Here is a 144,179-nt window from a genome sequence, read left to right as displayed (position 1 = left end):
CTCGTGATTCAAATAAATACAAAAACATTAATTATTCGACACAAATTGATGCGACATTGAAAGATATGATAAGATCCATCTTTTTGTACAGTAACGTTAAATCATTTTTTAGATAAAATAAAATATATTAATTTCGTCGTTTTCCATTATCCACCAATAATTACACAAAAAAACAAAATTATAATATTTAAAACATAAAAGAACACATCATAAAAAACAAAAGAATTTTACTTTAAAAATATTTAAATTTGTCCGCCGCTGCAATAGGCGGGCAAGCATTTGAAATTTTATAATTTAAAAATATATTTCATTTTTCAATAATAGCTCTCCCCCGCCTGTCGTACAGGTTCATTTCTACCTCCCCCGCCTCGGGCGAGGTTCTACCTCCCCCGCCTCCCCTACAGGCGGGGGAGGTGAAATATTTTGCTCCCCCCCCCCATTTGGAAGGGCGGGGGAGTAAAAGTTTTATTTTTTTAAAAAAAAAATTTTTTTTACAATATTTTAAAAAATTTTAGAAAAGTACGGTAGATTGGTGATAGAATATAAAAAGTACTACAATTTGATAAAAGACCCGCCCCTGTGTGCGCGTGCGTTCTTTAATTGGAAAGGGGAATAATTTTGCGTAATACTTAGCTAGTTTGTTTATTTTTTTGAGGGAAAACCACACTAGAGGCCATAATATCACAGAATAAGGCCTTCGAGAATACATTAATTATTGTCAAACCTTAGAGTGTAAAATACGTCTATTCAAAAAGCTAAAGCTAATCATTTACTATTAACTTTAAAATGTTAGAAAAAATAATTCGTTATCCACTAGTTTTTTTAATTTTGAGTTTTAGTTCAATAAGTTTTCAATTTTGTTTTGATACATTAATTTTTAATTCTAGACTATTTTTGACTATTTTGATCTTCATGTCTACGTTCTCGCGAAATATAATTGTAAGTTAAAAAAATTAAATTTATGCACCAAAACCAAACTGAAAACCTAGTTTCTATGAGCGTTAGCATAAAAAAAAATCATATTTATATTTCTTATAAATCCATCATAAAAATATCATATATTTTCTTCAAATATAGGCGCATGAACATTCATCTCCATTATTATGACCTCGTAATGGCGGAAACTTCATTTAATGCAACGTGTTGTTCCAAACTAATCGTGTACACCTATGTGAGTATCGACGAGGTCACGAGAATGTAATGAAACATATTAAAATTGTACAAATAAGTGAATGTTATTTCATCGGAGCTTGCATAATAGATATGCAACGTATCAAAACTATATATATGTTATGGCTCCAAGTGAATCTGAATTATTGAAACAGAAATGCAATACATTGAAATACATGGTTACAGCGATTTCAGGCAAAAAAACGAAAGTAAAAACAGATTTAAGGACAATGGAAACAAAAAAAAAAAAAGAGAAACTAGGAAATTATGGCCTCAGCCGCTGCCCCCAAGCGCAGCCTTGAGTTTCTTGATTTGTGCTTCATCAAGGAACGTCACCTTCTCCAGAATATCAGTCGCCAACGAGTTCCCAAACAGAGCAAAATCAGTGATCTGCAGCCCGGGGCCTTCGCTGCTAAAGCTCGCAAACGCCACGGCGGTAGTCCCACCTCCATTGATCTGAAAGTGCAGCACCCCTTGTGGGATAATCATGCTATCTCCCTTCTGAAGCTTCGCCACAAACACTTGGTTAGCCGAGGAGATAAATCCACTGACGACGAAGCCCTGGGTCACCAGCAGAAGCTCTGCGGCACCAGGGTGAGTATGCATTGGGATTACGCCTGCCGGGTCCAAGTCGAGGCGGAGCAGGGAGACGCCTTGGCCATTTAGGGCGGGGAACTGGGCTGTAAATGCAGGTGTAACGGATGCTTTGATGAGGGCTATTTTAGGTGCAGGCGCCCGTAAACCGGTGAAAACGAAGTCGGATACTGTTGCATTGGCTGATGGCTTGCACGTGTAACCAGACGGGGTTTCGGGGCCGGTCAAATCTGCTATGCAGAAGTCCTGCACCAAAGCATTGATGCAAGTTAGGGCGAAGAGAGTGAAACAAAGAAAGATTAATCTTAGCATTTTTGGCTGATGAGCAAGTTTATATAATATAAAAGTACTTGGTGTGGTTGTGTTGCATTTGGAATGAGAGTCGGGGAGGTTTATATAGAGTTTGAAGCATTCTTGATGTGTGGCTATAATTTCAGCAGGAAATTTGAAAGTTTTAGGAGAACCACAAATTGGTTTAGTGAAGAAGAATGATGCTTACTCAGATGGATAGGCCCTTTTGAGTTTTAAGAAAGAAAAAGGACAGAAAATCCCTTTTTCATTCATAAAGAATCATCCATTTAGATTGCTAATCTCCATCATAAGGGGTCGACAACTAGCTCCATCAGACATAAAAAATTTACATTTGTAAATTATAATTATGCTATTATTGAACTCATGTATCAACCATATATAATAGCATTATATTGTCCATTTCAGGCAAGATTCTTCGTGATTTGTTTTTTTAACTTTACGTAAAAGGCATCCTAGATATCTTCCATATTATCTTATAAACCCGTGATCTTCGATCCTATTATATTTCTAATGTCGGACTTTGATTGTGTTCTCAATAAATGACCACCATTATTATCATGGTTCGGGCACATATGTTCGTTCTCTTCACTTGGAGAATTTTACACTCCAATCAAGGTCACTCTTCTCCACTACGTTGGAGCGCACGCCTTACGTATAATACTGGGAACACCGCATACCTCGAGAGCTCGTTATGTATTAATTGGAGCCCTCCACCTCCTTCTTTTAAGTATCCGAGAATTCTGTTCACACATGACCTGATCTAGACAAATGTCTCTGATAACATCTGTTGTACCATTAAACTCACATATCACCACAATCGTAAATATTGATCACTTTAAGCAGAATATCCTTGTGGGTTTGTTTTTTAACTTTACCAAAAAAAACCTCATACCAATTGAGACTTCTCCCATTTTATAAACCTATGAACTTTCTAATGTATTCCCAACGTGAGACTTTAGGCGATTTCACAACCTTTATAATTATTTGGTCGATTTTATGCCACCAAACCACATAAAACAGCTCGTTATCACTTACAATTTCTGGTTTAATTACCACTCGTTAGATACTAATATTTCATCTAGCCCACCATATTGGTTTTGAAGAATTAAATGTACTTGGATAATCTATTCCCAGATAATCTAATTTTTTTCTAAAACCAATCAAGGAACTCCTTTGGAGACCAAGTTCCAGGCGCAGTTTAATTTTTATAAGTAGGATGTTATCTATCTACAAGAATTTAATGTGTTTCTTGAGTAGCATAGCTAGGTAGAATATATATATCATGCATGTATATTTGGCTACTCGTGAAGAAGCAAAAGAAGTGGTCCAAAAAGGGCACATGGAAACTGAGAAAGGAAGAGAAGAAGAAGACATGAAAGACAGCTATAGAAAAGGGCAAAGAAAGCTACGAATGATATCCATTTCCTATCCTTCATTTCCATTCACTTCAATTCTAACCACTAAAACCTGTTTTTGTGTTGTGATCTTCAAAATATTGCCTTTTTGACTCACTCCACTGGTGCACTTCTAAACATTACTTCCATCTTTTACATCAAAAATTTATATAGCAGACACTTACATATGATATATCAGTTTAACTAAATCCAAAGGTTATGAAATTTACATATATAGCTTCTGGTGGAGGTTTTCACGGGTGTGAGAAAAGACTGAGCCAGAATATAGAGGTTGCGGGATAACATTTTTTAAAAAAAATATTAGAGGAAAGTGAAAAAATATAATTAGTTTTAAGCTCTTAGTCAATAAATTTTAAAAATTGAGAGGGCGGTCACACTCGTCCGCCCTCGACTCCGTCACAGGTGGTGGGTTTTTGTACGTCAGAGACTGACTACTCGAACAAGTGAATGCAAAATTGCTTGGTGATGCTTCATTCAGATATCCTCCTTGAGCGGGCAACTATAGTACATTCACACATGCATAGGTGGACTGCATACCATATCCAACAAGAATATGCCAATCATATCCATTTAATCGGAAAAAAAGTGTTTTCCGATTCTCCTAATTTTGAACTCCCAAAAGCAAATTTTGGAAAAAAATAATCTAAATATTATATAATTCTCATTTTTTAATGCTTTCAAAATCTAATAAATTTTTCGAAGTTCAACAAGTGAGGAAACGCTCCATTTTGAAAATGTTATTTTTCCGTAGATGTAGGTTTTCTTTTTTTTTTACCGAACTACCTTAAAATTGTCTGCTTTTATTTTTGTTTCAGTTTTATTTTTTGCTTATTATGAAAATTGGGTAAAATAAGAAAAAATGGGATCAACAAGTGTTGGGTGCAATAATTATCTTTGTTTGGTAGAGCGATCGAACCGTGGTGCTTGAGCTGCTCTGCGGTTTAAAAGATTTGAGTTGCACCATTACCACCAGCTATAGCTTTTGGTAAAGTGACAAGCGCTCGGTCCTACAATTGTTATCAGAGCCAAGGTCACGGGTTCGATTCACATTGATTGCAAGGAATGCAATTTGCAATCAATGTGAATGAGATTGTTCGGTGAAATAATTGTCCTTGCTTGGTAGAGCGATCGAACCGTGGTGCTTGAGTTGGTGTGCGGTTTAAAAGATTTGAGTTGCACAATTACCACCAGCTATAGCTTTTGGTAAAGCGGCAAGCACTCGGTCTTACAACAAAACTATTTAGGTGTTTGCACACTTTAAATTAAGGGTAAATTGGAGAAAACTCGCCAATCCTAGTTTCAAATTAGAATTCAATTTCTAGAGCATAAAAACTTAGTTTGCACTTCTCGAATTTGACAAAAGTGATAAAAATATTTTCTCGATTTTATTTTGGCCCAGAAATGGTATCAGAACCTAGGTTAAATAGTTCAAACATACAATATTATTAATATATAATTAAATGTTTGATGAGGAGATTTTCTCAAAATATGAATCCTAACATACGTTCAAGATTTATTATTTTCGTGTTTTATTCCAACATTTTGGAATATTTCAAACAAGAAGTTATAACCAAGGTTAGATATCAGGAATCCATAGGAACATATCAAAATACTGATGTAAAATTATGATTCAAAGTAATAGAATCGTAGAAGTAGTCCCAGATTTCTCTAAACTTCAGATTTCACTAAACTTTCGAGAGACTTTAGAGAAATCGAAAACACAATACAAAATTATGGCAATAAACTATATTATGTACCACTGAAAATTGAAGAAATAATTGAAAAACAAGAATAAATTCTTGAGACATTAAAGAATATTCAAAAAAGTATTCAAACTCTAGAACAAAAATCATGTTCTAGTAATAGGATTATAGAAATAAGGTTACCACGATCTTTTGGTACTGAACCTCTATTACATCAAAGAAGAACAACCAATGTGATGCAAAAAACTTTAACCAACAAACAAAAAATGATCAATCTAATTATAACTATCACAGAGAAAAAAATAATCTAATGACAACTATAGAAAGGATTGATTTAGAAGATTTCAAAACTCGCAGTCTTTTGCAAATGTCAAGGCAGTAGATCTGAAAATGAACGCAACTGGAGGAAGGGAACAACCCATAATTAGCAAGGCACCTCCTCATGAACCATCAAGACATGAAAGTATGGGATCTTATGATACAAACATGGGAAGAACCAGAACATATTTCCAAATCGGTGGAGAAGCACATTCAGCAGGAACAAGGTTAAAGAGAAATCAAATTATCTTGCACCAAACACCCAATGGGAAAATTGTTTTAAAACTAATATATTTTTATAGGGTTATACTTAACCTTGATGTTTTGGATTTCAAAAATAGAAAAAATTTCATGGATGACTGGACATCAGCTATGAGAATCGCAATAGGACTACTTGATCTCAACCAAGAAAAATTCATTAAACTTTTACAAATGAGTTTCATGGGATAAGTCAAAATCGTCTTGGACATGACTTCGACATAAACCAAATAGTCAGCCCTAACCAGATAATCTTTTAGCGAGATAGTCGAAAGAATGAATGTCCTATTTAAAATAAAATTTATAAGGGTAGACTATTTTAACAATCAAGACATGAAGAAAAAATATATATTCAAGATATGTATAGTCTTGAATTACATGAGATCTGTTTAGTGAGTGAATATATTATGTTATTCCATAAATATTTATAGAGTTCATGGGACGAAAAATATAACAATACTACTTTTCTTCTTCAAAATGCCAAGTCACGAAAGAGAAATGCTAATAAGATAATATATCCATGGAAATCTAGATTCTCTGGTTAGACGAGCTTATTTTCTTAAAGAAAAGTTAGCAGGATGGTGTCATATGACAACATTTAAAAAATTAAAAATTAATAAATGTACTCTTTTATCTTGTAAAGAAAATGATCTTCCAACATTCACTGGAAGTAAGGCAAAAAGGCAAGAAAATTGAAGAGCTTTAAATTTCATTCTTATACCATAAGTGGAAGACGTGGAGGATGTTCTTGAAAAAACAAGAATAATATAGTCTAGACAGAAAGACATGTCTTATAAATTTGGAAACAAAGTTGACCATCAAAGAAAAAAAATGTCATCACAAGCATTGAACTCATCACAAAACATGAGACGAACACAAACAAAGTAAAATTTCAGAAGAGCTCACTCCAGAGCTAAGGAAATTTTTTAAGATTGTATTGCTGGACATGTAGAGCAAGAGATCATATTTCGACCAACTATCCAGAAAATAATAGAAAGGTAATAAGGAGCTTCGAATCAATTCCAGATATAAAATAAGTAGTTTATTACCGAGATCTAGTTCAAGTGTATCAGTTTGAGTATATTCCATCAGACGAGAGTGTATATGAAGAAAATAAAGTCTTAGGTCAAGAAAGATCCGACAGAGAGACTGAGTCAGAATTTCACTAAAGACAAAGTGTTTTGACATGAAACACATGAATATTTGTCTTGATTATTTAGCCAGATAATTATATCTCATAACATAACATGATCTAAAAAATCAGGAAATAAAATCCTAGCTTACAGAGATATAAAAGATTCTCTGCATTACAGGTAGAAAAATTCTTAAGAAATCTAGGTCTAAGTAACATAAAACATCATCTAATCTATAAGGTTTTTAGAAAGAAAATGACAATCCCCATGGAACTTATGAAAATCGTATGGAGATAACATTAATTTATTTTGAAGAAATAAAGATGAATTTCAAAAGCTCAAGCTTAAAATAGCACAAACCATGTCTTGGATTCATATTGGAGCAATCCAGATCATAATAAAAGCTACCTTCAAAGAAGGAATACATGCACTTATGGATATTGCTATATGCGACAAATGAATGAATAATATTCAAAATTTGATACCGGTAACTATCTCAGAAAATCTCCGTGCAAGAAAAATTGTATGGTAATTTATACAAGAATTGCTTACAACTTGAATGATCGAGATTTTAATCGAGCTTTAATGTTACATCAAAATTTCAAGGAAAAAAGATTAATGAAAGAAGGTAATAAAACATATTATATTACTTATCAAATTTCATATGCTCTATCTAATACACATCATTCACAATTTTTTTTATTAAAAATGATTTTATAGAACTTGTTTATCCAGAAAAGAACGAGTTTCCTTCAATACAAAAAACAGATATCTAGATCCAAGACAAACCATTCCTACAAAGGAATCAAATTCTTAGATTGGAACCAAGGATACTATCTTTTCAAGGAGATATGATCATAAGTCACATGTGGGAAAAATCACATGTCCAGGAAATCCAACCGGTAACAAAAATCATTTCAACAATAGAAAATTTTAGATGTTATGAAAGATGGAGGGAATTCGAAATAGTATTCGATATTACAAGACAAAAATCAATTTTGTTGTAATATCATATACTATTTTTAACAACTTATGATAGAACTTACCAAACAGGGGCAGAGCCATGATCATTATTCCGTATAGGTAATAATAATATAATTAATAAAGTAAAAAAAAAAAAAGACTGGTTGATCAACAAACATAAATGATATGTCATAAGGTTCAAGCACAAGTCACACAAGATCAGAAGTAGGTGTTAGTTAATGGGAAGCGCCAAAAAATGATGAAGAACAACGTGTACAAAACTCACGATTAAAACAAAATCTGATAGAAAATATCAACTTTACAGTTGAAAAAAAAATGCATGAATTCATTCCCAATCGGAAAAAAGACTCAAAATTTAAAAACAACTAAATGATCGAATAATATTGAATGAAAAAGCGAACCTTGAATTTGATGAAATTCTGTATTTTATAGAGAATATAAATGATGAAACAATAGGTATTATGAATTGGAATGACTATTAATCAAAGTGTATGAAGTTTGTGACTCATGACAGAAAAGCTATGCAAAAGGTCACATATTGTTTATGTGGGAAGTAATATCAAGGAAAAAATTAAGATTTTATTCTAAAATTTGGGTGTATATTATATATATTTATACTTATTTTTTTGGGCCTAGTGTGGGGAAGTGCCCACACCGTCCACCCTGAGCCTTAGCTGGCTCTCCTCCTATGTTACAAATGAGTGATAAAAATCAGTAAATAGGAAGTTCATATAAAATGAGTTTCATGAAAACAACTGGATCAATTGGTTTTTGGACTAGAGTATCTTGAGGAACACAAACTTTGAAAATGTCTAGAGAATGAAATGAAATTCATAGTATAAAATATGATCTGGAAAATTCAATGACCATGAGTCATTTTCAAGATATATCCCAGTATAGATGTTGTATGAATAATATAATGCGGAATATTTAGCTGCTTATATTTCTCGAAACAAATCTTAATTCTATGGAAATGAATTAATAAAGCAGAAATCAGAATCGGAGGTGCAGAGCAAACACCTTAATACATGGTAAATACCACTGATTTACTTTCATGACATTGGAGCACACTTTCTGTTAGGAAATTTTTTTCTACAAATGTTTAAAATTTTATACCCAAGAAAAATGAGACTAGAAGACTAATGTTCGCAAAATCATGTGATCACAAGATTATAGTCCAGAGAATAAGGGAGACATTTTACAGAAAATTGTCACTCTATTTTCGCGAGAAGCGTGGTTATGAAGGAAATTCTTTAGTCGACTATTAAAGAAAGTTGCAAAATTAATATAGAAAGAAGAATACATTAAAGGACTTAGCCAACTAAAAGAAATTTGCAAAAATCTTCCAAAAATGACTATTCATCAACAAGATAAAGATGATCTGGTATTATATACAGAAGTCAGTTATCATTGGTGGTCATCAGTTTTACTAAGCTCACATCTGAAAGAGAACAAGCATGCAAATATTGCAGTGGATTATTCTCATATGCAGAATTTTGCAATAAGATGAAACATCGACGAAAAATAATTCAATGCAGTAAAAAGAGCTTTTGAAAATTTTTCACATTTTTTTACTTGCTAAGAAATTTACTTTTAGAGTAGATAATACACAAATAATACTTTCTTGAAAAATAGAATTGAATCTAAATCCGAGAAGAAAAGATTATTAAGATGACAAACTTTATGTAAAAATTATATTTTTGATGCTGTTATTATTATATCTCATGAAAATATTCTTCCAGATTTCTTAACAAGATATGAACAACACTGATGTCGATGTTTTCACGCACCGAGACCGGGGTTAGTCGACACCGGCGTTATTCAACAATCACATAATTGCTAAATAACAAGTCTCGTAGTACATTATAAACGAAAACCAGTTTATATTATAAATACTATAAAAATAGAATCGTCTTTACAATAATAACTCTGAAAACGATAAAAATCTGCGGAAGTGTTTATAACTTGAATTAAAACTCACAAGAACATATTTTTTATTAAATTTCTTCATGCGTCCACTATCAGTCCAAAAACTGGTGTCTGATTCTTGTTTCTCTATTTCTTCTTCTGATTTATCTGGGGATGGTAAAGTACAGGGTGAGTATTTTGGGAAATACTCGGCAAGTGGGGGCCGTTCGAGCACAACAAAACAACATGCATAAAATTTTGAAATCACATGACTTGCATAACATAATTCATATCACATTCATAGTATTTACCTGACACTGAGATTCCTCTACTTTCAATGGTTTACTAATATCAGTCTCTAATTTTTACTCCTCTAAGGGGACAAGGCCATATAGCGGTTACATCCCCACCTCGTAAGGGTCATATCATAGTTGGGATTCCCACTCATATCGAGTTGAATCCTCACAGTGTCAAAACATAACTCATGCCAAAAATCTTAACCAGAAGGGGTAGAAGAAGAATTTGCACTCGACCGAATTTTAAAACACACGAAATGCATACCCGAAATTTACACATTTAAAACAAGCCCACTTACCTTGATCCTTGGAGAAAACGTGAAAATTCGAGAAACATAGAAGAATCATGCAACTGACACTTCGAAAAAGCAACAGCACATCGCCCAGAAAATGAGCCGTCTTGAAAAAAAACATTGCGCCTTAATGAACCGTTGGATCGGGCTTAAAATTTTTACAGTACGTTCAAAGGTAGATCAAATAAATTATGGACGGTGGAGATTGGGTTTGGAAATCGTTTTATCCTGTTTATGGACAAAAAATCGTAGATATGTTGTTCCCGCCTAGAATCTGAGCAGTTCTATTACGAATACTATAAACGAAAAACTAACCGTTGGATTCGGCTGAAATTTAGGTATGTTATTCGAAACATATGGAAGACCATTCTGAATGGTGGAGATCGGATTCCGTGTTTCAGAGTAAAAAAATGAATTTCTGAACTTGGACAAAATTTTGATGACTCGTGCAGAATTTTTGGAGATGAATTTCAAAAAATTAGAGCAAAACTCGAAAATTTGATGTGTAAATGATGAATGAGAGCTTCTTCTATTTATATAGAGTTGGCTGTTATCATGATCGTGTATTATCCTCGCGTTTGAACTTCGAATCAAACTTGATTTAAGATAGATTATTATCTCTTATCTATCTCATTATCCTTACCCAAATATCAATATAATCTCAAATCTTATATTTCTATCTATCTGTTATAATTTTTTCAACTTTGAATTTATATCTCAAAATTTACTTGATTATATCCAAAAATTTCTTATTTAATTTCTTAGATCATGATCTATTTATTATCCCAAATTCAAAATATGCACGATATTATCTTAAATCTCAAGCTCCAAAATATGGTACACGATATAATTATCCACACAACTTTAGATAAACTTGCAAATCTTATATCTTAAATAAAATAATGAAATAGATACTCAAAGATTGAATAATCCTAGCACACTTAAATTACAAAAAATATTATCACGATTATGCAAAAATCTTGGATTTTACAGATGTCATCACGAAAATGATGAGGCATTTGAGAGAACATCTTGAAATATTTTAAATTGAGTTTAACAAACTTGACCTAAAGCAGAAGTAGGCTACAATAAGTTGATTTGGTGACAGCAATATCTCTTATCCAATCACATGATGTTTACATTGTTATACTCATATATGGTATGTATTACAAAATTCAATCCTTCATGCTATTGAAAAAAGTGCTAAGCTAGGAAAATATTTAGATGAGTCAGCCAAAGAAAAAATTGATGCTCCAGATCCTTATCTTGAGCCGTCTATTTAACCCTTCACTTTAGGGATTAACGAGGGAGAGATCAACCTTAAACTTTAAACTGACAAAGGAAAAACTAATGTTGGTACTAACGAGTTTACAATTTCTCCATTTTAGATTTACCAACAGAATTAAAAAAAAAAAAAAAAAACTAGAATATGAATCAACCCAACCACAATTCAGGTTGATATAGCAAGAAAGTATCCGAGGGGATAAATGAAACTAAATTCATATCCCAAGGAGGTCAAAACATTGTATGAATTCAGGGCTCTTCCTTTATTTATATTATATCAACAGCTTACCAGAAATCTCAACACTAACAAAGTGGATTCAAGAAGTTGTTCATGAAACATGTGCAAACAACGACTATTTGAACAATGGAGACGTCATGAGGCTCTACTTTTTTTAGTGCAACACCAGAAGCAGCCGAAAAAGACTCACACGAAGCCTTTCATTTGATCAAGCTTACGAGACCTGACACGAACATCAAGAAGTTCACCAAGGATCCCCCAGAGAATGAAACACCTCTTATTTCATCACTTACTAAAGACATTATCTCCAATCGGTGAGCATAGGGATTATGAATCTATTTCACAAAGATTGACAAAATCAAATTTCTATTTAAGTTTTATCAAAATTCTGTACATGAATATTTTTTGTTAAATACTAAGATAAGAAAACTTCAAGTTTTGCAAAATATACATTACAAGAAAAGAAATTTTGTGTGGAACAACAAACTGTCGAGGAGTAAGGAAACTTGTCGGAAATTCTGTAACATGACTCATGACTGGTCAAATGAAATATATTAAGAATATCTGTGATGTCTCGAAAATTAGAAGTCCACATGAACCTCGTGAGTGCAAGTTTTTAAATTTCTTATGTATTTTATTAAATGATTTTAATGTATGCTTTCATTTATTTATGAAATTTATTATTTTAATTATTTATGTTTATTTAATGTATGTTAACATGTTTCTTGAGTTTTATGTTCCAGACGATTATTCGAGGCGAGATAGAGGAAAGGAGACCGGGACGATTTTTAGTAAATTTTAATGTGGTATTTTATTTAAGTTAGGTATGAGACATTTTAAATGATTTATGAAGTGTTAATATTTTAAAAACCCAATTTAAATATTAAGTTATTTTAGGAGTTTAAATTTTAAAAGTTTATCAAATGTGGATTTTAGTGATTCTAATTGTGACATTTTATTTTAAGTTGAGATAGGGGCAATTTAAATTATTTGTTTAGGTTTAGTAATTTTAAACCTAAATCATTTAATTAGTAATTTTAAAAGTTTAAGATTTTTAAAATTAGTATTTTTGTGTGTGTTATTTTAATTGAAAAGTTTATTTTAAATTAAAGTGGGTTAGCATTTTTATTAGTATTTTATTTATTAGTTAGCACAAATGATATCTAATTAGACACACCCACACGTTTCTCCTACTTCTTTTGACTAATAGACACACACACACCTTCAATTATGCATATTACATACACACACGTATATCACATACACAAAAACAATAAACACAATTCTATTATTTTATTTGACTAAAGGAGGAGAGAATTTTGTGTTAAACTCTTTTGTCAATAATCTCCATATCACTCACACATATATTCAATTATATATATATATTCATACATGTACACACACACCCCTTTATTGTTAAAACAAAACACACATGTTATTACTTCTTTTGACTAAAGGGAAGACAAGTGTTTGTTAAACTCTTTTCCATCAACCTCCATATTATTCCTCTTCTCTCCCCTTTCCTTTCAACAAGCATCGTTCCTTTCCTTTACAAATTTCCTGCAAGTTTTAGTAAGTTTTCTTTGAAGAAAATTGAGTCACGTTCGTCCCGGATCGTCTTCCGCATCATTTCCGCTTCGGTATCGTCGTTACGGTATTTTAAATATCAAAAGGCACGTATATTCTGTTCTTGATGCATCGATCTTGTCATATTATGCGTTGTGTTGTTATTTATGCGAAAATTATATGTGCGATGCGTAGAAGTTTGAGCAATCACGTCTAGATCAAGTTTGAAACAATTTTGGATCACCAAATTCACGTTTTTGTTGTTCTGTAAAATACTGCGATTTTTCGGTACATATTTTGAGAAACTTTCAACGTGAAAATCGTAGAACTTTTTGATGCCTTCGATTTGATATAAAATTAGAAATATTTGGATGAAAATTGAGTGAGTTATGGCGTTTTTCGTAGGACTGCTCAAACTGCATTTTTTTTAAAAACGTTTTCGCTGTTCTGTAAAATACTGCGATTTTTCAGTAAAGATTTTGAGAAAACTTTTAACTACAAAAACGTAGATCTTTTCGATACGTTCGATTTGATATAAAATTCAAAATATTTGGATGAAAATTGAGTGAGTTATGGCGTTTTTCGTAGGACTGCTCAAACTGCATTTTTTTAAAAACGTTTTTGCTGTTCTGTAAAATACTGCGATTTTTCAGTAAAGATTTTGAGAAAACTTTTAACTACAAAAACGTAGATCTTTTCGATACGTTCGATTTGATATAAAATTCGAGTTATTTGGATTAAAAACGAGTGAGTTATGGAGTTTTTAGTATGACTGCTCAAATCGTGTTTCAAGAAAGTTATGAATTTTAATATGTTCTTGAAGTTTTTATGTTTCAGGCTTTGTTGGGGATCGACGGGTGATCGTTGCTGCATATAAGAAAGTTAGTAATGATGTTTAGAGTATTTTTGAGGTTTTGATTCATGTCGTTAAGAGCTTGAATTATTAAGAAGTTGTAAGAAATAAACTTTAATATAAATGACAGTATTTTTGGGTCGTATAAATTGTAGGGTGATTATAAAAGTTTAGTTCATTGTTATGGTGTCCTAAAATGGTCTCATAGTGTTGAATCTTGATGCATTATGTGTTAATTGGGAGAATAGACATGTCATAAAATTTTCATCAAATAATTCGTTGGGCAGACGGACACAAACCTGGAGACGGAGGTTAGCACGGGGTTCGTGCCTTCTCATTTCTTCGACACATATTTAAACGCACAGACACGGACTCTACACGGACCTAGGGACGGGGTCCGTGCCCTTTCTTTTACACGACACATATGAGGCAGTACCTACACGGACCTAGGGACGGGGTCCGTGCCCTTCTTTTACACGACACATATGAGGCAGTACCTACACGGACCTGGGTACGGGGTCCGTGTAGCTTCAGTTTTTGGGATAAATATTTTATCACTTAAGGTTTGGTTTGAGGTTTTATGCTATGATTAAATATGATGTTTTACAAGGTCAAGTTGTGAGAAATTATAGAATGTTCTAAGAATTTATTTAGCTTGAGATTAAGCATGACTTTTACGTAAGTTGTACAGGTTAAGTTTATGTATTCATGTTACTATGTTGCAGCAACGACCCGATTGACATCCAACGAATCCCTCAATGCAAAGTAAGTATGTATGACGTGCAAAGAAAATATTTGAAGTTTTTGAGATATGCTAAATGTCTTGTGACCAAAAGTGAATGGGTTTGGAAGTCGGTGAACGTGGCCGAGGACCTCTCCACCCCGTTAAATTATGAACGGGTTTGAAGTTAGGATGGGAAAGCGTTAAATTATGTGTAACGCCCCAGATTTGACGACTGTCCTCACTGTACCAAGACGAGTCTTTCCAGCGTGCTTATGTCCTCACTCACACGCACCCTAGGAAACTTCCCAGGAGGTCACCCATCCCAAAATTGCCCCAAGTCAAGCACGCTTAACTTTGGAGTTCTTATGTGATGAGCTACCGAAAAGAAGATGCACCTTCGTGATATGAGTAGTACCAATCAAATCTTTTAAGCCCTCTTCAACTGTTCAGTCCATTACATTGCCCAGTCTCGGAATCCCTCTCATTCCCATGTGGGTCGGTTCATTCATGTTCCCTTCACCTAGAAGCCTGCCAGGAGCCGCTCATTGTCCGTGCAACTGATGGCACCGGCGTTCACCCCCCGCCCTCTTCGGCCCCGGGCCTCACATTATGAACGGGGACCAATCCGCCCGTTAAATTATGAATGGGTTAGATCGTGGTTGTGAAGCGTTAAATTATGAACGTGGATCAACTGGCCTGTTAAACTATGAACAGGGATATCATGTATGTGGCAGTGGATACGTCCCTGTCAGCCCAGTACTGTGGTTTGTCTGATCAGATATTTATTATGTTATGGGTCACTTGCTTTGAAACATCCTCTACACAAAATGATGAAGTTAAGTATGTTGAAGTATGAAAGCATGTTAAAGAAAAGTTTATGTGATGGCACGTCATATTATGTATGCAAATATGTTCAAAGTTTATGCCAAGAGCAAGTTTATGAAAGTTTAAGTTTATTATGAAAAGTTCAAGTTTGAATTATGTACAATCTATTTTGAAGGTGTATGCGATTTTATTATGTAGTACTCGTTATTCCCAGTTTATACGTGTTGAGTCTTTAGACTCACTAGACTTGATCGATGCAGGTGAGTATGTTGATGGGGAGACAGGAGGTGGCGACCAAGGGGCAGGCTTGGACTGAGCGGAAGGCTAAACCCGAGGACCACTATGTTTATGTTTTATGAAAACTTTAAAATACTATGTTTTTATGTTGGTTGTGAGATAATTTGGAATAAGTACTTTGTTGGAAATTTTGAGTATGGGATGTTGATTTTAAATATTATTATGTTGAATGATAAGTAACGACTGTATGAATTTTATGTTTAAGAAAATTTTTAATTTTTCCGCAAATTTTGAATGGTAAAAAGTACGGTTTGTTACAGTTGGTATCAGAGCGGTGTTCTTGTAAAGTGTTATGCCTACTGCCAGTCGCAAGAAGCTCACGAAGTCACACCTCAAGTCTGTAAGTTTTAAAGTCTTTTAAGTAATGAACATCAAGTCATTATTTCAGTATGTGTATGCTTTAAATTCTATTACCTGTATGTTTACATGACATACGTTTCAGAGTACAGGCTGACTTGTCGTTATGAATTGAGATTGGATCTTTAAAATTTTTATGCATGTTATGACATGAAATGAGAAAGTAATTAATTTCTTGCATGTTGGTGTGGTGGACTTGGACATGAGTAAAAATTTACTTTTGGGCGTTTGGAAAAGTTGAAAATGATTTGTCTATATTAATTTTTGGTTAATAGTACTAATGTTATACTTGTGGGTCATATATTAAACTTGATAATGATGAATACTTTTGGGACTTGTAGATTTTATAAGAAATTTCTGATAATTCATGGTTGTTAGCTGAGTTGATTCTTTTAGAACTCCATTAAAGGATTAATGGTTCGGGACTACGACGATCTTTAGAAATATAAAGACGTAGAATTTATTTAGGATGCATGTCTTCCCAGTTGGATTTAAGGATTGAATTGAACGAATTGAAAATTTTAAAGACCTAAGTGCAAAGCAATATTCTAAGGGATTATTTTCGAATTTACCAAATTTTGGGATTAAATTTTTAGTTCAAGAATTTTAAGGTTAATGGGGTTAAGTCGAAAAATTTATGGGTATGAAGATGCAAATTTCAAAGAGTTGTAGGGTCAAAAATATAAATTTTGGGAACTTTAAGGGCCAAATTGCAAAGTCCGAAATTTTTGAGGATTAAATACGAACTTTTGAGGAACACTTGGGATTTTAAATATTAATAGAAATATAAGACATGTTATGGAAATTGATTTTGGGTTTAATAAGCTTAAGATTGTCGAACTTTATGTTACGAGAAACTTATAAGATGGAATTAAGAATGCCAACAACTTATGGGTAATTGTGGAATTCTTGAAATTTAGGACAATTGGGTAATTTTTTTAGGTAATTAAGAATTTATGCTACAATTTTAAGAAATTGGGAGAACTAGTTTAGCGGTAAATGAAAATTGAATGTTTTAAATAATAGAAATCTCGGGGATTTAAGCTCGAAGAGATCATTAGAACATTGAAGTATTTGTGTTATAATATTATAAGAAATGGTAATCAAGGGAGTTGTAAGATGAATTGATATTTGGCTCGAAAGTTAGGCGCTAGTGAATTAATGTTGCGGCAAATTAAGAATTTAGAATGATAACGATTTGAGGTAAAAGTTGCTCAATTAACTAAGTTATAAGAGTAGACAATGAGTTAGCAAAATTTTTGGGAACTTAAGATTTATGTGTTATAAGTTTTTATCAATGATCTTAACAGCTAGGACTATACTTTTGTTGGAATTTTATTTTCTAGAAAGTTGAGTATGATCGATGGCTAGGTTACTCGATAAATGTATGAAAAGATTTAAGTAGACATCTGGTCTTGAGAAATTTTTTTTTTTTTTTTTGTAAGTTATTAAGAAAATTGAGAATAAGTAAATATGTGAGTTGGAATTATGTTATCTAAAACTATTTGGATTGCGTAAGTTGAATTTAAAATGTATGAAATATTTGTTAGTACGGAAATTTTTGTTGGTGAAATAAATACAAAAGGGAATTAGTGGTGTTCAACATAAGTTATCAATCAATGAATATTAAGATTTTTATTGAGTAAGAAATATAAAAGTTTGTCATGGTGGTACGACAAATCACGATGCATTTTATTAATTAATGAATATTACAATACAAAGTAATGGATAAACAACAATTACAAGTAATCGTAAAAATAAAGAAAAAACATGAGGAGGATATTCTCCGATAAATACAAGAATCGTAAATATAATAACTAAAATAATTGAAAATAACTTTGCAAGAGCCATCTTCTTTTTCTTCGAAAAATTTGATGAAGAATAAGTTTTAGAGAAGAAGAGAAAGTTGGAGTGATTGAATGTATTTGTGAGATGGTATTTATAGAGAGAAAAAAAAATATAGCCGTTTGTTACCGTTTTATGACCGTTGGTATATGTATGTATTTGTATAATTTTATGGTAAAAATATGGCGTATTAGATATATTTAAATAATTATGTATATCATATCTTATTATTATAATGAGATGTCATAATTTATTTTGTTTAAAAATCTTATAGACTTTTATACTTGTCGTATCCCTTACTCGAAATTAAAGGTTGGCAACAATTTTATATTTGGGACGTATTTGTAAATAACTAAGTTACATACGGTGGTATTGTAAGGTAAAGAATTGATTCAAGAGTTGTAGGCCAATATTATTATGAGGTAAGAAAAATGTTCAACTTATAAGTGTATTGCCGAGGATAGGAGTTGATCAGTAAAATTTTTTTTTGGGTGCAAAGAATTCTTAAGATGGACTGCATAAATGCTAATGTAATAGGTCGTTGACATTACAAGTATAGCATAAAGAAGGTAAGATACGATAAGGTTGAACCTCCATTTCTAATATTGAGAACGACAAGAAAAGTCAGAATTCGGGATTTTAGTAAAGTAAACTAAGTTACCATAAGTTGTGAATCGCAAATGAGGTTTTTGGTAGGAAATTTAATTCGGATTGAAGAGCCGTAAAGACAACATAAGACTTAAATATTTATCAGAGTAGCGCAGCGGTAGCATAGATTTTTGGAATACTAGAATTAAGAATCTAAACTTTTGGATTATTGAGGATAAGCGAATTTCGGGGACGAAATTCAAATTAAGGGAGATAGATTGTGATGTCTCGAAAATTAGAAGTCCACATGAACCTCGTGAGTGCAAGTTTTTAAATTTCTTATGTATTTTATTAAATGATTTTAATGTATGCTTTCATTTAATTTATGAAATTTATTATTTTAATTATTTATGTTTATTTAATGTATGTTAACATGTTTCTTGAGTTTTATGTTCCAGACGATTATTCGAGGCGAGATCGAGGAAAGGAGACCGGGACGATTTTTAGTAAATTTTAATGTGGTATTTTATTTAAGTTAGGTATGAGACATTTTAAATGATTTATGAAGTGTTAATATTTTAAAAACCCAATTTAAATATTAAGTTATTTTAGGAGTTTAAATTTTAAAAGTTTATCAAATGTGGATTTTAGTGATTCTAATTGTGACATTTTATTTTAAGTTGAGATAGGGGCAATTTAAATTATTTGTTTAGGTTTAGTAATTTTAAACCTAAATCATTTAATTAGTAATTTTAAAAGTTTAAGATTTTTAAAATTAGTATTTTTGTGTGTGTTATTTTAATTGAAAAGTTTATTTTAAATTAAAGTGGGTTAGCATTTTTATTAGTATTTTATTTATTAGTTAGCACAAATGATATCTAATTAGACACACCCACACGTTTCTCCTACTTCTTTTGACTAATAGACACACACACACCTTCAATTATGCATATTACATACACACACGTATATCACATACACAAAAACAATAAACACAATTCTATTATTTTATTTGACTAAAGGAGGAGAGAATTTTGTGTTAAACTCTTTTGTCAATAATCTCCATATCACTCACACATATATTCAATTATATATATATTCATACACGTACACACACACCCCTTTATTGTTAAAACAAAACACACATGTTATTACTTCTTTTGACTAAAGGGAAGACAAGTGTTTGTTAAACTCTTTTCCATCAACCTCCATATTATTCCTCTTCTCTCCCCTTTCCTTTCAACAAGCATCGTTCCTTTCCTTTACAAATTTCCTGCAAGTTTTAGTAAGTTTTCTTTGAAGAAAATTGAGTCACGTTCGTCCCGGATCGTCTTCCGCATCATTTACGCTTCGGTATCGTCGTTACGGTATTTTAAATATCAAAAGGCACGTATATTCTGTTCTTGATGCATCGATCTTGTCATATTATGCGTTGTGTTGTTATTTATGCGAAAATTATATGTGCGATGCGTAGAAGTTTGAGCAATCACGTCTAGATCAAGTTTGAAACAATTTTGGATCACCAAATTCACGTTTTTGTTGTTCTGTAAAATACTGCGATTTTTCGGTACATATTTTGAGAAACTTTCAACGTGAAAATCGTAGAACTTTTTGATGCCTTCGATTTGATATAAAATTAGAAATATTTGGATGAAAATTGAGTGAGTTATGGCGTTTTTCGTAGGACTGCTCAAACTGCATTTTTTTTAAAAACGTTTTCGCTGTTCTGTAAAATACTGCGATTTTTCAGTAAAGATTTTGAGAAAACTTTTAACTACAAAAACGTAGATCTTTTCGATACGTTCGATTTGATATAAAATTCAAAATATTTGGATGAAAATTGAGTGAGTTATGGCGTTTTTCGTAGGACTGCTCAAACTGCATTTTTTTAAAAACGTTTTTGCTGTTCTGTAAAATACTGCGATTTTTCAGTAAAGATTTTGAGAAAACTTTTAACTACAAAAACGTAGATCTTTTCGATACGTTCGATTTGATATAAAATTCGAGTTATTTGGATTAAAAACGAGTGAGTTATGGAGTTTTTAGTATGACTGCTCAAATCGTGTTTCAAGAAAGTTATGAATTTTAATATGTTCTTGAAGTTTTTATGTTTCAGGCTTTGTTGGGGATCGACGGGTGATCGTTGCTGCATATAAGAAAGTTAGTAATGATGTTTAGAGTATTTTTGAGGTTTTGATTCATGTCGTTAAGAGCCTGAATTATTAAGAAGTTGTAAGAAATAAACTTTAATATAAATGACAGTATTTTTGGGTCGTATAAATTGTAGGGTGATTATAAAAGTTTAGTTCATTGTTATGGTGTCCTAAAATGGTCTCATAGTGTTGAATCTTGATGCATTATGTGTTAATTGGGAGAATAGACATGTCATAAAATTTTCATCAAATAATTCGTTGGGCAGACGGACACAAACCTAGAGACGGAGGTTAGCACGGGGTTCGTGCCTTCTCATTTCTTCGACACATATTTAAACGCACAGACACGGACTCTACACGGACCTAGGGACGGGGTCCGTGCCCTTTCTTTTACACGACACATATGAGGCAGTACCTACACGGACCTAGGGACGGGGTCTGTGCCCCTTCTTTTACACGACACATATGAGGCAGTACCTACACGGACCTGGGTACGGGGTCCGTGTAGCTTCAGTTTTTGGGATAAATATTTTATCACTTAAGGTTTGGTTTGAGGTTTTATGCTATGATTAAATATGATGTTTTACAAGGTCAAGTTGTGAGAAATTATAGAATGTTCTAAGAATTTATTTAGCTTGAGATTAAGCATGACTTTTACGTAAGTTGTACAGGTTAAGTTTATGTATTCATGTTACTATGTTGCAGCAACGACCCGATTGACATCCAACGAATCCCTCAATGCAAAGTAAGTATGTATGACGTGCAAAGAAAATATTTGAAGTTTTTGAGGTATGCTAAATGTCTTGTGACCAAAAGTGAATGGGTTTGGAAGTCGGTGAACGTGGCCGAGGACCTCTCCACCCCGTTAAATTATGAACGGGTTTGAAGTTAGGATTGGAAAGCGTTAAATTATGAACGGGGACCAATCCGCACGTTAAATTATGAACGGGTTAGATCGTGGTTGTGAAGCGTTAAATTATGAACGTGGATCAACTGGCCTGTTAAATTATGAACAGGGATATCATGTATGTGGCAGTGGATACGTCCCTGTCAGCCCAGTACTGTGGTTTGTCTGATCAGATATTTATTATGTTATGGGTCACTTGCTTTGAAACATTCTCTACACAAAATGATGAAGTTAAGTATGTTGAAGTATGAAAGCATGTTAAAGAAAAGTTTATGTGATGGTACGTCATATTATGTATGCAAATATGTTCAAAGTTTATGCCAAGAGCAAGTTTATGAAAGTTTAAGTTTATTATGAAAAGTTCAAGTTTGAATTATGTACAATCTATTTTGAAGTTGTATGCGATTTTATTATGTAGTACTCGTTATTCCCAGTTTATACGTGTTGAGTCTTTAGACTCACTAGACTTGATCGATGCAGGTGAGTATGTTGATGAGGAGACAGGAGGTGGCGACCAAGGGGCAGGCTTGGACTGAGCGGAAGGCTAAACCCGAGGACCACTATGTTTATGTTTTATGAAAACTTTAAAATACTATGTTTTTATGTTGGTTGTGAGATAATTTGGAATAAGTACTTTGTTGGAAAATTTGATTATGGGATGTTGATTTTAAATATTATTATGTTGAATGATAAGTAACGACTATATGAATTTTATGTTTAAGAAAATTTTTAATTTATCCGCAAATTTTGAATGGTAAAAAGTACGGTTCGTTACAATATCCGAACCAGAATTTGGGAAGGGTTTTTTTAGCCCATATATTGACTGAAAACATAATGCGTAGACAAGTAAAATGTTGAAGGACCACAAAAGACACGTTTTCCTCGGGAACGACAAAAGAAAAAGACTCCTCGACCAAAGTAAAGAAGACATGTAATCCAACCACTCCAATAGTGGAGCATGAACCACTCAACCACCTCTAAAAGATAGGTCCACTAACTAGATAAATAATTAAATTATAAATTTCATAAAATACATATATATTAAAATGAAATATTTATACACAAAATACAATTATATAATTAACTTATTAAACAATTAAAATATCCAAATAAAAACACTAAAATTAATCATAATTTATTTTTTAATCCACTAACCCTATATTAAAAAAATTTATTTATTATAAATTATTTATATGGTATTATTCACGTGTTAGCGCAGCACTGTAGAGTGTAGACTAGCAACACTCCAACAGCGTAAAGAATAGCGTATAGAGTAGGGTAGAATGCCCCGACGCAAAATGCCAGAGGAATAGAGTCAGTATTGGAGATGGCCTCAAGTTTCAATATATCTGCTCTCAATTAATAAACTCGGCTTTATCTACTAAAATTTATTTATTATTATATATATGTAATTTTCCAATATTAATATTAATGTTCTATTTAAATAGTTTAAAACCAATGCATGAAACCCATTTCCTTATTTCTGAACAACATATGTAATTAATAAATTATAATATCAAAATTTCATGTGTGAGCTATTATGCTTGTCCAAAAGAAAAATCGTTATTTAATGTATTTCGAACTTTCCGTATCTGAACTTGTATAAATTACAAGTATTTTATGAGACGATCTCACATATTTATATTCGTATAATTGGTCGAAAAATCCATACATGCGATGAAAATTAATCTTTTTTACATAAAAAATAACACTATTTATGGATTGGACCGGGTTAAAGATCTGTTTTACAAAACAAACACGTGAGACGATTTTTTCAAAAAAAATCGTGATTACAGCATTCCACGATTATTTAAGTCACCAGCTAACACATGAGATGATAAATTGATAAATAAGAGTAACGTAACTAATTTTTAACTTCAATCATTATAAAACTTAAGCCAAACACGAGATGATGTAAAAAAATTGAATCCTAAGGGTGTCACACCCTTCTCAATTAATTTTTTTTTTATCATTCGTGACCATAATGTTTAAATTATTATATTTGAATCAGTGGTCGTATCTATTCTCACCTAGCCTTTCATTCCCTGTCCTTCCTCTTACAAGGACACGTGTCCTATTGTACGAGCTTCTCCACCTTCCCGTGAAGTGATGCACACATAACATGTGTGAATCCACAACAAATTTGTCTTGAACATCGGTGAAGCTCGAGAATTGTTCAAACTACATAGATGAGGCTACTTACAAAATTCAAATAAAGTAAGACAAAAAAAGTTCCAATTTCGTCTGAATGAAAATATTCACAAAGAAAGAAAGAAAGAAGTCAATAGTCAGATCAGATCGAATTCATTTTCAATGTAACACAAAAAAAAAAAAAAAAAAAAATCGAAAATAAGAACCTGCTGTATCCAAACCATTCAATAAGTAAATGGTTAAAATTTGAAGGACTCTAATCAATTCAACAATCCACAAGAATTCCCAATGCTCGACACTAAAATAACACAAAGACTCTAGCACAGTATTGATAGAATTCAAAAAATTTATGTATTCAAACCAGCAACAAGTGAGAGGTGGCAGCACCTTCGATTTGACCTGCAAGAGAAAGAAGAAGGTATGTACTGTATGCATGTATGAATTTTGATAGTAGCAGAAATAAATGTAGTCGAACCATTTAAGGACGAATAATTTGTAACAAAAAGATAAACGATTGCACTTCACCAAAAGAGCAAAAAATCGAAGAGAGTCATATGTAGGCACAAATGACAGCCACATAAGAAATATTAAACTACTAATCTCAAATGGACCATTTCGTTCGTAACAATCATGAATGTGTCCTATCAGGCTTCTCGTATAGTTTTTCAAGATTTCGTTAAAAGCAGCAACCCACAGAAGAAAAAGTAAACGTTTGAAGTTGAGAACTGAGACCATTAACAAAAGGCAACAAACACTCAAAAATCCCAGAATGAAAAAAGGAAAAGCCTTTGAAGTAGTTAATTCTGTGTTCTCGCATATTTAGTTTAAGAGACAATACATGTGGGTTCTATAAAGAAAATTATTTCTTGGGGACCATCAAAGAGCATCACAGACATCTCCATTTAAAATAGCATCTACATTACTACGTGTAACTGGGAATCACAGGAATTATCACCAAGCGGTTTATACTGAGAAAGAAGACTCGGAAGAAAGAAGGAATTGATACCTATTAAAACCTAGTCGTCTGTTGCAGCATCTGGGGAACATCAGATTGTGATACCAACTGCTCTGAACTTGGAGAAGGCCTTATTACATGGCTTGGACCAACTGGGTTACTAGGCCACTGTCTCGCCAATGGAGCAATATTATTCGTCTCAGATTGAACAGGTGCCATTAAATTACGTATCTGAAGAAATTGTTCATAAAGAATGCGGTATATTGTTACTGGAAGATAAATGAAAGCCTAATTTCAACACAAACAAGGGAACTTACAACATCTAGACGCTTCTTATGGACATCGCTTGGTGCCTGCATATCAGTTGAATTCGGGTCAACATGTATATTTACATCCATAGTTCATTCGAGTAACTAAAGCATTTGTTTGCATCTCATGTAATTTTAAGATTCCTACTATTTCACAGGCCTATACTCTAAGCCACGAAATAACTTGGATGATATGAATTTTTTAGTTTGAGGTACATCCTAGATGTATGTGAAAAAATTTACTTCCTCGTGATGAAAATCAGATATCAGAATGAGTACTTCACAATCGTCAAAAGAGTATAAAGAAGGTCTTGCAACATTCATGACTTGTTAAACAAACTTCACAAAAAGAAACAAATAAAGCTTACGTGGACTGGATTGTGTTTCCTCTCTTCACTTGAAAACCCAGGAATGGATAAATGCCAGTTTTTCTCTGCCAATATTTCATTTAGTTAGCTTCACGTAAAACAAATAGAGGACAGGGGGCCTCTCATTTCTAAAGGATAACCTGAGAAGATAGAAGGCCTTTTTCAATATTTTCATATTTGCTCATTTATTTTTCAAACAAGATTGAATTTTCATTTGAATATTCCCCAGTCGTCCATTGAACATAAACAAATTTCTGTGCAAACACATAATGGCTTCAAACCCTATCGTAGATTCATTCAGGCAGGCCCCCAATGTGTGATGTGAATTATACGTTACAAAGAATTGTTGTTTCATGTATTTCACAGAAAGAAGTGCAGGAATAACAACTTTGGAGTATTGTAAAATTTTATGATCTATTTCACTAGAACAAAAGGTATATGTGCAGGCGATGTCCTGATAGTTGACAAGAACTATCCAAAAAGAGTGTCCCACTGAACGCAGACAAACCTAAATGCAGCAACACATCTTTGGCCTCTAGAGTTGAAGATTTCCGATGCTTAGCCAGGGTGCACGCAAATGTAGTAACCTACATAACAAAATACACGCTGTACTCTTAAACGATTAATGCATGAGAACTTGGCTCACCAAACAAGTAATTACTTCTATCATCAAATCTGCATGCGGTACTTCAAGATAAGCATATGCTAACATCACAATTGACTAATGGAGAAAAAGCCAACTTTTTTAGCTAAGCTATTTGGAATAAATAACTAGATAGTGAATCGACCATCAGAATTATTAAAGGTATATATATATTGTATATTCTCCCAGTCTAGTGGCCCCAAATTTATAGCCGTTGTTCAGTACAAGATTAAACAATTTAGCTTCGGAACCAGTAATAAAGGAAACATCAGAGTTACACACTTCTTGCAACCTGAAATGAGAAGGCAGCAAAAAGAACGAACAATTGAACCAAAGATTCGCAACTGTTTGGCATGCTGAAGCTTGTCAAGAATAACTACCCCACCCCAAAAAAAAATCCACAAACTCCTCAAACATATGCCGTAAATGGACCGTAAAGGTTAAAATTAGTAATAAAACAACAATTTCAACAGAACAATCAATTTATAAATAGCAAAATAATTCAGGCATTTGCGAGCCTCACCGATTCAATAAAGTAATCACCAATCTCCAAAAGCAGGTCTTCGACTTCTGGATCCAGTTTTGCATTTAAATCCAACTGTGACATTGAATGGTAATCAATATAATTCCTTCGCTATTAGATGCAGTGAATATAAAAGATATACATAACCCTGATAAATTTTTTGACATATTTTAGATCACTTGCAAATGATATCAGATCAACGAAGCCGTCGACAAAAAAGATCAGCAAAGATTCAAATCATGAGTAAAAGGTAAGTGAACTTATAGATCCAAAACAAAAAGTGTACGTAAGAAAACAAGGGAACGACCTGTGACACCAAATCTTGTATCTTTCTCTTCCCAAGAAGTTGATTGCTCGCTTCAGTGCCTTGGCTTGAACTCCCACCAGGTGTTGTTGCACCTGAGGCCGTAGCATCGGGTTGAGATCCGTCAAACTAACGGATTTCTGACCTCCAGGAGCCACCATTCTTGGAGATTGCTGTTGGGGCAAAAGTTGTTGTGGCGGCAACTGCTGCTGCTGCTGCATCGGCTGCTGTTGTTGATGTTGCTGCAGTTGCTGCACCTGTGATTGGCCCAGCTGTGATTGCTGCTGTACCATCTGAGATAACTGCTGTGGATTCAGACCTACTGAATTTTGATGAAGCTGTGAAGGCGCTAGTTGCGGCTGCATAACCAGCTGTTGACGATTTTGTTGAAGACGAAATGAAGAGGAATTGGGAGAGGATATTGCAGGCATTTGCTTCAACCACTGCTGTTGGGATGTAGCATTCTGGATCAAAGTAGGTTGCCCATTCTGAGCCAACCCGGACAATTGTCCATTCATGAATGACGTCCTCGTTACACTCTGTCCCTGCGATTTAGAGAATATGCATAATATTACATACTGACCAATAAGAGAAAGGTAGGGTGTCACACACTACACATTAATTTCGACAGATCACAGATTCCAAGGATTAAAGGGAAAAACCATAAATGCAAATACGAGTAAATGCTAATTTCTGAACTCAAAATTAATTGTAAACTGAACAACATAATTCTCCATTCTTCGGAGTAAAATAGTATTTATTGCATGATTTAGATCAAATTCCAGAAAAATATTTATATGTGAATAATTTAATCACGTTTTTCAGAAAAAAATTTACATTAGAAATTAAAAAGAGCATACTTAGCACAGAAAACACTATGGATGTGAGTATAAAGTCAATGCCATCCACTCGACCTGTCGAAGATGCAATTTCACATCTATAACTCTCATTCCACAAGTCTCAATATATCTCAAGTTCTCAACCTCTGTATCTTCACATAAATCAATTTTTCTTAATGCACACAAAGGCAGAAGGGATCACAGGTCGAGGGAGTTAAAATAAATTTTCCCTGGGACAAACATTTTCGTGCTTGGAAGACAAAAAACGTTATGCAGGAATAATATAAAGTGTTACCAAAAATCGCAAACTGATGATACATACTTGCAATTGATGTCATGGGAAAATGGCACCGCAGCATATTTCTATCTGATACATGCCCAAAAATATTTTACGTTTAAGATTTCAAGCACAAAAGTACTCATTACAGAGTAATTATCAAGTGGACAAAACAAATTAACCAAAACTCAGTCATTAGTTTTGATGCAAGATAAATGATGATTTTACATATGATATAACGTAATTTATGTATTCAAGAAGACAATATCATACTTTAATGAGTTTCGGTAACTCAGTTGTTCCTCTTAGGGAATATTAACATTAGTTAGAAATATAAACATGTAAGAAAGGTTTTGAGCAGCCTCCCCAGTACTATATAGCAAAAAACAGGCACTTCACATCTCCGACCTTAAAAATAAAAATTGACTGCTCGTTTAGTTAAAAGTAGGCTAAATTCAGCTTCAGAAGATCATAAATTTAACTACACAAGATCGAACAAATATTAAATGGTACGTTAGATTCCGCCAGAACAATATATAAAGATGGGATGATTAAATATAATGTCAAGTGGAAGAAACGGGTCATATATAAAGTGAATTTAAGCAGAGAAAAAGGAGTGAATCTGAAACAAGGGCTAACATCTATGCTTCAGACCATAGGTTGCACGTAGGAATTGTTAATCCCATAAATAGTCAGAAGCAATGAATGGGTAAATAACATAACAAATATTATAAACTTCAGAATACAAACAACAAATCTTAGATACTTCTTACCTCCAACAGCAATTACATGTTTTCTGCTGATAATATACTAAAAGACATTACATGTGAAGTACATTATTGATAAAACTTCTCCTCTTGAAAATAAATCGTTAATTACCTTTGTTTGTTAATTAGTTCAACGGAGTAGACCACAACAGGAGATGAAATCACGAAAATAATGTAAAAAGTGTACCTGACCAGCATTGAGAGCAATTTGCTGTGACAATTGCTGCCTCAGTTGTCCTGGGATCATTCTTGGTTGGGTGTAAGCAAGTGTCCCATTTGCTCGAAGTTGAGAGCTCAGATTTAAAGGCCCCATCATCCCCATTGCCTGCATTCCTGGCAATGACTGCCCGGGAGAATTGCCTTGATGGAACTGTGATGCTTGAATCAAACCAGCCTTTTGCCGGGGCTGCAACCAAGTGGCACTTTTAAAAACTCATACACAGTAACCAGAAAAACTCCACGTAACAGAAAGAAAGAAGCTGATGAAAGTATTTGAGGCCAGCTACCGTTTTGAGAGCTAGTACAGCCCCCCACCAAGGCAACAGTTCTCAACAGTTGGTTGGATTTGGACCAAAAGATATGTATTTGAGATGTGAATTTGTAATTTAAATTTAAAATGGCCCCAATCTTGCAAATATTTTGAATCAATCATGTTGATTCTAAAGAACTTTAACTAAAGGAGGGATATTCCTTAATTTCAAATTCTTCCATCCAAACACAACCAGAAAGCTTTGCAGTATAACCATTTGTAAAAACTAAAGTAGTTTCAAACCATGAGCTACGTATCGCACAATGAGGTAACATCCAACTTCTTCCATTCATCTGAATCACATTTAACACACAAAGAGACGATAAAAAAAAACCAAAAGTGGTGTTGATTTTTTAGCATAATAAATAACAAAACCAAAATCAAAGATTAAAGAAGATCATAAACTGAGATTGCCTAATAAAAAAAGAAAACCTCCAAAACACTGGGTGGAAAATGATAAAAACATCAAACCAGTCTTATAGTGAAAACCAAATGTATAGGAGCAAAGATTATTTTTACCAAAAATATTAAATATCATGTTGCTATAATACTTGGTATACGAGCACACAAAAATCATATTTTCCCATGTAAAGCCATAAATGGTGTGATCATCAGAGTTCGTGTATTGAGGTAACAGAAACATCATGTAAAGATGTAAAGGTCGATTTTTCTAAGAGAACTAAAAAGATAGTGAAGATTGGATTCCATACCGAAGTTAAGAACTGATTTTGCAAATTAAACTGAGCAGCGGTCGCTGCTTGACCAGATAACATGGGTAAGGCCCCTGTCTGTCCCATCATTGCTGACCGCGCCAAATTTCCACCTCCTATCTGTCCTTGTTGCTGCTGCAACTGATTCTGTTGCCCCATTTGCTGCTGATGCTGTAACTGATTCTGCTGCCCTATTTGCTGCTGAAGCTGATTATTGTTATTGCTACTGATATTCTGTTGTTGCTGCATCTGCTGCTGCTGCTGTATCGCATTCAATCCGCCGAAATTCATCTGCCCGTAAATTCCTGAATTCTGCTGTTGCTGCCTCATAATTCCTAATTGATTACCAATACTACCATTCTGTTGCATCTGATTAAGCCTAGACATCGAAGAATTCCTCTGCAAACCTTGAAAACTCGAAACCCCAATTAAACTATTGCTATTACTACTACCATTGACGTTGTTATTATTCTGCTGTTGCTGTAATTGTTGCTGGAGCTGCTGCAACTGTTGCTGTTGTGCTTGCACCATTTGCGAGTGTTGTTGGGGTTGCACAAGTTGCTGCTGCGATTGGACCAATTGCTGCTGCTGCGGTTGCGCCAATTGATGCTGCTGCTGATCAAGGGAAGACGAGGACGATGGTAGGGGTTGTAATTGTGGTGAATTGGAAGGTTCAATTACGGACGGTGGTTGTTGCAAGGGCAAGGGTTTCGACAGAGACGACGATGAAGTCGGATTTTCCGCCATTGTCACGAAGGTTTTAGGGATTGAGCTCAAGTTCGTGGATCGATTCACTTCTTGGCGTTGGATTTCATGTCATCGTTCTTCACTTCTTACGGGTATCGATCAAAGAACAGAAACTTTTTAGGTCAATTTCATAAATGCTATAATTTATTAATAGGTATGATCAAAATTTCTTATAAATCTCCTTAAAAGAAATTCTTAAAAATCTTGATGAAATCGTAAAAATCTATCTCAATAAATCTACCTCAAATCCTAATAAAATATTTTTTTTATCTTCATATATATATAAAAAACGATAATATCACCAATAACACATAAAAAAATATTAAATTTAAAATAATTTTATATATTTAATAAAAAACGTATTATAAATCTTGAAATATCTGATGCAAAAAAACATATATATTAAGTAGAGGCATGATATTATTTATTATTTTTAAATTTAATGCTTCAATAAAACTTTTAATATTTATAAGTCTAGTGATATTCAAAATAGACTTTCATAGAGTTTTAAAAAGTCAGATGATATTCAAAATTTGACTTATAAAAGTCTATAGGTATTCAAATTTTCAATAGACTTTTAATAATTTCATGGAATTCATTGACATAAAAATATTAAAGTCTAAGGTACAACTATAAATTGTCAGAAATTGTATTTGGTTCAACTCAAAAATTTGGATGGATGTTTAAAACTTCTAACTTCTACCCAAGCTATTTATTTCTCTCTATGTCGCTTCACATCACTTTTTCTTATCTTATCTTCTCACTTTTCATCTATTTCTATAACTCTCTCAAATTTTCGAAGTATATCTTTATATATATTATCATCTTTCCTTTTCAAATTTTTTCATTTTTTTGCTGTCATTTAATAATTTTTTATTTTAATATCATATGAAATATTGAATTCTAGAATTGATTTTGTGATTTTTAATTTATGATTTATACAAACAATGTAATATACAATAATAATAAAATATGATCCAAAAAAATGTCGTCTAATTCTTAATGATTGAATAGCCTTGCTACAACCATGAATTTTTAAAGTCCTTTTTCAGCATTTTCAATTAATATGTAAGCTATGATATTTTTATACAAAATTATATATACATAATGCTAAATAATATTCTTTTCATGTGTATATTTTCAATTCAAAAACAAGATTATAGATTAATCAATTGATGTATTTTAAAAAAATTACAAATATACATACAAACTCACATATATGTACATTTAAAGATTAAATGATTTAACTTTTATATAAGTAAATTTATTTATTAATATAAATATTGAAAAATTATTTCAAACTGAATATTTTATATATGTCAATTAATTATTAGTTCAAAGAAATTAATAAAAAATAATATGTTATAATTACGTAAAAAATTCATAAAATCCTATAAAAAAAAATTTCACAAAAGTCTACATGAATCAACATAAATCTATTTATAAAAATGTGAAATTCTGTAAAATTCAATAAAAATCTATCAAATCCATAAAAATATATCATTTTATAAAGTCATGTATATCTTTTACGGTTCCATCTTATCCCTGCCACCATTTTCGATGGTGAACGGCGCATCTTGCTCCGATGGTCCACCAAACAGTCTATGGCTGAGTTAAGGTGCTAGCAAACATTAATAGTTTCCTATTTACATTTTCAGACTTGTATACTTGACATGGAACCATGGAATTTCAACGAGCATTTCTACTTCTTCGTGGGTGACGAACGTACCTCCATCGGGCAATAATATATCTCAAATATTGGATATCTCATAAGCAATAACAATATTGGAGAATGAAGGTTGTCGTTTGGGGACGTCAAATTGATGAACCTTCTCCAGGTAGAAACTCGACCCATTCTAGTTGCTGCTCTAACCCTTTTGGCTCGTTAAACATATGGGTTTTATTCATTGGTTTATGAACTCTGATTATCTTGATTATGATTATTTTAGATTCATTACCACATTCAAAGAATATGCAATGTAGGTGGCTCGGGTAAATGCGCTACAATTTGGAATGCATAGAAATGAGTCATATGAAGCTTCTCTGGGCCTTCCAGGATTCACAGGGTGAAGTAAACAAAGGCTTTTGATGGTAAAACAATGTGAACAACACACTATGGGAAGTGGATTGAGCTGAAGTGAAACCTATCCCGGCGAGCGTCGACTCAGGGGATGGCAAAATGATTTGGCATTATGCTCCGTAAGGCGAGTACACTATTAAATCGAGGTACTATCTGGCCCAAGAATCCGACGAAATTAATAGTAATGGATTTACAAGAGACCTTCAAAGATTATGGAAATGCAGCAGATGTTACTTGCGCTTCAGACAAGAACATTAACATATCCAATGCTCGCATTTCAATAGTTTAATCCCATCTGTTTCCAAATAAGGGGATATCCTGGTATTATTACATGTAAGTAAAAAAGGGTTTAATTTGCTTGACTAAATTATTGAAGCTACAGCTGATTTTAATATCGAAGCCCTGCATAATTGGCGGATTGGGTAAATTTAGCTGAATTTTATTGGATATGACTCAAGAATTTTTTTTGAAATATATCAGGTGACAAGACTTAAAATTTGTTGTTATGACCATTATGTACTAAAATTTCTGGGAAATTTACACAATAATAATGAACTTTTTATTTCTTGTTGGATTGTGCCAGTGCCTCTTAATGTTTCCATGTCAAAAATCTAGATAACAGCATTTGTTGTCCAAATCTATATATACAACTCTCAATAACTTAATCTAGTCGATGTGAGAAATCTAATATACATCTTATCCCTAAAAATAATCAACCGAAGCGTGAATTTTACAAAACATTATTGGATGGCCCATAAGAAAGTCTCACGTGTAACGGTTGAAACTGGGTTTGATATCATGTTAATTCAGAGAGTTGAAGTTTCATGACAGTCGATAACAAGGTACATCGGCAATCTCTTGGTCTAAAGATGGTACATATGTTGTCACTTGCAAAAAAACTATTAATTTTTACATGCATTTCATTGTAGAGTAGGTCTCTTGTGATACGGTCTCAAGAATCTTTATCTGTGAGACAGGTCAACCCTACCGATATTCGCAATACAAATTAATACTCTTAGCATAAAAAGTAATACTTTTTCAAGGATAATCCAAATAAGAGATTCGTATCACAAAATACGACCCGTAAGATCGACCATCTCACACAAGTTTTTACCTTCATTGTAATAATAGTTATTCTAATTCATAACAGCATTTAAATCAGTCCTTTTTTAAAGTCCCTGATGGAAAGCAAAAGCGGGAGGACGTTTATCGATTCATTGATTTGCATTTCTATAGCAACTAATTCATGTAACTGTGAAATTTACTTATTCTTGAATTCAAAGTCAATTTCTCATATTAAAAGAGGTTTAACAGTTCCTTTTTTTTTCTTTGTAAAGATTATTAACTTGAGTTGGATCCATCGAAGACCCCAATTATGCAGGGTGGGTGGAAGTGCATTGGATTGTTGTCCGTGTATTGTTTAAACGTGTTTAGTACAAGATTAAACGTGAAAAAATATTTTATTAATTTTTATTATAAATTAATAATAACATATGAAACATACAAAATTTAAGAATAAATACATAAATTTCCAAGTTATAAAAATTATAAGCTTCAAAATCATAAATGGCAAAAACTTGTGTGAGACGATCTCACGGGTCGTATTTTATGAAACATATATCTTATTTGGGGTATTCATGAAAAAATAATAATTTTTTATGCTAAGAATATTACTTTTTATTGTGAATATCGATAGGTTGACTTATCTCACAGATAAAAATTTGTAAAATCGTCTCACAAGAGACATACTCATCATAAATTATGCCGAGTAAACTTCAATTAAAATCGAATTGACAATGATGGAAATTGAAATTGGAACCACCACAGCAAAAATGATGGGAGGTAAGACAAAGAGCGCACGTGTGAGATTTACACGAGTGATTTTGCTGATTAGATTTCCAGACAATTTGTGGTGGCAGGTCTGGCTTGATTAAAGAAAGTGGGCTCACGCACGTGCCCGTAGGAGACAGGCTTTGGACAACATGGGTCAGCCCATCACGTGATCCAAAAGCTAATGGGCTTCGAGTTGTGTTTCAGTTGAGATTTGACTATCAATGTAGGACCCATACCCGCAACTCGATTTCTTCATTTTTTTCCTTAAAAAAATATAGATTTTAATAAACAGTACAAATAAATTGGAATACGAAATATTGATTAATTATATCCGAATTATTGTAAGTGGCTCAATTGATATATTATCCAAATAAAAATTCTATTTTATCTTTGAATTAAATTGATTTTCATGTCCAATCACTGTTATTAAATTTAATTAGGTACATGTTTTTATTTTCAAGATTATTTTATTAATTGAAAATTTAAAATAAATTTATTTTTTATTTGAAAATTTATATTATAATAAAAAAATATTTTAAATTTAAGTCTTCTGTTTCTGATATAGAAAAATTATTAGAAGAAAAATTTAAAAATCTTAATTTAAATATCGTCTGTCATCCTTAAAAAGTGTAGAAATTACTCGTTTTTTTAAGTAATACTCAGCAAAAAGGAAGTTATAACTTCTCAAAGTTTATTATCAAGAAAATCATGATATCCATTGAAGAGTGGTGAATATCTCCATTAATGGAAAAAAAAAATTATTCTCAAATTCATCAAATAAATTTTAAATTTAATTATTGGGATTATATTGAAGGTTTTTATTTATATATAAATATGACATAAATTATATATTGAAATTTATAATATTTTGTAATTGAAAGCATCAAATGTTATCGGTCTATATAATATACTATTTTTCGCGACATGATTTGAAAACATAAATGTTAATATCACTACACCACGAGATGATGACTAATCGACTCTTCTCACTTCCAATGTCCTAATGTCGCTACACGATTCGAAACATAATGTTTATATCGATGTATCACAAAGTGACGAGTAATCGGCTCTTCTCACTTCCAACGTCCTAATGTTCGTGTGCATTCTGCAATGCCTTGAAGAAAAGGCAAAATCTATAACCACGAATAAGCAAAGTCCATCTCAAACTATAGTATTAAATATACACACATAAATTGACCCCAACAAGATATAAGAAGAATTCTTTGAGTGTCTCAATAAGACGAAACATAAGATTAAAAGATAGAAAATTATGTGTCGATGTAATAGTGGGTTGACCCCCTCTCAAAAAGACAATTCATGAAGAAAATTAATGAAAAACCAGTCTTGTACCAAACAAAATTATTATATAATATAAAATTGAATATTCAATGTAACCACAAAATTGGATTGTTATCTTTCTACCGAGGTCTGCAGCGAGTCAAAGTCTAGTGTGAGACGGTATCGAGAATCGTATTTTTTTTTAATTGGGTCATCCATGAAAAAAATATTACTTTTTATGCTAAGAGTATATCGGTAGGGTTGACATATCTCACATATACAGAATCGTGATACCGTCTCACAAGAGACCTACTCATGCAGGAAATGCCCACATATGAACAAATATTTTAATAGTCATTTTTTAATATAGATTTTTATAAATTCCTTTTTGATATAAAGACAGTAAGTTTTATATGTAAAATTTAACTTTAAAAAAAATTATACGAGCATTAATAAAATGGCTGATTTCGAAATTTAAACGATTTTAAGGAAATTAAAGAGAATTTCAATAAAATTTGAATATAAAGCCTGCAAGTATCGCTAGGTTGCATGCGTAAAGTTGTTGTAATAATAAAGATGTGCCCTACATTATTCGAACCAAAATATTTTTATATGATTTGCATATTGATAATTGATTAAACGTCATAATTCATATTAAAAAATTGGACACATGAGTTCTCATCGTGTTTTCCAATAGTTGCATCAAGGTGATCAGAAACGAGAAATTGGTCTTCAATCCTCAGCCGTTGATTTTTTTTGTGTTCAGTCCTTAAGTACTTTTTTAGTACCACGTTTCCACATGAAATGTAACATATTTTGTATGACATAGTACCACAATTTTGTGGATAGGGAGTGAACTCAAAGAAATGTTTTGATTGAGAATTTTTCACCAACTTCCCCTATATTATATCATATTTGTATTTATTTAATTATTTTCTTTCATATTTGTTGTAACATGGAAGTTATGTATCTCAACAATGTTATGGTATCGTCTATTTTGAATCTATATTTTCATATATTTGCTTTTGGTTTTTTATCCAAAAAGTTTCATACTTATCGAAATATCATTTTATTTGTGTTTATCTTGATATTTCAATATGTGACTTTGGTTGCATTTTCAACAATCTTCTCCTCGAACGAAATTCCAATATTATTCTCATCTCAAGCATTATTCGTACTCCAATCTAGTTCACTTCTCTTCATCGTGTTGGAGCGCACGCCTTATATGAAATATCATAAGCATCACTCACGTCAAGAGCTTATCAATAATTATTATCGTGATGCCTCACTCATTCATTTAAGCATCTGAGAATTTCATCCATATGGCTCGATCTAAAGTATGACTCTGATACTTGGTTGTTCATTGAAACAAATATTCCTATCTTTCCTTGTTGCCACTTGGGTTTCCTTGATTCTTACTAGAAGAACTTGTCGTTGCTTTATTCTTTCCTTCTTTTCAGCATATTAAAATGTGAACAACTTACTCAAAATTCCCTTCGGCTCTCGCATAGTTCTCTTGTAAGGTCCCTCATTTGTTTAAGATCCTTGGAGAAGAAGATCAAATTGGCCCTTGCGAATCCGCTAATGAAGGTTACAGATTCGGTCATCCATTTCGGGTTAAGAAGATGTGAAAACACGTCCTCAGTTCGGATTGTAGGCTGGAAACAATATTTTTTATTGTTTCTTGATTCGAATCTCTACCCCTTCTTACCCTGAAAAAGCAGGGGCACCCATGTTGCTATTTTTTGCAAGGTAAAAACTTGTGTGAGACGATCTCACGGATCATATTTTGTAAGCCGGATATCTTATTTAGATCATCCATGAAAAAATATTACGTACTTTTTATTCTAATCTCATAAGATTCCTACTCTTCCTATAATCACATATCCATTTGTGGAAAATTTGTAATGAAAATTTACTATGTATAATCTTACTTGCTCTAAACCGATAATCAGAATCTATGTAGTAACTTACCTTTTCTATCTATCGTATTTTGTGAGATACGATTACGAATCTAATTTTGTTAGATATATGCATGCTTGAAAAACCCCAAATCAATAACAAATTAAAAATGATATTGAAAAAAATACAAATACTCAATTTATTATAATTTTTGGATTATTACAATATTAAACCAGTTGCAGGGAGACGAGTGGTTTCATACACCGGCAATTCAAACCTCTCCGTTCCGGTGGCGGAAAGATTATCCAATTCAAACAAATCAGAACTTGCATAACTTGCTGCATCATCATCTTCTTCAGATTCTTCATCAAATTCTTGATTAAACAGTTGATTACTGATCTGGGATTTTTTTAAATCGAAAGGGAATTCGCAATCCATTTTCTTCTGGTAATTTCTCAGTAAATCTCGTGCAGCTTCCTCCACTTTTTTGTTCATGTCCTTTGCATGCAGCAGCATCTGTGTATCGATGTTGGGAGCTGAAATAATACTGTTGCTAGCGTTGTTTTTTACTGCTTCCAGTTTCTGATTTTTGTTCTTAATCGCTTTGGGCGAAGATTTGTTCCCACATGACTGAGAATTCTGATTGAGGATCACGCTTACCGGAGAAAACCTGACAGATCTTTTCTCGCCGCCGTTGGGCTTGCCTCTACACGACGGCGTCTTGCTGAGGCAGGATCTTGAGAAAGACGAGGCAGATGAGCTCGTGGAGGAGTCGGCAGACTTTAAGGTCGGAGAATTAATGTCGGGATCGTTGATTGTGGGTTTCTTTGAATATTTTCCGGCGCTGGAGAATAATGAATTCAAGAAACCAGCGAGACGGGCGGCGCCGGGGGAGATGGGTTGCTTCACTTTCTTCAAACTGGCGTACATTTTCAAAGCTCGAGAATTCTTCTTCGTTAATCCGTCTTGATTCTTTATGGGTTTCTCATGGCGATTAATCAATTTCTTATCCTTCTCCTGGCCAGAATCCCAGACCCGAATCGGCTTCAATCTTTTCCCATAGAAAGTATCACCGTTAAAAGATGAAAAAATCCCAGAGCCCCCGGAGGCGCCGCCGCCGCAACTTGAATCCCAAGAACTCGAGCTGTAATTCTCCTCCACCGCCGCTGATTTCTCCCGAACAGCCACTTTCCCACACACCCGTTTCTCTATCAAAAAATCCCGCTTAAAACTCGCGCTCTCCTCTTTTCTCTGGATCAACACGCCGCACCGCCCATCAGCACCTTCCACCATGTTCGAATTACAGTGCTCATGCAGCTCTTTCTTCCGCCTGGTAATTTCTCGGCAAGACACAATATCCTCCTCGTTCCCTTGATCAATGGAACGGTAAATTGCATCGAGGAGCGTAGAAGAAAAGGACGGATGCTTTGAATGGGAACTGTACATATCCACCATGGCTAGCTGACGATTAACAAATGAAAACAGTAAACAAATTAAACGCAGAAAGATTAGAAATGGGATTGATCAGAAGAAACTAAGATTTTTTTGAGAATTTCATGTTTGCTTTGGAATCGGACACTGAATGACTATAATTTGTAGCGAGTGGTGTTTGCTTGCAGAGTGTAAACGAAAGCTAGGAAGCGTGTTCAAGAAAAGAGGACAGTGGACCTGCTTTATAAAGAACGAGGTTCCATGGCCATGAAAATAAAAAAAATATTGAGTAGGTTTTCGTGTGACAATTTCACGAGTCTTTATCTTTGAGACGGGTCAATCCTACCGATATTCATAATAAAAAGTAATATTGTTAGTATAAAAAAAGTAAAAAAAATTCATGAATGACCCAAATGAGATATCTATCTCACAAAATACGATTCGTGAGACCGTCTCACATAAGTTTTTGTCAAAAATATTTCGATTTTTTTTTAATTTTTTTTGTGGGATAAATTATGGGGTTATTTGAATTCAACCATACAGGGAATTTAATGTGCAATATATGAGAAATCGACGTATGATAAACCTCTAATTAATTGTGATTTGTTGTCACTATGAGAATAGAATGAAACCATGGGCTCTACGTTGTGTTATTTATTTTATGATACACACAATACATCTTTGAATTATTGAAATTATTATTATGTTATGATAAAACTTTGATTAAGTGTTTTGAGATACGATACATCTACATCTGTTAAACGGATCAAATCGATTCATATCTACAATAAAAAGTAATATTTTTGAAATAAAAAATAAATTTTTTCATCAGTCAAATTGGATCTGAGATTTATCTCACGAATTTGACTCATGAGATCGTGTAATATTAGTTTTGTTTAAAAATTATTATTATGTTGTAAAGACAAAACCTTGTTTAGGAGGAAAAAATTTTTGGTACCGAAATAATTGGAAGTATGTTTCTATTGTTACAATGCATATCTCCTCCAAATTGAAATATATATATATATATATATATATATATATATATATATATATATATATATATATATATATATTAGTTTTGATACCGTTCATATATATCGTGCATATTTATGTGAGCATCGATGAGGTGATATTCACATATTGAATGTACATTTTTTATGTTTCATCACATCTAATATATGAGTGTCACATCATCAATGTTCACATAGATATTTATACAATGATATATAACATATCAAAACTATATATATGTATGTGATTATCTAATATTTGATTTATATTTGAATGAAGTTGTGTCTTTTGTTTGAACGAATGAAAAGTTTATCATACATAATGATTACACATACACATACACATACAATATTCTATATATATATATATATATATATATATATATATATATATATATATATAGAATATTGTATGTGTATGTGTATGTGTAATCATTATGTATGATAAACTTTTCATATATATATATATATATATGGGTTAATTGAGATTCAGTACATTTTGAAAATGGAGTTGGGTTTTAGTACATAGAAAGAGAAATTTTCTTCTAAATTGCCAAATTTGCCCTTTTGCCCTATTTAAGTTTAATTGATCCTCGCGCTTTCGAAAATGGTATCAGAGCATGGTTAATTTATTTCAAACACAAAAATTTTATTATTACTAGTAACTAAATGTATGAGAAGGAGAATTTCGAAAAAATTATGAATCCGAACTTTAGTTCGAGAAGAATAATTTACAAGAACTATTCCAATATTTTGGAAAATACACAAGTATATCTAACTATTGTTAGATATCAGAAACAGGAGAACAAAGGTATGTTCCAATGGTGACCACCAAGTTATGGTATAGATCTGATGGAAACATCAGACATATGACGGTATATGTCATATATCAAGAAATGAAAGGATTTAGGTATCCCCGAAATCATTTCAATCTCTATTCCAGAAACATTAGTTTCCGAATAGAGCTATTCAGATGTTCTATAAAGCATCTGAAACAACTCATTGAATCAGGAAATTTATCTCCTGATGAAAGACAGCAGTGTTTGCAAAACATTGCATACACAAAAGGTAAACTCTTACAGGCCGAAAAGACCATATCTTCAATGATCTGTTAAATATGCCAGGGACTACCATCCAGTTCGAAATTGAACTTATTTCCCTGGAAATAATTCAATTAGAACAAGAATTACAGCGAAGTACATGCTTCACTGAACTCGGAACGAAAGGTATGCGTTTACAAGGTCTAAAGAACCGTAAAAACATACTTCAAAATCTACTCAGAAGAAATTCTTCAGAGAACAACGGATCTGTATAGACAGAAGGGAAGCAACAGCACCCTCAGGTAAGAATTTATGATTCAGAATAATAAATTCCTGGAAATAGTACCAGACTCCTCTAAGCTCTCTCTGGATCTTAGAGAAATACAGAAAACGGTACAAAATTATGGCAATGTGCTATATTATGTACCTCAAAGGGTTGAAAAGGTCCTAGAGAAACAAGAAGAAATTCTTGAGATCTTAAAGGATATTCAAACAAGAATACAGAAACTAGAACAACAACCAAGTTCTAGTAAAAGATCTTCAGGAGGTTGGTTACCACCATCCTTTGGTACCGAACCTTTGTTACATCAACAAGGGAAGTCCAGAGTGGTGTCAAAACCTTTAACTGAAGAAGAAAAGATGATCAATCTAATCAAGTCTGTCTCAGAAAAGAAATTGATCTGATGACAACTCTAGAAAGGATTGGTTTGGAGGATCTACAAGAACTTGCGGAGTCTTTCGCAAATCTCAAAGTAGTAGATCTAAAGATGAATACAGCAGTAGGTGAAACACCACCTGCAATAACCTGGTCATCTTCTCAGGAACCACCAAGGGAAAGTATGGGATCTCATAATGTAAATATGAGAGAATCTCAGACTGATTTCCATACTGGTGGAGGATCACACCCAGCGGGAACAAGGGCAAGGAGAGCTCAAATTCCTTTGCACCAAACACCCTATGGAAAAACTGTTTTAGATCCTATACATCCTTACGGGGTTATGCTTAACCTTGATGTATTGGACTTCAAAAACAGAGAAGATCTCATAGACGATTGGACATCTGCTATGAGGATTGCAGCAGGAACACTTGATCTCAACAAAGAAGGATTCATTAAACTTTTGGAAATGAGTCTTATGGGATCAGTAAAAATTGCTTGGGACATGACTTCAGCAGACATGAAAGAGTCAGTCCTAGTTGGGGAATCTCTTAGTGAGATCGCTGGAAAGATGGCTACCCTATTCAAAGCACACTTTATAGGGGTAGACTATTTCAATAGTCAAGATACGGAGAAGAAGAAAAAATATACTCAAGCTCTGTATAGTCTTGAATTACATGATATATGTTTGATAGATGAATACATTATGTTATTCACCAAATATAGATGGAATTCAGGAGTCGAAGAAGATATAGCTATGCAGCTTTTCTTCGCAAAAATGCCAAGTCCTTGGAGAGAAATGCTCATAAGGGAATACGTACCTGGTAATCCAGATACATTGGCAAGAAGAGCCTCTTTCCTTAAAGGAAAATTGGCAGAATGGTGTCATATGGCAGCGTTACAAAAGAATTACAAACGCCTAAGGGGTATCAACAAAAGAACTCCTTTGTGTTGTAAAGAAAATGATCTTCCAACTATTATTGGAAGTAAACCACAGAAGCATAAAAGGAGAAGTTTTAGGACTCATCCCTATGCACGAAGTGGAAGAAGTTCTTGGAAACCAAGATCTGTTTGGTCCAGACAGAAAGCCAGATCTTATAAATCTGGACAGAGAAGCGGACCATCAAGAAGTAGGATATCGTCCCAGGCATCGAGTTCATCTCGAAGCACAGGAAGAACACCTACAAAGAAAACTTTCAGAAGAGCTCATACGCGAGCCAATGAAAGTTTCAAGGATTGTAATTGCTGGACATGTGGAGCAAGAGGTCATATCTCGACCAACTGTCCAGAAAATGAGAAAAGAGGCATTAAACGCTTCGATCCTACTCCGGATATAGAAGATGCAGTTTATTACCAAGATCTCATTCAAGTATACCAATTTGAGGACATTGCCTCAGATGAGAGTATATATGAAGAAGAAGAAGTCTTAAGTCCGGAAGAATCTGATGGAACAGAATCGGAATCTGACTGAAGACGAGGTATTTCGACACGAAACACATGAAGATCTGTCTGGGTTTTTTAGCCAGACAACAATATCTCATAACATGGTTCAAAGAATCATGAGAGAAAATCCAAGTCTACAGAGATACCAAGGTTTCTCTGCAGGACAGGTAGAAAAGTTCTTAGGAAGTCTGGGCCTAAGAAACAGAAAGCATCACCTAATCTATAAAGTTTCTAGAAGGGAAATGGCAATCCCGATGGAACTTACAGGAAATAGAATGGAGATGCAGTTAATTCCTTCCGAAGAAATTAAGGAGGAATTACAAAAACTCAAGATAGAAGTAGCAAGGACTATGTCCTGGATTCATATCGGAGCAATCCAAATTATGATAAAGGCTACTTTCAAAGAAGGAATAGATTCACCTATCGATATTGCTACTTGCGATAAAAGAATGGGGAATCTACAAGATTCAGTACTGGGAACAATCTCAGGAAACCTCTGTGCAGGAAAAATTGTAGGGGTAATCTATCCAAGGATAGCCTACAACCTGGCAGATCGAGATTTCAGCCGAGCCTTGACACTACATCAGAACTTCAAAGAAAAAAGGCTGATGAAAGAAGGTAATAGGCCATATTCTATTACCTATCAAATTTCATATGCTCTATCTAATACACACCATTCTGAATTGTTTATTAGAAACGAGTTTATTGAAATCCCTGAAATATTCGGAAAGGTTGCTCAGGCAATTTATCCAGAAAGAGTTGAGTTTCCTTTAATACAGGAAACAGATATCCAGATCCAAGACAAACCGATTCTACAGAGGAATCAAAGTCTTAGATTGGAATCAAGAAGACTATCTTTTCAAGGAGATAGAATTACAAGTTACGGATGGGATAAAAGGCCTGTCATAGAAACCCAACAGGAGCTGAAAAGTTTTTCTACAATAGGAAAACTTAGATGCCCAGAAGGGTGGAAGGAAGTAGAAATAGTATTTGACATTACAAAGCAAAGGAATCAATTTCCTTGTAATTCAATATACTATTTGGAACAACCGATGATAGGAACCTACCAAGGACTGATTAATATCGGAGAATTAGAGGTTCATATTCAAGGAATTTCAGGAAAAGAATCAGATCGACTGATTCTTGGACTAGAGTTTCTCGAGGAACATAAACCTTGGAAACGTCTAGAGTATGGAATGGAGTTTATGGCAGATGATAAAATGTGGAAAATCCAATGACCACAAGTCCATTCTCCATATACATTCCAGTAGGAATGTTGTATGAACAATATAAGGCAGAATACTTTGCTGCATATATTGATTCAGGTGCTGGAATATGTACAGCAAAACGAGGAGTTTTTCCAAATAATTTGGAAGAAGAGTTACCCAAGATTGCTGGAAGAGATTTTTCCAGAAGAATCTTAATCTTATGTAAAGGAATTAAGATGACTGAAATCATGATTGGCGGTGCTGGACAAACACCTTGGTACAAGGTAAAGACACCACCAATTTATTTTCATGATACAGGAGCAGACATATTGTTAGGAAATAATTTCCTACAAATGTTCAAGTCCTATACACAAGAAAATGAGACTAGAAGATTAGTGTTCACAACACCATGTGCCCACAAAATCATAGTCCAGAGACTTAGGGAGGCATTTTACAGAAAATTGCCAATCCAGTTTCGCAGCAAGCGTGGTGATTCAGGAAAACTTCTGAACCCAAAAATGAAGGATTCAAGACGGTTTGGAGAAACAATGCTCCAGTTAAGAGCAGATAAAGAACTCCAACCAGAAGATATAGAATGCCTTAAGATAACTCTACATACAAATGAAGTAGAGTTTGAATCTAAGGTATCACTGGAAGATGTCAAGAAAAGGATCAAAGAAAATTACAATGAAGATCCCTTGGCATGGTGGGACAGAAATCAACTCAGAGCTTGCCTTAAGATTAAGGAAGGCAAAGAGTATGAATTTGTCCGTTGTAAACCCATCCCAATGAACATCATTGATCAGAGGGATATGCAGATTATAATCAAGGAACATTTGGACCTTGGATTAATCAAAGCAGGTATGTCACCATATAGCAGTCCAGGTTTTCTGGTAAGAAATCATGGTGAGATTAAACGAGGAAAACCCAGACTGGTTATTAATTATCAAGAAATTAATAAGATTCTGGAGTTTGATGGGTATTTTATACCTAGTAGAGAACACTTGATTAGTTGCATTCGCAATGCCAAGATATTCTCTAAATTTGATTGCAAGTCTGGATTCTATCAAATACGGATGCAGGAAGAAAGCAAGAAATTCACAGCTTTCTCCACACCTCAAGGACATTATATTTGGGAAGTATTACCAATGGGATTGGCTAACTCACCCCAAATATTTCAAAGAAAGATGGATAATCTTTTCAAAGATTATTTCAAGTTTATGTTTGTTTACATCGACGATGTTTTAATAGCATCCAAAGATATGAATGAACATGTTAAACATTTGGAGATTTTCTCTAAAGTTTGCAAGAAAGAAGGACTGGTTTTATCTGAAAAGAAAGCAGTCATTGCTACAAGAAAGATTGAATTCCTCGGAATTGAAATCGATGAGTCAGGAATAATTCTGCAAGAACACATAGTCGAAAAAGTGCAGAATTTTCCAGAAAGTCTCAAAGACAAGAAGCAACTCCAAAGCTTCTTAGGAGTTGTTAATTTTGCTGGGATGTTTATAAAAAACCTAGCAAAACACAGGAAAGTGTTCAGTCCATTGTTGAAAAAAGATGCTAGATTTATATGGACAGACGAACACACAAAAGGACTTATCCATTTAAAGAAGGTTTGCAAAAACCTTCCAAAGATGGCTATTCCTCAAGACGAGGATGATCTGGTATTGTATACCGATGCCAGTGATCATTGGTGGGCTGCAGTATTAACAAAGCTCACACCAGATGGAGAACAACCATGCAGATATTGTAGTGGGTTATTCTCAGATGCAGAAGCCATAAGATGGCATATCAACGAAAAAGAATTTTATGCAGTAAAGAGGGCTTTTGAAAAATGGCCGTTATTTTTACTTGCAAAGAAATTCACTTTGAAAGTTGATAACACTCAAGTTAAAGCCTTTTTAAGGAATAAAATTGAGTCTAAACCTGAGAAGGCTAGATTATTACGATGGCAAGCTTTGTGTCAAAATTATATTTTTGATATTATGATAATAAAATCTCATGAAAATATTCTTGCAGATTTTTTAACAAGAGATGGACAGCATTGACATTGATGCTATTATCAAGATGCAGAGGCATTTAAGGGAACACCTTGAAATGCTTCAAACCGAGTTCAACAAGTTAGCTGTTAACGCAGAAGTTGCGGGAAGGCTACAACAAGCTGATAAGAGAATTGTCTCTGATCGAATTACAGGATGTTTACAGGCATATACTCAGTTATGGTCTGTAATGCAAAGGCCTATCCTCCAGGGCATTGAGAGACCACTGGTTTCTCAAATGGAGAGTTTTCGAGTACAGGGCTCTATACCTGTAGCAGGGGATTCAAATACCCCTTGCACAAGTGTTAAGTCGGGATCATCACAAGATGAGTCGGCTGAAACAAAAATTGAGACTCCTGATCCTTATCTTGAGTCCTCAAGTCAACCCTTCACCTCGGGGACTGAAGAGGGAGAGATCAACCTTAGGCCTCGTATTGACAAAGGCAAAGCTAAGGTTGGTACTAATGAAGGTGTAATTTCTCCAATTCAGGATTATCAGCAGAAATGGGAGAAATTAAAAACACGTATTGGCATTAACCCAGCTACAAATAGGGTTGATGTTTCAGGAAAATATCCAAGGGTATGGATGAAACCTAATTCATATCCCAAGGAGGTTAAAGCTTGGTATGAATTTGGGGCTCTTGCCTCAGTTTATACTACGTCACCCAGCTTTCCGGAGATTTCAGGTTTACCAAAATGGATCCAGGAAGCTGTTCACGAAACTTGGGCGAATAATGATTATTTGTCCAGAGGAGATATTCTGGAGTTGTATTTTTTCAGTGCAGCACCAGAACCAGCAGGGAAAGGCACACATGAAGCCTTTCATTTCATCAAGCTAAGGAGGCCAGATTTAAACGTCCAGAAATTCATCAAGGACCCTCCGACAGAAGAAACACCCCTGGTGTCTTCAATTAACGAAGATGATATTTCTACCAGAAGAGCTTGGGGTATTTGGGTCTGTCTCACTGAGATGGACAAAGTTAAGTTTCCGTTCAAATTCTACAATCATTCAGTGAACGGATCATTCCTGTTAAATACCATGACAGGAAAAACAACAAGTTTTGCAGAAGATCTATTTGAGAAGAAAAGAAATCTTTTGTGGAACAGCAAGCTACCGGCAAGCAAAGAGACTCGCCGAAAGTTCTGCAATATGGCACACATAGGAAGATGGTCGGAGAACATCTGTCCTGAATGCCAAATTCAGAAAGAACCAGAATTCGGTAAAGGTTTCAAACCGAGATCTGATCGGAAACATTTTACCGAAGCAAGGACAAGTAGAGAAGGACCACATGCACATTTTCCTCGAGGATACAAAAAACCAAAGATTCCTCGACAAACTTAAAAGGGACATGTGACCCTCCATTACAAAAAGCAGGACCACTATCATGTGAGTGATAGAATCAAGACAACCACTAATTAGTGGTAAAAGACAAATGGACCACCAATAACAAATGGTGGATGACTCAGCAAGCATTGGATACCAATCTAAAAGGAATCCAATGAATAAAAAATTAACTGGGCCCGGAAAATTCATCCATAAATAAGGACAGAATGAAAACCAGTTACCATACGAGAATCAAAACTTAAAAATGTATCGAGTATATTTGAAAGTTTTGAAAAGAAGGTTAACATACAAGAGGAAAGAGGCAGAAGCTCTTAAATGGTTAGTAAATCATTTTAAAGAGTATAAAAAAGACGAAATTACTGCCGATATCCTGGAAACTCATCGTCAATGGTACCTAAAAGAGATAAAAGAGGATGAGAAGTTGATGTCCAGATTAATAATCTAGACAGGGACCCTTCAACCACTACATGGTCCCCAAGCAAGCTGTAAAGGCTAATGAAGATTTGAAATCCGCGTTTCAAATCCGAAAAGCCTTCTATAAATAAGGCAGGAAGAAGGAAGTGAAGATCATCAAATATTTTCTCCATTTCTTTCATACAAGGTTGTAATATTTTCTTTCAAGTTTTATGTGTGTGAAGAGTTCAGCTACGATAAGTAGCTAAACAAGTTTCTCCTCCTCTACAGGAGGTTACTATGTAATATATAAATGTTTGTGTTTGAATAAAAGAGATCTATTGCTCTAGCCCCTCTCATATATTATTTTCAAAATTTCATCTTATACTGTACACCTTAAGGTAGGAAACGAATTAAGGTTGTGCCAAGTGCTGCTGAAGGACTCTACGTCAGTAACCATAGGTTGCGATCGCGTGGTTAGACTGTGAGGAGCAGTCTGTAAAATACGGTGGATATAACCCGGTGGCACTCCGGTCAAAGAGGTATAAGATTTAATTTATTTTACGGAAGTATGATGGGCCGCTATTTTAAAAGAAAACTCAATTATTTAAAAAGGGATAGGAAGGGTATTTTAGGAATTTGGGTACCAAAACCAAAGTTTATAAAAAATGGGTACTGATACACAAGTTGCCCTATATATATATATATATATATATATATATATATATATATATATATATATATATATATATATATATGTATCGCGCACATTACAATGCTTAAATCTCATATATTTTTTAAAATATTTTTGACTAAATTTATTATTGAAATTAAGTTGTTTGAAAAGTAGACATTAAATAAAGACGAAATATATAGTTTTTACTATTATTTAATAATTCCATTGAAGAATTTATTAATAAAATTTAATTGTTGGAGTACGGATTAATTATATACTATACTTTAAATAGTATATGTTTTAAACTACAAATATTTAATATTTCCATGTGAAGAATTTATTAATAAAATGTAATTGTTGGAGTACGGATTAATTAAATACTATACTTTAAGGCAAAAACTTATGTGAGACGGTCTCACGGGTTGTACTTGTGAGACATATCTCTTATTTGAGTCACCCATGAAAAAGTATTACTTTTTATGCTAAGAGTATTATTTTTTATTGTGATTATGGTTAGGATTGACTCGTCTCACAGATTAGATCCGTGAGACGGTCTCACATGAGACTCACTCATACTTTAAATAGTATATATTTTTACCTACATTATAATTTTATGGCAAAAACTTGTGTGAGACGGTCTCACGGATCTTATTTGTGAGACGGATCTCTTATTTGGGTCACTTATGCAAAAGTATCACTTTTTATGCTAAGAGTATTACTTTTTATTGTGAATATGGGTAAGGTTGACCCGTCTCACAGATTATGATCCGTGAGACGGTCTCACATGAGACTCACTATAATTTTATTTGTTGATATTCATTATATTGTTTAGGTCTTCTATGGGTTAATATAAAATTTTCAAAAACAAGAAGAAAAAGTTCAAGATAGATTTTGAACTAACCCCTGAGTAATTATTTCTATTAATAAGAAGAAAAAGTTCAACATAGATTTTGAACATACACATACATACAATATTCAAACAACTTTTTATTGTGAATATGAGTCGGGTTGATCTGTCTCACAGATTATGATCCGTGATACGGTCTCACATGAGATCTATTCTTAAGACAAACGGCAATTAAGACATATATACTATTGTAATTCCATGTAATTATATCGTTTCCAAATACAACAAAAATAAAAATAAAATGATAATATAATTGACATATAGAAAATTAAAGATTTACTTTACAGCACATAAAGAAAATAATAAATTAAATATGTGGCTTACTTTATATGTTTTCTTAAATTAATTGATTAGATTAGCAGCGAGTTAAAGCACAAATTAATAATAGAGATGGTTACGGACAGAAGAATACGGTTGTTTTTATTTAATTGTGTGCACGTGTCCTGTTGCACGTGCGCATGTGTGTGTGAGAATATTTAATTACTGTAGCATTTTTTCATATTTTGTCCTTTCATCCATTTTTTATTTTGTACTAAAAACAACGTCGAGGTGATGGGATTAGACGGATTCTTACCTGTATATATAAACATAACGAAAACAATACAAAGAAACACAAAGTCAATAAGATCACTTCAAAAGGCTATATAAGTAAAACATAAAATATCGAATTTACTAAAATTTTCGATATACAGAAATGTTCGGTACAGTATAATATTGATACGGAAATATTCGGCACGATAATAGTATTAGATTTAAAAAATTTTATATATACGGAAATAATATACATAAATTAAAAATATTTGATATTTTTAACTAATAAATTTAAAAAATATAAATAATTTTTTTTCTAAAAATTGTATATATCGATACCATACCGAAATCTCGGTATACCACAACACTTCGATATGATCGATTTGTTAATTATATATACCGAAAAGTTTGATATACCGAATTGGTACGATATCAGTATAAATAATTTTTTATACCATAATTTTCAGTACAACAAATAGTATACATTTTTTAATACGATACGATATATCACTCCTACATATAAGTAAAGTCACAAACATATAAACACACCATAAGCCCTAGATAAAGTGATAAAACGCTCATTTATAAAAATGCATGGCATGCAAACTCATCATTTATATTCAGAGTCATCAACCCGATTAATTTGTTAATACATTTATTTTACGTCTCTTTTTTCTTTTTCTGAACAATAAATATTGATTTCAAGTAATTTTCGGATGAAAAACCATGCAAAATAGTGGAAGAAATAGTTTTTGTACAATAATGTCTCCTTCCAAGAGAACAATTCAGAGTTCCTTCCTAGTAGAGTGAAAATGAAAATGTTTAGTTAAGAATCTTTATTACAAGACACAGAGCATGTGCTATTATTCCCAAGAATAAGATCCAAAATTCGACCAGAAAGAGGAAGCTTTTGATGTAGCCTAAAATGGACACACAACAAAAATATTAAAACCCAGTCTTTAAAAATGGCAGACTGGAGTGTACGGGGTTGCCTTCTCAAAGGTGGGACAAGTAATTTTAATTAATCTAATATTTTGGATGCTATTAATTTGGAGACAGACCAAATGACAAGCCTTTAAATCATTTAATTAAGTAATACGTTTTTATTCGAATTTTATGGTTGGCGTGTTTCTCCTAGTGTCTCGAGCCAACGCGACTTTAAATTTCACATCAAATTGTGCGTAAAAACTGAAATATATTTGTATATTTGAGATATTTAACTTCGAGCCGACATTAACATTAAAACTTATCCAGTTCACGATTCATATATGGTGAACAACTCCTTTAAAATGTATGTATAATAAATATTTAAATGTAGTTGAATGTTTCGTAATTATGACAAACCTCGGAAAAGATAGATATGATAAAAATATTTTAAACCACACAACATAGCGTAATAACTTCTCGATTAACCTACCATTAAGCCTCTGCAATAGTAATGGGGTCCAAGACATATCATTCATTCACTTGAGAGATGGATTGCTTTGAAGGGTTGTGGGGATATACAAAGAACATGAGAATGATGTACAAAAAGAACGAGGCATCCAACAAGAAATTCAGATGTATCATACATTTGCAGAATCAGAGAAATTACCAATGCAAGGTCCGCAGGAAGAGTTAAACCTGAGGCAAAACCGACTGCAGTTTGTTTATTTATCAAAAGTTAGACACGATCTACGGCTGTGACGTCTCGGTATCTCACCATTTCTTCACAGCAATGGCTTTTGAGTGGTGGCAGGATCATGAGACCATCTTCACATCGTACATTTCTTGAAATTAACTAATTAGGAGACTGTGAGACCGAGGGGGTGGTAGCAAATGCTAACAGGCAAATGGATGATCAAAGATTGGTGATCTCAGGGACTGAGACCAGTTAAGCATAGGCTCAAAATAAGAACGTCTTCCTTGTCAAGAAAACTGTTCTGGAGAACACATTAGACAACATGGCAACACAACTTAATGCATTGATTAAAAGCCAGCATTTTACACATTTAATAATAGCAAAATCTAAAATATCTGTGGCTAACGTCCGTCACTGTGAGCCAAAGGCATTTAATGAACTGTCTTCAGAAGTTAACGGCCCAATTCAAATGACCCAACTGAGGTTGATGATAAGCACCCACTTGTGCTCCAGGACCTGGTGCAGCCACACCAACTCCAACATTACCGCCCATGGCAGGGCCCAAATGATGAGCATTTGCAATTGCAGCAGGCTGCGGGGATGCATGGTACATGCCAGAGAACTGCATATGAGAAGATTGTGCTGCCGCCGCCGCCGCATGTGAGGGCAAATACGCAGCATGAGGTGTCTGCCCGGGAAGATTGTAATATGAAGCAGATTGCAGACTAGGAAGTTCCCTGGGGTTCATCCAAATCTCCGATGTCTCTGCCTGGCAATTCAAATAGAAAATGGAAGCAATAAGTGAAAAATAAAATATTCAAGAGGAGAAATATGCAAGCATTTTAACTTTTAAAAAAAATTGTTTGTTTAATATCACTACCAATAAAAATGGATTTGATAGAGTAGCTAGGAAAAAAACAAACATCTAGATGCACATTAAACATTCTCTCTCTCTCTCGTACAGAAAACTAGCATGGGAAACCAAGCAAACACGGAAAAAGCAACTTCTCCGTTTTCTTAACATATTGCAAATCTTATCAATAAATGAATTTCAAAGAGAACTCTGACACTACACTACTCTGAACTCATTTGCTAATCCACGTGTAAATGTTTTGCATCAGATAATAAACCGAATATAACATATTCATGCAAACCACTAAATTAGTGAACTCGCTCTATCATTTTAACAAGTTCAAATAAAATTAGAATGTGGCCTCCACAATAATGACTACCAGATTTATGCTTCCATTCACCTTTATTCTTGACTTAAAGTAGAACAATTTATCAATTGTCCACATGCCAAATTCATCATTAGGCAAGTCATGAACGATAATAAGGTTAAAAACGGGATGTAGTCACCTGAGGATTTGAATTATAAAGACTATCATTATACTTAAGCCGAGATGAATCTTCATGCCCCGCTGTGTTTCCCACCCCAGGAGTATTGATGGCATAACCCGTTGGACTGGTGAAATTTCCATACCCTGTGGGACCACCAGTTGGGACTGGCTTGAATTGCTGAACACCGTACTTGAGGCCACTTGGAGACATATGGGTACCATTACCAGGCATCAGCAAGTAACTGCTGCCATTAGAGGGATGAGGGTATGCAGGACTGTTAGAGTAACCAGGCAAGGGCATTGGAGGAACATATACAGGGGAGAGGAACTGGCGATATGGCATTAAATTAGCGTAATGGGAAACATGAAGTTGGGGATACATCTGGGCCATCTGTTGCTGTAGCTGCTGTTGATGCTGTGGCTGCTGTACCATTGCAATTGTCGAAGCAGGAACAGTGTTGTTTGTTAATTGAGAGCTCAGGACCTGTAAAAAAATTTAACAATTAAAAATCTAAACGCTAAAGATCAATACTTTCAGTTACCATCCAAAATAAACTTCTACTGTTTCCCCTGTCATTCTATGTAGATTTTGCAAACATGAGAGGCAATCACCAAATAGCAGCCTTTCACTACAGTTTTTTCTGTTTAGGGCATGCTAGGAATCCAGCAATCATTTGGTTCCAGCACACAACCTAAATCTCCACTACGCCAAGCAACTGAGTGCTAATAATAAAATCTAAAATGTCAAATAGTCAAATGAGGGACAACACGCCACGAAGTGACTGTGAATGTGAGTTTCTGGAAGAATGCCAGCTTTGTGCAAGAAAGGGGAGAAACAAAGAGGTGTAGTTACTCATGGCATCTAAACATTTTATTCTAACCTCTTGAGAAGATGGCAGAACTGGCCCTCGAACCGTTTCATCAGCCAATGGGCGAAAATAGGGCATATCATATCCCATATGAGGGTCATAACCCTGCTTTCAGTAAAAATATAGTTAAAAAAGCGTTTGGGGCTGCTGGTTTGATAAATGAAAGTATGTCGAGTCCCAAAGAGACAAACAAATCAGTCCACAAGACAAAAAGACAAACAAGAATGCTCTTTCATCACCAGAATTAATCGAATCTTAACTCACCGAAAAGTTCGACAATCCAGAAGTATCTTGATGTAGCAATTCCGTAGTGTAAGATGGCGGGTTGTCTCCAACCAACCCAATATCAGCATAGTTTTCCAGCTTCTGCGGACTAGAAGCTTCTTTCTTCTCAGTCAATTGAGAATCAGACTCGGCATCTGAAGCAGGAGAATTGAATCCTGAAGCTTGGACTGAATCATCTCTCATCTCTAGCTGCTTGCTACCACCAGGCTCATCTCCTGAAGCTTCTGGATTTGAGTCTGACACACTGCCAATTCATATTGCAGTCATTCAACGCAGTCATTCAACCAGGACTCTTAATAAATCACACAAATCACAGATTGCAAGTTTGAAAGCAATATTTTATATCATAGTATCACAAAAAATGACCGAACCATATAATTCTTGCAGAAAAGCAATCTGCAGCACGACCCAAATTGTGATTCCAGTATTATCAATGCTTCATTTTCAGGAAATAGGAAAGCAAATCCAATCTTTAATGATTAAATTATCATTAACAAAGAACCTACGGAAAATTTGCATGTAATTATGTAAATGGTTGCATTCTAAGTTAACTCAATTTCTTAAATAAGGTAACACTATATCAGGAGACAGTAAAAAACTTCTGATAAATGACTGAAAAATGGTAGTTAGTTATACAAGAAACCAACCTCCCAGAAGGTTCTCTGGATAATTCTTCTGCCGCCTCATTGGCCTTAAAAACTAAATTCATAGAAGTGTCTGATTCAGTTCCCAGGCTGCCAAAGGTCAGACGATATCGGTCAGCCTCGGAGACACGGATGTGTGCAGCTATAATGACATTTTGATTCTCGGAGATGGTCAACCGTGAAATGTTATCTTGCATTTCTGTTGCCTCCTCTTTCAATTCTTTAGGACCGACAGCAGGAGAAACAGTTTTAGCAGAAGTTTCAATAACCACTGGAGTACTAGCAACTGGTTTGATGGTTAACTTTGGCTTCCACTCCTTATTTGGCAGGGAAACTACTGCAAGAAAGCATTGGTAAGTTCACTCATTACAGATGCAGAAGTATTTCACAATAGACTGCATTATCCCTAATGCTAGAAAATACTAGCTCTATTAGGAAGCAAAGAAAAATGTTGTGCAAAGGAAAAATGAACTCCCGGACTTTCTTCCTCTTTCTTTTGCTTGAAGCACAACTCTTTGAGAAAACATTCCCTCCCTTTAAAGTTTAAACATCCATCTTTGTGCATGGTTACTTTATCCAAACACCCAAGTGTTCAAAATACATGAAACCACATGCAGTAGGATAACAAAAATGATTTCAAGGTAATACTTTGACATCCATATTATGCTGCTCAATTCCAGCAAACAGTCAAACACACATCACATACCAATTATAATAAATAAGCAAATCATCACCTAGCCAACTTATGATCTAAGTTAAGTCAAAGTGCTTTCCATCATTATAATTAGAAGTATGAGCTGTAAATCCCAAATTCAATTGCATCAACTTTGATATCATTAAAGAGAAAAACAACAGTTGAAAAGAATAGTAAGCAATAACTACCTTTCTGATGACCAGTCGTTTGGTGATGAGCTCTGCTTCCAGATTGATTACTCGAAAAAGATCTGCTCGTGGATGGACCGGGTATAGAAGACACTGGCACCATATTTTGTCCAGATTGGTCACTTTTAGATAATCCACTGGATGGCCTAGATGATTCCCTTGAGTGGCTTTCCCTTCCTAATTCAGAGTTAGAAACAGAGATGCTTTGAAAAGTTGAGGACTTGACAGAAATTTCAGACAAATGCCGACGAGGTCCCACAACTCCAACCTCCCGCCTAATAGCCCCGACATTGATAGCTGGTTTAGAATGAAGAGATGGTACATGGACAGGATCTGAAGAGGACGAATAAACCCCGACGATAGAATTATTAGAACTTGCAGAATATGGTATAGAATCATTTGCCTTGGTTTGCACTCGCAAATCAGCACTAGGAGTTGGAAGACGCTTCTCCACATGCAATTCTTTACGGTCATCACCTGCCGCGGTATCTTTAGTTTTCTTCGCTAGTGAATCAGCAGGACCATCCAAAGCCTGAGATGAATGTTGACCAACTGGAGAATTTAGTTGCCCAGAAGCCCCTGTTGAATTTCTGTAAGAGCTAACAGTCTTAGATACATATCTCGCTCAACACAAATTTTAAAATCACACTTGAATAAATGAAGTGGTAATAGATCATTCATACTTCATTATATGTGTACAAACAAAATATACAAGAGGTTCCGAGCAAATCCCACCAAAGACGTACTATACAAACAAAGCAAGATTCTTATCAAATTAATAAAGCAGGTCACTACCACAACCCCTAGACGCCCGATTAGCTATAACAATTGTATCTTAATTTATTTCATTTTTTACAAGCTTGAAGTGTCTTTTATTAATTAGCAATCAAACAATTTAGAGAGCCGTGAGAAATAAAAAGTTCCAGCAGTAGAAAGTAAATAGTTTGAATCAATTATATGTACCTCTTCACAGGCCCATTAGATATCACTCCCTCACCTCTCGAAGTTGAACTTTGAACAAGCTTTGAATCTGAACTGGCATTTTGATTAACTCTATTGTCCCGAACAACACGGAACTCTCGACCAGCACCTGCATCTTGTCAAACCATATATCTCAAAGAAGTGACTGTAAGAATGTCACATGGCACCGAATCTAACAAGCATATGAGAAAGATACGGAGCAAGATGAAGATATATTGGCTCAACACACGAGTAAAAATGGAAGCTTACAGGAAGATATTTACAACCTCCACATAGAAATTTCCCTTTGACACTACGATCTGTGATAATAACAAGTTTTTGACATTTGATTGAAGGTTTATATGTGGGATTGTCATATATCCTAAAAACATGTGCCAGCTTATGGACCTATCAACATTTTGGGACAGAGAAAAGACGAACACAGGAGAAGTTTTGGGATAACTAGGGCAGAATAATCCTATCAAACAATCAGAACTTTCGATTAAAGTTAGTAAACAGTCATACATCACAAGAAAATGATAACTTTTTCATCCAAGGTTGATCAATGGTCTAAAAACACGACACGAATAACAAGAATAGAAACTGTGACTTCCCTACTCGGCAGTTTTCAATAGAATATAGACCAAATTGCATAATGGAGCTAAAGAATGGTAGAGTTATCGTAACAGATTATAGCCCAAACATCAAATCCCCATGTTATCAACCACTAAGGTATTTCTATATTTAAGAAGTTGAGCATGTGTTACCCACACTTGGATAAAACTTTTTCCTAAAAATCAATGTTTTCAAATACCAACAAAAGCATAAGAAAAATTCATGCCAGTTAAAAAAAACATAACATTGGTTAGAAACTGGCTAACCAACCCAAGTTGTTAAAAGTTGATTTACAATAAGTTTAAAGTTTTGCAGGAGCAGAATGAATGGAATGCCTTTCTAGCATAAGTACTGTGATCAGAATACCGAACATAAGAATTTCTCAACACTAAACTGTAGATTAAACGAGAATATTGACAGAAGAGCATACCACCATATATGAAATTTCTTCGATATCCACCTCTTTGAGCATTACGGTCAGAATAAGTATTATTATACTTCACTGGTATATGCACAACCTCAACATTATTTTTGGTCTCTGCAGCAGCAAAAGTCTTATACCCTAAACTCTGAGGCAAATACAAAATGTTTAAAAATTTAAACATATTATAAAGTAATAAATGATATAAAAATGAAAACATAAATCTAACCATCAAACCTGCAACATCTTAACATCTAAATAATAGATAAGACCATAGGCATGCACACAAATCAAACTCACACTAAAGGCTGTAAAAGGGGGAAAATACATCAAGAATACCAGCTGATGAGCAACTAAAAGCTTGACAAGAAGAAAATGGGATATGGCATAAACAGTTTACATGAATAGTCTACAAGGCATATTGGAAAAACAGGAAGCAGAGACAGAAAAAATACCTCTTTTTTCCTGTCTCTTTTTCTCTTCACCTCATGAAATGGATCTGAATGAACACATAATGCATGACAAAAAAATTTAAGAAATATATTGATAAAAAAAAAATAGTGCTCAATCAACTAAAAGTCAAGGAATATAGATCTATAAAAAATAACTATGATGATCAGGAAGCACATGTTGAGAAGAACAAAAAGTAACGTAGTCAAGGTTGCATTTGGATTAATAGATTTGAAGCTAAGGATTTCAAATCCATAATAACAAATCTATTGTTATGTTTGAATAAATCTATTTGACCATGGGTTTTAAATCATTAACTAGACATATTTGAGTATCTTTCATTCAAAAATACTTCCTCAAATTCAAATCCTTCGATCCAAATGCAACCTAAGAATCAGATAAAACACTGAGTCACAACATCAAGGAAACAAAGACTCTGGTGTTAAACTTAACTCGCATCAACTACAGTAAAACCAGCCCACTTCCAAAACATAGACAAAAAGCAACCCTTTAATCAGCTGTTCCCACTGGAAACAAGGTTTATGGTAAAAAAAAAAAAAAGAAGGCTAATTATATACGTCTCTACCTTAACTTGTTGCATGTAAACATATTTTCATACAATGGCCAAACCAATTTTACCACAATTCCACGCCTAACATATACAAGATTCCCGCTCCTCAATAGAGAATTACGAAAGTAACCTAGACCACGGTCCAAAGCCATCTGACACTGAATAGAAGACAAAATAATTTTTACAAAAATACTGTCCATTCAATCAGATTTTATATCTGACCAAACGCCTTAACTTGGATCAAAAAACAATACACACGACATTTAAGTAACTCGACTGAAATCATCGTCCATCTAAAAATACCAAAATTTCTCCACCAGAGTGAACAATCCCACTCGCTTCTGCCAAATATCAAGAAACCGCCAAGAATTACACAAAGTAAAGCCAAAGGCACAAATAAAACACGCCAGGGTACAAATTCAAAAAACAGCGAACTTAACCCCAAAAAAGGGAACCTTGATTGAGCAACTTTTGAGCGGTTTCATTAGGATCCATGTCTGTCTCTTTAAGAGCCACGTAAATATCAGCATCGGAGTGATTCCCAACGATTTCTTTGATCGATTGTATGGTCTTCCGTACACCCGCCGATAAAACCTGCGCCCCGCCCTCGAATTTTGAACCCGATACCATCTCCAAATCCAAATTAGTAAAATCCAAACAGTCAAATATGCCAACTATTTTCCGGATAAAATTGCTGTAAACTCGACGAGGAGCCTTAGATTGAGAGAATCGTCGTTAGAATATGAATAGGCTTTGAATTGGGAGAAAGAAGACGCAGACAGCGGCACCGAGAGAGTGGTGGGGATTTGGGGTTAGCGAGCGAGGGTTTTGAAATTAAAATTTCTTTTTCTATTAATTGGGAAATTTGGGGATTTTGAATTAATTAATTATTTATTTATAAATAGTAATAAATAATAATTGGGGAAAATCAAGGAAATAATATGTGGAAATAACTGACAGCTAATGCTGACTGAGCTTTTTTGCCCTCTTCCAACAATTTGATTCGGCCGTACCAGATTTTTTTATTTATTTTTACACAATTCAACACGTTTTTTTCCCGAGTAAAATTAATTATACACGTCATAATTTCAAATTAAATTATTATATCATTAATTTATACTATTTTTAAAAAATATAACAGGAGCCTAACCGCAATTTATTTTCCCATATGTCAAAATTATCTAATAGAAATATGCAAATTTTGACACTTGTACATTTAGCATCCCAAAATTTATGTTGCTTCTTTGAAAGCAACTGATTATGATAGCGTTGGGAGTGATATCTCTGCTAGTCATAGCATCATCTTAACTTATGTTGAAATCGAGTCTACAGTTAAATGTTCTTAAGACGAATTTGCATCATTCATATTTTTATGATATATGACAATCGTCTCTCAAGATACAACGATTTCCTTCTCATAACAATAGTACTTCAATCATAAGAATGACAAACTTTATGATGCTTTTGAAAGATTAATGCATCGGGAGAGGTAGATTGTGGCTTTGAATCTTCGGTAGTAGAATATCATCGGATGTACTGGACTGCTTAGTAAACATAAAGTCTTGAACAATTCAGTTGGTTGTGTAAACCAAGACAATGGTATTCACATAATAACCTGTCTCACATTTTTGTAGTTCTCACGGTTGGGTCTGTTTTGACCATGACATCATCTTGGATTCACAATTGTTTTTTTTTTTTTTACAACTCGTCTTCAAACTTATATCGGTAATGCATATAAAGAGTATCATACTATACTTCACATTTTCAAATATAGGAATCATTAAAATTTTAGAACTAGCCTTTTTCATCATATAAATGATAGTATAAATTAGTTCCAAATGCTCACACAAACTTTCATAATTTCGTTGTCTCGTTGGACCAAGATCTTAGGATCTCCCGTTAACGATCTTGAATTACCATTGTGATTGTTCTTATTTCTAGAATATCATTTTTCATGGTGTGCAGTTTACTTTATCTCTATTTAAACCTTTCATAAGAGGATCATCTAAGTTATCTTTTGATTTGACATTATTGATAATGATAAATTCATTTGAGAACTATTTTCTAATAATATTATGTCTATGATTTATATGTTGAGACTTATCATTATACATGTTGTTTTGTGTGATTTCAATTGCTGATTGACTCTATCGACATATCATAACAACACGAATAGGCTTATTCCAACACAAGAAATCTTTCAATAAATTTGAAGTCATTCAGCTTCTTTTGCGGCTTATTTAAGGCTATAAACTTAAATTCCATAGTTTATTGAGCTATAAGAGTTTGCTTCGCGGATTTCCATGACGTTGTTTCACCACCAATCGTGAATACATATTCGTTTGTGGATTTAGAGTCTTTTTTTGTCTGATAACCAATTAACATCACAATATTCTCCTAACACATGGGATATCTCTTGTAATACAATCAGTGCTCTAGGGTGTATCTTAAATACTTAAGCATTTGTATTAATGCTTTCCAGTGAGCATCAATTGGATTACTAGTAAATTTGCTCAATTTGTTAGTTGTGCATGCAATATAAAGAAGAGTACAGATAATGATATGCATCAAACTACCAATTATCCTTGAATATTCCACTTACGATAGGAGTTCACGATTATTCTTAGCCAAATGTTGTCTAGTTTCAATTGGTGTTTTCTTAGAAGATAGTTCATATGCATTGAACTTCTTTAACACTGTATCAACATAGTGAGATTATGTGAGGACAGTTCTTTCAGATGTTTTAACTATATCGATCCCCAATATCACATCCACAACACCTATACATTTCATAACAAATTTCTTAATCATCAACTTCTTAGTGGTCATAATCATGTATGATCACTCCCCATATTGAGCATATCGTATACATATAGGCAAACGATCACAAAATAATTAAGTGTGCTATTGATATACGTTTATTAACTTGAAACTCATTTGTCAACATTACGTTATCAAATTTATAATGTCGTTACTTTGGTGCTTGTTTAAGCTCATACAATAATTTGACGAGTTTTCACATTTTTTTTTCTATTGTCCGGGAGCCACAAACGCTTCAAGTTATTTCATGTATATTTCTTTATCCAATTCACCATTTAATAAGGCAGTTTTCACATCTATTTAATGTATCTTAAGGTTATGCAATGATACAATAGGACTCTAATAGAGATGATCCTTGTTACTGGTGAATATGTATCAAAGAAATTGATGTTTTCTTTTTATTTGACTTTTAACAATCAAATGTACCTTGTAGTTGTCAATAGATCCATTATTCGTGTATTTTTTCTTTAAGATCCACTTACATCCTAAAGGTTTGCTCCCCGATTTAAGATCCACTAGTTATCAAGTATGATTTTGTATGATGGAATTTATCTAATTGTGAATGGCTTCTTTCCGAAATGGAGCATTGGGACAACTTAAGGCCTCATTTATATTTCTTGGTTCGATTTCTAATATATAAGTTAGAAATTCGGGACAATGATTTTTTTATCGCATTTATGCCCTTCATGATTTTTGTGACTTTTCTCATTTGCAGATTTGTTTCTTATTTCATTGCAACATATTTTATATTTCCTTTCTTTTTCAGGAAAAACATCCTCAAAAAACACAACATTCCTCGACTCAATTTTAATCCCTTCATGAATGTCGAGAATATCATATCTCTGTACCAAAAACTGATGTGCACTAATATTATTGGCATAGCCAAAAAAAATGTAATCAACTTTTTTTGGGTCAATTTTACTTGCTTTAGATTGGATAATTCTAACTTCCCCAAACACCATCAAACTTTGATATATGCATAAGAAAGTTTGTGACCCTTTCACATTTCATTGAGGGTTTGTCTTTACTCTTATGTGATATTTTTTTTGAGAATATGATTTTTCGACAAAATTGTTCCCCCGAGGTAAGTCCAAACAAATTAACAACTCATTCATCATTTTTTTCAATGTTTGATCTTTCTTTCGACAATCTTATTTGATTTATAAGAGTAAAGTGTCGTAGTTTGGTTAATTATGCTCAATTTCACGCAAAAAATTCATCAAATGGAACACCATATTCTCATCATCTATAACTACTAATAATTTTAATTCATTTTTTCATTTGATTCTTAACTTCATTCCTGTAATTTTTGAATACCTCCAAGGCTTCATCTTCGCCTCTTAAAATATACACATAACAATATCTCGTGCAATCATCATAAACATAATAAAATAATTTTTTCCTCGTCTAGTTTGCATGAACTTTAAATCATATATATCACCATGAAATAAATTTAAAGGAGTCATATCCACCGAATAGAAATGTAACTCATTCATTTTTGTCCTAGCACATATTTCACATTTATGTGTTGTATCAATATCAAATTTTGACAACAAATTTAAATTCTTAAGTCTTCTCGATGTTATAATTTACACGTTCAAATTTAACATGTCTTAAATTAAAATACTCAAGCAAATAACTAGAATTATTTATTTTATTACCATTGAATTCTCGAATTACATTCAACACTTTCATATTGAACAAAATATTGTTCAAGTGTCCATTTTCCTATGAAGAGTATTTTTGCTTAATACAATTTTATTGCACTCGAGCATAAGCTTAAAGTCGGCCTTAAAAATTGCTAATCCTAACAATAAATTCTTTCTAATATTGGGAACATGTAGAATATCAATTAGTGACTTTTCCTTGACAGATGTTGTAATGCCCGAGAATTAATCACTGTTAATCAAGGATTATTGACTTATAATTTAACGTGATTACAAAAGAGCCAACCAAGACACGATTTAAGAGAATGTGCAGCTATTTATTTTGAATTTCAGCATGTGTTGCCGAAGCAACACCGCACCTGCGCTCAGGAATATACCGCACCCGCGGTGCAATTCCAGTAGGGTAGCAATTTTGAAAAACTGAGACCGCACCCGCGGTGAGAACAAGACCGCACCCGCGGTGCAGGACCACACCCGCGGTCTCGACATGTACCGCACCCGCGGTCGTGCAATTTCGGAAAATGGAAATGCTGCCGAACCAAGTGCGCACCCGCGGTGCATCAAGGACTGTAGTAGCCCGAGTTCCAAATTGGGTAATTAACGGATTAATGGTGATTAAGAAGGTTTAAGGTGTAATTTTGACCGAGTCATGATCGGACGGACCGAAGATGGTTCGGAAGCACCGAAGGGTTCGGAAGGTCCGAAGTGAGTTCGGTGGATCCGATCATGAGGTGTCAAGAGCAGCTGGACACGTGCATGTTCGGACGGTCCGAAGTGTATGATCGGAGGATCCGATCATGAGCTGTCAAGAGCCAATGGACACGTAGCGTTCGGACGTTCCGAAGTGTTGTTCGGAGGATCCGAACATGGCCTATAAATAGTGCTCGGATTTCTCATTTTTGACTTGCCAATTTCTTGAGTTTTCTCTCATTTTGGAGAGTTTGGAAGGTTTCTAGGGTTAGTTGTTGGTCGAGCGATAGCCAAGAGCTGCCAGGAGTAGTAGCGTAGCGGCGTCTGAGTTACGAGGCAATCGACATCAAAGGGCTGTCGACGGACGAAGGTAAACCCTAAACCTTTGGTAGTACTAGGGAGTACTGGTTTTGCTAGTCGAGCATGGTAGTATTGATTGAGTATGCTTTTGATGCGTAGGCTTGTTCTAGACCTGATTAGCGGTGTTGCGTAAGGCTAGGCTTGCTGTGATAGAGGTACGAAAGTACTATCCGAGATATCCTGGTTGAGTATACATTCATATATGTGTTGCATGATTATGTGGTGCATTGATATATGTCATATGATGCATGCTATTATGTCACGTTTATTACTGCACGTTGCATTTCATGTTGAGCCGTATTCTCCTTTGAGATAGCCTTTACTGTTGAGCTGTATCTCTTTCGAGATAAGCTATATCTTGGGGCCGCTCAGCCCTGTCTTGTGGACGCATGGACACCGAGAGTACACAGTGGCCGACGGGTCGGGAGGGCTTCGGTGGTCCGGGACATTTTAGGTCCACGTCTGTCTTGTAGTGGATGCAGTGACCCAGAGGTGTACCGCGCGGCACTATCCACTTGGCGCCTCTAGACTGAGCATTGTTGAGATCCTTTTGTGATTCCTGTTTCTTGACTACCCTGGTATCATATCATAGCATGTGCATTTCATATAGGTCTGTATACTCATACTTTTGTACTGGGCGTTCTTATCGCTCACGTCCTCGGTTTTGTTTATTCTTGGACACCCCATTCCCACGGGGCAGGCCTCAGGTTGGACAGCTCAGGAGGAGCAGGAGGAGGACGTTGAGTAGCTGGTTGGTTTAGTTTATCGATATTGTTTTGATTCGATATGGTTGTATTGGATATTTTATTTTGAGTTGTTCTAGACTTCGATTGGGTTGTATATCTATCATTTGTGGTATTTCCGCTGTTATCTCTGATTATTGTTAATTAGGTTGATTGCATGCTTAGTTCTTGATTAGTAGGTGATTCTGGAACGGGTCACTACATTTATGGTATCAGAGCATGCATACGATTTTGGGATATAGATTTCTGTTTTGGGATTTCCGTTGACCAATTTACTAGTTTCCCCATTCTATTGTTGTAGCGATGGCTGACCACTTTGGTGACGGGAGTAGTCAGGGGAGTGTAGGTCGATGGGGTGACCAGGACGATCATAGACGTCATCGTGAGCATCGTCATCGTCGGGATGGTCCTAGGCGTTTCGATATGCATCGTTTCATGCAGATGGGGCCTAAGCCTTTAGTTGGCGGTGAGACTCCCGATGATGCGGAGGATTGGTTAGAGCGCATGGAGAGTTGTTTCCGCGCATTCCAGTGCACCGATGAGCAGAAGATGGAGACCCTTAGTTTTCTTCTCGAGGGCCGTGCTCGCAGGTGGTGGCGATCGACTTCTGCGCCGATAGTTCAGTCGCAGGGTAGAGCGACTTGGGCCGATTTCCGTGCAGCGTTCATGCAGCTGTACTTTCCTCCAGCCCTTCGCCAGGCCAAGACGATTGAGCTCCTGAACCTTAAGCAGGGGAGTATGTCTGTTGATGAGTATCAGCAGAAATTCTTCGAGTTGTTACCCTTCGCTCCTCATATCAGTGGCAGTTCTGAAGCCAAGTACGATCATTTCCTTCAGGGCCTTAACCAGGAGATCTTTGATCGAGTCACTGTCTGTGATAATCCTACTTCGTACGATGGGTTGGTGAACCGGTGTCGTCAAGCAGAGATCAGTCTCCAGCGTGGTAGGGCTATTCTTTCTTCTAGACCTCCGAGTGTTTTGAGCCCTCGACCTCAGTCTTTCAAGAAATCTGGTTCTTCTTCTTCTGGATCTGGATCAAGGTCTAGCGGTGTTGTTCGCTTTGGTGAGAAGAAGGATTCTTGTGCGCATTGTGGGAAGAACCATCCATCGGAGCAATGCCGATTAGCAGCAGGAGCTTGTTTTCAGTGCGGAGAGATGGGTCATATCAAGAAGAATTGTCCTCAGCTGCGAGGTGGAGCAGGATCTGGTTCTGGATCCCAGACGACTGTTCAGCAGAGGAGACAGGGTCAGGCAGTGGGTAGTTCGAATCTTCGACCTTGTGCCCAAGGTCAGGTTTTTGCGCTGAACCAGGATCAGCCTGGGATGTAATTGTTATACAGTTGTAATGAAGAATATTTGCAGTGTATTACAATGGTGTTTTATTCTCTTGCCTAGATTTCGAGGACGAAATCGTTTTAAGGGGGGGAGAATGTAGTAGCCCGAGTTCCAAATTGGGTAATTAACGGATTAATGGTGATTAAGAAGGTTTAAGGTGTAATTTTGACCGAGTCATGATCGGACGGACCGAAGATGGTTCGGAAGCACCGAAGGGTTCGGAAGGTCCGAAGTGAGTTCGGTGGATCCGATCATGAGGTGTCAAGAGCAGCTGGACACGTGCATGTTCGGACGGTCCGAAGTGTATGATCGGAGGATCCGATCATGAGCTGTCAAGAGCCAATGGACACGTAGCGTTCGGACGTTCCGAAGTGTTGTTCGGAGGATCCGAACATGGCCTATAAATAGTGCTCGGATTTCTCATTTTTGACTTGCCAATTTCTTGAGTTTTCTCTCATTTTGGAGAGTTTGGAAGGTTTCTAGGGTTAGTTGTTGGTCGAGCGATAGCCAAGAGCTGCCAGGAGTAGTAGCGTAGCGGCGTCTGAGTTACGAGGCAATCGACATCAAAGGGCTGTCGACGGACGAAGGTAAACCCTAAACCTTTGGTAGTACTAGGGAGTACTGGTTTTGCTAGTCGAGCATGGTAGTATTGATTGAGTATGCTTTTGATGCGTAGGCTTGTTCTAGACCTGATTAGCGGTGTTGCGTAAGGCTAGGCTTGCTGTGATAGAGGTACGAAAGTACTATCCGAGATATCCTGGTTGAGTATACATTCATATATGTGTTGCATGATTATGTGGTGCATTGATATATGTCATATGATGCATGCTATTATGTCACGTTTATTACTGCACGTTGCATTTCATGTTGAGCCGTATTCTCCTTTGAGATAGCCTTTACTGTTGAGCTGTATCTCTTTCGAGATAAGCTATATCTTGGGGCCGCTCAGCCCTGTCTTGTGGACGCATGGACACCGAGAGTACACAGTGGCCGACGGGTCGGGAGGGCTTCGGTGGTCCGGGACATTTTAGGTCCACGTCTGTCTTGTAGTGGATGCAGTGACCCAGAGGTGTACCGCGCGGCACTATCCACTTGGCGCCTCTAGACTGAGCATTGTTGAGATCCTTTTGTGATTCCTGTTTCTTGACTACCCTGGTATCATATCATAGCATGTGCATTTCATATAGGTCTGTATACTCATACTTTTGTACTGGGCGTTCTTATCGCTCACGTCCTCGGTTTTGTTTATTCTTGGACACCCCATTCCCACGGGGCAGGCCTCAGGTTGGACAGCTCAGGAGGAGCAGGAGGAGGACGTTGAGTAGCTGGTTGGTTTAGTTTATCGATATTGTTTTGATTCGATATGGTTGTATTGGATATTTTATTTTGAGTTGTTCTAGACTTCGATTGGGTTGTATATCTATCATTTGTGGTATTTCCGCTGTTATCTCTGATTATTGTTAATTAGGTTGATTGCATGCTTAGTTCTTGATTAGTAGGTGATTCTGGAACGGGTCACTACAAGGACCGCACCCGCGGTGTGACGTGCAGTGCAAAGAGCTATGCCACGTCTCATGTTATTGCATGGATATATATATATATATATGTTGAGCCATTCGTTTCCTTCATATTTTAGCAGCAAGGAATCGAGAAAAGGGTTCTGGAAAAGAGTTGAAAATCCTTACGCCTTTTTCGAGAAATCCGTCCGTCTGATTTTGAATCCGACTTCGGTATTAAGTTCTTGGCAACGTAGGCTACAACTGGACGTAAGTTTTACTACGTTTTGACATGTTTTAGAATTATGATATTGTCAGAATTGAATGGAATTCATATATGTTGTTCTTGACATGTTAGACATCATAGAATCGAAGTCAGATTAAGAAACGGACTGATTATGGAATTGTTATGAATTGTTAGGGTATATTGATTTATACCAAACAGATTTGGATTATGGATTGATTATAGAAAGTATTGGATATGAGTTATGGATTGTAACTATTATCTGGTGATGTGGTATTGACGGGGATACTGAGATTGTACCGTTATGCCATTGATTTTGAATTAAATCAAGATTGATCAGATTGTTATTGATTTGAATGGTATATTGACATGAGATTGTTGATATTGTCATTGCCAGACAGACTGTGAATTCAGGACTTCGACTGAACCGGAACCGGCGAAAGAAAGGTATAAGTCAATGTGGTATTGGGAGATCGACTTGAGTCGGTTAGACTTGAGTTTCCCTAAATCACATACTTTACTTTATTGCATTGATATTGCATTGATTTGATTGATATACTTGTTCTCTTGATTATAGATAGCATGTATTAGACGAGTAGTCTTATGACAGAAGTGTCTGATAGTGGTGGGATCACCACAGGCACATTGCACGATGTCATGAGATATTGTATTGGCGGCAGTGCCATAGTCTGCTACTGGATAATTGGCTATCGATGTGGATAGAATTATAGCCCATTCTATTACTGGTGATCAGTATTGTATCGATGAGGATAGAATTATAACTTCTTCTATTACTGTTGATCGATGTTATATCGATGTGGATAGAATCGGAGTTTCTTCTATTACTGGTGATCGATATTATACTGATGTGGATAGAAACAGAGCTTCTTCTATTACTGGTGATCGATACTATATCGACGTGGATAGAACTGGAGTCTTTTCTATTACTGTTGGTCGATATGGAATGCCAATGTCTGGAAACCGGGATCCCTAGGCTATGATTGAGTCTAGTCTGAGTCGTGGAGTCACGAGCATTGTCGACAGTTTGATATTGATTATTTTTCAGATATTGATACATATCTTTGTTACCTGATTACATGTTTTATATTTGTTTATATGATTTCATGTTTCGTTGATTTATACTGGGATTATATTCTCATCGGAATTATCCGGCTGTTGTCTTGTCTGTATGTGTACATGACAACAGGTGGGACAGGTTCAGGGTTGAGGAGATGAAGAAAGATCGTGATTAGAGTGGAGATTCCGGACTTTGATTTTGATGTATAATAGGGTTTGAACACTTGACATTAGTTGTTAAACCTTAGTTTAGTTTGAATGCATGCAGTACAGGACTTGTATTGTATTTTATATACTGAGATGTATATATGTTTGATTTCCCTACGTTCCGCATTTTTTTAAAAAAAATTATTTTAGACCCTGTTTTTAATTGATTAATTAGTCCCAATTATGATTAAGAACTTGATTAGCGTCCGGGTCCCCACAGATGTCATCTTCAGGACCAATTTGCCAAGACCAACAATTGCAGAAGTTGAAGAATTTGCCATGAATAACTTCATATTGGTGAAAAAAATGTATGTGGAGAACATCGCCTTATCAGAATATATGTGGCGAGTTACACTGGTATCAATTAACAACTTCTTTATGTTATCAACCAAATTGGCTTCAAAAACTTTGATAGTGAGGTCCAAATCCATGTCTGTTTCAAAATTTTTTGCAACATAATGTTCAACAAACATGTGTAATTGATATTGTGTCCTTTTTCTTTGGACATAGAAGGTCATTAGACTTGTGGTTTGGCTTTCCAAAATTATAGCACAGCCCTTTGAACCTTTTGGCATTGCCTTTGTTTGTTTTATTTCTGGGTGCTTTCTTTTATCACTTGTGTTTAGTTCGACCAAATTGGTCATTTATTCTATATGAGAGTTCCACACTTTTTTCTCAGATTTGTGATTATCTTCCTTGTCTCGAAGTCTAGGAATTCAGTCTTCAAGTCCATCTCTAGGGGTGGGCATAAAACCCGAAAAACCGAAAAAACCGACTGACTCGAATAATTCGGTTTAAATGGTTCGGTTTTATCGTTTTTTCGATCGGTTATGGTTTTAAAATTTATGAAATTCGGTTTTTCGGTTCGGTTTTCGGTTTTAATCCCCGAAAAAACCGAAAAACCGAACCGGCCATATTATTGTTAAGTATAAGGTTTTTATGTATAATAGGTCATATTATTGTTTAATATAAAACTTTTTATGTATAATGGGCCTATTAAGATTTAAGAACTTAGTATCATTAACTCTCAATTTTCAATCCGATCGTTTTTTCTTCTTTCTCACCACTCACCAGTCGATGTTTTCTTTTTTTTTTTGTATATATTTCTTTAATTTTTTATATAAAAAATTAAGTCCCACAAATTAAATATTTGAAAAATACTATGATTTAGATTTTAAAGGCATAAAGTGACGTATAATTTTATTTCATAACAAATTTTAGCTAACCGTATATAACCGACCGTATAAACCGAACCGAACTATAAAAAAACCGAACCGAACAATAATAAAATGGTTCGGTTTTGGATTAGAGATATTCAAAACCGAAAACCGTAAAACCGAACTATTGTAGAGTAAAACCGGACCGAACCGACCATTGCCCACCCCTATCCATCTCCTTACATTTGTGCTTCAAATATAATTTTTGAAATCCTTCCATAAAAATGGAGTTTCTCAATTATCGCAGCCATTTGGAAAGATTCGTGCATTTGTATACCCTTGTGAATGAATATCGTACAATATGAGTTGCAACTATTGGAATTGGATAACATATGATGCCTTTTTTTTTTTATCATAGTTTCATTTTCTACAATTGTGGGTGCATCCTCACACAAGAACATTACAAGGCTCAATGCAGTCAAGTAGAACAACATCTTTTGGCATCATATTTTGAATTCAACACCCGTAAATTTCTTGGGTTTTTTAACATGTGTTGTCAAAATGGCTACTAGAACAACAACAATTGATAGATATGCGATTTCAGAATGAACGAGTAAAATATCTCCTTAAAATTGTTGGGAGTTATATCTCTGCTGGATAGAACCTAATCTCAACTTTTGTTACAACAAAATCTGGAATATAACCTAAAATGGACAATTTCGGGTTGAAATCAAAGCAAGAGTTAAAATATATCCTTAAAAAGAATTTATCTGACACACATTGCTTATGATATATGAAAATTGTCTCTCAAGATAAAAAAAAAAAAATTTCCTTCTCATGACAGTAGCACACAAAATCACAAGAACATCGAACTTTATGATGCTTTTGAACTCTTTATATTAGAACAAAATCAGGGCAAATGCATCCATATACACTTATATTATGTTTGATTGTGATGAATGTGTTTTTGTTGGCGTGTTTGATTATAGAATTAAATAAGGGTCCTTTATACCCAGACCGGGGATCATAGGGTTAATGAGATCCTACCTATGTGGGCATTGCCTCCATGAGAGGATGGATGGCCAAGATCTTGCCAAACATACAATTTAAAAAAAAAGTGGGTCCTACATATGCATGGACAAATCTTGGCCATCCATCCTATCATGGGGGCAGTGCCCGCATAGGTAGGATGAAATAAACCGGATCATAGCCTGGTCACATGGATGTACACTCATACAAAGAGACATCATTATTTTGCACATTAGCATAACACATATGAAGAGTCCCTCTAGAAATGTTAAAATTTGTATGAAGACTTCTCCTTCTAAACAATTTGAAATTCTGTTGTAGACTTGTGATTGAAATCTATTCTGAAAATTGTTGCAACAAATTTTGAAACTGTTATCTAAACATTTCAAAATTTCTCCAAAATGTGGGTTAGCCGAGGTGTACTATTTTATCCAGGATTGATCCTTCATTCGATGTTAGCTTGCGATTACGTATAAATCAAATCAATTTAGTGCAAATCAAGCCCTTGATTTGCATTCCCTACCACATTGTTTGAAATATGTCAAATCCAAAACAATCAATACAAATTAAATGGATCATGTTACAATTTCTATTCACTCATATAAGCAAAGCTCAAATTCCAACAAATATCAAAACAAAGATAATGCAATGAAGATAGAAGATTTTTAAATATATTCAAATCACATGAAGTGCATAGTGTTACTTCAAATGAAAGAAAGAAATATATTCATATAAGAAATTCAATAACTCAATTATTCAAGAACGTGTAAATATATCATAATGAATGATCACATGTTTTATGATGTATAAAATTAATATCTGATGTAATGATTAATTTCTTGAAATTATGTAGTCTAATAGACTGATACAAAGACGAAGAGAACTCAAAAAATTCATTCTAAAGCTAAATCGAAGAGACAAATCGTTAATGTTCTTAATGGTAATTAGTAACCAAATATAACTAAGATATCCGAAGGGCAAGAGATCACTTATGCCCTAAAGTATGTCTGCCCATGAACGATAACAAATACTTGACACTTGCAAATATGTTTAGTTATCATCAATGTTGGAAATTTCAATGTAATAATAGTTATACGACAAAATAAAGTATCTTATTTGGGTCAACGAGTTTGGGATGATTTGATTTCAAATTCCCAACCCAAATCTACTTAAAATGTTTGGGAGAAAAATAGATTTGAGATTTGAAATAAGTTGATTTGGCCCATTAGCAGTTCAAACAAATTTTAAATCATTTTTCAAACCCTGTCATTTCATAATTTTTTCTTCTCCCCATCCAACTCTAAGCAGCACCACATCTCTTCTCCTAGATTTCTTCATCGCCAACAGAATTTTTCTCACTCTGTTAACCAAGTTTCTTTGGCAATCTTTTGGCAAGTAATACATCCAATTATACAAATCAAGACTATATCATGTGTTTACTGAATAATTATGTTGTTTTCTAAATTTCGCATTTGAAAAGTTAATGTTTGATGTTTCTTTAACATTCCCGTGTTTTGTCGTTGTTTCAAAAAGATATGTAGTTTATTTCAATGTCGTGTCTGAGATTTTAAGGGTATGAGTTGAACTTAAAAAGATTAGGTCGCATCTCAAATAATAGGTATTTTTTTTCATTAAATAGAGTTTTCTCAAAACATAGCAATGTCATCTTTTTTTTATTACAACATACGCGGGGAGGGAAATCGAAAGGAGAGCCAACTAGTCTGACGGGATGAGACCACTGGGCTACAAGCCCGGTCTCAATGTCATCTCTTTTATTACACTTTTCAACTAAAAAATTGCTTAGTATTTTATCAATGTTTTCTCAGTTCACTGGATCATGAATAGTTAAGGTAAACTATCTCGTTTAATTTATATTTTGATGTTAAACATCTTCAATAATTTTAATATTATCTTCTTCATTCAATTGTGCATAATGTGAGCTCGATTCAATTTTTTGTTATTGCACTATCATTCACAAAATCACATATGAATCAAATTCTTCAACATTATTGTTGTTTTTTATTTTTCTGGTTCGAAATTACAATTATTTTTACTCTCATTATTTTGTTGGTTTCTCTTAAATATTGATCAATATTTCTAATCTAGTATGAGTTAATTATACTTCTTTTTTTTTTCCATTTATTTTGCCACCCAAAAATGATTTGGTGTTATTGATTATCAATTACATCTAACCAAAGAACAATAAATTCTATAAACATAGAAATTTGGTACTCGTATATGTATGTTTAACTTGCGTATTTTAGCATTCATTTCATTTAAAAAAAACTAGCCAAATTGAGTACAAAAGTTATACTTGTGTAATTACTTGATTGAGTATGCTATGAATCTCAATTGAGATTATGACATTGGCTGAGAAGAGTTTGTACAACATGACTGAATAATCCTTCCAAAAACAGAAAGAGAGACAGAAGAATTTGGTCATCTACTTCCATAAACAAATATATGTATTCATTTAACTGCATTGTTATCAATTTGACCAGAATACTAGTTGTATCAATTCGAGATATTTCCGAACTTTCACATAATGTTTTCTCGACTGATCAGTTTAGATCAATATTAACTTATTTTCATTGATTGTTAACCCAACCTATAAACATTTTTAACGAAGTACCAAAACGAATCTAAAAATAATGATACAAGGGCTAACCAGAGATTAATTTGGATGAGATGTATAAGCACAAACACAATTACTAACACAAAGGAGAAGAGAACTTACAATTTTCAACCGCAACTCTTTTCCGTCGCTTGCTTACGTTCCTCCAGCCCCCATCGTCGGTGAAATAACGAAATTTTCATATTGATATCGTACCAAATTTTTCGGTATACCAAAAATTTCGATATTGTAAATCTTGTTTTTGGAAAAAAAATATATTATAAAGCAATACGTCATGTTCATTGTTCATCAACTCTACTTAACCCAAGGCAAAGAAAAGCATTTTTGGATGGCTTTTTTTTTTAAGAACACAATATTTTTCTCAAAGCGAGCAAAACCAATCAAAATAAATAAATATTGATATTTAATATTTATTAAAGTGAACAAGTGCCCAGTTGGAGATTGATTATTAATTAAATAAATAAATATTTAACGGGTTCGGACAAGGTCAACCAACCGTTAGATTTCATGGACGTAAACTGCCGGTATTATTGCATTTAATCAACCGTTAAACATGAGCCACGTCACCCGCATTGATTACACTCCATCCTTCCCAGCTCCCACATTCTGCTATTCGCCATCCAATCTTTAGCTCCTCAAGGCCTCCTCCATACGCCACATCGTCGCTTCCCGGTCGCCGCCATACGGAGAAAGTTCGGAAAGGCAGAGGCCGACAAAAATCCACGAGAAGACGTATTAAAGTTACATGATACAAGCAGCAATTGGGTATTGCTTTTTGTTCATTCTTGAATTCGCATGATTTAATGTCATGATGAGTAATTTGAACATTTGAACTATCGCTATCGCAGATGGGTATCTTGCCAATTCTTTTGTATAGCTTATTTTTTCCATTTTTTTTTTCTTGCTTATTGTAACATCTGTGTGGCAGAATGTGTGAATGCTGTAAATTGCGTGTGAGTTTCATATGGTAATGCAATTTAATTTCGTTTTAAGGTTTTATAGTTGATGTTTTTTATTAATAAAATTATGCACAGATGCATCCAGCTGACGGATAGCTTGGTTCCAAGATGGCGCTGCTGAGGAGGAGAAAGGTTCCAGAAAATGAAACGACCCCAACAACCGACCCCGATGAGATAAAGATCAAACACGATATCAAAAAAGCTAAACAAGGGAATAGATGGTCTTGTGTGGATAACTGCTGCTGGTTCATCGGATGCATATGTGTTGTGTGGTGGGGGCTGTTGTTTTCATACAATATGATGCCTTCGTCTTTTCCGCTGTACGTGACAGAGGCGATAACGGGTCCCATGCCTGACCCTCCAGGAGTCAAGTTGAAGAAAGAAGGCTTGCGGGCTAAGCATCCAGTGGTTTTCGTGCCCGGTATTGTGACCGGAGGGCTAGAGCTGTGGGAGGGGCATAGCTGTTCTGATGGGTTGTTTCGAAAAAGGCTGTGGGGTGGGTCGTTTGGAGAGATTTACAAGAGGTGAGGTACATTTTATCAGCGGTTTCGGATTTATGTTGGTAGATTTATCAGGAAGTTTATAGATTGCTTTATGATTTTGAGGGTTGTTGAATGGCTCATCGCAAGGTCAAAGATTTAGCCAACTGGTGTTACTACTTACTAGTCATAACTTTAGTGTTATTAATTGGTTAAAAATTTTGGGCTTTCTAAAAATATATGTTAGATCTTAATTGGAGTAAAGCCGAAGTTGTTTATTGTTTTGCATGCTGAGGAGTAATTAGATGCATAGACAAAATCCTTTAAAAGTCCGCGACTCTGAATTGTCTGAGTAATGTCATTAACATGCTGGCTTTGTATCGTTTGGAGTTAATTAAATGTGTAGATTCATTTTCCAAAGAACAACAGTGGTTTGAAGTATTGTTAGGACTTGGGAATGATATATTACAAAGTTAACACCTTGTTGACAATTCATACTGGGGTTTGTTGACATGATTTTGATGTTTTTGGTAGGACATTTTTGTGGAAAAAAAATGGGGTAATTATTTGGAATCTTGAGGTTCTTGAAAAGCTATTTATTTATTGCTACCTTTGTTTTGGCGTAGTTCATATCAAGAGATTCTGCAGGTTGGAATTTTTTCAGCAATGTCATACTTGACTTAGTCAAACTGTTCATTGCTTTATATGTCCTGATAATCCTAAACTGCATTTTCCTTATATCTCATAAAAATGTCATGAAGCATTTGTTGAAAATAGATGAAATTTTCATGTAGTGTTTCAATCTGGATGTATTTGGATTTTTCATATACTTGATGTCATCTTGAATGAACATTACTAGTCCAGTTAACATTGAGATGAATGTCAAGGCTCATTATCTAACAGAGGGTTAGATCTTTTGATTCTTTTCATTCTTAGACAGATAATATTTGCTCTTTCTGAATACAAACTCACACAAATATATACATATATTTTCATTTCGACATTTCATATTTGGAATTAGTGTTGTAAATAGACTTTTTGGTGATTGCCATACCTCCATTTATATGTTGTTCCCCACAAAATGTTTTGAAAATCAGTTTATTGCATCTATCTGTCAAATCGAATCCTTGATCAAGGCCCTCTGAATTCATAAAAGTTGGTTGTTATATAAATAGTTAATCTTATCGCAAGAATTTTTTGTTCTTCACAATAAAGTCAGCTTATTATATAAACAGGTTTGCTTATAGGACTATCATTCAGATATATTTTCTCTTTTTTGTCAAAAATTAATTTGCTGGAACTGGAGCAATAGAGTGCTGTACAATCATGAATAAATCTCTTTTGCTGGACCACACTTTTTTTTTTCTTCTTTCATGCATAAGAAACTGGGGAACATTAAAATCTTGTACAAAAAAGTTGTTCTCCATTATATTTGTAAATATGTAGTTGATTTTACTTCTTTGCATGGTCGATCTCATTTTTGCCGCTGTATTCAATAAAATTTTGCTTTGCTGATCAAGACTTGACTGCTTTTTTCTTATTTTTTACAGACCTTTATGTTGGATGGATCATATGTCACTCGATAACGAAACTGGTTTAGATCCTCCTGGTGTACGGATCCGAGCTGTTAATGGTCTTGTTGCTGCTGATTATTTTGCTCCGGGATACTTTGTCTGGGCTGTTCTAATTGCTAATCTTGCTCAGATTGGGTATGAGGAGAAAACCATGTATATGGCTGCATATGATTGGAGACTTTCATTCCAAAACACAGAGGTACATTCAACTTGTCATATGTAATAGAGTTCTACTGATAGAGACGATAAACATAAATGTATCACTTATATGTCATCTTAAGCTTTTAAACGAGACAGTTGATTGTATTTTTGCTTTTGTCAGATCAAGTAGTGTTCATTATTAAAACGATATAGTCTGAGCTTGGGGTGGCTTGTTGTTGACTGCTGGATCATGGGTTGGGTATATGATCCACGTGCTAGTTTCCATCCATCGTTTACATATGATATATATGATGCATAGGTTAGTTTTTTGTCATCCCAAGAATTATCGACACCCTTTTAACGTTTCCTGTTCTTGATGCGTCACCATAAGTTTCTCCGTGAGTTTAAAGGGTGCGGAGTGCTCTGATAGTATTCCACTCAAGAAAGAGGACTCGCACATTGATTTAACTCATTTACAAACTAAGGATTCTAGGCGAGTCATAACTATTTCCTTCCACTGCAGCAGATATACTGAATTACCTTTTCTGTACCCGAATTCCAACAAAGGCAATGGGTATAATTTATTTCACGCTTATACCTTAGTATATTTCCTTTCGCAGGTGCGTGACCAGACATTGAGCAGGATAAAAAGTAATATAGAATTGACGGTTGCTACAAACGGTGGTAACAAGGCGGTTATTATTCCTCATTCAATGGGTGCCCTATACTTCCTCCATTTTATGAAGTGGGTGGAAGCACCTGCGCCGATGGGTGGAGGGGGTGGACCTAACTGGTGTGCTAAACATATTAAAGCGGTGATGAATATCGGAGGACCGTTTTTAGGTGTTCCAAAAGCCGTTTCTATGCTTTTTTCTGCAGAAGCAAGGGATATTGCCGTTGCCAGGTAAAATATATTGGGCTGTATCATTGGCTACCCATATGACATAATAACCAAAAGCGGCACTTAAATTGCCATATGGTTTAAAATATTTGATTCTCACAGCTAGTAACAGCTATGATGTTGGTCAGCAACACATGATCGATCTGAGAAGAATCTCGTTTGCTTATTTCATATGCGTTTCTTTATTGTGCTGAAGGGCAATAGCACCTGGCGTTTTGGATAAGGATGTATTTCACCTTCAAACTTTACAGCACATTATGAAGATGACAAGGACTTGGGATTCGACCATGTCCATGATACCAAAAGGTGGAGAGACTATCTGGGGTGGTCTCGACTGGTCTCCCGAAGAAGGCTTCGTTCCAAGTAAAAGGAAACAGAGGCATAATGACATAGAGCCTTTAGTCCATACTGAGGATGGAAGCACCAAATCCAAAATAAAACAGCCCAGCTATGGAAGAATGATATCATTTGGACAAGATATCGCAGATGCACATTCTTCTGAGATTCATAGGATCGATTTTCGGGTAACATTTCTTGCCCCTGCACGTAATGTCCCCAATAGAAACTCTAATGGTACTCTCAAACAGGACCATTTTCTTGTTTATTTTTTCCTTTTTTTAATTACTTGTTTATTTTTTTTTTTTTTGTGTATAAAACTTGTTTATTTTTCTAAAGAAACTAAAGAATAGCAAAACCACGTTTTTAAATCTCCTAACAAGAAAGATCTATATTGAAAAATATAGATGTGATCTCTTTTATGTGGTTTTGTTGTCTATTTTCTTAATCTTTACACTGTATGGGCTAATGTTTTTGGATATTTCCGAGATGAAATCTTCAGTTGGACTGATCAAGTTACTTTCTTGTGCAGGATGCCGTAAAGGGTAGCAATTTTGTGAGCAACACATGCCGTGATGTGTGGACTGAGTATCATGACATGGGATTTAGTGGTATCAAAGCTGTGGCAGAATACAAAGCTTATACCGCCGGAGATGTATTGGATCTGCTATACTTTGTCGCCCCCAAAATGATGGAACGAGGCAGTGCTCATTTCTCGTATGGTATAGCAGATAATTTGGATGATCCAAAGTATTCGCACTACAAATATTGGTCAAATCCACTGGAAACAAAGTGAGATTGCTATAATTTCTTGTTCTCATAACCTTTTCTACGACTAAATCAAGATGAAATCATATAAAAAATACATCTTATATTGTCCTAAATATATCACATCATATGTTAGAACATTTTTTTTCATTTGCAACAAACTGCTTTGTTGTCAGGCTGCCAAATGCTCCCGAGATGGAGATAATCTCTATGTACGGAGTTGGAATCCCGACAGAAAGAGCCTATGTCTATAGGCAGGCTCCATATGCAGAATGCCACATTCCATTTCAAATTGATACATCAGCGGATGAAGAACATGAAGATAAATGCCTAAAAGATGGTGTTTTCACAGTCGATGGAGATGAAACGGTAACTGTTTTAAGTGCAGGATTCATGGGCGCGAAAGGGTGGCGCGGGAAAACAAGATTCAACCCTTCGGGAATCAAGAACTATTTAAGGGAGTATGATCATGCCCCTCCTGCCAATTTTCTCGAGGGGCGTGGCACTCAGAGCGGCGCCCATGTTGACATAATGGGAAACTTTGCGTTGATTGAGGACATCATGAGGGTTGCTGCTGGTGCCACCGGAGACGAACTGGGGGGCGACCAGGTGCACTCAGATATATTCGCATGGTCTGAGAGAATCAAGTTAAAGCTGTAGGTTAACACCAGAAAATTCAACTTCAAATCTTGGTAACCTTATCATCATGGACAATATATATTAGGCATAGTTGACTTTAGTACCCCAAGTATATGAAACAACAGTCGTGATCAGTCTCATATTCGTCGTTGGAACACGACATGACTCGTACAATCTCCATCATCAGGCTGCTACAGCGAAGCTTAACTGGTTGATCATCGACCATACCGCTTTATTCGACCTCTTCTCTTCTCCTCTTCCGCAGCATTTGGAAATAGCATTCTTGAAGCGTGTCTGATGTTTCATGTATGGCTTATTGTAACAACATATCAACTTATTGTGCCATAACTCAGTGATTCATTGAAATTTACATAGCAAATTGTGTAATATGTACTTTGTTACATGAGTCAAAATACAAGGAAATGAGAAAATGTACATTCTTGAAAATATAAGTGCTATAATTTTTCATGGTTTATTTCATCTTCAGTTTTGTAACAATGTGTCTGTGTTTCCTCTATTTTAACTTAGTTCAATTTCGGTGTTATTTACTTTTTTTACTCTGTAAGATAAATATTTTTATCATGTCAACAATTATTATAGAAACAAAAAATTACAAAAATATAAATATACAACATATTTCTATTTTGAAAAAATCTTCCTGCTATTTTCAATCAGATATCCAAATAATACAGCAATATAATAATAAACCTTTGAAATGTTATTAAAAAAACAATTTAAATTAAACACTTTTTATATTATCTAAACATATTAGTTTTAGGTCTGCTTAACTTTTAATAATATGTGAATATATAAAATTTAAAATTTTAATCCTAGCTTTATAGTTCATTATCTTACTATTTAATTAAAGTTGAAGTCCCTACTTATAATTGATTTAATGAATTTTTATTAAAATTACAATATACCCTCATTTATCTATATTTTTTAATTTAATTTATCTTTAAATATAATTTTAAAATTTTATATAATCTATCACTACTAATAAAATATAAAAAATAATGGGGAAATTGCTCTTAAATCCCTAAACCCAAACTTAACTTGTTCCTAACTCCCTAGCCATCAAAAACTCTCTTTTAATTCCCTAAACCTATAGAATTGACAAAACTACCCTTATTCTCTATTTTCTTTAATTGATCCTCCGCGCTCCACAAAATGGTATCAGAGCATGGTTAATTTATTTCAAACACGAAAATTTTATTATTACTAGTAATTAAATGTATGAGAAGGAGAATTTCGAAAAAATTATGAATCCGAACTTTAGTTCGAGGAGAATAATTTACAAGAACTATTCCAATATTTTGGAATATACACAAGCTTATCTAACTTGTTAGATATCAGAAACAGGAGAACAAAGGAAATTTATCTCCTGATGAAAGACAGCAGTGTTTGCAAAACCTTGCATACACAAAAGGTAGACTCTTACAGGCCAAAAAGACCAGATCTTCAATGATCTGTTAAATATGCCAGGGACTACCATCCAGCTCGAAATTGAACTTATTTCCCTAGAAATAATTCAATTAGAACAAGAATTACAGCGAAGTACATGCTTCACTGAACTCAGAACGAAAGGTATGCGTTTACAAGGTTTAAAGAACCGTAAAAACATACTTCAAAATCTACTCAGAAGAAATTCTTCAGAGAACAATGGATCTGTTTAAACAGAAGATCTACGAAGGGAAGCAACAGCACCCTCAGGTAAAAATTTATGATTCAGAATAATAAATTTCTGGAGATAGTACCAGACTCCTCTAAGCTCTCTCTGGATCTTAGAGAAATACAGAAAACGGTACAAAATTATGGCAATATGCTATATTATGTACCTCAAAGGATTGAAAAGGTCCTAGAGAAACAAGAAGAAATTCTTGAGACCTTAAAGGATATTCAAACAAGAATACAGAAACTAGAACAACAACCAAGTTCTAGTAGAAGAACTTCAGGAGGCTGGTTACCACCATCCTTTGGTACCGAACCTGTAGTAGCCCGAATGCCGAATTGGGTAATTAACGGATTAATGGTGATTAATCATGATCGGAAGGTCCGAAGATGGTTCGGAAGCACCGAAGAGTTCGGCAGGTCCGAAGTGAGTTCGGTGGATCCGATCATTAGGTGTCAAGAGTTGATCGACACGTGGGAGTTCGGACGTTCCGAAGTGTAGGTTCGGTGGATCCGATCATGAGGTGTCAAGAGCAGCTGGACACGTGCATGTTCGGACGGTCCGAAGTGTATGATCGGAGGATCCGATCATGAGCTGTCAAGAGCCAGTGGACACGTAGCGTTCGGACGTTCCGAAGTGGTGTTCGGAGGATCCGAACATGGCCTATAAATAGTGGTCGGATTTCCTCATTTTGACTCGCCAATTCAGAGAGTTTCATAGCATTTCAGTCGTTTCTGACAGGTTCTAGTCTTGTTCCGAGATTTGGGCACTAGCGGGGAGCTGCTGGTCTTGTAGCAGAGCTGTGCTCTAGTTGGGAGCTAGCGGCATCAGCGGGCTAGCGACGGACGAAGGTTTGGAATTTTATCAGTATTTATCTCAGGATTATCTAGTTAAGTCTGGTAGATAAGTTTAGTGATGGTTTTCACTTGATGAATAGGCTTGGATTAGACCTGTTGTCTGGTTGTTCCAGTGGATTAGGATTGCTGTGATAGAGGTACGAAAGTACTATCCGAGATATCCTGGTTGAGTATACATTCATATATGTGTTGCATGATTATGTGGTGCATTGATATATGTCATATGATGCATGCTATTATGTCACGTTTATTACTGCACGTTGCATTTCATGTTGAGCCGTATCTCCTTCGAGATAGCCTTTGCTGTTGAGCTGTATCTCTTTCGAGATAAGCTATATCTTGGGGCCGCTCAGCCCTGTCTTGTGGACGCATGGACACCGAGAGTACACAGTGGCCGACGGGTCGGGAGGGCTTCGGTGGTCCGGGACATTTTAGGTCCACGTCTGTCTTGTAGTGGATGCAGTGACCCAGAGGTTGGACCGCGCGGCACTATCCACTTGGCGCCTCTAGACTGAGCATTGTTGAGATCCTTTTGTGATTCCTGTTTCTTGACTACCCCGGTATCATGATCATAGCATGTGCATTTCATATAGGTCTGTATACTCATACTTTTGTACTGGGCGTTCTTATCGCTCACGTCCTCGGTTTTGTTTATCTTGGACACCCCATTCCCTCGGGGCAGGTCTCAGGTTGGATGGTTCCGGAGGAGCAGGAGGAGGACGTTGAGTAGCCGGTTGGTTTAGTTTCGGTATCATTTGATTCGATATGGTTGTACCAGATATTCTTTACCTTATTTTGAGTTGTTCTAGAGTTCGTTTGGGTTGTATAACTATCATTTGTTAGTTGTTTCCGCTATTATCTCTGATTAGTAATTATTAAGTTAATTGCATGCTTAGTTTTCAATTAGTAGGTGATTCTGGAACGGGTCACTACATTTATGGTATCAGAGCATGCGTAGGATTTTGGGATATAGATTTTGTTTTGGGATTTCCGTTGACCATTTTTCCCTATTCTATCTTGTAGCGATGGCTGACCATTTTGATGACGGGAGTAGTCAGGGGAGTGTAGGTCGATGGGGTGACCAAGATGATCTTAGGCGTCACCATGAGCATCGTCATCGTCGGGATGGTCCTAGGCGTTTCGATATGCATCGTTTCATGCAGATGGGGCCTAAGCCTTTAGTTGGCGGTGAGACTCCCGATGATGCGGAGGATTGGTTAGAGCGCATGGAGAGTTGTTTCCACGCATTCCAGTGCACCGATGAGCAGAAGATGGAGACCCTTAGTTTTCTTCTTGAGGGCCGTGCTCGCAGGTGGTGGCGATCGACTTCTGCGCCGATAGTTCAGTCTCAGGGTAGAGCGACTTGGGTCGATTTCCGTGCAGCGTTCATGCAGCTGTACTTTCCTCCAGCCCTTCGCCAGGCCAAGACGATTGAGCTCTTGAACCTGAAGCAGGGGAGTATGTCTGTTGATGAGTATCAGCAGAAATTCTTTGAGTTATTACCCTTCGCTCCTCATATCAGTGGCAGTTCTGAGGCCAAGTATGATCATTTCCTCCAGGGCCTTAATCAGGAGATCTTTGATCGAGTCACTGTCTGTGATAATCCTACTTCGTACGATGGGTTGGTGAACCGGTGTCGTCAAGCAGAGATCAGTCTCCAGCGTGGTAGGGCTATTCTTTCTTCTAGACCTCCGAGTACTTTGAGGCCTCGATCTCAGTCGTTCAAGAAATCTGGTTCGTCTTCTTCTGGATCTAGATCTCGATCTAGCGGTGTTTTCCGCTTTGGTAAGAAGAAGGAGTCTTGTGCGCATTGTGGGAAGAACCATCCATCGGAGCAATGCCGAGTAGCCGCAGGAGCTTGTTATCAGTGCGGAGAGATGGGGCATATTAAGAAGAATTGTCCTCAGTTGCGAGGTGGAGCAGGATCTGATTCTGGATCTCAGGCGACTGTTCAGCAGAGGAGGCAGGGTCAGGCAGTGGGTAGTTCGAATCTTCGACCTCGTGCCCAAGGTCAAGTTTTTGCGTTGAACCAGGATCAGGCTGCAGACGAGACCGAGAGAGTCATAGCAGGTACTTTTTGTTTATGCGGTATTCCTGCTTTTGTTCTTATAGATACCGGAGCATCTCATTCATTCATTTCTGCACGATTCGTTAAACGTCATAAGTTACCGTATGTTTCTCTAGACGTCATTCTTTCTGTTTCTACCCCGATGGGTCATTCGGTTTTAGCCAAGCGTCTAGTGATGGGTTGTCCTTTAGATTTTGAGGGTAACGAGTTGACTGCGAATCTTATGATTCTGGAGATGGAAGATTTTGATTGTATTTTGGGTATAGACATTTTGACTACCTACCGAGCTACTGTGGATTGTTACCAGAAGCTTGTTCAGTTTCGTACGACTGAGAGCTCTAGTTGGTTTTTCTATGGTGAGGGAGCGCGACCTCCGATGCCAGTAGTATCTGCTCTGAAAGCCTGTCGTGCTTTAGAGGCGGGCGGGGAAGGCTACCTCATCTATGCAATTGATACGTCCACAGGTAGTGTTGGTATAGAGGATATTCCAGTGGTTTGTGAATTTCCTGATGTATTTCCAGAAGAGATTCCTGGTTTTCCTCCGGTTAGAGAGGTGGAGTTTGGCATTGAGTTAATGCCAGGGACTGCACCGATTTCTCGTGCCCCCTATCGTCTGGCTCCGTCAGAGATGAGAGAGCTGAAGCAGCAATTGCAGGATCTTCTTGATAAGGGTTATATTCGCCCGAGTGTTTCGCCTTGGGGAGCTCCAGTCTTGTTTGTCAAGAAGAAGGATGGATCGATGCGGTTGTGCATTGATTATCGCCAGCTGAATCGGGTGACGATCAAAAACAAGTACCCATTACCCCGTATTGATGACTTGTTCGATCAGCTTCAGGGTACTTCTGTTTACTCCAAGATCGACTTGCGATCAGGTTATCATCAGATGAGAGTCAGAGATGATGATATTTCCAAGACTGCATTTCGTACTCGTTATGGGCATTACGAGTTTCTAGTTATGCCATTCGGATTGACGAATGCGCCAGCGGTGTTCATGAATCTGATGAACCGAGTCTTCCGAGATTTTCTGGATCAGTTTGTGGTGGTTTTCATTGACGATATCTTGATCTATTCTCATAGTGTGGAAGAGCATGTCCGGCACTTGAGGATTGTGTTGCAGATTCTTCGCGAGAAGCAATTGTATGCTAAGCTGAGTAAGTGCGAGTTCTGGATTGATCGTGTAGTATTCCTTGGTCATGTGATTTCCAAGGAAGGAATTTCTGTGGATCCCAGCAAGATTGAGGCAGTGCTAAATTGGTCACGACCTACGACGGTGGCTGAGATCCGTAGTTTTCTAGGTTTAGCAGGGTATTATCGTCGCTTCATCGTGAATTTCTCCCAGGTAGCTAGACCTTTGACGCAACTTACTCGGAAGGATGTTCCATTTGAGTGGTCATCTGAGTGCGAAGATAGTTTCAGAGAGCTTCGTCGACTTCTGACTTCTGCACCTGTTTTGGCGTTACCGTCAGGATCTGATGGTTTCAGTGTTTACACCGATGCCTCTTCTCAAGGCTTAGGGTGTGTGTTGACGCAAAACGGTCATGTGATTGCTTATGCTTCCAGACAGCTGAAATCTCACGAGGAGAAGTATCCTACTCATGATCTAGAGTTGGCAGCTATTGTGTTCGCGCTGAAGATTTGGCGTCATTACTTGTACGGGGTTAAGTTTGAAATCTTTACTGATCATAAGAGTCTGAAATATCTGTTCACTCAGGCTGAGTTGAACATGAGGCAACGTCGTTGGATGGATTTGCTGAAAGATTTTGACTGCGAGATCAAGTACCATCCAGGATCTGCAAATCTCACAGCTGATGCTCTTAGTCGCAAAGTGAGAGTTTCTGCACTTCAGACCAGTGCTATGATTAGTACTATTCAGGATTGTTGTTCGTTGGGATTTAATTTCAAACATCGGAAAGGTATGGAGAGCATTCGTGTTGCTACCATTTTATCTGAGCCAGCCTTGTTCGCTCGGATTCGAGATGCTCAGATGTCTGATCTCAAGACTCAGAGATTAGCTCGGTTAGCGGGTGGAGATAGCGGTTTCCATTATCAGTCTAATGGTCTTCTGTGTTTGTCTAATCGAGTTGTAGTACCAGAAGATGATAATTTGAGGGAGGAGATCTTATCTCATGCTCATCGAAGTAAGTTGAGTATTCATCCAGGAAGTAATAAGATGTATAAAGACTTGAGGACACGATTTTGGTGGAAAGGGATGAAGCGCAGTGTTTATCAGTTTGTTTCCAAGTGTCTTGTTTGTCAACAGGTTAAGGCAGAGCACCGTCGACCTGGAGGATTATTGTTGAATCTACCTATTCCTGAATGGAAGTGGGAGCATATCGCGATGGATTTCATTACTCACTTGCCATTATCGTCGAGGAATAGTGACGCTATTTGGGTAGTGGTGGATCGACTCACCAAGTCTGCTCATTTTCTGTCTTATAACCGGGATTTCACTTTCGATCGTATGGCTCGATTGTACATTCAGGAGATTGTACGTTTGCATGGAGTGCCTGTCAGTATTGTCAGTGACAGAGATCCTCGTTTTACCTCACGGTTTTGGGGTAGTTTCCAGTCAGCTTTGGGTACTACACTGAGTCTGAGTACTGCTTATCATCCGGAGACTGACGGTCAGTCAGAGAGGACTATCCGTACGCTTGAGGATATGTTGCGAGCCTGTGTTATGGATTTCGGACCCGCTTGGCAGGATCATTTGCCTTTGATTGAGTTCGCGTACAACAACAGCTACCATCGTAGTATTGGTATGGCACCATTTGAGGCGTTGTATGGGCGACGTTGTCGTACTCCTTTATTCTGGGACGAAGTTGGTGAACGACATGTTGAGGGACCGGAGTTAGTCCAGCAGGCTATTGATAAAGTTGCAGTAATCAAGAAGAGGATTAAGATTGCCCAGGATCGACAGGCTAGTTATGCGAACACCAAGCGGCGACCTCTTTATTTCCAGCCAGGTGAGAAAGTGTTTCTCCGAGTTTCGCCTTTTCGCAGGATTTTGAGATTTGGTCTCAAGGGTAAGCTATCTCCGAGATTCATTGGTCCTTTTGAGATTCTAGAATGTGTGGGAGATTTAGCTTACAGGTTAGCATTACCTCCGTATTTGTCCGGTATTCATGATGTGTTCCACGTATCTTTGTTGAGACGATACGTAGCAGATGAGTCTCACATCTTGCATCCCTCTGAAGTTCAACTTGAATCAGATTTGTCTTACGTGGAGCGACCAGTTCAGATTCTCGATCGCAAAGACAAGGTGTTGCGGAATAAGATCATTCCTCTTGTCTTAGTACAGTGGCAGCGCAGAGGCACTGAAGAAGCCACTTGGGAGTTAGAGAGTCGTATGCGTTCAGAACATCCAGAGCTCTTTTGAGTTTTGCTTTGTATATGTTTGTGTTTTTCAATTGTAATCGAGATATCAGTTGTATTCAACAACAATTGAGATATAATAGCGATGTTGTTATTTCGTTTTGTTCATTCTCTAAGCCTGATTTCGAGGACGAAATCTTTTAAGGGGGGGAGAATGTAGTAGCCCGAATGCCGAATTGGGTAATTAACGGATTAATGGTGATTAATCATGATCGGAAGGTCCGAAGATGGTTCGGAAGCACCGAAGAGTTCGGCAGGTCCGAAGTGAGTTCGGTGGATCCGATCATTAGGTGTCAAGAGTTGATCGACACGTGGGAGTTCGGACGTTCCGAAGTGTAGGTTCGGTGGATCCGATCATGAGGTGTCAAGAGCAGCTGGACACGTGCATGTTCGGACGGTCCGAAGTGTATGATCGGAGGATCCGATCATGAGCTGTCAAGAGCCAGTGGACACGTAGCGTTCGGACGTTCCGAAGTGGTGTTCGGAGGATCCGAACATGGCCTATAAATAGTGGTCGGATTTCCTCATTTTGACTCGCCAATTCAGAGAGTTCCATAGCATTTCAGTCGTTTCTGACAGGTTCTAGTCTTGTTCCGAGATTTGGGCACTAGCGGGGAGCTGCTGGTCTTGTAGCAGAGCTGTGCTCTAGTTGGGAGCTAGCGGCATCAGCGGGCTAGCGACGGACGAAGGTTTGGAATTTTATCAGTATTTATCTCAGGATTATCTAGTTAAGTCTGGTAGATAAGTTTAGTGATGGTTTTCACTTGATGAATAGGCTTGGATTAGACCTGTTGTCTGGTTGTTCCAGTGGATTAGGATTGCTGTGATAGAGGTACGAAAGTACTATCCGAGATATCCTGGTTGAGTATACATTCATATATGTGTTGCATGATTATGTGGTGCATTGATATATGTCATATGATGCATGCTATTATGTCACGTTTATTACTGCACGTTGCATTTCATGTTGAGCCGTATCTCCTTCGAGATAGCCTTTGCTGTTGAGCTGTATCTCTTTCGAGATAAGCTATATCTTGGGGCCGCTCAGCCCTGTCTTGTGGACGCATGGACACCGAGAGTACACAGTGGCCGACGGGTCGGGAGGGCTTCGGTGGTCCGGGACATTTTAGGTCCACGTCTGTCTTGTAGTGGATGCAGTGACCCAGAGGTTGGACCGCGCGGCACTATCCACTTGGCGCCTCTAGACTGAGCATTGTTGAGATCCTTTTGTGATTCCTGTTTCTTGACTACCCCGGTATCATGATCATAGCATGTGCATTTCATATAGGTCTGTATACTCATACTTTTGTACTGGGCGTTCTTATCGCTCACGTCCTCGGTTTTGTTTATCTTGGACACCCCATTCCCTCGGGGCAGGTCTCAGGTTGGATGGTTCCGGAGGAGCAGGAGGAGGACGTTGAGTAGCCGGTTGGTTTAGTTTCGGTATCATTTGATTCGATATGGTTGTACCAGATATTCTTTACCTTATTTTGAGTTGTTCTAGAGTTCGTTTGGGTTGTATAACTATCATTTGTTAGTTGTTTCCGCTATTATCTCTGATTAGTAATTATTAAGTTAATTGCATGCTTAGTTTTCAATTAGTAGGTGATTCTGGAACGGGTCACTACAGAACCTTTGTCACATCAACAAGGGAAGGCCAGAGTGGTGTCAAAACCTTTAACTGAAGAAGAAAAGATGATCAATCTAATCAAATCTATCTCAGAAAAGAAATTGATCTGATGACAACTTTAGAGAGGATTGGTTTGGAGGATCTACAAGAGCTTGCGGAATCTTTCGCAAATCTCAAAGTAGTAGATCTAAAGATGAATACAGCAGTAGGTGAAACACCACCTGCAATAACCTGGTCATCTTCCCAGGAACCACCAAGGGAAAGTATGGGATCTCATAATATAAATATGAGAGAATCTCAGACTAATTTCCATACTGGTGGAGGATCGCACCCAGCGGGAACAAGGGCAAGGAGAACTCAAATCCCTTTGCACCAAACACCCTATGGGAAAACTGTTTTAGATCCTATACATCCTTACGGGGTTATGCTTAACCTCGATGTATTGGACTTCAAAAACAGAGAAGATCTCATAGACGATTGGACATCTGCTATGAGAATTGCAGCAGGAACACTTGATCTCAACAGAGAAGGATTCATTAAACTTTTGGAAATGAGTCTTATGGGATCAGTAAAAATTGCTTGGGACATGACTTCAGCAGACATGAAAGAGTCAGTCCTAGTTGGAGAATCTCTTAGTGAGATCGCTGGAAAGATGGCTACCCTATTCAAAGCACACTTTATAGGGGTAGACTATTTCAACAGTCAAAATACAGAGAAGAAGAAAAAATATACTCAAGCTCTGCATAGCCTTGAATTACATGATATATGTTTGGTAGATGAATACATTATGTTATTCACCAAATATAGATGGAATTCAGGAGTCGAAGAAGATATAGCTATGCAGCTTTTCTTCGCAAAAATGCCAAGCCCGTGGAGAGAAATGCTCATAGGGGAATACGTACCTGGTAATCCAGATACATTGGCAAGAAGAGCCTCTTTCCTTAAAGGGAAATTAGCAGAATGGTGTCACATGGCAGCATTACAAAAGAATTACAAACGACTAAGGAGTATCAACAAAAGAACTCCTTTGTGTTGTAAGGAAAATGATCTTCCAACAATTATTGGAAGTAAACCACAGAAACATAAAAGGAAAAGTTTTAGGACTCATCCTTATGCACGAAGTGGAAGAAGTTCTTGGAAACCAAGAACCGTATGGTCTAGACAGAAAGCCAGATCTTATAAATCTGGACAAAGAAGCGGACCATCGAGAAGTAGGATATCATCCCAGGCATCAAGTTCATCTCGAAGCACAGGAAGAACACCTACAAAGAAAACTTTCAGAAGAGCTCATACTAGAGCCAATGAAAGTTTCAAGGATTGTAATTGCTGGACATGTGGAGCAAGAGGTCATATCTCGACCAATTGTCCAGAAAATGAGAAAAGAGGTATTAAACGTTTTGATCCTACTCCGGATATTGAAGAAGCAGTTTATTACCAAGATCTCATTCAAGTATACCAATTTGAGGACATTGCCTCAGATGAGAGTATATATGAAGAAGAGGAAGTCTTAAGTCAGGAAGAATCTGATGGAACAGAATCGGAATCTGACTGAAGACGAGGTGTTTCGACACGAAACACATGAAGATTTGTCTGGGTTTTTTAGCCAGACAACAATATCTCATAACATGGTTCAAAGAATCATGAGAGAAAATCCAAGTCTACAGAGATACCAAGGTTTCTCTGCAGGACAGGTAGAAAAGTTCTTAGGAAGTCTTGGCCTAAGAAGCAGAAAGCATCATCTAATCTATAAAGTTTCTAGAAGGGAAATAGCAATCCCAATGGAACTTACAGGAAATAGAATGGAGATGCAGTTAATTCCTTCCAAAGAAATAAAAGAGGAATTACAAAAACTCAAGATAGAAGTAGCAAGGACTATGTCCTGGATTCATATAGGAGCAATCCAGATTATGATAAAGGCTACTTTCAAAGAAGGGATAGATTCACCAATTGATATAGCCATATGCGATAAAAGAATGGGGAATCTACAAGATTCAGTACTGGGAACAATCTCAGGAAACCTCTGTGCAGGAAAAATTGTAGGAGTAATCTATCCAAGGATAGCCTACAACCTGGCAGATCGAGATTTCAGCCGAGCCTTGACATTACATCAGAACTTCAAGGAAAAAAGGTTGATGAAAGAAGGCAATAGACCATATTCTATTACCTATCAGATTTCATATGCTTTATCTAATACACATCATTCTGAATTGTTTATTAGAAACGAGTTTATTGAAATACCTGAGATATTTGGAAAAGTTGCGCAGGCAATTTATCCAGAAAGAATTGAGTTTCCTTTAATACAGGAAACAAATATCCAGATCCAAGACAAACCGATTCTACAGAGAAATCAAAGTCTTAGACTGGAACCAAGAAGACTATCTTTTCAAGGAGATAGAATTACAAGTTACAGATGGGATAAAAAGCCTGTCATAGAAACCCAACAGGAGTTGAAAAGTTTTTCTACAATAGGAAAGCTCAGATGCCCAGAAGGTTGGAAGGAAGTAGAAATAGTATTTGATATTACAAAACAAAGGAATCAATTTCCTTGTAATTCAATATACTATTTGGAACAACCGATGATAGGAACTTACCAAGGACTGATTAATATCGGAGAATTGGAGGTTCATATTCAAGGAATTCCAGGAAAAGAATCAGAACGATTGATTCTTGGGCTAGAGTTTCTCGAGGAACATAAACCTTGGAAACGTCTAGAGTATGGAATGGAGTTTATGGCAGAAGATAAAATGTGGAAAATCCAATGACCACAAGTCCATTCTCCATATACATTCCAGTAGGAATGTTGTATGAACAATATAAGGCAGAATACTTTGCTGCATATATTGATTCAGGTGCTGGAATATGTACAGCAAAACGAGGAGTTTTTCCAAATAATTTGGAAGAAGAGTTACCCAAGATTGCTGGAAGAGATTTTTCCCGAAGAATCTTAATCTTATGTAAAGGGATTAAGATGACTGAAATCATGATTGGCGGTGCTGGACAAACATCTTGGTACAAGGTAAAGACACCACCAATTTATTTTCATGATACAGGAGCTGACATATTGTTAGGAAATAATTTCCTACAAATGTTCAAGTCCTATACACAAGAAAATGAGACTAGAAGATTAGTGTTCACAACACCATGTGCCCACAAAATCATAGTCCAGCGACTTAGGGAGGCATTTTACAGAAAATTGCCAATCCAGTTTCGCAGCAAGCGTGGTGATTCAGGAAAACTTCTGAACCCAAAAATGAAGGATTCAAGACGGTTTGGAGAAACAATGCTCCAGTTAAGAGCAGATAAGGAACTCCAACCAGAAGATATAGAATGCCTCAAGATAACTCTACACACAAATGAAGTAGAGTTTGAATCTAAGGTATCACTGGAAGATGTCAAGAAGAGGATCAAAGAAAATTATAACGAAGATCCCTTGGCATGGTGGGACAGAAATCAACTCAGGGCTTGCCTTAAGATCAAGGAAGGCAAAGAGTATGAATTTGTCCGTTGTAAACCCATCCCAATGAACATCATTGATCAGAGGGATATGCAGATTATAATCAAGGAACATTTGGACCTTGGATTAATCAAAGCAGGTATGTCACCATATAGCAGTCCAGGTTTTCTGGTAAGAAACCATGGTGAAATTAAACGAGGAAAACCCAGATTGGTTATTAATTATCAAGAAATTAATAAGATTCTGGAGTTTGATGGGTATTTTATACCTAATAGAGAACACTTGATTAGTTGCATTCGCAATGTCAAGATATTCTCTAAATTTGATTGCAAGTCTGGATTCTATCAGATTCGGATGCAGGAAGAAAGCAAGAAATTCACAGCTTTCTCCACACCTCAAGGACATTATATTTGGGAAGTATTACCAATGGGATTGGCTAACTCACCCCAAATATTTCAAAGAAAGATGGATAATCTTTTCAAAGATTATTTCAAGTTTATGTTTGTTTACATCGACGATGTTTTAATAGCATCCAAAGATATGAATGAACATGTTAAACATTTGGAGATTTTCTCTAATGTTTGCAAGAAAGAAGGACTGGTTTTATCTGAAAAGAAAGCAGTCATTGCTACAAGAAAGATTGAATTCCTCGGAATTGAAATCGATGAATCAGGAATAATTCTGCAAGAACACATAGTAGAAAAGGTGCAGAATTTTCCAGAGAATCTCAAAGACAAGAAACAACTTCAAAGTTTTTTAGGGGTTGTTAATTTTGCTGGGATGTTTATTAAAAACCTAGCAAAACACAGGAAGGTGTTCAGTCCATTATTGAAAAAGGATGCTAGATTTATATGGACAGACGAACACACAAAAGGACTTATCTATTTAAAGAAGGTTTGCAAAAATCTTCCAAAGATGGCTATTCCTCAAGACGAGGATGATCTGGTATTATATACCGATGCCAGTGATCATTGGTGGGCTGCAGTATTAACAAAGCTCACACCAGATGGAGAACAACCATGCAGATATTGTAGTGGGCTATTCTCAGACGCAGAAGCCATAAGATGGCATATCAACGAAAAGGAATTTTATGCAGTAAAAAGGGCTTTTGAAAAATGGCCGTTATTTTTACTTGCAAAGAAATTCACTTTGAAAGTTGATAACACTCAAGTTAAAGCCTTTTTGAGGAATAGAATTGAGTCTAAACCGGAGAAGGCTAGATTATTACGATGGCAAGCTTTATGTCAAAATTATATTTTTGATATTATGATAATAAAATCTCATGAAAATATTCTTGCAGATTTTTTAACAAGAGATGGACAGCATTGACATTGATGCTATTATCAAGATGCAGAGGCATTTGAGGGAACACCTTGAAATGCTTCAAACCGAGTTCAACAAGTTAGCTGTTAACGCAGAAGTTGCGGGAAGGCTACAACAAGCTGATAAGAGAATTGTCTCTGATCGAATTACAGGATGTTTACAGGCATATACTCAGTTATGGTCTGTAACGCAAAGGCCTATCCTCCAGGGCATTGAGAGACCACTGGTTTCTCAAATGGAGAGTTTTCGAGTACAGGACTCTATACCTGTAGTGGGGGATTCAAATACCCCTTGCACAAGTGTTAAGTCGGGATCATCACGAGATGAGTCGGCTGAAACAAAAATTGAGACTCCTGATCCTTATCTTGAGTCCTCAAGTCAACCCTTCACCTCGGGGATTGAAGAGGGAGAGATCAACCTTAGGCCTCGTATTGACAAAGGCAAAGCTAAGGTTGGTACTAATGAAGGTGTAATTTCTCCATTCCAGGTTTATCAGCAGAATTGGGAGAAATTAAAAACACGAATTGGCATTAACCCAGCTACAAATAGGGTTGATGTTTCAGGAAAATATCCAAGGGTATGGATGAAACCTAATTCATATCCCAAGGAGGTTAAAGCTTGGTATGAATTTGGGGCTCTTGCCTCAGTTTATACTACATCACCCAGCTTTCCGGAAATCTCAGGTTTACCAAAGTGGATCCAGGAAGCTGTTCACGAGACTTGGGCAAACAATGATTATTTGTCCAGAGGAGATGTTTTGGAGCTATACTTCTTTAGTGCAGCACCAGAACCAGCAGGGAAAGGTTCTCACGAAGCCTTTCATTTCATCAAGCTAAGGAGGCCAGATTCAAATATCCAGAAATTTATCAAGGACCCTCCGACAGAAGAAACACCCCTAGTGTCTTCAATGACTGAAGATGACATTTCTACCAGAAGAGCTTGGGGTATTTGGGTCTGTCTCACTGAGATGGACAAAGTCAAGTTTCCGTTCAAATTCTACAATCATTCAGGGAACGGATCATTCCTGTTAAATACCATGACAGGAAAAACAACAAGTTTTGCAGAAGATCTATTTGAAAAGAAAAGAAATCTTTTGTGGAATAGCAAGCTGCCGGCAAGTAAAGAAACTCGTCGGAAATTCTGTAATATGGCACATGTAGGAAGATGGTCTGAAAACATCTGTCCAGAATGCCAAAACCAGAAGGAACCAGAATTTGGTAAAGGATTCAAGCCGAGATCTGATCGGAAACACTTTACCGATACCAGTACAAGTGGGGATGGACCACATTCACGATTTCCTCGAGGAAGCCGAAAGCCAAAGATTCCTCGACAAAATTAAAAGGGACATGTGACCCTCCACTACAAAAGCAGGACCACTACCATGTGAGTGGAAGAAACAAGACAACCACTAATTAGTTGTAAAGGACAAATAGACCATCAATAACAAATGGTGGATGACTCAGCAAGCATTGGACACCAATCTAAAAGGAATCCAATGAATAAAAGTAAATTAACTGGTCCCAAAAATTCATCCATAAATAAGGACAGAAAGAAAACCAGTTAACACACCAGAACCAAAACTTAAAATGTATCGTGTATATTTGAAAGTTTTGAAAAGAAGAATAACATACAAGAGGAAAGAGGCAGAAGCTCTTAAATGGTTAGTAAATCATTTCAAAGAGTATAAAAAAGATGAAATTACTGCCGATATCCTGGAAACTCATCGTCAATGGTATCTAAAAGAGATAAAGGAGGATGAGAAGTTGATGTCAAGATTAATAATCTAGACAGGGACCCCTCAACCACCAAATGGTCCCCAATGCAAGCTGTAAAGGCTTATGAAGATTTGAAATCCGAAGTTCAAATCCGAAGGAGCCTTCTATAAATAAGGCAGAAAGAAGAAAGTGAAGATCATCAAATATTTTCTCCATTTCTTTCATACAAGGTTGTAATATTTTCTTTCAAGTTTTATGTGTGTCAAGAGTTCAGCTACGATAAGTAGCTAAAACAAGTTTCTCCTCCTCTACAGGAGATTACTATGTAATAAATAAATATTTGTGTTTGAATAAAAGAGATCTTTGCTCTTAGCCCTTATCATGTATTATTTTCAAAAATTGATCTTTTGCTGTACGCTCTAAGGTAGGAAACGAATTAGAGCTGTGCTAAGTATTGCTGAAGGAATCTGCTTAGTAACCATCGGTTGCGATCGTGTGGTTGGACTGTGAGGAGCAGTTCGTAAAAAACGGTGGATATAACCCGGTGGTACTCTAGTCAAAAAGGTAAAAGATTCGATTTATTTTACGGAAGCATGATGGGCCTTTTACTACAAAAAGAAATCAATTATTTAAAATAAAAATATAAGGGCAAACTTGGATATTTGAGGGATATGGGGAGTTGAAACAAAGTTTTAATGGGGTAGGGAGTAAAGAGGAGGTTGAGAATGGAAATAGGGAGTTTTTGACAATTTCCCCAAAAATAATTAATTTAAAAATAATGAAAATTATCATATATCAGGCCACGATTAAAATTTTTTAGAGTCGTATTTTATGAGACGGATCTCTTACTTGGGTTATCCATGAAATAATATTATTTTTTATGCTAAGAGTATTATTTTTTATTATGAATATCGATAAGATTGATCTGTCTCACAAATAAAGATTCGTCAGACCGTCTCATAACACTATTCTATAAACAATACCAAACGTGGCCGGTTGAATTCATCTCGCATCGGGTTGTCTTTCGAGCCGGATTGGATCGGGTCGGGTTTCGAACCAGGAAAACAGTAGAAATTTTGATTGCAGAGCAGGCCTTTGCTCCTTTCGCTCCACTTCTCCGGCTCTTCCGTGGCGGTGAGCCCCCACCCGTACGACATCGTTTCAGCTGTCGTCGACACCTCCGCGTCCTTGTTTTTTTCTCCATTTTCTCGAATTCTTATCTATTCATCCCTGTATTGCATGTGTATTGATTTGTGATTTAATATGATGATCAGATCATAGGGTTTCAATTTGAGGATTTTTCCAGGGCTTTTAATTCAGCGGAACCTTGTCTGGGATGACATAGATGAAGCTAAACGAGATGAAATTAGGCTCTATTTATTCCTCCGTGTGTGGAAGAATGTGAAATAATGTACTAGTTTGTTCATGTATTTGGTGGTGTCTTTTATTCTGGGATGAATTTCATGCATTAGTTTTAGGTGGTGCAAAAACTGTTCTTTTCTGTATGCTGCTTGTTTCTTCATATTTCGTTTTTACTCGGTTATTTTATGGAGTTGAAGTTACCTAATTGTTGTTCTTGCTGCGGGGTGTTTTGCTGATTAGTTACTAAATATTCTGGTGAGTTTTGGAAATTAGAGTGAATATATGTTTGCTGGGATGCCTGCTTTTCGGTGGCTTGTATATGCTTTCTTTCTTTGCTCCCATTAACTGTTCGATCTCCTAAAAGTTGATGGGATGTCAAACATGTGCAATATATGGATTTCGGTCCCGAATTCTTATGCATAATTGGTCTTAAATAAGCACACCCTAGATGTTAGATGCATCGAGTGCCATATTCGTTCTTTGAGCATCTTAATTTATTTATGGATACTTGTAACTGTTGAAATTGTCTTGTTATCTTTTGTATGTCTGCAAGAAGATTTACCTTTTGGTTAATATGAGCTATCATCATACCTCTAGTTTTATTCTCTTTGTAGTCACTCAAGCCTTTTGAAGATGGTTGATAAGTTGTTGCCTTTTGCAGTTTATTTTCTCAATTTGGCCAAAGTTGTCATGGTATATTTTTCGTGGGTTCAAGATGAATAATCATCAAGTTCCACAGCCCCGGTTTTCTTGTAATGGCGGCCGTCGTAAAAGTGAAAGAGACGTGGTCACCAGGTTTGATAATAAGTTTCAGGCTGGGAAAACAAGTTCTAGCAGGATTAATTTTGGTGAGAGTCCATGGCTCTAAAATGTCTTATAATTTAATATTTTCTCTTTTTCTCACTATAGTGGTTGTAGGCAATGGAGGAGGACTTGAATTACCTCCATGTGATCGCCTTATATATTTAAGTGCATGCCTCATTGGACATCAAGTTGAAGTCCAGGTGCTGGATGGATCTATATTTTCTGGAATATTTCATGCTACAAATACAGAGGATTTTGGTATGTCAAAGAATCATTGCTCAAGTTTGGTGAATAGAGCACCTTTCAGTGATGAATCCGTTCTTTGATCTCTGCATGCACAGAAAGTAAATTTTTTTCTTTTAACAAATGATTGCCTTGGGGTGTAGGCATTGTTCTGAAAATGGCTTGCTTAATTAAGGATGGCTCACAAGCACAGAAAAATATTGCAGATTCTCCAAGCAAATCTCCTTCTAGAACTTTGATCATACCCGGAAAGGATCTTGTGCAACTGATAGCTAAGGTTACAATATGTTTTATGTTGTAATGATTACGAATAGCTGTTTCTCACGATGATGATGATGATGGAAATGCTTCAGGTTATTGAAGAAACTCGGACACCATTATTTCATGAGATGGTTTCTCCAGCAGCATTGTTTTTATAAACCCTTTCACCATCAAGAAGTTTCTGCTTGAATAACTACCCCAACATAGGAAGTTATCTGACAAACTTGCTTTTATCTTGAACTGGAACAGGGTGTTTCTGTCACAAGTGATGTATCGAAGATTGAATTCCAGCATGACAAGAAGCAAGAGCTTATGGTAGATTCCTACATATCACAATCCCGGCACGTAGAGCTTGGAAGAGAACTGGAGCCTTGGATCCCTGATGAAAATGATCCAGGGTGTCCTGAATTGGACAGCGTATTTGATGGACCTCGGAATAGGTTAGGAAATCTCATTTCTTCTGTGATATTTGAATAAATTGCTATTTCTTTTGTAAACTGTACAACCAGCTAGGGAAACTCCTTGAACCTTTAATTTACCGAGACTTATAATATGCTAACAATATCAATTATTTGAATAACAATTTCTGTGAAAATCTTTAACAATTGGTGTGGTGACCCTTTAGGAAATCATAGAGGATTATTCTTTTTCTTTTGATGTTTAACTTGTTAAAGCTTTTCTTTTTATTCCACGGAAAGTTTCAATAGCTCATTCGCAGCCACCGTTGTTTAGCTGATGCCATGTTGACTGATTTAAAACTTTTTTTGCCCATCAGAGGATGGGATCAGTTTGAAGTAAATGAAACTTTATTCGGAGTGAAGAGTACATTCAATGAGGAACTTTACACAACAAAGCTTGCGAGAGGTCCTCAGCTGAAAGAATTAGAAAGAGAAGCTGCAAGAATGGCTAGAGAGATCGAGGGCGAGGAAACCTTTGATCTTCATCTAGCAGAGGTAAGACTAAGGTTTGACTTCCTTTTTTCCCTTTAATTTCTGTTTACTGTTTTCATTCATCCCAATTACATTGTTTCCGTAGGAAAGAGGCATTCAACTTGATGGAAATTTTGACATTGATGAAGAAACTCGATTCTCATCAGTCTACAGGGTAGTAGATGATGGTGGATATGATGAGATTGAGGACATATTATTGGATTCACAGAATGATGAAACATTTGGAGTTGTCTCTAGTTCTGTTATTGACAAACCTCAGACTAACATGAGTTTTTTGGAAACCAATGAGAGAGCTCAATTCTCATCGAGATCTACATTGCTGGTATTGTTATTCGTTTAAAAAAGTGTTTTTCTTAGTAATCATGCATGTAGCTGTTTTGTTGTTTTATGTTACTTCCGGAAGCTCTTTTTTCCTTCATTTTTCTATTGCTTTAATTTGGTAAAGAAGGGGATAATATCTTTTGAACAAATTACTGGGTCATAAGAAGTAACACTTTGCAACTAATGCATGAATATATTGGTTATAATTTGAATGAATCTTCACCCCAGAATAGTGACGTGCAATGAAATTTTTTCCTTCTTAAAGACATTTTTCTCCCTCTTCCAGTCTCATGCTCTTCAACTGCTTGCTTATCTTCACAGTTGGACCTTGAAGCCATAAATTTCACTGCTGCCAGAAACAGTGAGGTTTTTCTTAGCAGCAAGTGTATAGTTCTCTGCACAACATTTTTCCTTTGTTTTTTATTTATTCGTTTTAAGAGAAACAGAGTGATCTATCAATATAGATGTATGTAATTGCTTGCTCTGCTCTATTTATTCTGAACATATAGTTATAGTTATATCTTATATTCTTTTGTTCCTTGTTTATATGTTTAATATTTTTAAATTTATTTTTGGTTGTTATTCTGATTTTGAATTTATATTTTGTTCCATTAAATATATTTTTTTCCTTGTAGGGGGGAGTCCAATCTTGTAAGGTTGCTAAAAGCACTGGCACGCATCATTCAAGTTCTGCTGATAATGCTCAACACCTGCTAGCAGATCAGCTTCCTAAAGATTCCTCTGAGATTGATGCTTTCAGGTTGTAATACCATAATATGATTTATGGTTTTGCGGATATGGCCGGGTTGAGTCAGAATGAGCAAAATGTACTTACGCAAGTTTACGACACTAATTGTTTGATTATGATTGCTTTATGCAGGCTTCGTGGTAACCATTTTATTGGAAGTAGTGATAGCTATTTATATAAGGATGATAAAGAACACAAGGTGAGCATCTGTTGGCTGCGTTAAGTTGACACGTATGTCTTTGCTGAAATTGTTTTTAGTGAATGCTTTTGCATCTTTTTTCCTGCAGCTGTCCGATCAGAGTTGGTCATCAAAAGCTGAGGGTGAGTGAACCATATTCCTGGCGATGATTATAATAGTTTCCAGATGGCATTTGGTAGGCTGTCATAATGATTTGCCCTGGCATGCCTTTTTTATCCTGTTTTCTATTCTCATCACCTTTGTATTAGTTCTCTATTTCTAATTTATTTTCATAATCAATCATTTACAGGATTCCAAGATTTATTTACTATTATTTTATTTATTTTCGGAGGGCGAAACTACTTTGTTTGTCTGCTGCATATGCTGAGTTTTTTTCTCGTAGAGGATTTATTGAACTTGGACATTATCTTTTGAAAATGGATTTTATGGGCTTCACTTGATCTATGTGGTATCCCTACAGGAATTCGACTTAAAATTTGCTACATAGGCTTTGGAATTATCTGAAACTTATGATGATGCTCTCAACAGTTCTATGATATTGCGTCTGTGTTGGCCTTTATGAGTTCTACAAAATATTTACTCCCTTGTACTCATTTGACATTTTATGTCTCGCATTATTTTCAATAACATCAATGAATTCACAGATTTGTACTCGTTTCCGAGATTAAAAAAGGAAAACTACGAAAAGGTTGGATTGTCTCCAAATGCTTTGGCATTTGATCCATCTTGGTCGTTATCCAAGGGTGAAGAAAATACTAGCTCTTCTAATGAGCTAAGAGACAGTGTAGTGCCCATCAAAGCACAAGGCACCACAATCGTTGTTTCCCGTCCTGGCAGTTCGGCAACATCCACAGGACAAGAAAAGACAGGCTCTTCCGATGAGCCATCAGAGGGTTCCTTGCCTCCCAAAATACGAGGAACCACTACTGCTGTAGCCCAGCCCAGTAGTTCTTCTTCATCCACTGCCGATCATGTAGTTGCTACTTCAAGTTCTACCGGTCGAGGATTATCACCAAGTTCATCTGTTGGTTCATTTTCTTCAGAGAAGTCTGCTCTAAATCCACATGCAAAGGTTGGATGTTGGAGATCCCCTTTTTTAATGTTATTGTTTGGTCCTCTTATTATTTTGTTTAATTTTGCTGACATCACATGCATAGCGCGATGATTGTCCAATCTGTTCGTTTTTCCTGTTAAATTTTATTTCACTTGTATATTGTATCTTTTGCTAATTTCTTTCTTCTTTTGACTCCGTGGCAGGAATTTAAGTTCAACCCAAATGCAAAAAGTTTCATCCCAACTCCGACTCCTTTAAGGAGTTCATCTCCGGTTTCTGATAGTTCTTTCTACTATCCAGCTAACATGACAGCTGTAACGCACATGCATGGGATGCCCATTGGTATTGGGGTGAGTAATCAATTTGCCTCATTTTCAAATCTTCTCTTTTCTTCATTGTCAGAATTGCCATTTTCTTTGGTGCCGCTATTTTTATTTGCTAATGATGATGTTGGATTGTTGCAGCTTCCTTCTTTTGCTTCTCAGCAGCCTGTTATATTCAATCCACAGGCTGTAGTGCCGCAGCATCAGCCGTACTATCATCCAAATGGACCTCAGGTTTGATATTACTTCTGAATTACTGGTCGTGCGCCCCCTCAGAATATGTCTAATTGTTGTAGTTCCATGCTTTTTTACTGGATATGAGTGCAGTATGGGCAGCAGATGCTAATTGGACAACCTCGGCCAGTCATGTTCATGCCAGCATATCCACAAGTATGATAATTTGTGTTCTTCCACTAATCTCACTGTGTTCTTTATAGTGCTGCTACTATTCAAGCATCATTCTTGCTGTGGCAAAACCAGCTCCTTAAGAAATTTTCACGACCATTTGTTTTTTGACTTCCTTTCTGCTGTATTGTATATGCCTGATTTTTATTTCAGAGGAAGAAAAAAAAATGTGTCGGTTAATGAACAATGCCGTGTTCATTTACGTATTGCAAAGAAACCTTCTTAGAAAATCCAACATGTCCTAACTAAATAACGGCATGATGATCTCGAGACCTGGGTTAAACTCCAATTGTTTGATCACCGTAGTTTTTATTTTTCGAACATGTTTAATGGGTCGATGAATAATTCGTATGCTTGTGAAGGATTAGAAAAATCCACGGCTAGAGCAAAATTTACTAGAACGCAAATTGCACTCATTAGACTTCGAAATTTTGTTTCGAAGAGAGAAGAGAGACAAATGGGGCCAGACGGCAGGGGTTGAGTGCAGTTAAACTACATGTGATTTCAATGCTGTGTCCGGTGGAGATAAGGGTCGTCATGTAAAAAGGCCAAACATGACTAATTCAGTCCTCATGTGTCTTAGAGCTCTCTATGCCAGTCATGGCAGCACAATTATGGTAACTCATTGCTCATTCATTGGTTCAATCGCGCAGGAAATGCCATACCAAGGAAGGGAATTTTAGCTGATGAAGATAAATCCCATGTTGTGTTTCCGCCTACGATTGAAGCAAATAATAGTTTCTATAAAAGTCTGTTTGGAAATGGTTTTTGGTACCCTGGCAGCTGATGTATCATGTTGCACAAGCTCTATTGATCTTTTAGGATCATTTTTATGCCTCTATACCATCAGTGTTTGGAGTCCCATGATGTTCTGTCGCAGAGTACAATTTGTCACCCATGTCTGTTCTTCTTGTCCATTTCTTTTGTATTTTTGGTTCTTTGTTTCATTACATTAATATCTGGATTTGTTTGGATTTGTTCAGTTTATTTTTTTTGGCTTGTACATAAAAATGCTCCATCTCTCCGCTTCGCTTTCCTCACGGATTCCTCATTTTGTCCTGAAAATTGATTGCTCCAAAGAGTTATCTAACAAAGTTAGACCAAGTTTTCTTTCCCCGCCAACGCAGTGATGTGCATATAGTTGAAAATGATTTCAATTGGGCCGAATTTTGTTTCATAAATAAAAAAAAAAATAGATTTTCGTTTATGTAATTTTTTTCAATTTGAAATCAAGCGGTTGTGCATGAGTGGATTTCATTTGAGACTGTCTCACGGATTTTAGTTTGTAAAATCGGTCTACCCTATTAATTTTCACAATAAAAATAATATTCTTAGCATAAAAAATAATATTTTTTCATGGATTACCCAAATAAGACATCTCACAAATACGATTTGTGAGACCGTCTCACAGAAGTTTTTGCCGTTCTGAATTTGTCAAGTCGAAAATTGTGGTTCTTGTTTTGGTTTAAACCTCAAACCAAATTATCGTTCTATTTGATAAATTTGATAATTCTTCTATGATGATAAAATGTAACAGTTGAAATATATTATATAAATAAATGGAAAATATTATATAAATACTTATTTATAATAAGCATGCAATTTATTGTGCGACAAATCTGGTTCGGTCAAACCCAGATCATGAGATCCATTTTTATTTTCATTTTTGGTAATATTATTTAGTAGAATAAAAATAATTGTGCAAGCGAAAATAAGCATTAAGTGGAGATGGCCGAGTTGGTCTAAGGCGCCAGATTAAGGTTCTGGTCCGAAAGGGCGTGGGTTCAAATCCCACTCTCCACAATTTTTAATCTGTTTTAGGATTATAGTGGATGGGCCAAAATACTAATTCATACATAATCGAGGGGTCATTCTGATAATACTAAAGTTTATAACTCGAATTTTACTTAAGAACTCTAATATGTCATTGGGATTCCAATTAATGTTTTTGAAATTAAATGTTTGACATTTTTTTTCAGTTATGCTTCAAAAATAAACCTTGTTGTTGAGTTTAGATTATAACGTAATATCTAGTTTTAGATCTTATAATGCAATCATATTGTTCTAAAAACCCTGTTTATCTACTCTTTTTTTCCAAATCCGATTACTTCTGAGTGTAGATTTAAGATTATTCACAATTAAAAAAAAAACTGTCTTACGATGATCAAATGTGAAATTAATGACAATTTTGGCCGTCGTCCTTATATCGATCATGGATAACCATTAACGATGGATTTTCAAAAACTGTCGCTATCGCTAATTGTGACGACAATTTTTAAAAGCATCATCGCAAATTGAGTAGGTGAGGCAAAAACTTGTGTGAGACGGTCTCACGGGTCATATTCGTGAGACGGATCTCTTATTTGGGTCACCCATAAAAAAGTATTACTTTTTATGCTAAGAGTATTACTTTTTATTGTGAATATGGGTAGGGTTGACCCGTCTCACGGATTATGATCCGTGAGACGGTCTCACATGAGACTCACTCTAACGGTGATTTTAAAAACTTTCCTTAAAATTAGCGATTTTTTTTTTTTGAAATCCTTATTATTTTAAATTATTTTTCTAATGAACTTATATTATTTACTTTTTTATAATTAATAAAAGTAGCGACGGTTTTTTCTTAAAACCGTGCTAAATTTTTTACTTTAAATAATTTTTTAATGAAATTAAAATATTTAATTTATTTATGATCAATAAATTATACATTATTTATATTTAGAATTTTAAGTATCAATATGTTTTTGTTTGATATTTTTTATAATGTATTTGAATATTTATCAACTAGTGCCATGCATTAACATCACATAGACCATCGGGCAACTAATTTCATGCATTAACATCAACCATTTTCAACGCACAACAGCCATTATATATAAACAATTCAACCAATATCAACTAATATCATAATTTACCATTATTATGCAACCATTAATATCAACCATCTACGTGTATTCGAATATTTTTTTTCTTTCATCATATACTCAACAATTTTTTCGTGACTACATCTTCAGATGGAGTACTAAAATAACCATTCAAACATAAACAGTTGAGACCGACAACCGTTGTCGGTCTCAACGATCCTACAAATTTGTTTAAACCTATTAATCAAGTATAAGGCATTAACCTATATACTGATAAACTAATATAATATATTAATTCTATGTTCCTAGTCAATCATTTTGTGTCGATCAAGTGTATATTTCGTTCGACCAATACTGTGACACACTTTTCTCGCTCATAGAGTATTTAATAGCTTTTCCAATTTACTTTGGTTAGATGGAAATATTCCATCTTGGCTTCTTATATTATAACTCGGGATTTACCTACTTGATGTTATGAATGTTTAACTTAAAAAAACATATATAAGGATAAACTAATATAATATATGTTGTTAAGCTATAAATGGATAAACTGATCCCATACACTAGTCAATTTGTTAGCTGCATCAGTAACCTTACTAAGTGATAATGTTTTTTGGCAAAAACTTGTGTGAGACGGTCTCACATGTCGTATTCTTGAGACGGATCTCTTATTTAGGTTATCCATGAAAAAGTATTATTTTATATGCTAAGAGTATCACTTTTTATTATGAACATAGATAGGGTTGACCCGTCTCACAGATTAAAATCCGTGAGACGGTCTCACATGAGACTCACTCATGCTTTTTTTAGTCCCTACATTCTAGTCATGTTTCCAGACAATATTCATACAATGAAAACCAAATTGATCTCTTACAAACTACCAACCATAATCCATCTTTGTTCCTCGTGAAATATCCATCATCACCAGAAGATCATACCATAAAGTTTGATTTATGCTTTGTAATCTTATGAACAAGTAATTAAATTTCCAAATAATGTGTTCTTTATCATGAATTCCATCTCTTTTGGATTGGACTATTTATTATTATCCTCAATATTTTTTATAACGTGCTTGCATAAGAAAAAATATATCGATTTCAATATTATATGATAGTAAAAAAACAATATTGTCAAAAAATGTAAGATTGCTTTTTTAAGATGTCCATGTAATGAATGATCAAATATCATAATAGCATGTGCTTATAAAACGATCGTCCTATTCGTAATTAAAATAATCTCTATATAACAAACAATTATTGCGGAAATAATAAAAAATGATCAGCAGAACAAAAAGACAATCTGTGTGCCCTCCAATGATATCCATAAACTAGGACAAAAAATAAAATTTGAGATAATTTTTATTATAAAATGATCTCCAGAAACCGTGTTTTTGTGTATGTGCACTCAAATATCCAAGTTCTATAACAAAGAAATGAATGGAACTCTCTCTTGTTAAAAAAAGAAGAAGAGCAATATGCAAAATGATATGTTTTTGTGTATGTGTTTTTTATTTTGAATAAATCAAACATTTAATATTTTTCATGTGAAAAGACCTGACCACAATCATGCCAAAGAAATGAAAAAATACCAGAAAAATCCGAAGAGATGCGTGCAAGCGCCCCCGTGCACGCGCACCTGTGCGCAGATCCGTGCTCGGCTACTACTGTCATCGAGCCTTTTCTTTTTTCGGTTTCCGTCCTTTACATGTTCCGACTACTCGTTTAAAGTTCTTTCAACATTCGATGAACTCTTTTCGAGTTTAATATAGAACCAACGAACTTAATATTCGTTCATTAAACTTCGTGATTCATTTCGAATTTTTTCAATCAAACACATTGAATAATTTGCTTCATCTTCATTCATTAAGCATCAAAATTATCCAACAGAGTAAATCACCGATATTTTCAAATCATCAATAAAAAAATAGGCAAAACATCACAACTCAACCACTATAATAAAGAAATTTCACAATATTATTGCAAAAATATGTAAATAAACTTACGAAACTCTTTCAGTTGACATCGTAATCTTCGATTTTGAGATATCAATTTGATGGGGGACCTGTGGTGGATATGGGCAATGATGGACAACAATGGTCGTGATGATGAAGAAGATGGTTGTTGGAGCGTGGAGAAGATTATTTATGGAGATTGGCCTGGAGGAAAGATATTAATGAGAAAATAGAGAGATATTTGAGTTTTTTTAATTTTAAAATGAGACAAAAACTTGTGTGAGACGGTCTCACGGATCGTATTTTGTAAGACGGATATTTTATTTGGGTCATTCATTAAAAAATAGGCAAAAACTTGTGTGAGACGGTCTCACGGGTTGTATTTGTTAGACGGATCTTTTATTTGGGTCACCCACGAAAAAAATATTATTTTTTATGCTAAGAGTATTACTTTTTATTGTGAATATGGGTATGCTTGACCCGTCTCACAGATTATGATCCATGAGACGATCTCACATGAGACTCACTCTAAAAAATATTATTTTTTATACTAAGGGTGTGTTTGGTTGAGTGGATTAAATAAGGATAGATTAATAGTCCAATATTTATCGTTAAAATTTTAAGTTGTTTTAATAATCATTTTGACTCGGTTTAAGATCCAATTTTATGGATAACTATTTAATTAATAAAATTGGATCTTAAACCGGATCAAAATGATTATTAAAACATCTTAAAATTTTAACGATATAAATTTGATTATTAATCTATCCTTATTTAATCCACTCAACCAAACACACCCTAAGAGTATTACTTTTTATGTGAATATCGATAGGATTTCGTGAGACATCTCACAAGAGACAAACTATTAAACTTATATGGTTGGATTTGTGAGTAAAGTTTTTTAATGATTTATTTAACAAGCGATATTTTTTGTAACTTAATAGATGAGGGTTATAGAGTTATGGCAAAAACTTGTGTGAGATGATCTCACATGTCGTATTTGTGAGACGGATCTCTTATTTAGGTTATTCATGAAAAAATATTATTTTTTATGCTAAGAGTATTACTTTTTATTGTGAATATAAGTAGAGTTGACCCGTCTCACAGATTAATATCCGTGAAACGGTCTCACATGAGACCCACTTTATAGTTATATTTCTAAGAAGACGTTTGACAGATTTGATAAGTTTTAAAAAATAGTTTTAAAACTGATAAATTCTCATAATTTGTTAGATAAAAAAAGTTGCAAATAACTGTTTTTATCAAAAAAAGTTAAGATACCTCACTATTTTTTAAAAAAAATCGTATTTTTATATTTTATTTCTTCAAACTATCCTCGTATATCTTCTTAAATCCTCATTTTATCATCATTTCTTAAATCCCCACTTTATAACTTTGTTTTTTTATATCAAATTTAAAATACGAATTTGTTCTATCCTTTTATTTTAATATAAAAACGAAATTTTTAATGTTTTATTAAGCAAATTATTAAGTACAAATTATTTAATCAACATTTTATTTATACAAAATAAAAATAATATTAAATATTTTTTATTTAAAAAACATAAAATTTTCTAAATATAAATATAAAAAGATTTTTTAAAATATTAAAATTATAAAACTATTTATATATATAATTATATTAACCGAAAATATTGTATTTTTTTAAATAAAATAATTAATATATTTAAATTATTTAAAATAATATAACAACTTAATTATAAAATATAAGACCTAGCCTAAAAAACGCTTATAAGCCATGGCGACTCTTTCCGTTTAATATTCTTCTGAAATTGTTGTTCACATTCAATCGTCGTCCCGTAATCGACAGGCAATCAAAGGGCGGAAATCTGCAAGAGATGAATCTGAACATGAACTCGGTGGAATCGGTGGTTGCTCAAATCCAAGGGCTTTCCGGCGACATCAACGAGCTAACTCAGCTCTCCAGCTTCTTAAAACAATCCGAAGAGTTGCTTCACACTGAATCGAGTCGGCTCGCTCCTCTACTTAACGAACTCGACCCGTCGATACACTCCCTTGGATACCTCTACATCCTGTAAATATTCATCTCATACCTTAATTGCATTATGTGATATTAATTCGTCTGTGTAGCGTGTAGTCCAGTAAAAGGATATTCCTGTTATTATTATTATTTTTTTAGCATTGTGTAGTCGTATTTAGACAGTTACCGCCACTATGATGGCGAATTATATGCCAGAAATGCTGTCCTTGGTTTTTGTACTCTCCTGTAATAGGCTATTCTCAATTTGTTTAGAAATTATGGCGTTGTGATGTTTGGTTTTTGTCTGCCTAAACCTGGGGTTTGTGTTCGCATTGTGGATGGAGCACTGATACTCGTGTATGTTACAATTTTTTTATCGAGAGGCTTTTTTTTTTCTTGGGCAAATTTTTTCATGTTAGTTCGAATAGTGGTTTGTAATATTTGGGTTTCTTTCATTTTGTTTGGAAAGGGTTAAATTGATTGAGAGCTTTCGATCCAGTCTGTCCTAGTTTAAGGCCTGGTCTTCTATTTTCGTGCAGCTAATATGCGAATATATGTAAGAAGGAAAAGTATATTGGTATCACTTTGTTTTGCTTCCGGTTTATAAGGAAGTCCTCAATCTCTAGTAGAATCTTTAGTGCATCTGGGCTGAATTTTTGAGGGAAGAGGCAAATTTTAGTTGTTATTAATATTTCCAATATCATATGGGAATGTTGAAAGGTCTTGGATTTGTTTTATCGCTGATACATTGAATGATATCAAGATTTTTATTGGTAAACTGAATTTTCCAGACTTTATTGCTAATCAAGCATCTCTGAATTTTCCAGCCGACTCTAAATTTTTCATATTTGATTTGAAATTTTCTTCAATTGACTGTCTTTTCTGTTTGCTTATACGCCGACAACCATTTGACCTTTATCGTGTACATTGTTCTTTCAGGGATGCGTGCACTTCGGTGCCAGTTTTGAAAGAACAAGTCAATGAGATTGTGCTTTCCATATCCAAGTTTATAAATTTCTGTGCTGCAGAGCAAATTCGGTTGGCACCTGATAAATGTATTGACCTTTTCTTTTATGTGATCAGTTTCTTTTGTTGATGTTCTTTCTGATTTTAAAATTTTGGTGGTGACTTGACTTGCAGTCATATCTGTTTGTAAAAGGTTTAAGGACCAAGTTATGCTTCTTCAAGATCCCATGCGAGGTGTGGCTCCAATGTTGACAGCTCTGCGGAAGCTTCAGTCGTCATCTGAACATTTAACAACTTTACATCCAGATTATCTTCTTCTATGTTTATTGTCAAAGTGCTATAAGTCTGGTCTTTCCATATTGGAAGATGACATATTTGAGGTTGAGCAACCACGCGATCTTCTACTTTATTGCTATTATGGGTATGTTTCCGTAGACAATAAAAAACACTTTCTCGCTCAGATTTTTGATTGACCTTTGTATTAACATATGTGCTGCGTTGGATTTGATCAAATTGCTATAACCCCATTTGCATTTACCATATTCTTCTTTTTAATTACTGAAATAATAACGTATACCTTCAAAATTCCGATCTGTTAACAATAGCCTGTAATTCAGTTCAATTTTTTGTGATAAGTTTACGATAGAGATTACTTTGGTCAACAAATAATTGCTTGTCCATGTTCTGTTTGCTTATTTTTTTGAAGTATAATGCCTTGAATTTTAGAGTCCGAAGATACAGTGTGGCAGCTATGATAGTGTTGCTACGTATCTTGAAATCTCCTATGTCCTTTTGTTGCTGCCAAAAGAAAAGGAAACCTTATTGACACTTACCTGATATCTTGCATAAAATCAGGGGCATAATATGCATTGGACAGAAGCAATATCCGAAAGCTTTGGAGCTACTGCACAATGTACGTGACTGTTTATCTGCTTTCTTGTACCATATTATCTTCTTTAGATTCTACCTTTTGTGATGTACTAATTTGTTACTTCAACCTCTTCGGCAGTTATTTTTATGTATCATTCTTATTTGCATTTTTTCCTAGGTTGTAACTGCACCTATGTCCATTATAAGTGCTATAGCAGTTGAAGCATACAAAAAATACATACTGGTGTCTCTCGTTCATCTTGGACAGGTATTTTTGGTCTACTTATGCGTACACATTATTTCTCCAGTTGAATCAACTTTTCTTTAGCATGTTAGATTCTGTTATGTTGTTAGGAAGGCAGACACATGGTGTTCTATTTTTGTGACATACTGTTAGGTTAGGTATGCTGGTATCAGCACTATTTTTGCAAGTGTGCTTGTTTGTGTCAGGTATCCTTGTGGTAGCTTTTCTCTAATTGTTCGACAAAATTAACTTTATTTTAACTGTTCTTCTTTGCTGATAAATCTTGTTTGGCCGCCTTATCTTTCGGCCTGCAACTTTTGTTTTATTAAAATGCTTTAACAATTATATTTTAATGGCAGTTCTCGACCAGTTTCCCCAAGTATACTTCTTCAGCCGCCCAAAGGAATCTGAAAAACTTTTCTCAGGTATACTTCTTATACCTTTTTCATTTAGATGATTTTCCGGTTTTTTAGGGTATAGATATCCAATGTAAATTTAATTTTTTCCCGTTATTGTGGTCAATGTGGAACTCGGTGAAGATGAAATGCAATCATTTTTAGATGATTTTTAGATTTTTTAGGGTATTGATATCCAATGTAAATTTAATTTTTTCCCGTTATCATGGTTAATTTGGAACTCTGTGAAGACAGAATGCGATCATTTCACCGAGATACGGTAAACTGATTTGAAACTATTCCAAGATTTGATATATTAAAGAACAGAACTGAATAAGTTATCCCATAAACATGGATCATGTTTTTATGGATTCAAGCTCTATGGTTCGGGTGTGTATTAATTTGACATGATCAAAAGAAAGATTACGACTTGCCAATCTTGTCAGATTTTTTTAGATCCGAAGTACCTTTGATTTGTTTTTGCATATATTTTTCTCTCTCCTAATTCGGTCATTCTTGTTTCTTTTATTGAGCAGCCATACCTTGAGTTGGTGAATAGTTATAGTACTGGAAGAATATCAGAGCTTGAAACCTTTGTTCAGGCTAACAAGGACAAATTTGATAGTGTAAGTTGCAAGATACTATGTTGAAGCTCTTCACTCAGCCATTTATTATGTTAGATAGATTATACTGAATATATAGGTAGATTAGATATGATTTTTTCCTCCACTTTCAGGACAAGAATCTTGGGTTGGTGAAACAAGTAGTGTCCTCTATGTATAAACGCAATATTCAGAGGTTGACACAGACATACCTAACGCTCTCCCTACAAGATATAGCAAATACTGTCCAACTAAATAGTCCCAAGGAGGCTGAGATGCATGTACTTCAAATGGTAGGTGAAGCATCTGGTGACTTTCTAGTTTAGAAATGAAAAGAAAAGTGGTCTTAGCAAGCCATTTTTCTTGAACCATTTTTCTTGTTTTGTAGATCCAAGGTGGTGAAATTTATGCCACAATTAACCAGAAGGATGGGATGGTTAGATTCCTGGAGGATCCAGAGCAATACAGAACTTGTGAGATGATTGAACGAATTGACTCCTCAATCCGCAGGTATGTATGTGTCATAATTGTTGGTATCTGTAGAATTGATGAGAAGGTTCAGTAATCCCTCTAAATAAACACGATGGATTATGGAAATCTGTAACTGTCCTTTTGTACATAGTTGGTTCTCATCCTTCAGAGACTACGAGTGTAATAGGAGCATCCGCTGGACAACACTCAGGCGCTTTGAAAACAAATTACAAAATATGAAATGTATTCTTTTTGTCTTAGAGTGCCCTGATCATTTGCCACCAAGTAGCGTTACACCTTTTGTATATATATACCGGCCACGGCTCTAATTTCTTGCAAATGTAGTGTTATATTTGGTAACTTGAACCAGAAAAGTGAGCAAGAATGACAGTTCTGTTTGCTAGTTTACCTCTTTACTGCATAATCGATGAAATGTGATTGGGTAGTTGATACGTTCTTTGCAAATTGTATTAGGTCTATGACACTGTCAAAGAAGGTAACGACCATGAATGAACTCATGTCATCCGATCTTTCTTACCTTGGGAAGGTACTGGTTTCACGGCCACCCCCCTGATGTACCATTTGCATTTCATTGCCTATTGCTTAAATTATTACATTCCTTTGATTTATTTTTGTTGGTCATGTATTTAGGCTGGAAAAGAGCAGAAGAGATTTGATTTTGATGATTTTGATAACGTTCCTTCGAAGTTCAACATATGAGAAAGATGTATATCATCTTCTAATGGTTTCGATGTGAATCTATTTGGTCTGGAGAAGCTAGAAACAGATAGCGATTTCTTGTCAAATACAAGGAACATATATGATGCTTCAAGATTTCACCTCCTTAAGTTTGTATGCACTGGGAATTTTTGCCACTGCATTTGAAGAATTGTGAAACCAAGACAATTGAATTATGTGCTCCACTCTTATTTCTTTTTTTGTATACCGCTGTTTCAATTGAATGAGTCGAGCTCGAGCCTTGCTCTTGCACTAGGCACAAAATTTGTCATTCCTCAATTTTTTTGAACTACAATTGTTTATTTTTGAGCTAGTTTAAGGACTTTAAAAAACTACTTCATCAAAATCTCTAGGAGTTTATGAAAGCTTCGAACATTCGCAAAAGATTCATAAATCATAACTCCAAACTTCAAAAGTAACATAGAACTTTATCTTCATATTTTTAAACAAGGGTCGTACCAAATTGAAGAGCAAGCCAAGAGGATGATCGTTTTGAGCTTGTTAAAATTTATTAAGCAGTATAATAATAAGGTTAACAGTTCGATCCATTAAATCTCATTAAATGATTAACACTCAAGTAGATGTACTTTGCGTTGTTACGAGCATTGAACTCGACGATAACATTCATGAACATAAGTTACTCTGATTCTATCTCTTAATTCATACTAAGATTACAGCACCATAAAACAATAATTTTCAAATTCGTTCTTCAACTCTCAAATCCAAAATTTGTGTAGTAAACGAGTGTCCTAACCAAACATACCAATTTCAATTATTCAAAATGATATTTAATCTTTTTATTTTTTAAAAAGTATATTTAGTCTACATTTGAACACGAATTTCCAAAAGAAAAAAAAAATTGATATGTATGATTAGATTAAAGCAAGGAATATGAAGAAACCTGTTCAATAAAGAGAAATTTGAACTTGGTAATTACAAAATGCATCATATAATTAGATATATCTTTACAATATGATGAACTCCCCAATGATAAATAACTCACTAAAAAATATTATCCAAAATCTTAGATTTACTAATGAATTCAGATAATGTGTACAAAGAAGCAATATTTTTCCCAAAAACATGATGAATGAGGTGAGGATTTTTAGAACATCTTATAAAAATATTTAAATTTGATAAAACAGTAAAATTGATTATTTAAGTAGAACTATATATATTTTTTGATCTTTTGATTAGACAAAATTGAACCCTTATATAATAGTACATTTTTTTTATTACTTAGTGCAATGAATTAAGCATATAGAATTTAATATTTATTGTAACGACCATGAGCTATCCTGATTTTGGGCTCTTTTGGAGGCCTTGTCCTATCTTGGTTTCCTACTGAGGCATTTTCCCTCCCGTGCTTTCCCACGACGTCATTATTTACAGAACTTCTCCAGCTCTGACATTGCAAATTTTACATTCCCAGGATTCGAAACCAAAACCTCCTGGACAACTAGTACCAGGATTGCTTTGTCGTGACCTATGTGTCCAGGAGGTCTTGGATGAGTAATGACGCATGTGAAAGCTCGTGAGGGAAAGGTCTCAGTGGGAAGCCAAGATGGGACAAGACATCCGAGGGAGTCCAAGATCAAGATAACCCATGATCGTTACATTTATTCTATCTCAAACTATTGATTTTATTTATTAAACTACTATTTCATATTTTATTATTATTATTATATAGAACACCAAATCTTATTAAATTATAAGCCCACATATGGGGAGTACATTAAAAGTTTATTATATTGGGCCTGACTTTTAATTAGAGTTCAAAATAATAAGGCCCATTTAATTGGAGTCCATTTTTATAATGGAAAAAGGATCAGGGTTTTTTGGACCTGTTCTCCATCTCCACGCAGCTTCAACAATGGCGAAATCGAAAACCAAGAAAAATAAATCAGAAGTTGAAGAAGATGTTGGAAAATCGAAAATCTATGAAGCCTTACAAGTCAAAATCAAGACAATCGGCGAGAACCCGGATAAAAAAATGGCACCAATAATCGGGTACTTTCCATCTGGTTATGATCCGTTGAAGAATCACAACAACTCAGAATCGGAGGCGGAAGAGAATCATTCCGTTAAGGTTTACAAGAGTTTGAACACGCGAAACCCTAACAAGCCCAGAATGCAGCTGGTGGTGCGGGATGATGGGTCTCAAGTGAATTTTGTGGGCACAAGTTACTCAGGAGAGGCCGCGACACCACAACTGTGTAATTATGCTCTTGGGGTGTTGGATAAGGAGACTGGCGTTTTGAAAATTGTTCCGATTGCTGCCAATAGGGTAAGTTTCCGTTCTTCACTTTTTGTATTGTTTTGGTTTGATTTGATACCGGGTGAAGGTGTCGGGATAGTGTGTTGTTCTGTTGAACATTGGGGGGACTTGCAAAGTGCACCTCATACCCGAATGTAGATTTAGCTACAATTTGGAATTTTGCTAATATGCGACAGTGATTCACATCTTATGTATCAACGTGCATGGATGCATCCTATATAGAAAGTTTTCTCTCCACTGTTATATCACTATTACAAATGTGGTACGTGAATTATTATAACAAGAACCGAGATGGTGTTCGTACTTACCCAGTTACTGATTTTAAAAAAAAAAAAAAATTCTTATGTTGTATGCACTTGGTCATATGGGCAGATATTTAGGTTGGAGCCGAAAATTGGAGAGTCAGAGCAACCTGAAAATGATTTGCACCAGGCCGAAGAAACGGCTGAGAAGAGGGCCGATAAACTTAGGACTCTCACTGTCATGTATTCGACAAAGACAAATATTAGACGGGTATGGTTCTTTGTTTTATTCATGGAACCCCTGTAGGCTGAGAAAGGATTCGGAATACTTGAAAGTTTGACTTGAGTTGTGTGTATCTTATTTTTTATGTTATGTTTCCTTTTTCTTTTAATGTTGTGATTGCTTTGGATATCAGGATTTGAAACTTGATACCCTAAGGCAGACAGAGGATCCAGAAACTCAGCAGGGTTTGGACAATAAATTGAAAGAGATCAAGATAAATAAAGAGGCATTACAAGCCATTGCTTCTACAACTAATGCTCGCAATATCCCACCGTATGATTTGGGTGCCACCACATCAGACATGGCATATCCATTAAACAAGATAATTTTTGAAGGGGAGTGGGACTACCTTCTTGATATCTTTGAACGTACACAAGCAGGGTCAGAAATGAACCCTGATGTTTACCCTAGTTTTGTATGTAACAGAATTCAGAAATTGAAAGATGTTGAGGTAAGGATCTGCACACGAGTTTATAGTGTATAGGCTTCTGAAATATGTGCACGCATATATTTTTCTTTACTGGCATAATCGGTGATGCTTCATCTCCCAGGTTAAGACATGTGATTTAAGTAAGTGCATGTATGTTAAAACTTCTGTTTTATATGAACTGCAGATTCCATCAGGGACCATCATTCTGTGAAGGAATTTAGTATCTTGTTTAAAAAAAGAATGAATGAAATTATCTTATTTGTGCAACCAACCTATCATTCACGGAAAAATATTTGTAAATTAGCATTACATCACTTTGAGGTTATGTTTTATCTTCATTCCCTTTTTGAATTTGCAGGATGAGGAGGAGAAAAGACAGATGGCTGGCATATTGTCATACATCACTCATCTCATCAAGTTCAAGGACAGAAATTCCATGGATGGTGTATCATCTGCAAAACGTCACAAGTTTCCCAGTATCTTCTCACAGAAGTTTTCCTCCATGTTTGGTTCAAACCAAAGGAGAATCCCTGATGAAAAACAGCAATTGCTTATTAGTTATGTCCTGGTACTCTCCATGTTTGCCGACAATTTTCGGTCGGACCCTTCGGATATAGCCAAAGATCTTCGGATGAACTCAATCTCATTAAGACCACATTATGAATACTTGGGCTGCAAGTTTGTTAGTGACAATAAAGTGTTGGTTGCTACCCTTCCCCTCCCGCTAGAATTTCACACTACGAAGAGGAAAAGGAGGAGGTAAGGCAACATTTGGTTCGAGTTTCATATGTGATCCACATTTTATAGTGAGAATTCGAGTGATTCAAGATAGTAGTTGTCTGGGTGCATGAGAAATGATAGGCTCGAGTGGTGTTTGCTCCCTAGAGTTGCAGTAACTTTATTACCGATCTTGAGGTTGAATGGATGTGCTGCAATTTTATTTATCTCAGGAAGAAAACAATGAAACATTATTACCTATTGTATGCAAACATATATATATAATTCTCAATGTTTTTGATTTACTTTATCATGCACTAAACTTGTTATACTCACACTCACACGCACACGCACACTTGACAAATTTGGTATTTTTAACTAGACTAGAAGTGTCCAGTGATTATGACTATGAGTGAATTTGGGTTTAGTTACATGATTAAATACACCAAATTTATATCATCATAGCTTATTAGAGTCATTACTTTAGGTGTGGCATGGAACACAAGTTATTTCCCAATTTCATCATGTGTATTTGTTACTACTGATTTCAGCATATTACTTTTCAAACCACGTGTTTGTAAACTTAGATATATTTGACATATTTAAAAGATCATTAATTTTACATAGAGGGTTGTGCGCTTTTTGGATTTTAGGGGGACAATGCAAGCTAGGGATTATGATTTGGTGGCTTCTAGTATGGGAATCGTGAGTCTTGAATGTAAAGGGGATGTGAAATATAGCTCTCTGGCAAATGATACAACATAAGTTTGGTTTCCGATCCATTCAAACAATCTGATCGCCACTGTGTCGAGCGTCAAATTATTCTTATGAACTGAAATAGCTTCCCATTTGGGATGAGCTCCGCTGCCGTCTTCCCCGTCGTAGTTTTTCATTTCATTAATGCTCATCATTTCCTACAAGTTAAGATGTTATATAATATGTCGTCGTCAAAATTATCAACAAAAAAAAAATTGTATTAGTTAATGTAAGTAGTTATATATATGAAAATAGTTTTATAAATTTAATATTTTTAAAAAATAATTCTATTTTATATTTAGTTTTAGAAAAATTTATGTTTTTTGGTGGGAAAAAAAAATTATCATTATTTTTAATGTGAAATACAAAAATAAGTTTTTATTTTTAAAAAAGCCCAAAATAGAATATAAACAATTAATCTACAAGGCGCGGACGCTCCACGTGGACGAGCGTCCGCGTTTACAAAGAAATTGCATATATTTTTTTAGCAAATCAAAACATCGTTCGATTGCATTTCGAACGGAAGATTGTTGAAGATTGAACAATTTTTTTTTTATTTTTATGGAGTGTTTTCTATCTACTCTTTAAGATGATATCGAGTTTCTCTGAAAAATACAAGAAAACCAGGACCATATATATATCCAGCATCAGTTAGATAATATTCACCTAAACACAGTTTAAAAAAATATAAAATTAGTATTGAGTTTGGACATGTCCAATAATATGCAAGAAAGATGCCCCAATTTCTTCTAATTTACATTTTTCGAAACAACTAAATCTCCTTCATACACAATATATTACACAACCTATTGAATCCTCTATTTGTGACACACAATTGGGTTATACAAGTGGATTCATGAGTCAAACATCTCATTCAAATTTATGTTTGACGAGCTTTTATATCATCATCACTCGCTGACATATCTTCGATTATATATCTAACATAATATCAAGTGCCAATAATTCCAATTTAACAATTGAATAATTATTTATATTTCTTTGCCATTCTTTTCAAATTCATCTGGTGAACGTTTTCTTCCACTTTGTATATCTTTTTCAACTATATCTATTTATCCTAAAAATTAATTCACAACAAAAACATTGATAACAAAACAACAAATTAAAGCATTCTATCCACATTGGTGAAAATCAATATATTTTATACAAAACTCAAACAAAGTTTTAAACCAGTAAAATAACGAAATAAATTTTTGATAAAAACTTGTGTGAGACGGTCTCATGGATTATATTTGTGAGACGGATATCTTATTTGGGTCATCCATGAAAAAATATTACTTTTTATGCTAAGAGTATTACTTTTTATTGTAAATATGGGTAAAGTTGACTCGTTTAACAGATTAAGATCCGTGAGACGATCTCACGTGAAACCCACTCTAAATTTTTTTAAGAAAAATTAAATGAAATGTACTTTAAAAAAATTATGTTGTCAAATATAAAAGAGAGGTGGAAATTCTCATGACTTGACAACACCAACAATTTAGTTGGCCCTTAAATATAGGCAATCGACTGTTTGACTAAATTGTTGCATTTAATTGTGAACCGGTGCCGCTTTAACTCCGGTGCATGCATGGCTGACCTTCCACGGTAGCGCCACCCAACAACAGCCATTTCCAGCGGCGTGTTGTCCAGCGCCACCACTCCTCCGCCGCCCACGTGGCAAATCATTATCGTGAGGAGATGACGATCATTTCCTCAGCGGTGGCAATCGACAAAGACAAGAACAGCCAATTCGCCGTCAAATGGGCCATCGACAATTTAATGCTGAAGGATAATAGACTCATCCTCGTGCATGTCAGCAGCCAACCTAGTTTTCACCTCCGTAGGTTTTCTTCGTCCTTCTATTTTTGCTGTAACAAATAAATTTAAATTTTGATGAAAGTTGGCTGGCCTGGTATCATTCAAGAATTTTACAGTATGCATGACATCTTTGTCATAATCATATTGAAATACATTAATATTTCACAAGATTTCAATTTAATTTAATGATAAGGTTCTAGCATTTTGAAGCTATTGTTTGATGTTGGGCAGAGGATGGTATGATAAAAGAAGGCCGCGCGCTTACTCAAGCCGAAACACAACAATTATTCCTTCCATATCGCAGTTTTTGTGCTCGAAAAGGGGTAATTATCACAATTATTTGCATAAGTTTACATGATGACGAGTTGATCGAGAGAAGGGGTAGGCAAGAGCCACAGATATATAGGCATAATGTATTAGAAATTGAAGCTTGTCCCACCTATTTTGTGTATATAAGCTTCATTTCTTGCAGATGATGGATTTTTACACTAACGTAATGTCTTTAGATTATAGCAAAGGAGGTAGTTCTTCGAGACCTTGACATTGCAGGCGCGCTTACCGAGTATATCATGGCTAACTCCATCACAACCATTGTTCTCGGTGCTTCTAGTCGAGGCGCCATTTCACGGTATATACATTTACCTGCAACATGTTGTCTGATCAAAAAAGTTGATGAATCATACATTTTTTAATTGAACCTTATCAAATACGTACGTGCATATATGATAGGCTCACCTGGTTTTAATATTTCTTCGGTCATTCACAGGGCATTTAGAAATGCAGATGTTCCGAGTTCGATAGGGAAATCTGCACCAGATTCTTGTTCAGTTTACACTGTATCGAAGGGAAAAGTGTTGAAAATCAAATCTGGTAGCGAACCTTCCACTCCCACAAGTGCAACTAGTTCAATGCCACACAATGTTTTCTCACCTCATTGCCCAGATTCTGCAAAATTTCGTCCGTAAGTTGACCACACTTTTGATTCTTTTGTCGGATTCACAGCCTAACAATATGTTTATACCTGAATTGGGATTTCACAATTGCATGTATTCTTATAATAGAGTACGATTTGCTCAAAAATCAGTATCTTTTAACGTTAATAATGGCCCCAGATGGTTATCCACCAAGTATTGATCACGTTACGTTTAGTTACACAAGAACCAAACGTGACTAGATCAAAAGCATGCAGATGATGTCTGAGTCACTCAAAGTGGCGATGGCATCCTTTGGTGATTTCAAAATGGATCCAGATCAAAGGGTGTAGATCGTTGTCACATCAACGTGAGAATTGATGTGATATCATCTAGACCATCATTTGGTCAATTGCACAGTGGGTCCATGCCAAATGGTGCAGACAGTGCCATATCACCGATAGTGATAGTGCGGCATCATCTAGGTGTGGAGATCATGCAAAATCTTTGAGAGTGATTATGTGGCATTGTTTATGGACCATCATTTGTTCTCTCCTACTGTGTCAGACAAGCATATTCGATTTATGGATTTTGAACATCTTATTTTAGTCAAGGAAGTTGGAAAAGTGCTGTCTCTGAGTTCTCATTTAATGATGGAAGCAAGAATACTTCGCCGCTGAATAGTAGAGATTATCTGCAAACGACTCCAAGTAAAAGGCTTATGAGAAGTAAGATCCCCTTTCAAAACTCGGAAGAAAGTAGTGGATCTGTCCACGCAGCCCAGTGGGAAAAGTGCAACGAGAGTAAGAATCCCATATATGTGGAATCAGAAAACAGTAGTTACGAGTCTTTACCCTATGGCAGCAATCACAACTCACCTTTCAGTTCATTGACTAGTGGGATTGAACCTAGCAACAAGCATTCTGCCATCCAGGAGTCGGTGACAAATTTGAATCTTCGGGTCCGAACCAAGGAGACTTCAACTCATTCTTTGTCTGGATCGAGTAACAATTCTGGAGTTCCAAGTTTTACCTCTGATGTCTCCTTCGAACTTTTGGACCAGCCTCGATCTTCAGATTCAACAAAGAGCCCCAAATCTCCTCAAGCATCTGTGAGTTAAAAAAGCTTCAACAAATTTTGGAAAACTAAACAGTTTGATTCAAATGCAACATCATTTACCGTGTATTCCAGGAAACAGAGGACGAATTGAGAAGATTGAACGCAGAATTGAAGCAAACCATAAACATGTACAATGCTGCATGCCAGGAAACTGTAACTGCTAGAGAGAAGGTAAATTAAGTTACAAAATAAACCGTGTATTTTATTGATAAAAATAAAGTACTGGAAAAAGTGAAGCATCCCATAATATGAAATTAACTAACAAATTTTTTTAATGCAGGCAAGAGATAATGCTCAGGGGAAATTGGAGGAATGGAGTAAGTTAGAAGATGCTAAGCAAGCGCAAAAGGCAGCATTGGCCATTGTGGAGAGGGAGAAGCAGAAGTGTAAAGCTGCAGTTCAACTAGCACAAAAGGCACAACGTATTGCAGAATTGGAATCGGTCAAGAGAAAGCGTGCAGAGATGAAGTTCAAACATGAGGCCGAAGAGAAGCAGAAGGCAATTGATGCATTAGCCCGCTGTGTGATTCGATATAGAAGGTACTCAATTCATGAAATTGAAATTGCAACAAAAAACTTCTCTATCTCGCAAAAGATCGGTGAAGGGGGATATGGGTTTGTTTATAAAGCTACTTTAGATCACACACCTGTTGCTATAAAAGTTTTGAGCTCAGATATATCGCAAGGTCAAAAGCAATTCCAAAGAGAGGTATTTCTTCATTCAAGTATAAAATAGTGAATCGACACTGCCACATGTAAAAGATCACATAATTTATGTTATGTTTTCTTATATCCGACAGGTTGAGGTGTTGAGTCAGATGAGACATCCCCATATGGTAATCCTTTTGGGAGCATGTCCCGAGCATGGCTGCCTCGTGTATGAGTACATGGAAAACGGAAGCTTAGAAGACAGGCTTAATTGCAGAAATGGCACTCCACCTTTATCGTGGAGCACTCGTATCAGAATAGCCGCAGAAATCGCCACTGCTCTTAATTTTCTTCATCAAATGAGACCAGAGCCACTCGTTCACCGTGACCTTAAACCTGCAAATATTCTCTTAGACAAAAACTTTGTGAGCAAGATTAGTGATGTTGGCCTATCAAGGCTCGTTCCACCCACTTTGGCTGATTCCAGTACTCAGTATCACATGACAGCACCAGCAGGAACATTCTGTTACATTGATCCAGAGTACCAGCAAACAGGAATGTTGGGAACAAAATCAGACATATATTCGTTAGGTGTAATGCTGCTGCAGATCATGACAGCCAAACCTGCAATGGGCCTAACACATTATGTTGAGAGTGCTATAGAGGAAGGCCATTTCGGTGACATTCTAGACCATAAGGTGAAAGACTGGCCTGTTAAGGAAGTTTTATCCTTGGCTAAATTGGCCTTGAATTGCTGTGAATTGAGAAGAAAAGACAGGCCAGATCTTGATTCCGTGATATTACCTGAATTGGAACGGCTGAAGGAGCTGGGATCAGAAGTTAAAGACGAAAACAAATTTTATCATGTGTATTCACAAGATAAAAGGTTTGCACAAACATCACCTTCTAGCCATGTTTTTCTGAAGGAATTTGGTGGTACAAATTTTCGTCATAAAAGATTTCAACAAGAAAGCTCGAGTTCAAGTCAGGTCAGCAGGACATTTATATCAAATGTAACAGATTTTACTATACTAGAATCACTTCATATATATTAACGCGATAACGAAGAGTGTTTTCTTGTTCAACTAGGAAACAACGAACGGCAATCCTGAAATCCAAATGGAAACTTCTCGCATTTACACATCTGGAAGTGGAAGCGGCACTAGCACAACGCTAGAAAATGTGTATTAGTTGGGAAATTCTTAATCATATGTTCATACATCCCTCTGAATCAATGTCTTTGTTATATATCAGACGTGAGTGACATTAAGAGCATGACTGCTGCGCACTTTTCGTATTATATAAAGCCTACCTTGCAAAGACTCTGCATGCAAGTTTACTTTCCATTTCTAAATTCTAGGCTCATGGGTGTTAGTTATTTGTGTCGAAAAGAAACTCGATAAATGCTATCTAAAGGTTCATCTTATTAACTCAGTCAAATGAATCATCAAACAGCCTCACATACTGCAATTAGAAAAGTAAAAAAGAAAACTTTTTTCAAAGAGACTAAATAAAATTTTTATATATAAAACTATCTCAAATTTCAAATTTAATAGTTATATTCCTGTTATTTTACAACTGTTGACCAACAACCATAAAGTCTTTTGAATCCATTATTTCCAATTCTTTGACTTCTGTCTTATCACTTAACTAACTCAAGTTTGCCAACAGTTTGCACATGTTATTAACTAAGAACCAATCTTATTCAAAATTGGTAGATTTCCATAACCACGAATTCACCACAGTGTCCGAGGCCATTGATGTGAAGAGATTTGTACAGCTCCCATGCACATGAAATCATGAAACTGCAAAACTCAATCACCCATTCTTTAAATTTTTTATACCTTCATATATCCAACATAAATGAGTCACTGAAATCTTATCTTCATACAAAGAAATGCAAGGGGGGTGATGCATATTTTGGAACATAGAATATGGAGAGTACTGAATCACCATTCACCAAGCTACCAATGCAAGAAAGAAAATTTCACCAGGACAAAGGTGCATATGAATTGCCAGTCATAAGAAAACCACTTTCAGAGCGCAAAACAACATTGAAAATGCACACAAACTAAAGAAAATCACCAAACATTTCCATTCATACATTTGTCCTCCAAAGAATTCAATGAAATGGAGGATCTGAATGGGAAAACATAATGCTCCCATCCAACAAATTCATGGGCCAAAATTCATAGATTACCGTCTAAATGAGTTCCAGAAATTTATTCAAAAAACCATGTCTTCTAACAAATATTACACTCCATGTCTATGAAAATAATTGCTAGATACTACTCAAAACTGCAGCTTCGTGAATTCAGAGAGAAAAATCTTCCAATTTCTTGATTACGCGATGCGATCATCACAATTGTCCGAGAAAGAAAGAAAAAAAATAATCAAATGGGCACGTATCGCTTCAACACCTGCTTCCCCGTAACAGCAATCCCCACAATCACGCCACCTATGGCTCCGGCCACCGCCGCAGACCTTGGTCCCGCCGCAGCCTTGTACAGAGCTCCAGTCCCCAACCCCGAAACGACACTGTTGATGACGTCATCGGTATCCCTAATCGCCACCATTCCACTCTCAAGAGCCGCATACATCAACCCGATAACACCGCATCGATTACCCACCTGTCGACCCGCATGGCCCGATCCGTTAAGAATCCGATTCACTTTCAGCTTAAACGTATCGGTCTGCTCAATGGATTTAACTCCGGACACAAGACCCTTGACAGCTCCAGCCGATGCGCCGCCAAGGTATCCGATTCCCGTATAATACGTGAGATTCTCCCCCCAGGATCGGCGCTGAGCGAGCGACTCTTCTTGAAACAGGTATTCAGGGGAGGTGGGGAGATTGTACACGGATTGGTAAGGGTTGTAAAGTCGGCGAGTTGAATCGTTTTCGTCACTATTGGTAGCTTGATTTGGAGCTCGAGGCTGGTACGCCATTGATCGATCGTTCTAGGGTTTATGCTAAGGCGGAACGACGTGCGGAGGAGCGGTGACGAGTTCTATTTAGGTTTTCGCTGCGCTCCCCAGTCGATCTCTGCGGTGACTTGTCCAAGGGGGTGACAAAAGTTCATTAACATATTGTTTTCCAATACATTATTTTATATTAATATATGGATACACGCGTTAAATATTTATATAATATTTTCCATAATAAATTTAATTCTTATTTAAATGAGAATCAAAATATAATTATAAGAAAATAACGATGTAAAAATGAACATACATATTTTGATATCTTTGTCGATTTCTATCATGTCATTAGATTTAATAAAATAGAGTGAATAACAGAAAATCACATAGTGTTGGTACACTGCTAACCCCTCAAATTTGGAATATACATGTATATTTGGATTGATAAATTTCAAAAATATTAATATTTATTTTTGTTATTTAAATAAATAAGTTTATAAGTTTCAAATTCATCATTTACATGTCTATGAAATTCAAGTTAATCAAATAACAGTATCATTTGAATTTCATTATATTTTATATTATTATAAACAATGAAAATAACCGAAATGTTTCAACTTTATCTCTCGTAGTACACATTTGTTTCAATTCATTTAAGTTGTAACTTGCCCCATTTTTCTTTCAAAATAAAATCTGAATCAAAATAAGTTGCGGATAAATTTTAGCATTTTGAGTTAGTTGTTCGCATCAGGGGGCGAAGCCACATGCTCCATTACCTGGTCCAATTTTTTTTAAAAAATATATATATATAAATTTTGTATAATTTTGAAATAATATAATAATAGTCCGAATAGATCAATTTAAAATATTAAAAAATTCTAAAGTTTAAAATTTCATTCCAGACATATCCATATTTCTGACTCAGCCACGGGTTTGCATGCCATTTCAGCTGCCACATAATCTTATATAAGCTGAAAACGAGCTTCCTAATTTGGTCGACTTCTCTATCCAGCAAGTAGAGCTGATTTTGCACTTTCCAGAACTGATTTGGCTTCCAACAAATACAATATATTTTAAAATTTGTAATTACCTAATATAATATTTAAAAGTCATTCACCAGACTCAATATGGTTACTGAAGAATAAAAATCTACGACAAGAGAGGACAATATCCTGGACAAGTGACTTATTTAATCAAGAAAGGGGTAAAGGGCCTTTACACTACTCTTCATGAACAAGAACTTAGTTTAGGACACATGCTTCAGTGCCCATTATTCTCAAAAAAATAGCGTAAATGTTGTCAAAAAGACCAAATTATCGATACGATCAGTTGTAGGACTAACAAAGCATTTGAAAGACATCCGTGGCCGTGTCCCATTGCCTCGCTTGTGTGACCTGGTGATCGTCGATACAGGAAGAATTTGGAGAAACTAGTAGAAGAAAGGTAAAAACCGTTTTAAAGCAACATCGACTCTGGATTCTCGATGTAACCTTTGAAAGCCTTCAGCCACTCTGCACCGATGGCACCTGAAAAGAGCATCAAAATCATGTGAACCATCCACGTATAATCAATGGCGTTGGTAGTAGCTTATGATAAAACATAAGACAAGGGTAGGTTCATTTTCTATGAGCTCGGGCCAAGCTTTTAAGAATGTCGTAACAGACATTGTATCAAAGCCAGATATCACATATTCAAAATCCCATGATAGTAATTAACTTGTATGTCAATAAGGCGGTCTTGGGTGCTTATTTATGTTTTCTTATTGCCCGAAACCCAACCAATATATATGTGGATGCCTTAAATATTAATTTCAAGCATACATTCCCTGATCTCCATATACACGTAAAGGAGGATATAAACTTCTTGTTGGACACCACCTGTGAAGCAATGTGTTGGGAAAATCAATAATAAACAATTTAATGTGTTATGTTTTAATAAACCAGAGTTTATCTTACCATCAATTACCCGATGATCACAGCTCAATGTCACAGCCATGAATGATGAAAATTTATACTGGTCAGGACCGGTACCAGGTACGACCCTCTTTTCAGCTGCTCACACATGTTAAGCGGTGAGGATAGACATACACATAAAAAAAAACATCGGAACTTACACTGTGATGCAGTTCATCTTACCATAACCAACTGCAAGAATGCCTGATTGTGGAGGATTGATGATGGCACAAAACTGCTTGATACCAAATGGCCCTCCCAAGTTTGAAACCGTGAACGTGCCCCCCTGAATAGAGGGTAGCTTATAAATCGATTTAAAACGCTAGAAGCCATCTAAAAGTAATAAAGTGGGACTTGGTTTCACCTCATAATCTTCCGGTTTCAAGCTGTTTTCTTTTGCTTTCTGAGCTAAATGTTTGACTTCATCAGAAATCTTCGACAAACCTTTCTGGTCAGCATCCTGCAAATATCGGTATAGAGTACTGTCACATGTACTTTTTACATACTTCTATTATTTACGAGTTAAATTCACTGACAAACACTATACAAAATGGCTTGACTTTTGGTGAGACAACTCACCCTAATTACGGGAACATATAACCCTTTATCTGTTTGCACTGCGACATTTATATTCACATTGTGATACCTGTAATGATCAAAATATTTAGAGACTAGTAGCCTCTAATGATTGAAAGCCTACTTAAGTTAATGAACATACTTACTGGCGAATATAATCATTGGTCCATGAACTATTACATTGAGGAACTTTTCTAAGAGCCAGGGCAGCAGCCTGCAGTAAAATGGTCGGTCCATTGATTAGCAATGAGATATTCGATTTAATCAAAGCCATATCTAAGTTGTTTGAAACAAATGAAGCCTTTCCCAGAGCCCTCACAAAACAGTCAGCTCCCGCAAGATTAAAAAAAAAGAATTAGAGGAAGACGCAAACAATAAATGAAAAGGAGGGAGACTCATTCAAAGTGAATTTCTGATTTGCACCTTTTGGTGAGGCAAATTTTGCCAAAAAAATGACAAGCAGAAGGAAAGGAAACCAGAGCACAGCAGACAGAGATACAAACAAACAAGCTAAATTAAACGGAATATTTGTGCCAAGTTCTCATACTTTAATCACAAGATCATTGACAGATATCCCTTTTCCACCTGAAGCTTCTTGCAATGAATTCAAGTGGCTCCGCAATCTGCAGGAAAAAAAATAGAAGAGTATAACACAAACAAGACAACTTTTTGGGTGGTAAGTATCATAAATGAGTGCTTAGTACTCACTCCATCAACTTGTCAACACATGTATCCACAGTTAGGTAGTAGTGCGGGATGGTTTGTTTTGATTGCAACAACGAAGACGCTGTGATCTGTCACAGTTGGTAACACAGATTAAACTGGAGTAGAAAATTCAAATCAAAATGTGGCAAGCTATAGACATTAATCCAATTTTTGTCCTCAAAATTTAAATCAATTGCATACAAGCACCAATTGAAGCCCCAAAAAAACCTCAGAGACAATTTCAGTGCTAAGACAGAAGCACGTGTTGAAAAACATACATCTGATTTTTCTGGTCAGAACAAGCCACACCATGGGTTTGTATGGCTCAGAACTCCACTTAAGTAAAGTAACCCCAAAAGGCTAGATCAAACTTTCTTAATTAATAATGTTTGTGCTGACAAGATGACAATGATGAAGCAAAAAGCAATCCATCAATGCTGGGAATGTAATATCAAAGCTTAAATTTTTACCTTCCTAATTTGTGTATGAGGGATGTCTGTGTAATCCGGAGCACCAGATGTTGGCTTGCCCACCTTGGGATCTTCTGAAACTCCCTTACCATGAGAAGCTGCAAAACATAGAAGGTGGAAACAGATAAATACACGTCTCAAAAATAACTGAATGATCCGATGAAAAGGATTGTAGAAATGAAAAAGAAGAAAGGAAAAAAAAAAGAGCAGCAAAAACAAAGTGACATAACTCGAATGCCAAAAACAAAATCATGTTAGCACTCAGCAGTTGAAAAACTACGAAGAAGCACCAGGCAGAGATAACTACCAAGGTGATCCTCGATATCAGCCTTCACAATTCGTCCCTCAGGACCAGTTCCTTTGATGTTTGAAAGAGATACCTGTAAATGAAACAAATTATCAATGTATAAGATTGTAGCATTTTGGAAAGACACAACAACCATAATATTCCTTTTCAAATATAAAGCAGTTGAATAAATATATAGTTAGAGGATCAAAATTACATTGTTATCTTCCGCTAGTTTCTTGGCAAGAGGACTGGAAAACGTGCGGTCTCCAGCTGAAGAAGGTGTAGCAGGCTCAGAAGCTTTTGGCTCTGGTGAAGCAACAGGCACTTCTTCGGTCTCTTTTTCAGATGTGATTGGAGCAGATTGTGATTTTGGAGCTGCTGCAGCAGCTGATGTTGAGGGTTTGTAGTCTTTAAATTTTGCAACATCCTCCTCTTCTTCAACAGTTATGGCAATAATCTAGAGCCAATCATATTATAATCTGGTCATTTACCAAGTGTAGGCAGCTCTTTCATTTTCAAAATCAACGTTTCTTTTGCTTACAACTTCGATAATTAGCACGTAAATATTTAGATTAAAAGCAAATATTGCCATGGACCTAGTTGTATTCTAGGTCAGATTCAATTTAATAGCAATTTGAAACAACTGATAGCTTCAGACGTTAAAAGGAACAGTGTCTCAGTAAATAACAAGAAACTATGAGCAACGTATTGGACATCAACTTCTTCCATTTTGTCAAAGATTATTTCATATAAATGTAATTTGATTCTCATGACCTGCTTATCTTCATGTATCTAGACACAATGCTCAGCTGATATGCAAGAGATGGGCTGAACTAAAAGTCCTAACACCTTATCATACACATACCTCACCAACTTTTATCCCACTTGAGCCATCACCGCGTAAAATTTTTGCAAGATATCCTTCCTCCATGCACTCCATTTCAACCGTAGCTTTGTCCTGGAGATATTAAGGGAATATAAAAATTTGATATACAAAATTTTGATGAACATTATGAAGAACTAAATTCACTGAAGAGAAGACAGCACAGAAATTGAAAGGACGCACGGTTTCCACTTCACAGAGCACTTCTCCTGTAGAAACTTTGTCGCCCTCTTTCTTCAACCACCTAGCAATATTTCCCTGCAATAGAGTAATAGAAGAAGCAATTAGTATGGTAGTGGTATGTACAGAATGAGATGACTAGGATAATATTGGAATTATGCTTGCCTCTGTCATGGTAGGTGACAGAGAAGGCATCCCAATCTCTTCGTGTGGCGGAAGACCTGAAAGTGGCAAAATTGGTGTAGATAGATACACCTCAAAACAAAAGATTTTGTGAATGATGTAGATCAAATAAAACAATCCAACATCCTAGCAATTAGCGACTAAGGTCGAAATATGGAGTTCATTATACGCGTTAAGATTTTACATTGAGTGTTAACTTTAAACTGTGGAAGAAGTAACTTCAATATGTCATCAGTTAACAGAGAAACATAGTTTTCAAACACGGAGAACAAGAGGCCAGACCCACATCTAACCTTTCAATATCAATTAATAGCCTGTGTCACAAGGGTGAAGCTTCAGATTTTCAAAGTGATTTACTAGTATTAGTCCAATATAAAACTAACCTGACTCTGTTGAAAAACTTCTGGCTGAGCTTCGATGTCTACTGGACATAATTAAAAAAGGAGCGATGAGATCATTTTTCAGTTCATGAAGACAGAAGTTGCAATAAAAACTATCGACCATAAAAACCTGTCAAACTCTACGCCTATTGCTGATGCATGCATCTTCCTTGCGAAGAGAGTATTTCCCTTGCACATTTTCATAGTTAATTCCTGCATTACATAATTTAAACTTCAACTTACCAAATAACAATCTAATAATCCCACAGCATGCTAATAAGAGAGGATAATTTTTCAATGAATCTAATCACCTTGGTGGGATTCACTGCTCGGCTACTGGTAGAAAAACAGTCTTCACTGGAAAACTTAGAAATGCCACACTTGTCTCCAGATCCAAGACCAAGTTGTCTGGACCTTGAAACCTCTGTAGAACAACACACATCACATTGAATGAATAACCGAAATGCAAGAGCATAATACAGAACACAATAATGTCATACAAGAAGGTACTACAATCTTGCTATGAAAGTCCCTAATTCCATCTGAGTAGGGTAATTTGTAATGATTCTCTATCTTGCAACACCTCTTTACACAGCACATAGTTGAAAATTTTAAGTGATTTAAGTAACAAAAGCATCATCATTCTGCCATTTAAATGCAAACATGACCTAACTGCCTAACAAAAAGAAAAATTTGAGCTGGCACCTAAGTTAAGAGCATCTTAAGCATTGATGTGCAGAAAACTTAGGAGCTAACCACTCCTTGCTGAAAATTTAAATCTTCAGAAACAAACATGTGATCCCAACTTGATGGATGGATGAATAATGATTTTGGTCAAAAAGCACATCTACAGAGATTTGTATTGCATTTTAAGTTCCGCAATAGTTGGATACTCAAGCAGCAGGAAACCAATGTAAGAAGTCCATTGCCAAAGAAGGGGTAACATAGTGCCTGTTTAGCAGGTTCCAAGGACCACATTCTCGTAAACATCCCTGTAGAACTATTTCTAGGTGAAACATAACCTCCATAAATTTACTCAAATATAATGCATAATGGTCATTGGTGGAAGGTGGGCACCACCTCACTTACATATCCTCTCAGCCCTCCAATTGAGGAGAGAGACAGCGCTTGTACTAAAGCAATTTCAAATAGAATTATCAGAAACTTACCATCTATTTTATCAACTGATGGCCGGGCATTATGTGTAAACCAGCGCATCATGATCGCACGATCATTTCGCAAAACATTCTGGGCAAGTCTGAACTGTAAAGCAAACCAAAATGGCAAGGGAGTAATTCAAAATACAAATTGGAAAAAGTGAGAGCAGTGGATCATCAAGCAGCAACAGGGAAATGCTGACCCATTGTCTGTGTGATGAGTAACATCCATGGAGTGAAGATAAACATGAAGATGACTACATAGCACATTTATTGACATTACTATACCCACATTAATACGAGTTCATAAGCCACTATCAGAATGAAAATCAACAATCCTTTTACAATGATCCCAAGTTGAACCAAGAAATCTGGAGTGCTGATGTTAATGAAACATTCTGCTTTTTCAAATTGTCAAATGTTCACAGGACAAGAGTCCCATTTCAGATATTACTTTGAGATGCTCTCAACAAACGGCACATGTAATCAAACTTGCCAAGCAAACAAGAAATTTGGGGTCAATAGATTATCTAATAAATCTTAACTTCCTAAGCGGCATTATCCTTCCTGCAACCAATACATAAAACCCAATTCCAGGATTTACAACTTAAAGATAGACTACCCACGGAAATACAATGATAGCAGTTTATGCTGCAGAAGTTCAAATTAAAAGATGGCCAAAAGGAAAGATCCAAAACCCAGATTTAAATATATAAATAAAAAGGGAATGATGATGTCTCAGGTTGAGCTGACTGACAAAAGTAAAACACATACAAATTCGCAAAATAATTATAATAATAACACCACCAACAATCACACAAACAGAAACCTTGCTGTAGAAAATGAAATCATAAAAACCTTACAGGCTTCAAATTGAAAAACATCAAAGCAAAAACAAAATCATCTGATCAACAATTCAAGACCATCAAAATGCGGTACCTTTTTGCAGTGATTGAGAATTCTTGAAGGGTAAGTCATGACGAAATCCACCAGATTACAATCAATTACGTTGGTTTGAGTTACTAAGAAGAAATCTCGGGCTGGGTTTCGAACGTGATAATATATGCAGCATAAAATGATACTTTAATCGGACATATATGTGTGAGTCAGCAGAGAACAGATCGAAAGAGATCCGGACACCTTCCCACCTCGCTTTGCGTTTTCTAAATCAATCACTCCGCCGATGTTGACATTTGGTCAGGGTACTCGAAAGGATTTTTCTAGTTCTTGATTTACAATTTACCAACTAAATTAATTAAAATTTGGTTTTGTGCAAAAGGTTGGAAACTTCATTCTCAAGTTATAATCCATATAATCTCGAAAAAATAAGAAGCTATAATCCATTTGGTAACGCAACTTATAAAAGTTTTGTATAGACAATTACTATAAAATATTTTTATAGAAGTGATTTTGTAACAATTGTTGTTAGACAAATTTTTGAGAGATAATCTCCGACTCACAATTCATGAAAAAATATTATTTTTCATTTTAGGTAAAGCTTGAATCTATCCGTCACACGGATATAAACCTGTGAGACTACTAATAAGATACTACTTTTGTCGTGAAATGTATTTAATAATATTTTTAATATTTAAGAATACCATTTTTTCTCGTTTCATGCTATTATATCACATCTAGGGATGTCCAGTCAGTCTATTTGGTTACTGACCGAACCGAATAGACCTATGACCGATTTAACCAATTTTATTTCCGAATAACCAAACTGATCGAAATATTCATATAAACCGAATTAACTGAACCGATTTTCAAATCAATTATTTCGATTACCGACCAAAATAACCGATGTTTTTTAAAAAAATGTGAATTTTAATACATAAAACAAAATTTGCATAGCTCATAAATAACAAAAAACATTGAAAAAAATATCAATAAAAAATAAAAATATTGAAGATAAAATCATTGGATGAATAAGCTTCTTTTTAATGTAAGAAAAGTTGAGCTTTTTTCTAATATATTTTTAATATCTATAATCGATTAATTCAATTTAACCGATTTTTTCAAATTAATATCGAACCGAACCGATTTAACCAAATTAACATATTGTTTAAAATTTCAAAACCGAACTTCCGAATTAATAATTTGATTCGATCCATTAATTCGGTTTTAACCTAAATTTTGCACACCCCTAATCACATCATTTGTGTAGCATATTATTTTTTGTATATAAGGACGAAATTGATTATTATGAAGTAATTTTTTTCGTGAAAATTAATTCACCAAATTTTATGTTTCCCAACATAACCATCTCTTCAAAAATCAACTTTCCGAAAACACAGAAACCAATGAATTTCATTGAGTGCAAATGCTTTTACAACCTACATATCATTCAAATTTATACCAAAGAACTCAGACAAATTGGAGAAAAAAATGATGCAGAAAACAGATAAGATTCATCAAACAGCGTAACTTTCACAACAGTTCGAAGACAAGACAACATAACATAAAGAAACTCAGTGCAGGTGTCCGATCACAATTTAATTCATCTCTGTTTGTTTTACAATAAGTAAACACTAAAAACAGATGCAATTATGAAGAGCGGTGATTTCAGTAATGGAATGAGAAGTTTGCCGAGATCACAAAAATGCTTCCTGGTCCATCCATGGCAGAACCGCGAGAGTCCTAACTCTACAAGAGCACAAGGCCAAGCTCAGATGCTCTTAAAACATGCTTGAGCCGATAGTTGTACAGATAGTAGTGAAGTTTCCCATCTCCCGGTCCAAATTTCAGTTCCTTCAAGAATGTCTCGTTTTGCATAACATCCAACGCATTAAAAACATCAAATTCCTTCTTCTTGGCCACGACAAGAGCATCATTCATCAGTTGAAGTAATGGGGTCTTTGTGGACACGTTGTAGTAAGAGTATGCGGCCTTAAGAGTCGAATAGTTTTGGTTCCCGAGTATGGAAGAAGGAAGGGTGTAAAAGCTGCAAAAATCGGTGATTTCATGTGTATCGGGACTCTCCACCAAATAACTATCCACAACATTCTCCTGTGGAAGCATCCAGTGCTCTACATCATTCTCATCAAAGTCCGGTGCCACGACAAATTGCTTCAAGTAATTTCTAAGCAACCGTGTTACTGCAGGGAGATCGTGCCGTTCCATCTTTCTAAACCCGGGAATTGATGTCTGGTCAGGTAACTTGTATAGCTTGATCGTCCGGCTCATCGTCATTCTTGCACCGAGCCTCGAAAACCCCACATCGATTAGTTTCTTGGGATTCAAAGATCGGTGCCAATACTGACAAGTCGTGATTGGCGTGGGAAGGACAACTCCAGCAGTATAAGCTGCTTGCCATATATTCTCCAAATGAATTCTTCGGGTAACCTCTTTAATCATGACTGGGGCAAGTCTTTTGGATCGAAGCTTCTTGTGCACACACAAAAAGTTTACCTCGGCCATCAACACAACAGTTTCCCGAACCCGGATTTTTGCAGGGATCCCAGTAATGAATGCAACCAATTTTTTTGAAGTCTTCACCCTCACTCCAATATGCCAGCTCCTAAAATAACCAGGAGGGCGAAGAGCCCAACAAAGAAACTCCTTCGAGTAGTTGAACCTGAACATATTCTCATCATCCTCAACATAATTGTTTGTCAACAGAGTATACACCTCATTGCACACCTCTTCAGAGTCTATATCACATGTAATCCACTCATAAGGAGTCGGGAGATTGTATGGTTCTTGTTTAACTTCAGACAAAGGTGTCGGTTGCTCGATTGGGCCTTCCGGAAGGCTCGTATTTCCAAGATCCTTGAATTGGCCAACAGGTTGCGTTTCCCAAAACTTGTGCCTCTTAGCCAGTGAGAGAGACTCTTGGACCTTCTTTGCCAAGGAATCAATTGATACTTCGTTCTCATTGTCAGAAGATACATTATTATCCCCTGAAGAAACTTGATCTTCAGTTGGAGCATTGTTATCAGCCATCCCAGAAAAGGTTCAGTTCTGAAGTGAATGAAAAGAGCAGCACAAACGATTAATCGAACAAACAGAAGACAATATCCCAAGGAACGCTCTTGTACAAAGAATTCAATACAAACATGAGATATAAGGCAAAGAACAGCAGCTGTTTAGGACCAATAAATTTGTCTATATCATCCACAGATTTAAGCTGAATGAGTTACTGGATTGGCATTCAAAAAACCACAAAACGAGCTTCAAACTTACTGCCAGATTGGATAGACTACAACATCAGCAACGTCTTCTTGATGTATACTCTATAATGTCTACCCATAACATGAAACTTATTCATCAAAATACAATAGCCAACGGATTAGTGAAGATTTGTCACAGGCTCACAGCAAGGTAAGATATAGTTCAAATTCTACACAAACTTAACATTCTCAGTAAATCTAGATAAAAAACAATAATGTGCGAATAAAATTAATATAAAAGGGGAATAAATTTAAAGCATTTTTTCAAACTCATATATTTTGGAATTAAAAAAATAACTTTGATTTTATTTTCATTACGTAGCTCGGCCCTAACACGAATTTCCTGTCAGTTATCCGCCAACTGAACAGCGAATAATACTGAATAGTGAACTGGAAAACCTAAACTCTCATATTACCTACCTTGATATACTTGGCTAATGGAAACTCTGATTCAAGTATGCAATCAATCGCGTAAGCAAACAACTTGTCACCTAGATTTCACAGTTTCAAGCAAACCCAGATCCAAATCATAATAAAGGAGCAGAAATTTCCATTCTTCGTTGCAGTTCATCATAAATTTCACAACAACTCGAAAATTTGCCAAAAACCATAACATCCTAGCAAGACGACATTATTGACAATCAAAAATAGAATCGCTACAGTGCGTCACCTCAAATCCGATATTGGATTTCGACCAAGGCAACCGATGGAGATCTGAGAAATTTGATGCAGATCACACAAGAGAACCTGAATAAGGGAAATTATTTGGGGGGAGAGAAGGCCAAAGGGTTAGCAGAGCATCGGGAACGACGTAAAAATCGCGTGGATACGAAGGAATTTGGGCTAAAGCTATGAACCTGGAATGTTAGCGTTTTTATTTATCATTAAAAAAATGTATGCTTCATAAATCATAATAATATATTGCTCAATGGAATTTAGTTTTTTTCACCTATTTTCAAAGGATCGGGTTGTTTGTTAGACGGTTTCATGAATTTTTATTTGTGAGACGAGTCAACTCTATTGATATTCACAATAAAAAGTAATATTCTTAGCATAAAAAGTAATATTTTTTCATGGATGACCCAAATAAGATATCTGTATAACAAAATACGACCCGTTAGATCGTCTCACAAAAATTTTTATCTTTTCAGAGAAGATATATTGTATCATACCTTGTCAAAAATATGTATAGTATATCGTATTGATTTTAAAAGTATTTATATTTTATATCGTACCAAAAATTACGTTATTAAAAATAATATATAATTAGCATGATGTTTACACCGAAATGTTGCGGTATACCGAGATTTCGATACAATATTGGTATATATCATTTTATAACGAAAATTACCTTATATATTTTTTTAAATAATTTAACTTTATTATTTAAAAATATTATATATTTTATAATTTATATATATTTTCGTTATATATGAAAAATTCAATTTTATATCCTTACTGTATCAAAAATTTCGGTATCGATATCATATTATACCGAAAATTGCAATAAATTTAATATTTTTCGATATGATAATCTCGATATACAGAAAATTCGATACTTTTTTCACCGTACCTTGAACATTTTTTGTAAAAATAACATGAACTTGTGATCTAGCTCGTGAGCCGAGCTCTAGCCTTTTATTTTGATACAAAAGAATGATTTCTTAAGCTCATCCTATTTTGTCAAATATTATTATTTTTTCAATCAGACATACACACATATATATCAATATGTTTTGTAATGCCCGAGAATTAATCACTGTTAATCAAGGATTATGGACGTATAATTTAACGTGATTACGAAAGGGTAAACGGAGATATGATTTAAGATAATGTGTGGCCATTTATTTGAATTTCAGAGTGTGTTGCCGAAGCAACACCGCACCCGCGCCCTTGCATGTACCGCACCCGCGGTGCATGGACAGAAACATGGTCAGTTTTACCGAAGGGTGACCGCACCCGCGGTGTTAGCATTACCGCACCCGCGGTGCAGTACCGCACCCGCGGTCTCGACAGGTACCGCTCCCGCGGTCATGCAATTTCAAAATAGATAAGATTGACGAAACGTTAGCGCACCCGCGGTGCAAGATGGAGCGCACCCGCGATGTGACGTGCAGCATGGGAAATGAGACACGTTTCTTGCATGCAATTTTGATATATATATGTAAGAATTGCTCGTTCATTTCCTCAGAATTCAGAGAAGAGGGTCGTAGCTTTGGCATAGAAATCCTTACGCCTTTGGCGAGAAATCCGTCCGTCTGATTTTGAATCCGACTTCAGTATCGAGTTCCTAGCAACGTAGGCTACAACTGGACGTAAGTTTTACTACGTTTTGACATGCTTTGAAATTATGATATTGTCAGAATTGAATGGAACTCATATATGTTGTTCTTGACATAGTAGACATCATAGAATCGAAGTCAGATTAAGAAACGGACTGATTATGGAATTGTTATGATTTTCGGAATAGTTTTGGAGTCGAGTTGATATCAGAATTGAGTTGTTATTGAGAATGAGATATTAGAATTAATATCTGATTGATATGGTATTGTTGGGTATATTGATATTATATCGTTATGCCATCGATATTGAATTGGATTGAGTATTGAGCAGGACAGATTTAATTCGAGTGGTGTATTGATATTATACTCCTCGATATTGTTTTTATCAGATTGAGTATCGACAGGCTTTGAGTTCGAGACTTCGAAAGAGCCAGGGTATCAGAAAGAAAGGTATAAATTAATGTTGAGTTGGGATTGCACAACTCGAGTGAGGTTTGACTCGAGTCTCCCTAAATCACATACTTTCAATTATTGCATTGATATTTGCAATTGATGAGATTGATGATTGTAGTCTATTGATTTATATCCACTGCATGTAATGACTGCTGATTTGCTAGTCATCGATTGATTTGCTTAGATACTGAATGCATCTATTGATTACTGAGTCATTGAGTCATAGGCTGATTCGCCTAGTCACCGGCTGATTCGTCTGGTTATGGACTGATTCGTCTAAACTTAAGCTGATTCGCATAATTACAGGCTGATTCGTCTGGTTATTGGCTGATTCGCCTAATTACCGGCTGATTCGTCGGGTTATTGACTGAGTCGTCAATTCTGCGGCTGATTCGCCCAGACACTGATATATGAATTATATCGATGCCGTTTAGGGATTGATTCATTCCTATCGACTGAGATTCGATATAATTACCTATATCCAGACATCGGGATCCCTAGGATAGAGTTGAGTCGAGTCTGAGACGACGCGTCAGTGGAGTCGAGTCTGAGACTACGCGTCGGTTGAGTGGAGTCTGATATGACATGTTGATTTACATTGTTTATGTCATTCATGATTACTGAATGTTTGATATGGATTTATGTTTCTGATTTGAGACATGTTATGATTAATTCTTATATGCTTTCGTATAGGCTTTTATATGACTGCATGTTTACATTGTTTATACTGGGATATTCATATCTCACCGGAGTTATCCGGCTGTTGTCTTGTTTTGTATGTGTGCATGACAACAGGTGGGGCTGGATCAGGGTCAAGAAGAGGATGAGAGAAGATTAGATAGCGTGGAGGCTCCGGACTTGGTTTAGAGATAGGGTTAGACACTTGATATTAGCTGTTAAACCCTAGTTGAATAAATGTATGTTGTACAGGACTTGTACTTTTATACTGAGATGTATGTTCATGTTTAATATGTAATTTGAGTAAATTACATTACGTTTCCGCTTTATATTTAAAAAAAAAAAAAATTTTTGACCCTGTTTTATAATTGATTAATTAGTCCCAATGATGATTAAGAACTTGATTTGCGTCCGAGTCCCCACAACAGGTGGTATCAGAGCTGTAGGTACTAGAACTGTAGATTCTTGAGATTGAGATAGAAGAGGCTAGTGAGCGGGGTAGATTGAGGTTTTCTTTCATTGCTTGTGAATGCTAGCATGCTTACTGCTTTATATAATACATGTTACTTGATTTATCTGATTTGATTTTGTAATATGTATTATTGGCACGAATCTGAATTGATTCTCGATCAGCAGTAAGATGATCGGAGGAGAGACTGAATTGAAACAGATTTATTGGATTGGATTACTAATCCTTTTGAGTTTCAGATATGCCTCCCAGAAGTATACCAGAACAGGGTAGTACATCGAATCCTCCAATGGATGTAACACCGACTCCAATGGAAACCTTGCTGAAGAGGTTTCAATCATTCAAACCACCCACTCTGACGGGTACTGAGACATCAGTCGAGTGTGAGAGTTGGTTAGGTAGCATTGAGTTGCTGTTTGATTCACTGGAATACAGTGATGAGCGCCGGATTAAATTGATTGGGCACCAGTTGCTTGATGTTGCACAAAGCTGGTGGGTTACAATGAAGAGGGCCTTGGAACAGCGAGGTACGATTATTACTTGGGATGTATTTAAAACTGAGTTTTACCAGAGATTTTTCCCAATATCGTACAGAAAAGACAAGGGGGCGGAGTTTGCCAATTTGAGACAGGGTCAACTGAACATTGAAGAATATGTAACCAAGTTCTCTACCTTGTTGAAGTTTGCTCCACATGTGGCTGGAAATGACGAAGCCGTTGCCGATCAGTTCATCAATGGCTTGAATCCCGATATTTTTACATTGGTGAACACAGGGCGACCGAATAACTTTGCTGATGCCATGAATAGAGCAAAGGGCGCTGAAGCAGGCCTGATAAGGCAGAGAGGAGCTGAATTTGTTCCTCCAGTGTCGAGACCACAGCAACCACCTCCCAGATTTGAGAGTGGCAGTAGCAGTGGTGGAACGAAAGATTTTCTGAAAGCTAGAGGAAAGCAGTTTAAGAAGTCTGGCGGCAGTTCTTCTAGCTCTAGTGGTTCTCAACAGAGTTATACCGGGGCTTACTGCGGAAATTGTGGAGGGAGACATGCCACTGAGCAATGCCAAGGAGTACTTGGTAGTTGCCATTTCTGCAAACAACAGGGACATTTTTCCAGAGTATGTCCACAAAGGGGTTCCCAAAGATCCCAGGGAGCTGAACCATCTGGATCAGCGGCACAGTGGGGTAGACGATCAGCTGCTGTTCCTTCATTTCAGCCAGCACCGTCTCAGTCACAGCAGGGGCCAGGAGGAAGCCAGACAGTTGGCCAGCCTCCTAGACAGCAGGCCAGTGTATTTGCTTTGACCGAGGAGCAGGCTCAGGAAGCACCAGATGATAATATTGCAGGTAACTGATTTGTTTGATTATCCTGCATATGTATTGAGTGATGCCGGTGCTTCACATACTTTTATTTCTGAAAGATTTGCATTGATGTATGCATTATCTGTTGAGTCCCTATTTACTGTAGTATTTGTTTCTTTTCCTTTGGGAAAAGATCTTGTATCAGCGATTTCTGGTAGATCTTGTATACTACAGTAGAATGAGAATGAGAGCGAGTTAGATCATGTGGTAGCTTGTGTTGTACTGGTGTTATATGATTTTGGAACTGCATTACTGATATTGATATGCGGACCAAGTACAGAGCTACCATAGATTAGTTCCAGAAGATGATAAGAATCAGACCTGATGTGACCAAGAGATGAATATTGTGCGATAAGGATTCTAGATTGTGAATTCTTTTGATATTCGTACTATCTATGACTCAATTATTACAGAAAGGAGCAGAATGACTCCTTATGTATTCAGTTGATTTACTGAAGTTGAGTCTATCATTGGCTGATTTACCAATGAGAAGAAAGATATGAATGTTTTCCCCAGATAAGACTCTAGATCTGATTTCAGAGAGATTGATTTTAGCTTTGAGTTGATATCAGAAACCGTTGAAACGGTGAATCCTGATTGAGACAGATTGTGTTCAGAGATTTTATATCCGAAGATGATACATCAGATGATTTTAACAAAGTAAACCGTGATTAGTCAGCCGAGGTTGACATCAGTGTCAGACATTTGCGGTTTATGAGTTTAGCATGTCTCGAATCTAATTGAATATTGATGCTATTCTGAATACGTGTTTGAGACAGATTGTAGACCATGGAGTTTATGTTGTATCGTCCGAATCAGAGTTGATTTTGAAACGTTAGCAGTTCGAAAAGTTGATTAGAATGTTTAGAATTCATATCGATAGTTAGAACAGAGTGTCGATCAGAATATCAGGTAAGTAATATTGTATTGTATGTTCATAACTGATTTGTTGTGCCCGATATTTCGAATGTGAAATGACAGAATTGTCAGAAGGGTGCAATACTTGATTCAGTAGGCATCCTGATAGCAGAAAATGTTTTGATATAAACAGATGAGATTAGATATGGCAGAATTTGGACTGAAATGTCTGAATTACAGCCGATAAAGATAGAAAGAAAGAAACCAAGAGATTGGTTAGATAACATGGCGGTTCCTGAATGGAAATGAGATT

The 144,179-nt window shown here is 35.7% G+C and overlaps 12 protein-coding genes and 1 non-coding gene across 25 annotated transcripts; 6 read left to right on the top strand and 7 right to left on the bottom strand.

Moving 5' to 3' along the window:
- Positions 1-1,290: 1,290 nt before the first annotated feature.
- Positions 1,291-2,139, bottom strand: LOC140841187 (auxin-binding protein ABP19a-like). Its single transcript, XM_073208439.1, has one exon. The coding sequence runs from the start codon at positions 2,074-2,076 to the stop codon at positions 1,444-1,446; it is 633 nt and encodes a 210-aa protein (XP_073064540.1). The 5' UTR covers positions 2,077-2,139; the 3' UTR covers positions 1,291-1,443.
- A 22,225-nt stretch (positions 2,140-24,364) lies between these two features.
- Positions 24,365-31,320, bottom strand: LOC140841186 (transcription initiation factor TFIID subunit 12b). Its single transcript, XM_073208438.1, is given in 10 exon segments — positions 24,365-24,571; positions 25,179-25,358; positions 25,445-25,480; positions 25,804-25,868; positions 26,312-26,390; positions 26,970-27,044; positions 27,277-27,398; positions 27,401-27,818; positions 29,344-29,562; positions 30,396-31,320. Coding segments are annotated over 9 exon segments (1,938 nt in total). The 5' UTR covers positions 31,143-31,320; the 3' UTR covers positions 24,365-24,571; positions 25,179-25,181.
- A 7,052-nt stretch (positions 31,321-38,372) lies between these two features.
- Positions 38,373-39,890, bottom strand: LOC140841185 (protein BIG GRAIN 1-like A). Its single transcript, XM_073208437.1, has one exon. It carries the CDS (start codon positions 39,688-39,690, stop codon positions 38,455-38,457), a length of 1,236 nt encoding a protein of 411 aa, XP_073064538.1. The 5' UTR covers positions 39,691-39,890; the 3' UTR covers positions 38,373-38,454.
- Positions 39,891-52,863: 12,973 nt separating this feature from the next.
- LOC140841184 (uncharacterized) lies at positions 52,864-60,435 on the bottom strand. Of its 3 annotated transcripts, none has more exons than XM_073208434.1 (10): positions 60,033-60,435; positions 59,012-59,055; positions 58,566-58,704; positions 57,524-57,656; positions 56,561-57,150; positions 55,682-56,015; positions 55,014-55,278; positions 54,762-54,854; positions 53,900-54,364; positions 52,864-53,309 (listed from the first exon to the last, which is right to left on the bottom strand). In XM_073208434.1, exons 1-10 carry the CDS (start codon positions 60,205-60,207, stop codon positions 52,986-52,988), a joined length of 2,562 nt encoding a protein of 853 aa, XP_073064535.1. In that variant the 5' UTR covers positions 60,208-60,435; the 3' UTR covers positions 52,864-52,985. The 3 variants fall into 3 exon arrangements, with proteins under 3 accessions (XP_073064535.1, XP_073064537.1, XP_073064536.1); XM_073208436.1 differs by having other exon boundaries at positions 57,524-57,650; XM_073208435.1 differs by having other exon boundaries at positions 55,682-56,012; positions 60,033-60,434.
- Positions 60,436-75,576: 15,141 nt separating this feature from the next.
- LOC140841183 (phospholipid:diacylglycerol acyltransferase 1-like) lies at positions 75,577-81,387 on the top strand. Of its 4 annotated transcripts, none has more exons than XM_073208429.1 (7): positions 75,577-75,802; positions 76,072-76,520; positions 78,026-78,248; positions 78,811-79,094; positions 79,288-79,615; positions 79,960-80,219; positions 80,372-81,387. In XM_073208429.1, exons 2-7 carry the CDS (start codon positions 76,105-76,107, stop codon positions 80,853-80,855), a joined length of 1,995 nt encoding a protein of 664 aa, XP_073064530.1. In that variant the 5' UTR covers positions 75,577-75,802; positions 76,072-76,104; the 3' UTR covers positions 80,856-81,387. The 4 variants fall into 4 exon arrangements, with proteins under 4 accessions (XP_073064530.1, XP_073064532.1, XP_073064531.1 ...); XM_073208431.1 differs by having other exon boundaries at positions 75,613-75,802; positions 76,082-76,520; XM_073208430.1 differs by having other exon boundaries at positions 75,613-75,889.
- A 16,520-nt stretch (positions 81,388-97,907) lies between these two features.
- LOC140841181 (polyadenylate-binding protein-interacting protein 4-like) lies at positions 97,908-104,575 on the top strand. 6 transcript variants are annotated; one of them, XM_073208424.1, is made up of 16 exons: positions 97,908-98,073; positions 98,949-99,135; positions 99,206-99,397; positions 99,478-99,611; positions 99,688-99,726; positions 99,845-100,035; positions 100,371-100,548; positions 100,631-100,867; positions 101,502-101,626; positions 101,747-101,813; positions 101,902-101,935; positions 102,458-102,885; positions 103,071-103,217; positions 103,332-103,424; positions 103,518-103,580; positions 104,249-104,575. In XM_073208424.1, exons 2-16 carry the CDS (start codon positions 99,003-99,005, stop codon positions 104,276-104,278), a joined length of 2,091 nt encoding a protein of 696 aa, XP_073064525.1. In that variant the 5' UTR covers positions 97,908-98,073; positions 98,949-99,002; the 3' UTR covers positions 104,279-104,575. The 6 variants fall into 6 exon arrangements, with proteins under 6 accessions (XP_073064525.1, XP_073064524.1, XP_073064528.1 ...); XM_073208423.1 differs by having other exon boundaries at positions 97,909-98,059; XM_073208427.1 differs by having other exon boundaries at positions 97,910-98,059; positions 99,206-99,349.
- A 742-nt stretch (positions 104,576-105,317) lies between these two features.
- On the top strand, positions 105,318-105,398 carry TRNAL-AAG (transfer RNA leucine (anticodon AAG)). The gene has a single exon. It is a non-coding gene; the product is annotated as a tRNA-Leu (tRNA).
- A 4,767-nt stretch (positions 105,399-110,165) lies between these two features.
- On the top strand, positions 110,166-114,873 carry LOC140841180 (COP9 signalosome complex subunit 3). The gene is made up of 11 exons (XM_073208422.1): positions 110,166-110,466; positions 111,352-111,467; positions 111,553-111,799; positions 112,234-112,291; positions 112,427-112,516; positions 112,852-112,917; positions 113,424-113,513; positions 113,624-113,782; positions 113,878-113,999; positions 114,435-114,507; positions 114,612-114,873. The coding sequence occupies exons 1-11, from the start codon at positions 110,270-110,272 to the stop codon at positions 114,678-114,680; spliced, it is 1,287 nt and encodes a 428-aa protein (XP_073064523.1). The 5' UTR covers positions 110,166-110,269; the 3' UTR covers positions 114,681-114,873.
- A 1,653-nt stretch (positions 114,874-116,526) lies between these two features.
- On the top strand, positions 116,527-118,953 carry LOC140841179 (uncharacterized). Its single transcript, XM_073208421.1, has 4 exons — positions 116,527-116,985; positions 117,349-117,489; positions 117,635-117,952; positions 118,290-118,953. Exons 1-4 carry the CDS (start codon positions 116,572-116,574, stop codon positions 118,692-118,694), a joined length of 1,278 nt encoding a protein of 425 aa, XP_073064522.1. The 5' UTR covers positions 116,527-116,571; the 3' UTR covers positions 118,695-118,953.
- Positions 118,954-120,881: 1,928 nt separating this feature from the next.
- Positions 120,882-125,135, top strand: LOC140841177 (U-box domain-containing protein 35-like). Of its 2 annotated transcripts, XM_073208417.1 has the most exons (9): positions 120,882-121,244; positions 121,454-121,545; positions 121,729-121,850; positions 121,989-122,183; positions 122,743-123,244; positions 123,325-123,423; positions 123,533-123,961; positions 124,053-124,889; positions 124,990-125,135. In XM_073208417.1, exons 1-9 carry the CDS (start codon positions 121,103-121,105, stop codon positions 125,089-125,091), a joined length of 2,520 nt encoding a protein of 839 aa, XP_073064518.1. In that variant the 5' UTR covers positions 120,882-121,102; the 3' UTR covers positions 125,092-125,135. The 2 variants fall into 2 exon arrangements, with proteins under 2 accessions (XP_073064518.1, XP_073064519.1); XM_073208418.1 differs by lacking the exon at positions 121,454-121,545 and having other exon boundaries at positions 120,889-121,244.
- An 837-nt stretch (positions 125,136-125,972) lies between these two features.
- On the bottom strand, positions 125,973-126,986 carry LOC140841178 (mitochondrial import inner membrane translocase subunit TIM23-1-like). The gene has a single exon (XM_073208419.1). It carries the CDS (start codon positions 126,846-126,848, stop codon positions 126,294-126,296), a length of 555 nt encoding a protein of 184 aa, XP_073064520.1. The 5' UTR covers positions 126,849-126,986; the 3' UTR covers positions 125,973-126,293.
- A 1,002-nt stretch (positions 126,987-127,988) lies between these two features.
- On the bottom strand, positions 127,989-134,817 carry LOC140841174 (dihydrolipoyllysine-residue acetyltransferase component 3 of pyruvate dehydrogenase complex, mitochondrial-like). 2 transcript variants are annotated; one of them, XM_073208415.1, is made up of 19 exons: positions 134,536-134,817; positions 133,609-133,702; positions 132,751-132,863; positions 132,570-132,652; positions 132,443-132,480; positions 132,042-132,097; positions 131,880-131,954; positions 131,679-131,771; positions 131,028-131,270; positions 130,832-130,904; positions 130,525-130,622; positions 130,058-130,143; positions 129,897-129,972; positions 129,496-129,563; positions 129,353-129,419; positions 129,138-129,233; positions 128,957-129,059; positions 128,777-128,872; positions 127,989-128,347 (listed from the first exon to the last, which is right to left on the bottom strand). In XM_073208415.1, the coding sequence occupies exons 1-19, from the start codon at positions 134,572-134,574 to the stop codon at positions 128,277-128,279; spliced, it is 1,668 nt and encodes a 555-aa protein (XP_073064516.1). In that variant the 5' UTR covers positions 134,575-134,817; the 3' UTR covers positions 127,989-128,276. The 2 variants fall into 2 exon arrangements, with proteins under 2 accessions (XP_073064516.1, XP_073064515.1); XM_073208414.1 differs by having other exon boundaries at positions 132,443-132,483; positions 134,536-134,816.
- Positions 134,818-135,985: 1,168 nt separating this feature from the next.
- On the bottom strand, positions 135,986-137,541 carry LOC140841176 (glycylpeptide N-tetradecanoyltransferase 1-like). The gene has a single exon (XM_073208416.1). It carries the CDS (start codon positions 137,539-137,541, stop codon positions 136,243-136,245), a length of 1,299 nt encoding a protein of 432 aa, XP_073064517.1. The 3' UTR covers positions 135,986-136,242.
- Between the last annotated feature and the right edge of the window lie 6,638 nt (positions 137,542-144,179).

Source organism: Primulina eburnea, chromosome 9 (assembly GCF_022965805.1).
Source record: "Primulina eburnea isolate SZY01 chromosome 9, ASM2296580v1, whole genome shotgun sequence".
In the NCBI taxonomy this organism is placed as follows: Eukaryota; Viridiplantae; Streptophyta; class Magnoliopsida; order Lamiales; family Gesneriaceae; genus Primulina; species Primulina eburnea.
The sequence above is the reverse complement of the archived record's forward strand: the minus strand, read 5'-3'. Positions and strand labels throughout refer to the sequence as shown.

Coding starts and splice junctions, on each gene's coding strand:
- LOC140841180 (XM_073208422.1), top strand. CDS start 110,270: ATGAATCTGAACATGAACTCGGTGGAATCGGTGGTTGCTCAAATCCAA. Junction 111,468..111,552: donor TCGGTTGGCACCTGATAAAT/GTATTGACCTTT, acceptor CTTGACTTGCAG/TCATATCTGTTTGTAAAAGG. Junction 112,292..112,426: donor CTTTGGAGCTACTGCACAAT/GTACGTGACTGT, acceptor ATTTTTTCCTAG/GTTGTAACTGCACCTATGTC.
- LOC140841174 (XM_073208414.1), bottom strand. CDS start 134,574: ATGACTTACCCTTCAAGAATTCTCAATCACTGCAAAAAG. Junction 131,955..132,041: donor TGTCACCTACCATGACAGAG/GCAAGCATAATT, acceptor ACTCTATTGCAG/GGAAATATTGCTAGGTGGTT. Junction 129,234..129,352: donor TATATGTTCCCGTAATTAGG/GTGAGTTGTCTC, acceptor CGATATTTGCAG/GATGCTGACCAGAAAGGTTT.
- LOC140841185 (XM_073208437.1), bottom strand. CDS start 39,690: ATGGTGGATATGTACAGTTCCCATTCAAAGCATCCGTCCTTTTCTTCT.
- LOC140841184 (XM_073208434.1), bottom strand. CDS start 60,207: ATGGTATCGGGTTCAAAATTCGAGGGCGGGGCGCAGGTTTTATCGGCG. Junction 59,056..60,032: donor TCAAAAGTTGCTCAATCAAG/GTTCCCTTTTTT, acceptor GTGTTCATTCAG/ATCCATTTCATGAGGTGAAG. Junction 56,016..56,560: donor AACGACTGGTCATCAGAAAG/GTAGTTATTGCT, acceptor GCTTTCTTGCAG/TAGTTTCCCTGCCAAATAAG.
- LOC140841187 (XM_073208439.1), bottom strand. CDS start 2,076: ATGCTAAGATTAATCTTTCTTTGTTTCACTCTCTTCGCCCTAACTTGC.
- LOC140841176 (XM_073208416.1), bottom strand. CDS start 137,541: ATGGCTGATAACAATGCTCCAACTGAAGATCAAGTTTCTTCAGGGGAT.
- LOC140841183 (XM_073208429.1), top strand. CDS start 76,105: ATGGCGCTGCTGAGGAGGAGAAAGGTTCCAGAAAATGAAACGACCCCA. Junction 76,521..78,025: donor TTTGGAGAGATTTACAAGAG/GTGAGGTACATT, acceptor TATTTTTTACAG/ACCTTTATGTTGGATGGATC. Junction 79,616..79,959: donor TTCATAGGATCGATTTTCGG/GTAACATTTCTT, acceptor TTTCTTGTGCAG/GATGCCGTAAAGGGTAGCAA.
- LOC140841181 (XM_073208424.1), top strand. CDS start 99,003: ATGAATAATCATCAAGTTCCACAGCCCCGGTTTTCTTGTAATGGCGGC. Junction 101,814..101,901: donor AGGATGATAAAGAACACAAG/GTGAGCATCTGT, acceptor TTTTTCCTGCAG/CTGTCCGATCAGAGTTGGTC. Junction 103,581..104,248: donor TCATGCCAGCATATCCACAA/GTATGATAATTT, acceptor TCAATCGCGCAG/GAAATGCCATACCAAGGAAG.
- LOC140841179 (XM_073208421.1), top strand. CDS start 116,572: ATGGCGAAATCGAAAACCAAGAAAAATAAATCAGAAGTTGAAGAAGAT. Junction 116,986..117,348: donor TTCCGATTGCTGCCAATAGG/GTAAGTTTCCGT, acceptor TCATATGGGCAG/ATATTTAGGTTGGAGCCGAA. Junction 117,490..117,634: donor CAAAGACAAATATTAGACGG/GTATGGTTCTTT, acceptor TTTGGATATCAG/GATTTGAAACTTGATACCCT.
- LOC140841177 (XM_073208417.1), top strand. CDS start 121,103: ATGACGATCATTTCCTCAGCGGTGGCAATCGACAAAGACAAGAACAGC. Junction 121,245..121,453: donor CCAACCTAGTTTTCACCTCC/GTAGGTTTTCTT, acceptor GATGTTGGGCAG/AGGATGGTATGATAAAAGAA. Junction 124,890..124,989: donor AAAGCTCGAGTTCAAGTCAG/GTCAGCAGGACA, acceptor TTGTTCAACTAG/GAAACAACGAACGGCAATCC.
- LOC140841178 (XM_073208419.1), bottom strand. CDS start 126,848: ATGGCGTACCAGCCTCGAGCTCCAAATCAAGCTACCAATAGTGACGAA.